At 45.2% G+C, this 144,179-nt stretch overlaps 1 pseudogene; it reads left to right on the forward strand.

Annotated features, from left to right (window-relative positions):
- Positions 1-8,147: 8,147 nt before the first annotated feature.
- LOC102912154 (uncharacterized) lies at positions 8,148-61,036 on the forward strand (annotated as a pseudogene).
- The last annotated feature ends 83,143 nt before the right edge of the window (positions 61,037-144,179 follow it).

A 144,179-nucleotide genomic window follows, 5' to 3' on the forward strand; every position in this document is an offset into this window, starting at 1 on the left:
TGGACTCCTATCTCTGGAAAAAGCTCAAGGGAAGTTGTAAGTGCTTCGCAATCCCAGGACCTTACAGAAGATCTCAAAAACAATTGGCTAGGGTAGTGGGGGTGGGGGTGGGGGTGGCAGTAGCTCTGTGGTAGAGCACTCACCTTACATGCACAAAGTCCTGGGTTCAAAGCCCAGCAATGCAAGAAAAAAAAAATGTACCAGTTGAGGGCTGTATGAAAGGTTGAATGAGTTGTCTGCATATTCCTTACAGTGGGCTTTTTAGGGAATGTGGGGTGGGGGTTGTTTTGTTCTCTTTTTCTAGTTGAATTCATAATTGGGAGTAGGAATTTTGGGCAGTAGTCCTAAAAAGCTTGCGAGTTAGACCACGCACCATCTACAATCTATAACAAGATTGTCAAGGGCCTTGCATGCCAGGCCAGGGAGTGTGACTCCATTCTGTCAGCACAGGTGTCGCTGAGAAGATAACAGGGATTTGCTAGAAAAATGGAGTTCTGACTCGAGCAACTTCTTTATTAACAATTACTGCGCAGAGGCTCTTCTGTGGTTTGAATGCCAACGCTGGGACCCCTGTTATTGTCATTTCCAGGGATAACAGGCAGGGCTGATACATTTCTAGCAAACATCGGTCGTCAAACACAGATGTGCCTCTGTCAGACGCAGCTGTCCTCGAGGAGTTCACGGCTTTTGTGGCTGAGTAGTATTTATTTCTCCGGTCATTCCCCTGTCCTTACGAAGGCTATGGAGTAGCAGTGCCAAGATTTCCTGATTTCTTCATCCTTAACACCTGGGCCAGCGACGAGTCAAAGAAGGGGTGAATCAGCTTTGTGGGGGCCAGTGGGTCTCAGGGAAGCCAGTGCCTGTCACCAGAGAACCCTAAAAATGGCTTTGTAAGCCACTGGCTCTTTCATGTGATCCTCTCAGAGTCCCAGTAGAGATTGGTGATTGCTTTGACTTCTTATTTTTCTTCTGCTGAAGGCGGTTTGAGACCCCCTCACTGAAATGCTGTGTAGAGAGTTATGATAAGGCTCAGGGGAGAAGGGCACCATTTTCCATGTCTGAGAGAGGTGCAGAAGAAAAAGGAGCAGGACAGGGGTCACGCTCACTGCCCCAGAACCTTAGGAACCTGCGGCCCCTAAGAATGAGACTGAATCCTTCCAGGACAGTTTGTTACTTTCTTTACATTGTCAAGCCAGGGAAGAAGTGTAAGAAAGAGGTGGCCGAGCCTCCAGTCAGCTAACCTACAGGAATGCCGTGACCATGCGGGAAATGGTTTCTTCCCACTGACGGGGCCGAGATCTGTCCTTTATCGGCCATGACACCTCCGTACATCTTAATCTATGTCTCTCTCTTTTTATTTATTTCATTAGAAAAAGGAGGTTGTTTACCCAATAGCCATTTCCTTTCCCTTTTTTTCTTTACCAACAAAGCCATCCCCCTGTGGTAAAGACTAAATAGAGAAGATGTTAAAAATGTTAAGCTCCGCAGCTAAAGTAAAGTGGGGCACTCTGTGGCCTATAAGATCTGAGAGGCTTACGGGATTTACCACGAAAGATCACAAGGGAGGTGTGTGCAAGTGTAAATCCCAGGGCATACATGAGGCCCTTCCTGCCATCAGCTCAGGCTTGGACCTGTCATGCCTTTAAATGTCAAAGCAAGCTGGACACCAAGGGTGGGGACAACTTTGCTCAAAGAAAGTGGTGTCTGCTGGCAAACAGGTTCTGTGTAGCCCTGGTCTGGTTTATAAAACTGTCTAGGAAGTGGAGGCCTAGAATGCAGGTACTGGGGAGGTGGAGGGTGGGAGACCAGAGAGTCAAGACCAGTTTCTAATGTTTCCTCAGTTCAAGGCAAGCCTGGGCCATGGGACACTGTCTCAAAGTACCAGCACTACTAACAACATACAACGTTCTGTCTCATTTCAGGCTTCTGGATGCTTCCTGAGAACACTTGAGACTCAGAACGGTGAAGGCCCCTTGAGAAGAGGACCCAAAAGCAGACAGGTGAAAAGCATACCATTGCTGAGCAGCGGTGTCCACCCTGGAACCTCCTGCCTGCAGACCACTTGCTATGTGAGAAAAATGAATGCTATTGTTCAGATTGCTTCTGGTCAATCACGTGACCAGATGTGAGTGGGAAAACCTGTCCTCATTGGTGATTATATAGAGAAAATTAAATCTACATCAGAGGATGTTTCAGTATTATTACTTCTAAGAAACCATTCAACCCCTGAAGCATGAAACTAGAGCCATTGATTTCTGTTCATGGAGTCTGTGGGTTTGGAAAGAGCACACCGGCATTGAATTGTGCACCTATAATGTCTACACCCTTAACTAGATGACCAAAGTTACGGGTGACTCCATCACCAAGAGCTGGAATACTTGAAGGTTTTTTTCAGGTAATTCTGATAGGTGCCAGCTCTCACCTTGGCTAGGACACCTACGTAGAAATTCTCCATGTGACTTCCTGAAAGTCCCACAGCATGGTGGCTGAGGTCTCAGCATGTACATCTGAAGACAGCCACATTGCCTTCTGTGACGCACTCTTGAAAATCACCAAGCTACCATCTACTATATTTGCAAGCCCAGCCTACTCAAGAGGAAGGACTGCAGATGCCCAGTCTAAGAAGTGCCAGGTAGGGCACGGAGGAAGAGCGGGAGGTGTTTCTGCAGCCAGCTTTGGAAGCAGGTTCTTTACACATGCTCACTTTGAAGAAGAAACAAGAGCATTATGTAAAGTGCTCCACCTGTTCACACTCTCTCACCCTCACCTGAGTATACTCATCCCTCTGTGTATTCTCCGTAGCTCCTCTACACCACACCTATCTCCTGATGTGCTGATTTCCCTGTCACTCTCATTTTAAATACAATAGTAAAGCCTTACAACAGTGATTTGTCAAGAACTAAACCATTAACTGGCTCTTACTAAATCTGAGGTAATTGGAAATTCTCAGATATGTTCCTGTCTTGCCAGTACAGGCTTCTTTTAACCTAAGGGAGAGAATTTTTTTTTTTAAGAAAGTTTTTTTTTCTTTAAATTTGTATAATGATACAGTTTTTCATGATATTTTTAATCTAAATTTTTCTTTTAAAAAAGACATATCTATTTATTTTAATGATTCATTCATTTTATGTGTATGGGTGTTTTGTCTGAACACCAGAAAAGGGCATTTGGATCCCATGGACCTCTAGCTATAGACGGTCATGAGTCACCGTGTAGGTGCTGGAAATGAACTCATGACCTCTGGAAGAACAGCCAGTATTCAACTACTAAGCCCTAAACCCAAAATTTTCCATCAGAGATTTTCTCTTTAGCCAGGAGCTAGACTTAGGGTCTCATTTTCATGGCCAAAATCTTAATACCTGTGACCTGAGAACAGTTTTTTTGTTTTGTTTTGTTTTAAGAAAACACTTAGTGGCAAGAACCACCTAGTACCCATTTTCTAACTCAACTGAGCCCCTTGCAAATGAGGAGAACCTCCCTGTGTCTTTGGCAAGCACAGATAAAATGTTGTAGAGGATCTGATAGTCAGCTTTCCATCACTGTAGTAAAGTGCCAGGAGTAATCAGCATATAAAGAGAGAAGATGTATTTTGGCTCACAGATTTGGAGGTTCCAATTCATGATTAACTGGTCCTGTTCCTCTGGGGCCTCTGGTGAGGATGCCAGATGGTGATGGCTGGAGGGGTGTGGTAAAGCCAAACAATTTTCCTGATAGCTGACCAACAAAAGAAAGAGAAGGGGTAGGAGCCCCAAATCCCCTTCAAAGGCACCCCCCAGTGAGCTAACCCACTCTTCTTAACACTTTCTCTAAATGGTCTCCTTAACAGCACCTCTCTGGGTGATCCATCACCATAATGGGCACTGAGGACCCTCTGAAGATCAAAACCATCGTAGGGTCATTACCAAACTCACACTCCATAGAGTTCCTGAATGTTTACTTGTTGCCAGAGAATTAGTAATCAACACACTTGGTGGAATGGTTCCACTATTAGTTCATTAAATAGAATGGCTCAACCATGTAGATTTTATTAGCCTTTGCCAAGACAATACACATGGATTTATTTTAGACACAAACAGAATCTCATAGAGCCTGAAAATGCCTTCAAGTTCAGGTATCCATTCAGCCCACACAATGACCACTGCTATGTTGGGGACAGAATCAGGCACTGAGGTGTGGGAGAACAAGCCCTCATCTTTGGAGAGCTTGGCATCTAGTGGAGAGAGAAGAATCCAGGCCAGTTAGAGCACCTTTGTCTCCTCTGGGGGTGTATAGAGAGATTCTAAGGCATGTTTCTCAATTTGTGCACTGAGAAGGCTGGGGCATTTTGAAAGGTCTGTGGGAGCTCCTGGAATTAAGGGGTGGGCAAAAAGAGGGGAGATCTACAGGTTAATTTCCCTACATGCCACTAGGGCAATCCTTTATATATCTATTAAGGTCTAGATTTCTAATACAAGATATCCAACAACAACAAAATACTAACCCTACTTTAAAAAAAAAAAATGCTTAGTGGGGACATTTGCATTTAGAAAGATGGAGTGGACTGATGGTCCCAAATGCATCCTAACAGTTACAACTGAAAAACTCTAGCATTTCTATGTAAACAAATGTAAGAACATTCTGAAAGAGATGAAAACATCGTAGTTAAGAACTATGGACCTCAAGGAATGACATGTAGTTTGTTCCTGGGGTTTTCTTTTGCTTCATAAATCCCAGATTTGGAGCTGAAGAAACTGTCACTGAGACACACACTGAAGAAGGAGCTGAAGTCAGACATCTAGATGAAGAACCTGGAAAGGGGAGGTGCTTTGGGATGTTCTGTATGTCCTGTGGGAGCCCGTTCTTGGGTTCCTTGTGGCTTTACCCAGCAGGTCCGCATAGAGGATGATTAGGACCATGGGCCTGAGTGCAGGTGTCTGAGATGGTCTGCACTTGGCTGTGCTGGGGGATGGTCTGTATGTCAAGTTGCTCTGATTGGTCAATAAATAAAACCTGATTGGCCGTGGCTAGGCAGGAAGTATAGGCAGGACTAACAGAGAGGAGAAAATAAAAGAACAGGAAGGCAGAAGGGGTCACTGCCAGCCACTGCCAGGACAAGCAGCATGTGAAAATGCCGGTAAGCCACGAGCTACATGGCAAGGTATAGACTTATGGAAATGGATTAATTTAAGATATAAGAACAGTTAGCAAAAAGCCTGCCATGCCCATACAGTTTGAAGCAATATGTCTCTGTGTTTACTTGGTTGGGTCTGAGAGGCTGTGGGACTGGCGGGTGACAAAGATTTGTCCTGACTGTGGGCAAGGCAGGAAAACTCTAGCTACAGGGAGGCCTATGAGAACTTGCAGACAATAAGCACTGTGCTCCAGGCAAGCCCACAGAGAAAGGCTACGCACCTCCAGGCCCACACACCCACAAAGACAGAGACTTCCACTCTAAGTGCCACAGTTTTTAAATTGAGATCAAATAGTGGTTCAAGGAACTTAAAGAAAAACAAGAAAGAAAAACTTTTTAAAAATTATTTTTAGTTAAAAATTTTCACAAAATATATTTTGATCATATCCTTTCCCCTCTCCCAACTCCTCCCATGTTCTTTCCACCTCTGTAACCATCCAACTTCATGTTCTCTCATAGTCTTGCTCTCAAAAAACAAAACAAAACAAAACAAATTTTAAGATAAAACCAATAAGACAAAACAAAAAGTACACAAAAAACATGAAGTCCACTCGGTGTTGGCCAGCTGGCTAACTTGTCCTGGGCATGGTACTTAACTGTTCTGGGTGTGGTTGATATACCCAGCAGCACTCCATTGGAGAAAACGGCCTTTTCCTTTCCCATCAGGTATCAGTTGAAAATAGCTTATTGGTTACTGGTGGGATCGTGTGTCCACTTCCCCTGCTCAGTGTGGAGATTTTGTCTGGTTTGAATCTGGGCAGGTCTTCTGCGTGCTGTCACAGGCTCTGTGAGCTCACATATGTATCAGTTCTATTCAGAGAGCTAAAACCAGAGAGTAAAATCCACAGGCATCCTTGTCATAGCAACAGCTACACCAACTGTAAATGATGGAGGTCAGCAATTGCAATGTGGAAATGACTAGGCTTGATTATATAACATGACCCAATTACATGCTGCTTCAAAGAAACTCACTGCAATTATAACAGGCAAGTTGAAAGACAGAAGAGAGACATGTTAATCCAAAAAAGCAGGAGCTGATGCCTTAATACTAAAGTCAATTTGGGACAAAGGAAACTTGTAGAGACAGAATGGGACACTATGTTATGGAAAAACAGTCAATTTGCAGAGAAGACCACAACCCTAAATTCATAAATAAAAACAAAAGGAAAAGAAGTAAAATAAAGACCAAAGGGGAGAGGAAAAGGGGAACACAAACTTTAAAATATGTGAATTAAAGCCAAGCAGTGGTGGTGCAAACCTTTAATCCCATCACTGGGAGGCAGAGGCAGGCAGATCTCTGTGAGTTCAAGGCCAGCCTGGGCTACAGAGTGAGTTCCAGGACAGCCAGGGCTACACAGAGAAACAAACAACAAACAAACAAACAAAGGATTAAAGGTCACAATTATGTTTGAAACCTCAAAGACCTTATTCCAACAATTAATAGAACAAGAAGACAGAAAAAGCAGCAAGGTTAAAGAATAACAACCAATAAAAGAAAAGACCTCATAATCAACACACACTCGCATGTGTACACACACACACCATTAACCAACAGAATCTACCAGAAAACAGTGTATAATATTTCCAAGGGCCCATGCAATATATTTCAAAATAGGCCACATGCTGGGCTATAAAATAACCTAGTCAAATGTAGAAAGGTTGAAATGATATGAACTGTGACCACAATGGAATCAAACTACACACTGATAACTGAAAGATAACGGTAAAAGTCTCCAAATATACGAAACTAAACAAGTATGTCTAAGTTATTCACAAGCCGCACAAAAAGTCTAAGGAGAAAACGCTCAAGTTCAAAGAAGTGAATGAAAATAAAAATACAATATTTCAAAATATTTGAGACCACCACAGCCACCGTGAGAGGGAGCTTGACAACATTACCTGCTCAGACTAGGAAAGAGGTCGGATGGCAAGGTGGCTCACTCACATAAGCTTCCCCTCCAGGGAATCAAAGAGCAAAACTAAAGCAGAACAGCAGCTGGGGAGACGGGTCTGCCAGGAGGGCACGCTGCTCTTCCTGGACCCGAGCTCCTCTCCCGGCACCATGAGAGACAGCTCACAGCTCCAAGGGATCCAATGCTGTTAGTCACTATGGGCACTAAGACCATGTGTATAATATCCCCCATACACATAATTAAAATAATAAAATAAACCCTTTTTAAAAAGCAGAAGAAAGGAAATTGAGAAAATAGGATCCAAGCAATTAAAAACAACAACAAAAAGAGATGAAGAAGCAATGTACCAAAGATGCTCCCATGAAAAAAAAATAATAAAATAGACAAACCTCTGACAACACTGATAATAAAAAGACAAATTGTCAATACCAGGACTAAAGATCACAATAACTGAAATGACAGTGTGGACGTGTTACAAATAACGTCATATATGTGATTTGACCTTGCAGATACATCAAATGTGTGAAAGTCATGTACCTCTCCAGATTGCCCACCAGGAAATGCTTTGGATGATCTTATAACTATTAAAGACAGTGAAATCATACTCTTAAACTCTCCCCAAAAGGAAATTTTCTGGTCCAGATAGCTTGCTGGAAAATTCTAACAGGTGTATAAAGAAAACCAGTGTCAATCTTACATGATCTCTTCCAAAAAAAAAAAAAAAACAGACGAAGGGATTCCCCTCCAGTTGGGGCACAAAGTACTTCCCTGATACCCAAACCAGACAAAGTATATAAGAGAGACCAGCAGTCCTTCTGAATACAGATGACAAAGTCCCCAACAAAATACTGGCAAATAGAATTCATATGTGAATATGTAGAGTTATACAGAAATATATAGAATTCAATATATGAAAAGAATTATGTGCAAAGAGCAGTAGATTTATTCCCGGAAATATAAGGCTTGCTCAGTATTTGCTCATTCAAAACAGTGGATCACTTGAAAAGGTTAAAGAAAATTCATAGTAGAACAGGAAAGCATTTTACAAAATCCAACACTGATTCATGACTGAAAAGGTGAAATGTGAGTGGTGCTGCCAGGAAGGTTGGTGAGTGAAGGTGTGAACCAGCTGTCCTGCTACTTGAGCTGTGGGCGCTGCAGCTGGAGCTGAGGATGTGGACTAGTCACATCTGGAGGCCGTAAGGAAGGGAAATCAAAGTGTATTTTGGTAACCTGGGAATTGGTGCTGGGAAGGGAGAGTTAGAAAGGGCTTTCAGTTACCATAGGCCCTTAAGAAATGTATGGATTGCCAGAAATCCTCCAGGATTTGCTTTTGTGGAATCTGAAGATCCTAGAGATGCAGAAGGTTGGATGGGAAGGTGATTTGTGGTTCTCCAGTAAGGACTGAACTATCAATAGGCATGCCTCAGAGATCTCATGTTGATAGGCACCTGCCCTACGTCCCTCTGATCTTAATGATAGATGCTGTGAGTGTGGTGAAAAGGGACATTATGCTTATGACTGCATATTATTGCTATGGCCCTAGAAGGTGAAGCAGGGCATGATGTAGATCACATCCCCCATCCAGAGGTCACGACACTCTTACAGGGCACAAGCCAAGGAAGGGGGTCAACATCACCCTCTCCTCTACTTTCAAGGTCTGTGTCTCTTTGTAGATTAAGATCAGCTTCTCTCAGAGAATCTAGAAAAAGTTTGAGTCCCCACTCAAGGTCTAGATCAAGATCAAAGTCTATTTCACTACTGAGAAGCAACTGAGCAAAATTCAGATCTCCGTCGCCTAAAAGAAGCCATTCTCCAGTAGGAAAACCGCACAGAAGTGCAAGACCCAAAAGAATGGACTGCTGTTTTCAAGTTCACCCTGTAGGGAAAAGTTGTTTGGTTTACATTATTGTCAGGGATTTGTTATGTCTGTAAAATATAATCTAATCAAAATGGATCTGGATTATTACTCTGTACAATTCAGAGCAGCAAAATACTGTTTTGTTGAATATATTAACATCTTATGGTCTGAAAATGTGGGTTTTTATTTGACACATTTAAATGAAATGTTTCTAACTAGGGAAAAAAAGGTAAAATGTGATAGACACAAACAATAGAATATTAATCAGCTGAAAAGGTACATTACATAATTTACTGGAAATTGATAATTGGTACTGGAGAGCATCATAGTTAGCGATGGCAGCCAGATTCAGAGAGACACATATCACATATACTAGGCCTTTTCTTTTTGAGCCACCAACCAGCTCTCAAATCATGACACAGAGATGTATTACTTGTTATGAATACTTGGGCTTATTTTATGCTCGTTTCTTGCTAGTTCTTATAACCCAACCTGGTTTTCGCCATCTATGTTTTGCCTGGGGCCTTTTACCCTTCTTTCCTTCTGTATGTCCTACTCCATCTAGCTAGCTGGAGGCTGCCTGGCTGAACCCAGGCATGTCCCTCTCTTTTTCCCTCATTCTCTTCTCCCATTCTTCTCCCTCTTTCTTCTCTTCCATTGCTTAGATTTCTCTTCTGTAGTCTCCCTGTCTGCCAGCCCCACCTATCTCTCTCTATTGGCCATTCAGCTCTTTATTAGACCAATCAGGTGCCTTAGGCATGAAAAGTGAAACAAATGCAACCCATCTTTGCATAATTAAACAAATGCAGCACAAACAACTGTAACACACCTTCACATAGTTAAAGTAATATTCCACAGCATAAACAAATGTAACACATCTTTACATAGTTAAAATCATATTCCACAACAATTGTATTATTGTCACTCATATATACAATCTGGACATGACATTTTTAAAAGCATAAGAGATATGGAAGTATAAGGGAGCCTACTTTGGAGAGGGGAAGGAATAATGCAAGTATATGACATATATGTGTAAAATGTCAGAACAAAGTCCACTTTTTTATATGCATAATGAAAGTTAATTTAAAAAGACTGATAGCAGACTTCTGGTCTCCAGCACAATGAAAAACTAAATATGTGTTGTTTTAACAAATCCAAAACAAATAAAAACAAACAAAACAACAACAACAAAAAGAAACGCTGCTCAGCAAACTAGGTATGAATGGGATTTCTCCAAATTGGCAGTCTACAAAGGATGGTTAACATTAAGCTGAATGCTGAAAGATGAACGATTTCACACCATGACTAAAAGCAAGCCATGGGTTTCTTACTCAATACAGTGCAATAAGGATGGATGGGACAAGTTAAGAAACAAACTTACAGCAACTGGAAGGAAGAGTAATATTGCCCATATTGGTAGATAATATGACTATTCACGTAGAGAAACTCAATAAGCCTACCCTCCTGAATCCCAGGGCCAGCAGAGGTAAAAATTGCCAGCGTTTATTTATTTATTTATTTATTTATTTATTTTAAAGATGTATTTATTTTTATTTTATGAGTGTTTTCCTGTGTGTACTTATGTGCACCACAGGCATGCTTGGTACCTGAGGAGGCCAGAGGATGGTGTTAAATCCCTTAGAACTGGAGTTAGAGGTGATTATGAGCCACCATGTGGTTGCTGGGAGCTGAGCCCAGGTCCTCTGCAAGAGCAGTGAGTACTCCTAACCACTGAGTCATTTCCCCAGCCTTCTTTAAAAATGTGTGTGTGTGTGTGTGTGTGTGTGTGTGTGTGTGTGTGTGTGTGTGTGGTGTAATGTGTGTGTGTTTATTTAAGAGAGAATCTCACTAGCCTGGATGGCCTAGAATTCAGTTATGTAGACTAGGCAGGCTTTGAACTCAGAAGGCCAACTGCTTCTGCCTCCTGAGTGCTGGGATTGAAGATGAACTCTCCCTGGTTTATCTTGAAAAGTGGATGGGGCATTCAGATTACTGCTTTATTTGCTTACTTTTTATGATGTTAACTTATTTGCATGTGTGTAGGCCAGAATTGGTTCTCTCCTTCTACCAACTGGACCTGGGGATCGAACTCAGGTGATGAGGCTTGGGGGCAAGCACCTTTACCCACTCAGCCATCCTACGAGCCTTTCACACCTGCATTTCTGACATTAATTATGAACACATAGACATTAGACTTAAAGATGCAGTATCTTGAAAGTAACTTTAAAGTTGCTACAAAAGATTTAGCTGTAAATCTAACAGAATATGTGCAGGACTTGTGACTGAACATGCACATTGGTGATGAGTATCAAAAAAGATATAAATAAATGAGGAGACACACCGGGCTCATGCCTTGGAGGGCTCAGCATAGTTAAGAAGTTACCTCACCAAACCAGTACACATACTTAACACAATCCTTTTGTGTGGAGATAGAAAACTCTCTGATGTATGTATTTAAAAAAAAAAATCAAAGGAACTAGAAAAGCCAAAGTGTCCCTAAAATGAGAGGCACGTGGAAGGAATCCTTCAATAGCTAATCAAACTCATCAGGCTATTGTGGCAGTCACGACCATAGGGGCTGAGTGCAAGACACCAGGACAAGTGAGCCAGAACAAAGAACCTATAGGCAGAGTCATAAAAAAAAATATGCATGTCTGTTGCTAGAGTTTTCCGCCTTGCCCACAGTCAGGACAAATCTTTGTCACCCGCCAGTCCCACAGCCTCTCAGACCCAACCAAGTAAACACAGAGACTTATATTGCTTACAAACTGTATGGCCGTGGCAGGCTTCTTGCTAACTGTGCTTATAGCTTAAATTAGTCCATTTCCATAAATCTATACCTTGCCACGTAGCTGGTGGCTTACCGTCATCTTCACATGCTGCTGGTCATGGCGGCGGCTGCAGTGTCTCTTGCCTTCCTGTTCTTTTATTTCTCCTCTCTGTTAGTCCCGCCTATACTTCCTGCCTAGCCACGACCAATCAGGTTTTATTTATTGACCAATCAGAGCAACTTGACATACAGACCATCCCCCAGCACAGCCAAGTGCAGACCATCTCAGACACCTGCACTCAGGCCCATGGTCCTAATCATCCTCTATGCGGACCTGCTGGGTAACGCCACAAAGAACCCAAGAAGGGCTCCCACAGGACATACAGAACATCCCACAGCACATGTCCAACTGATTTTTGGTTAAAAAAAAAAAAAAAGGCACGCTCTTTCTTCCTTCCTTCCTTCCTTCCTTCCTTCCTTCCTTCCTTTCTTTCTTTCTTTCTTTCTTTCTTTCTTTCTTTCTTTCTTTCTTTCTTTCTTTCTTTCTTTCTTTCAGACCAGGTCTCACTATGTAGCCCTGACTCACCTGTAATTTGCTATGGAGGCTGGCCTCAAATGGAGATCCACCTGCCTGCACTAGGATTAAAGTGTTAAGTGTACCACCCTGTCCAGCTAGATTCTTCAATAAATATTGCTAAAGCTATAGGATAGCCATGGAGCAAAAATAAAATAAAACTTAAGATTCATACACTATACTACAATTTAAAAAAAAACAATCACAAGTTTAAATGTAAAATGTAAAACCACAAAATCTTCAGGGAGGAAATGAAAGTCTTTGGCATCCGGGATTATGCAGCACATTTTGGGGGGTGTGGAACTCAAAGTACACTCTACGGAAGGAATGGTGGGTGAGCTGAACTTTAGATAAAGGCCTGAGAACTCTCCCTCTGTAAAAGATCCTGAGGACAGAAAAACTAAGACCCCACGAAAGAAAGAAAGTTGTGTGAAATCACATGCCTGACAAAGAATGACTACCTAGAATATTCAAAACTCAACAGTAAAGACAAAAAAACAAGCGATCCAATTATAAAATTGGCAAGAAACATGGAAAGACATTTCAGCGCAGTGGGTTCACAGATGGGAAATGTGCACATGACGGGTGCTCAACATCATTAGCTGTTAGAGAAATACAAATTAAAGCTGCGTCGAGGAGCCACCACACACCTATCGGGACAGCAACGGTGAAAAGCAGACAAGACCAAATGCTAGCTAGGAGGCGAGAAGTACATATTGTTGGTGGAAATGTAAGCTGGCAAGCCACTCTCAATGACTTTGGCACTTAAAAAAATGGAAACATAAAATACCATATGACCCAGAAACTGTACTCCTAGGCACATAGCCCTGAGAAATGAAGACTTGCACTGATTCAGAGATCTATCTGTACATGTCCTGGTTAGTTTTTTTTTTTTTTTTGTCAACTTGACACAAAGCTAGAGTCATTTGAGAGAAGAGGAGACCTCAATTGAGAAAATGTCCCCACCAGACTGGCCTATGGGCAAGCCTGTGGAGCATTTTCTTGATTAATGATGGAGGCGGGAGGGTCCAGCTCACTGGGGCACTGCCGCCTCTGCTCTGGTACTCGGTTATATGAGAAAGCAAACTGAGCAAGCTAATAACCAGAGCACTTCCGTGGTCTTTGCTTCAGTTCCTGCCTTGAGTTTCTGCCTTGACTTCCCTCTATGATGGCCTGTTAGAGAGACAAATACACTGACATGAACCTTTCCCTACCCAAGATGCTTTTGGTCATGGTGTTTTATCACAGCAACAGAAATCCTAGCAAAGACAGTACAGTCACAATAACCAAAGATTAAAACAACTCTGAAGTCCTTGAGTGGGTGGGTGGTTAAAAAGCAGTGGCACATTCAAATTTTGGAATATAAACTGAGGCATGAAAGAAAGGATCTAGCGTACTTGCTGCAGCCTGATGAATTTGCAGAGAATTATACTGAGTGGGAAAAAAAGCCCGCTTGAAAAGTTACCTGCTGTTTGATCCTATTTATGTACGTTTTGAAATGACACATAGAAATGGAGGACAGGTGGGTGGCTGCTAGGAGTGAGGGGAAGAAGGAAAGTGTGTGTGTGTGTGTGTGTGTGTGTGTGTGTGTGTGTGTGTGTGTGTGTGTGTGTGTGTGTGTGTAGATAGCTCAATCAGTAAGAGCTAAGGAGCCTAAGGACCTGAGTTTGATCTTAGGTACTCAGGTAGAAAGTCAGACATGGTCATAAGCACTTGTAACCCCAGGGCTGGGAAGGCAGAGATCACTGGGGCTTGCTAATTAGCTAGCCCTGGACCCTAGTGAGAGCCCTGTCTCAGAGAAAAACAAAACAAAACAAGGCACATGGCACCCGAGCTTGTCCTCTGACCTCCGTGGTGGGCCCATATACACCTGCACACACACGATCAACCACACCCACAGATGGGGACGGAGAGAGTCGGCTCTCTCATGGTATCTTGGTATGTCAGAGCAGATGAGAAAATGTAACCTTCCTGAAGGTAGATCGGCACCATCTGAGGAAGTGCCCAAGAGTCTAAAAGCACAGAGAAAGCATCATTTATTAACAGTGGCTGGCAAATGGGCTCACATCTAAGAAACAGGTGGTAACTTTGGAGAGCAGTCGGAAACTAGAGGGTACTTGCCGTATGGGCAAGCATTATGGACTCTTTTAGTATATCCTATATAAATAGCCCATAATGGGAGCGTAATTTTAAAAATGGAGACATGGATGGCATAATTGGGACAGAAAGGGCGGTGCTCCCAGGCAGAAGGAGCTCTCTAGAAGTGGGTTGGGGCACGTCTGGGAATTTATCCCCCCACTGAAGTGGGTCTCTGCTTCCTTGAATTGATGCCAACAATATTTTCTTCTAAGGGCGAAATACCGCTTCGTGCTTCATGGAAATGTCTCTAAGCATGAGCCTCCTTAAGCTGCTCATGGAGCATGGGAGAATGCAAAGGAAAATCTCAAACACTAATCCTACGAAAAAGGGGAGACCTTTCATATTGAGAGCCCAGCAGGTGAGAGCTTCCAGAATGATCCCGGGCCCCATGAAGAACAGCAGCCAGCAGCTCATCCAGCTTCCCTGTCGAGAAGGTTCCCAGGGTTTCCCGGAAGCAGGCTCCTCTTTGGGGATTTGGGGTGAAGCTTAGAATCAGGTTAGAATGAGAAGTTGGTGAAAGGGGGGCGCTGAGAGGAGGAAGGGCCAGGAAAAGAGCAGCAGGTACAATCCTGGGGCCTAAATTTGACGGTAGCGTTAAGAACTGTCCAAACATAGTTTGCAGCACTGGCTGGCTGAGGACAGACAGAGGGGCCTGGTGAAATCCTCAAGGGCAGGGAGGGAACTACTTTTTTACAAGGTCATAGCACAGGCTGGCACCACCCACTCAGACTTACTTATGTGGGACAGAAACATCCAGAAAGAATGTGGGGCTTGTCACCAAAACACAGGCACACAGGCCTCTACCACCCGGGTCTGCAGCACTCGGCCATTTGCTGACACCTTCCAGACTTGCATTTCCCTCTCTGGAGAAGGACTTCTTATGTCATCTGTGGTGACAATCAGAGGAGAGTGAATGTCTTACATCCCGCGGATGACCACTCTGTCTAGGGAGCTTCTGCGAGACACACGGACTCAGGTTAGGAATAGCCACTGTCCTGCCAGAACTGAAACCTGAAAAATGACTCTCTTTCCTTTGGCTAAGTCATATGTGAAGCGCTCGGTGGTTTGGTGTCTGAGTGTTTGCCACCAGCCCAGTAACAGCAGGATGGCTACGGTCCTCCATCATGGGTTCTCCATATACATTTGATAAACACATTAAGGCAGAAATACAAGATTAAGGGAGACGGAGGAATCTACTGCGTGTGTGCAATGTGATATGTTACTAATGGATTTCACATCCGACTTTGGATGTCCTGGCAGCCATGGCAGTAAGGTAAGTGTGTTGAACTACTTACTTCTCACTGTCTGGAAGAACATACCCATGCCTGCCCAAATTCTAGAGCAAACTGATGATGAGCACTACACTAGCTTCTAAAGTAATTCCACAGCAAATGTAGCAATGGTTTTATGGCGACTATTTCTTGGGGGCTAGGGGCAGAGCTCAGTGGTAAAGAGCATGCGAAGAATAGTCGAGATTTCCCCTGTGCTGTTCTCCACAAGGACCCAGCATAAGATCTTCAAGCACAATTCAGAATCTTTTGCCATTAGGGAGACAGAGTGATGGAGTCTCCTTGCTTTTTAGTGATCCAGCAGAGAGCTCAGAGCAGGCTACCGAATCACGATGGCACATTACCACCTTTACGTGGCATCTGATTCTGACGGCCTACCAGGAGCAGGTAGGAAGATTCTTGTAAACTAGCACTAGAGAGGGTCCTGAAGTGCATATTCGGTCAAATTGCTCCCAGTGCTGATGTGCACAGCCTGATGCTTGGAGAGCCAGGGGAGCCCAGGATGATGGTATGGACCTGCAGTGTCAGCACTCGGAAGGTTGAGACCGGAGGAGGATTTCAAATCAAGGACTGCCTGGATGCATGCCAAGAATTCCATCTCAAAAGTTAAGACAAGGGATTGGGGAGGCTGACTAGGTATCACGGTTTAGCCTATCATCCCAGCTTTTGGGAAGTGAAGGCAGGAGAAGCACTATTTAAAGATATAGGGAGTTTAAAGCCAGCCTCATCTGGCTTTTGAGACATTATCTCAAAAAATACAAAGGCAAAGCAAACATAAAGCTCCAAAAGCTGAGGATGTGGCTCACTGGGTTTGATCCCCAGAACAGTAAAACAAAATAATCCCCCACCATCCTTCCACGCATTGCCATTTTAGCCAACGAGTTAGCACATAGCTAGAGACCAGATCCCCCTCCAAGGACCACAAAACATTTGTTCTTGGCCACTAACCTTTTAAAGAATACAAATAAAACCCTCCGTTCTTCAGAACACACCCACCTGCATTTGATGGGTCCTGGCACCCTTTCTTTTCAAGGTCTCCCAAGCATGAGATAAGATGTTTGGGCGGGTCTGCCCTTGAGAATTCTGGTGCTGGGAAACTTAGACTCTTTTGTGCCTCAAGCAACCCTATCATTCCATTCCCTCTGCCTGATCTCTTATCTCCATGGACTCCCGCCCCACATCCATTCCGCCACAGGCACCCTCATTCTTCATCTTCCAAGTTCCCTCTGATCTTGTGACTTCCACCTAAAAACCTCTCGTGTAGGAAGTCTTCTTTTCCTGGACATACACTCCCACAAGGTTCTCTTGCCATTGGCTCCCTCCTGACCCTCCCCAGGACTTTCTGTTCACCAGCACCTTCACTCTACTGTAAGTTCTATGAGGGTAGCTACTCATTGACCCCACGTCTCTGGTTCTCAGAATAGAGCCTGGCTCGCTGTCAATGCCTAATCAATATTTACCAAATGCTTGAAAGATTCTCTGGCTTGTCATATTGCATGCATGAGAAAACCAAGGACCAGAAAACTTTCACCTAAAGTTCAAATGAGCGCCTTGCAGAGAGCCAGCACCAGAAATAAAACAACAAGCATGCACTGATCCTTCATGAAGTTTCTGGCACGGAGATAAGTGCTATTCATCCGTTATCTGGGTCAGTCCTCATCAGATGACTATGAGGTCATTTCCAAAGCCACGTGCCATCTTGGAGTTCTTGCTTTTCCACACCCTCTCCACAGTCTGCCACCTCCACCCACAAAATACATCCCATCTCTGACCTCTTCCCTACGCCACTGTAATTGATTGCCCAGGTAATTGCAGGCCGCCACCTGGTGACCTAACGTCTTCCATCCTTGGCCTCTGTGTTAGCTGCCTTTCTCATACTCGACAAAAGTAACTCAGAGGAAGAAACATTGATTCGGGCTCAGGGTCTGAGTGGAGAGGGCCCGTCATGGTGGGAGAGCCACAATGGTGGTGACTCTTTGGTGACATGGGGAGCTCATGGCTGTGGCAGCAAGAACATGTGGCAGCTGGCTGTTGTCTCAGCAGACCAAGAAGCAGGCTTAGGCTATAAGCTTCAAGGTCTGCCCCCAGCAACCCACTTCTTCTAGCTGGGCCTCACCACACTGTGGAGGATCCACAGTCTCCCCCAGACAGTGCCACCGCCTGAAGGCCAAACGTTCAAAGAACACGAGAGACAGTCCCTATGCAAACAATTTACAAAAACCCTCAAAGTTCTCCCCACCAATGGACAGAGAGATTATTTATTTACTTATTTATTTTAAAATTTTATCTTTGTGTATTGTTTGCATATGTGTACAATACCTATACGTGTGTGTGTGTGTGTGTGTGTGTGTGTGTGTGTGTGTGTGTGTGTGTGTGTGCTAACACACAGTGGCATGTCTTTGGAGGTCACGGAACAACCTTGGGTGTCTGTGCTCACCCTTTGACCTCATTTGAGGTAACATCCCTCTGCTGTCTCTCACTGCAGGAGCCAGACTAGCTTCTGGAGAAGATCTGTCTCTGCCCTCCATTCTGTCATAGGAGCACTGGGACTAGACACCTACTTTCACACCTGGCTCTTGTGCGGGGTCTTGGGATTTGAACTCAGGTCCTCATGCCTGTAAAGCAGGTACCTTGCCAAGACATCTTCTCAGCCCCAAAGATGCTTTAAAAGTGTAAATCAGAGCCAGGTAGTGGTGTATGCCTGTAATCCCATCACTTAGGAACTGAGGCAAGAGGGTTGTTGTAAATTTAGGGACAGCCTGGGGCTAGCTGTGTGGTGAGATTTTAGGTCAGCCTATGCTACAACCCTATCTCAAAAACAAAAACAAGTAAACAAATAAACAACCCTCAAAAACATAACAAAAAGAAAACAACAAAAACTAGGTCAGATTGTCACTCTTGCGTCTATAGCCTTCCAGTCTTTCCATCATCACTCCGTGATAAACGATGCTCTTGAGACCAACCAGCTCTGGCCTGGGCCTCCTTCTCCACTTTCCCCACTTCCTGTACCATCCTTGCATGCTGGCTACCTTCGTCCTTCTTCCCTGAGATCATCCTACTTGTTCCTGCTGTTGAAGCTTTGCCTGAGCTGTGTCCGGATGCTTGTTCTGGCTTCGAAAGTTCCAGCATCAGGGAAGTATTGCTCGTTCGTGCCACAGGCACACTGGTCATCGTCTGGAACACTCTCCCCACTTGCTCATAACTCAGGGACAGATCCTGACACAGATGCCTCAGGCTTGTCATTCTGATCTTGTTCAACTGCCTCTTTCTCAGAGAGGCACCCCATCCACACCTTAGGGAACCCCCTTCTTTATAGCTTTTAACACTCTTCATATCTTCTCTCTTAGTTAGGTTTATATTGCTGTGAAGAGACACCATGACCATGGCAATTCTTACAAGGAAAACATTTAATTGGGGCTGGCTTACGATTCAGAGGTTTAGTCCATTATCATCACGACAGGAAGCTGGAGAGGTTACTGAGAGTTCCACATCTGGATCCACAGGCAGCAGGCAGAGAACTGGCTTAAGCTTCAGAGACCTCAAAGCCCATTCCCTAGTGACACACTTTCTCCAACAAAGCCACACCTACTCCAACATGGCCACACCTCCTAATAGTGCCACTCCCTGTGGACCAAGTATTCAAACACGTGAGTCTATGGGGGACCTTCCTACTCAAATCACCACATTCTCCCCCGTAGTCACTAACTGCTTGCTTGCCTCACTAGCATATTGCCCCCACCCTGAGTTACTCAGCCCCCAAGACCTCATCTGCCACATTTACCCCCATGTTTTCTATACCCTGAGTATTACACACTGCTTGAGTTCATGGTGAACATTCATTTTTCAGATATGATAACTGAAGCTTAGAGTTCTCTGAGCCCACACATTTTAGAAATTGCAGAACTAGGGTTCCCCCACACGCAGCCTGTCTCCAGAAATTCTGTTCATCCCTAAAGTCCCTGTTTCTTATCTCTGCCACACTCAGTGCCCGGGCCTCTCTAGCAGTCATGATTCCGTTTGTTTGTTTGTTTGTTTGTTTGTTTGTTTGTTTTTCACAACAAAGTTCCTCTGTGTAGCCCTGGCTGTCTTGGAACTTGCTCTCTAGCCCAGGCTGGCCTTGAACTCAGAGATCCACCTGCCTCTGCTCCTACGTGCTGGGATTAAAGGCATGTGCCACCACACCTGGCTTGTATTCATGATTCTTAAAAGGGGAGGTCTGGGTAGCTTCCTTCCATGATGGCTCAGGTCCCCCAGATAAAATGGGCTTTGAAAAATCAACCCTGTTCCCATTAACTTGAGGACTTATGACACCAAGGTCCTACGGGCCACACCTGCCACCCAGCCCAAGTGAGAAGACACTCGGGCATCTCCAAGTGTGCCCCTCAGGAGTAGTGCTCACTCAGCCCTTTTCCTGGGATTTAGCTGGGAAGAAAACTGTTCTCTGCTTTAGAGGAACGACTGAGGAGATGGTGATGTGTGCAGATGTGTCTTGACTGTGACTTGACGTGTACACAGGATTCTCTACAGCACGTGTTCTGAGAGCTCGAGGTCATGCACGAAGAAGGCAAATGGAGCATAAGAGGGCCCCAGACAAGAAACTATAGCCCTAAGTCTATGTGGGTCCAGCGGGAAGAGCAGACCACTCCCCACTGCCTCAGCTTACTTATCTGTAAAATGGCCACAGTAAGCCCTACCACCCAGCTCCTCTGTGCCATCTGTCAGGTGATAAAGCTGACGAGGCAGGAGGCAGAAGGAGAGCCAGTCCCAGCCTTCCATTTGGAGATGAGAAAACATTTGCAGGGGCAGGGATTTGAAAAATATTGATGCCCTACCCCGAGCTGCTGTGTCCAGTACGCCTGCTCGGCCATTATCTTTATGACATCTGCCGGACCTCAGAGAGCCACAGCCCTGTTGCCGTAATTACTCCCACGAAGGTAATTAGATGATGATAGCCAACAACTGTAAGGTAGCTAGGCTCAGAGATGCGCTGTCATGTATTGACGGATAACAGCCATATTTCAATTTGCCAACTAATATTCCAGTCCCTGTTGAGATCCCTGTCCACTGCTTACCTCTTTCAGGAAGTGGCAGAGGTCAGCCCTCCTCTGCCTGTCTTCCCGAGCTCTAGCCTTACCAGTGACCTGTTAGAAGATGAAGGTCATCGTCCTGGAAGGTGGCGTGTAACTTGTCCCACTGGTGGATGTCACTGGTTTCTGCCTAACCCTTTTCTGAAGGAGAGCTGGTTTTCTCAGGAAGCAGCACAGCCTGCCTGCTTTCCAGAATCTGGGAGAAGATTCTAGCACCAACTAGCATAGTCCACTAGTCTTAGAGCATTATGGTCTAATTGCAGCCTTAAGAAACATGACTCTGAGGTGTCTGAAGACTCAGAGCTACACATAAGAGGCCTGTGGTCCCCACTGACTCATCACTCAATGTAGGCCTTGCCTTCTCTGGGAGAGATCTCAGACAGACAGGACCACAGTCCAGAAATCAGCCCACAGAGGACAATGTCACCACCAAGCTAAGGAGCAGATGCCTAAGCTGTCAGGGAGAGAGCTAGGCTGCCGGAGGGAACTGATTGTGCTTGCTCTCAGGCTGAAGGGCCACAATTACTCCTGTCCATCCATGCCCTGTCTGCCCCTGAGGCTGCATGTGCCACAGACGAGCCCCTCAGCGAGTGCTCTTTTGGCGGCTCCAGGCTCAGCACATGACGGCCCCCCGACCTCTACACACCATGCCTTGTCTTGCTCAATTCCCCACTTATTGTGCCATTTAGCAGCAAGAGAAGAACCATGGCCTGCCCTGGGGAGTGTCTGTGGCAAGAGCAAGCGCTGAATTGATTTTCAAGATTAACTCTCATCCCCAGCTGGGAGGCAGCGTGCCCCGGAACTGAGCAATCTTCCTGGGCTTCCTCCTGTTTCAGAAACCTCTTTCTCTGCTAGATGTCTGGCAAGGCTGGACTGGTGGGTCCTGGAAGGTCTTTTCCTGACACTGATAGATAAAGCCTCCACATGCATGCACCAGCAGATGCCGAGAGAGCTGCCGGTAAGATCTAACCTAGAGTTGTTTCATCTTTGCTGTGTGATCTTAAGCAAACGTCTCATCCTTTCTGAAGCTTAGGCTTCTCCTCTGAAAAGAGTCAACACCTCCCTCGTGGGTAGGCTTGGGAAATTAGAGATCCTTTGCAGGAAGTGCCTGGCCCGATAAGGTTTTAATAAAATGACTGATGGTCATTATGCAATCCCTACTCCCCTCGAGTCACCTATCTTACCCAGGGCTATTTTCTCCGAATATCTGGAGAAATAGTTCTGGGTTATTTCCATTTTCATCAGAAATTATATAAACTAATAGAGAACCCCTGGGAGATAGAAGAAACAAGAAGACTTGTGTTCGAGGCCAGCAGTGTCAGTGGGGGCTACACAGTGAGACACTGTCTTGAAAAACTGAGAATAAGCAGAGCGACAATGACAGCAGACCCATAGAACAGTGAGCAGCCGATGACAAAATCCTTCGACAAGGAAACTCTGTTGTTTCCAGAGCAGGGGGCTCCTGATGGGTCTATACCTTTGCATCACCGTCTTCTTTACTAAATGCACCTGCCTATCATTATTTATTTATATATTTCTTTATTATGGGGCCCATACTAGCTTGACTTCCCTGTGTAACCAAGGATGCCCTTGAACTCCATATTTCCTCGCCTCCACATCTCAAGTACTAAGATGACAGGGATGCACCACCACACCCAGGGCATATGGTGCTGAGGGTGACTTATGCATGGTAGGCAAACGCTCTATCCACTGAACTCCACTCCCTGGTTCCTGGTTCACTTTTAGACAGTGACCAGTCATCCAGGTCTCCAGAAGAGATCTAGAGAGTATGTGTATCCATCTTGTAGACCAGTGTCAAAGCTCTTCCTCATTACAGTTCAACCTGTTTCCTCTTGGAATTGTCCCCGCCGTGTCAATGTGCCCTTTGGCATAGGATCCCCATCCCAATCATAGTTTTAGACATCTATTGAGAGCCAATGAATACTGTTGTAGCCATGTATGAGTTTTTTGTTCACCTCAGATAGGGCACTGATAACAGACAGAAGAAATGGTTCCACTCAAGTCTAGATGTGAATTAATGAGTTTATTGGGCTTTCTTACAGGAACATTAGAAGTTACGAGCACATGGGGTGACTAAAGGCAGCTGCATCACTGAGAGTGCCAGGCCAACAGGAGTGATGACTCATGAAAACTGAGTCCCTGGAGCTGGCTGCACAGTTGGCAGTCAGTTCCACCAAAGAGTCTCCCCTTTCCGGGATTGTCCACTGTTTTTATAACCTTGGCGAGGGGCCTTGGGATCCTTGTAACTCTCTGAGCTTCCTGGACTTTGTAACTTCCATCAGCATCTCAAGTCTTAAGAGCCTTCCTTCTGCCAGGAGGCAGTTTCAACTCCTAGGTAATGGCTACACAATGTGCCCTCGGTTTTAACCATGGCTGCCTTCTCCGTCACCACACACTTACCTTGCAAGAGTCTGCTTTCCTAGCCACCATGTATAGCCCAGTTCTCAGTGACGCGACCGACCCCAGTGGATTCTTATCAGAGGTGCAGAGCCCTAGGCCGTGTGTTCTAGTTAGCTTCTTTGTTGCTGTGATAAAAAACACTGACCAAAAGCAACTCAGGGAAGAAAGGGTTTATTTTAGCATACACTTCCACATTACAAGTTCATTGTTGAGAGAGTTCTGGGCAGCAACTAAAGGCAGAGACAATGGAGAAACATTGCTTACCTGCTTGCTCTCCATGGCTTGCTTAACTTACTTCTTATACAATTCAGGATCACTTGCCAGGTGTGGTACCACCCAGAGTGGGCTGGGCCCTCCCATATCAATAACTAGTCAAGAAAATGCCACGCAGACTTGTCTATGGGTCAATCTGATGGAAACAATTCCTCAGTTGAAGTTCCCTCTTCCAAGATGACTCTAGTTGATAGCAAGTTGACAAAAACTACCCAGCACCACCAGCTAAGAAGAATCCCTAAGGATGAGGCTCAGGACTTGCCTATCTGTCATTATGCCTAAGGAAGTTTGAGGGCCACTTAAGAGATACAGCAAGAAGGAGTTTTGTCTGTGGGGAGGAGCGTATAAGCACCCAAGTAAAGCAATCTGCCACACAGAAGCACTTGCTGCTTGTGAAGTACTCCATGATTTTGAGAGAAAAGGCCTATTTCCTAGTCAGGCTATATATTCATCATTTCCTGGTGTGTAGAGCTGTGCAGCAAAAAAAAAAAAAAAAATGTGCACCAAATGCTCAGGTCGTGTCTATATTTCAATCTGATGGGCAGAGGAGATAGGCCTGGACTTTCTCTTGAATGCTGCCAGAAGGAATTTAGTTGTCTAATATTACAGATTCCTTGATACCTGTGTGTTATGTTATTTTTTTTCCTGAGAAGATGCAACAGAAGTGCCTATTCACCCCAGCTAGAGAAGGCAATGATGGACCAAAGAAACAACTGCATCCCAGAGCAGCCTGAAGGAGCAAGGGGTCTATTGTAGTTACTTACAGGAGCATGGATGAAGGATGAAACATGGATGATTTAGGTAGGGCAGCTGCATTATTAAAAGCCCACCCCAGCATGGCTGATGACTCACAAAAGCTGCATTATTGGAGTCCCTTCTACAGCTTGCGGCAGCTGCACCATAGAGTCCACCCAACCCCCACTCCCCCCCCCAACTACCCCCCCTCCCACGCAAGCTTTGGCTGCTTATATAACCTCAGAAGCGCTCCATGAGAATGTTGTAAGCTCACGTGATTCCTGAGTCTATGTTTGGCCAGCTTCTGTCTTCCCTCGAGCAGAGAATATTCCAAACAGGAGGGAACAGCTACACAACATCGTGGAGAAAAGGTTTGTGGAGAGCTGGATCAATGACTCCATCAGTAAACTGCCTGCTTTGCAAGCATGACGATCTGACTTCAGAGCCACAGAACCTGCGTAAAAATCAGGGTGTGATAGCGCCTGACTGTAAGCCCAGTGCCAGAGGTGGGGACATGCGGATCCCTCAAGCTCACTGGCCAGCCAGCTTAGCTCAATCAACAAGCATCAAGTTCAGCGAGAGACCTTGTGTCAAAAAGAAAAGGTGGGGAGCAAAGGAAAGATACTTGACATGCTCAACGAGTGCACATGTGTGCCCACATACATGAGCACACACTTATAAATATATACATCACACCCCCTGTGGTGGTTTGAAAGAAAAGGGCCCCCAAAGGGAGTGGCACTGTTAGGAGGCACGGTCTTGTTGGAGGAAGTGTGTTGTGGAATATTAGTTTAAGATGTGTTACATTTGTTTATGCTGTGGAACATTTGTTTAATGGTGCAAAGATGTGTTGCATTCTTTTATGTTCCTTTTGTTTAACTCTGTGAAGCTGTTACTTCGCCTGTCTACAACACCTGATGGTCTAATAAGAAGCTGAACAGCCAGTAGCGAGGCAGGAGGAAGGACAGGTGGGGCTGGCAGGCAGAGAGAATAAATAGAAGGAGAAATCTTGGAGGAAAAGAAGAAAGAGCAAGAGACCAAGGGGAGGAGGACACTAGGGGCCAGCCACCCAGCTACACAGCCAGACACAGAGTAAGAAGAAAAGAAAAGGTATACAGGAATAGAGGAAGGTAAAAGCCCAGAGGAAAAAGGTAGATGGGATACGTTAAGAAAAGCTGGCTAGCAACAAGCCAAGCTAAGGCTGGACATTTATAATAAAGAATAAGCCTCTGTGTGTAATTTATTTGGGAGCTGGGTGGTGGTCCCCCAAAAAAGAGCAAAAACAACCAACAACAGAAGTATGTCACCATGAAGGTGGACTTTAAGGTCTCATATATGCTCAAGTCACATCCAGTGAGAAAGACCACTTCCTGTTCCCTGGAGTCAGATGTAAGAACTCTCAGCTCCCTCTCTAGCACCATGTCTGCCTTGCTTCCTACCATGACAATAATGGACTAAATCTCTGGACTGTATGTAAGCAAGCCATCACAATTAAATGTTTTCCTCTATAAGAGTTGCCGGTCATGGTGTCTCTTCACAGCAATAGAAACTGTAACTAAGACACACACACATACACACATAGTGGGGTGGATTTGGACAGCAGATGATATATGATGTAAAGAAAGTAATATTTAGACTCATTATGTGCCCAATAGGCTATATGACTTTATATAATCACATGTCTAATCCTCCCAACTATCTTAAGTAACAATGACTAGTTCCATCTTCATAAAAAAAAATTATTGCACAAAGTTGAATACTTTTTCCTGTTTCCCTGAACTACTGAATGGAGTCCATCTTCAAACTGGAGTCTGACTAATTTCAGCCTCGCATCCTGCCTCTCTCTTTAGTTGCTTTCCTAGTATATGTTTATGTGGCTCTTGTATCTACAAAAGCATATCTATGTAAATCAGGCTCTACCAAAACACATAAAAGAACCACATCTATCAGGGGGTCAAACTTGAAAAGAGACACTGCAGAAGCTCAAAGGAGGTGGCATTTGCCCCTCGCCATGGGGGGCGATGCTTGGGTTGGGATTGGCTTGGAAAGACTGCACCAGGGGAGAGAGAGTAAGAGGGCATCCACCCTGGCAGCAACAGTACAAACAACTGCCTGGGGGAGGAACTGGCATGTCATCCAGACTGACTGCAACAGCTGCTAAGACACAGTAAGGGAAGGAAATGGGGACTTAGAATATGGCCACTGGGTATCATTTTCTACTTCTCCTATAATACTCTGCACCCCTGGGAACTGGGGGCGAAGGCACAATGGTGGGGCTTGTGGAAGTAGAAATGGCCAAATGTCAGCTGCTTAAGGATTAGCAGGAGTGTTTTATGAGCAGGATGGCTGACTCTGAGGCTCTAAGTCCAGAAAGAAGTTGGGGTGGACCATGAGAACAGGAAAGATGGATGATTGATAAAGAACAAATGCCTGTACTGAGAAGGCTAAGAGGCTGCCTCCAGCTGCAGGCATCAGAAGACCCCAAAGAAAATCAGTTTAAATAGTGATAGAGTGTTTGTGTCCACCTACATGACAAGAAGTCCATAGGTAAGACACAGCAGATGAGGGCTGGGAGAGCTCTGGTTCTTTTATTTCCCAGGCCAGTAGCAAAAAGAACTACAGAGGCTATCCCAGAAAGTGCAGTATCCAGAGGAGCAATTGGACTCTCTCTTTCTCTCTCTCTCTCTATACACACACACACACACACACACACACACACACACACACACACACACACACACATTTATTTATTTTACCAAGAAGGAGGAATCATTTTTCAAAACCTCCAGACTTCCTCTCATGTCTCCTTAGGCAGAATTAGGTCACCTCACCACCAAGCACGGCAGAAGGAAGAGGTTCCTGTGATTGACAGCAGCTGGAGTAGAGGAGCTGGGGACAGGGAGGGACCCACATATCCTGACCACGTGCTTCTGTCCTGTTAGGTGTTCAATCCCCAGTCACGTGCTGCCACTTTCTCTTTACAAATAAGAAGCCAGAAGCGCTGGAGATGGGCCCCTGGCCCAGGGTCCCACAGCACTGCCTGCTCCGAAGTCCCCGATCTTTCTGCTGCTCCTCACTGCAGAATCGCGGAGCAGAGTGCAAAGACAGATGCTGTGCCAAAGAGGGGATTACAAACGTTCAATGCCCTCCATGTCTTTGAAGGGTTACATGCTTGGTTGGCTTCAGTGAAGCCCTTCAGGACTAAAGACTGAAAGAGCCAGTTGAGAGCATTTAAAAAAAAGACCAAAAACCCCCAAAACAAAACCAGAATCCCTCAACGGGACCAGTGGGATTAAGGAAGGTGGGTAATGTACCAGACACTGAGGCTCAGTGAAAAGGCACATGCTGGGACCTGGAATGTAGCTCAGTTGACAAAGTGCTTGTACACGAGACACTGGTTTCTACCCCCGCGCCCCCCAGAGCCACATAACACCGGGTAAAATGACACACATCTGTAATCCCAGCACTTGGGAGGTGGAGGCTGGAGGATCAGAAATTGGAGTTATCTTCAGCTACACAGTGAGGTCAAGGCTAGCTTGGTCTTCATGAGGCCCTGTCTTGAAAAGGCCACAAGTTGAGTAGTGAGGGAGGAGGGCTGGGTACTTTTATTATTATTTTCTTTTCCCTTTTTATCTTACCAAATAAAGACACGATTATCAGACTACTAGCTGTCCCTAAGGGAACAAAGCACCCCACATCATCCTACATAAGGTGGGAACTTGATGGAAGTGCTTTCACTTTCTCGGGCATCCCTAGGGTGCAGAATCTGGGAGCTAGCAGCCATACGAGCGATCATCTAGTTGTTTTGAAGTGGGGGGAAAAATCAGAAACCACAGAAGTCACGCTGTTTGTCTTGGGTCAGTAGCAAATAGAGACTTGAACCAAGTCTCTAATCTTTCAGACCAATATCTCCTCCTCTGAACATGCCATCATGTAAGTTGACAACCAAAACTGGTCACTAGCCAGATGTGATGACCTAAATTTGTAATTCCAGCATTCAAGGAGCAAAGGCAGGAGGATTTCTGCTTATTAGTCAAGGCCAGCCTGGTCTACATCGTTGATTCCAGGTCAGCAAAACTGGCATCATGTGGCCCGCCACCTCTAAATAAATAAATAATTAACTATGGAACGTCTCTAAATAACTAAATAATTAACTATGGAACACAGACACGCTTTCCTAAGGGAATCCCAGCCCACTGCCATTGACATTCCCAGGTAAGCAAGCATGCTCACAGTGACCCTGCTGGGTTGGCTTGTTGACTCTTTTCAAAATCAACAATGCTAGAACTTCCTTCATGCTCAGCCTCACCCTTGCTGCAGCAGGGTCTACACAGATTATGTGTCCCGGTTGACACTGCAGCTACTCCCCGGGCTGGACCAGCAGTGTCCGCTTCCCTCCAGCAACCTGACACCTCGCTGCAATTCTGCTCTTCAGCCACTTAATCCCCACTCCATATTAATAACCCGGGGCTAACCCATCAGGAATTATTGAGGTTGAAAACACAGAGGCAGAAGTGGCCTGGAGCGGCAGCTGCTCTTTATTTAGGGCAAAGGTGATTATAATTCACAAAGAGCCATGAACTGGTTTGGGAGCTGAGAGAGTCAAAACCAACAAGACTGGGAAGATTTGAGAGGATCCCAGCTCTTGGATTCCAGAGCTTAGAAAACAGACGCAGCTCCGCTGGCCTCTCAACCCAAGTGGTAAAGTTCCTGTCTGACTTTGAATCATGTAAGTCTCAGGGACCAAAATGAAAGTACACAGCATGGGCTCTCAGAACACACCTGCATTCCAGGACTGCTGGACTCAAGGCTAGTTCAACAGTAAAAGGCAAGTTACTAAAATCCCAAGACTCGTTTCACGACACCTGCCAGCTGCCATCCGAATGTCTGGCCCTGAGTCCCAGGAGAGGATGGTAGGAGGACATGGACATATCTAAGTTCTCATCTTCTTCACTAGGACATCTCTAACACTCCTGAAGTCATGCTTTTACCCAGCTCCAGATTAATTGTCCACTACCTCAGCTACTCTCCATAATTGATCATGTGTTATGGAGAGAGATCCACATTGTATTTATCCTTTGATCCCAAGTGCCCTCCAAGTCTTGGGCATGAGAGGCAACCCAGACACAGGAGGGTACAAGGATGTCATCCTCTGGCAGTCCTTAAATTCTGCAGGCTCCTGATTGCCTCACCCTGTTCCCTGTATCATCACCCTGTAAATCTCTGAAACATGGGAGGCAGGTGGTAGATATTTGTCTGCTCTGTGTTTTAAAATCCTCAGATATCCCTCCATCACATGCAGAAGGATGTCCAAACTCCTGATTTGGCTAGCCTGCCCTTTATAGCCAGTGCTTGTCTCATTTCAGGCTCAGAGACATCTATTCTTCCATATTCATCCTCTAACGATTGATCCTTAGCTCCTGCACATCCTCTTCCACAAGGTCCAGTGCAGAGTTGCCATTCAGTGAAAGATTTTTAAGTAAACGAATGTACTTGAGTGCCAAAACACCATCAATACATGGATACAATGAGTCCATATGACAGAGGGAAAGAAAGCTAAGCCGGTGACCAGGCTGTGGCTAAGATGGCAGGTTCTAGAGCCTAGAAACGTGGGTGGGAATACCAACTCCCTTGGGAGCTGAATGCACTAAGAACTGGTTTCCCCTAAATATTCAGGTGAAAGAGAACCTACTTCATTGGTTGTTGTGTAGAATTAAAAAACAAAATAGTTCCTGTGAACCTGTAGCATAATGGCTGCCATATCTACGTGCTCAATAAGCGATAGTTAATGTTCTTACCAATTGGAAACCTAATCCATTCTTAGAGAAGTATTTATAAATCTACTGACTGCAGCTGAATGTCAGGAGGTGACAGAGGCACAGTAGATGCCTCCAGTTACCACGAGGAGTCCAAGTCCTCCCTTTATACGGTTTCTGCCAAGACCAGGCTAGAGAGACACCTTTCCAGTCTGCAGCATCACCCAGGAAGATGTCATCAAGGCAGAAAGGCACAGAGTGTAGGTTCCCATGTCTCAGGCACTAGACCTGCACCAGAATTTGTTCCCTCATTACTTAGTGTCTGAGCCTTGAAGGAAACATGTAAATTATGCAGAAAGGCACCATATTGTCGGAGGCAAATGAGACCTTCATTATCCCTGTGTGAGCATGGCTTAGCCAACAGAGCAGAGAGAAACAGTAAACCCTTCAAGGTCTGGCGGCACAGATGGGTGCTCAGAAAGGTTCCAGGGACCCTCAGAGCAGGGCCAAATGCTGTCATTATTCAAGTGATTAACACATGGCCAGGCACGTGGTGCGTCCCTAATGATTCTGCTCCTCTCCAGTCTTCTCTAGGGGAGGTAGCTCATCTGTCCTCCACGCTCATCTCCACACCCTTAAAACATTCAAGCCCACAGCTCAGCGCTTAGCAATACCCTCGCCCACCCCCCACCACTGTTAATAGGAAGGCCCGTTGTCATGTGCTCCAGACACCAGGTGTCAATATCAGTTTATACCATTGTCTCCTCCAGGATTCCCATACATCAATCCACTTTCATTCACTGGGTTTACTGGAGATCGTAATAACCTCTGTCTATCATAAAGCACCCATTCACCTTTGGCTGAATGTTGACATTTGTTTATGGTCTTCCTCTACACCACTGCTGCTGCCATCAAGATCTATTGAGAAAAGATTTCTCCAGCAACTCATCCTCCAGAATGTTGTTTTTATTTTGAGACAAAGTCCCATGCAGGCTAGGCTAGTTTCAAACACTGTGTAGCCAAGGCTGGCCTTGAAAGGATATTCCTTCTTCTACCTCTCCAGTGCTGGATTACAAGGGAGCATCACCACCCCACCACAGTCCTACTCTTCCTGTGTCATTGGCCTTCTCTTCCATTCCAGAAGCCCTTATTCATAACCACATCTTCTACCTGCCAAGATCTACCACTAGCATTGTAAATCTGCCCATAATGATCTTTCATTCTCCCATTCCTCTCCACCACCGGTGTCCCCAAGTCCCACACTTCATTTCTTCCACCCCTACTCATGGGGAAAGTCCCCACATAGAACTTCTCCCCATGCCTGGTGACAGGTCTGCTCTCTCCCCCTCTACTCCTGCATACTGACATTGACTCTGAAAAGTGCACAGTTCAGCAGCCCTCCTTTGGTTCTCTCACCCCATCTCTGAAGTCACCCCCTTTTTGTCAGATCCAATGAACTTTTAAGATTTAACCTTCACTGACTTATCTGAGGCATTTGGCAAGGTTGGACACATCCTTCTTAGAACTTTGAACTAGTCCTCATCTTGAGTTTTTCCCTCTGCTCTACATTCATCTTCACAAGTAACTTTCTCTGCTTTCTTGTTTGGGCTCATCCTCTACATGTCAGTGTTCTAAGGGGACCTGCTCTCCATTCTCTGCTTTTGTCACACGGTGGCCTGGGCCATGGCTTCTCCTCTATCTTTGTCCATGTCATAACTCTCAAATACCTCCAGACCTCTCCCCTGAGCTTCAAAGGCATGTATTCAGCCACACATGGAAATGTCCACCTGGGTGGAGCAGCTCCATTGCTCAGGACCTTGTGTTATCGGTTGCAATCACCTCCACTGTGCTGACCAGTGTTATGTCAACTTGACACAATCTAGAGTCATCTTGGAGGAGAGAACCTCAACTGAGAAATAAGATTGGGCTCCAGGCGGGCAAGTCTGTACAGCGTGTTCTCAATTACATATTGACGCAGGAGGACCCACCCCATTGCGGGCAGTGCCACCCCTAGGTGCTCCTGGGTACTATAACAAAGCTGGCTGAGCAAGTCATGAGGAACAAGCCAGTGAGAAGTCCCGCTCCATGGTCTGTACATCAACTCCTGCCTCCAGATTCCTGCCCTGTTTGAATTCCTCCCTTGACTTCCTTCAGTGATGAACAGTGATGTGGGAGTGTAAAAATAAACCCTTTCCTCCCCAAGTTGCTTTTTACCATGGTGTTTCAACACAGTAACAGAAACTCAACTAAGACAGTCACTCTGCTCCCACCTCACTTAGAGTCCCCTGTCTATCTCAAGGAGGCTCAGACACATGAGCCATGATCTGGCCTAACGTTGGTTGGTTTGTTTTCTGACTTAGACAGGTGAGCAATGAGATTCCCCCACAGCTGTAGAATGTCAAGTAACTGATCCTGCAGTATGAAAGAGCTCTGCCCCATCTCCTAAAAGAGCAGTTCACGCTGGAGAGAAGGAGACTGTTACTAGGAAACTGCTGGTCATCAGAACTGAGAGGTGGTCCCCCAATGAAGCCCATTCTTTTAGGGAATTCTTTCTAATTTGCAAGATATATTTTGAGTGCCTGTCTATTAAGCTCTGGGATGAAGTAAGGGAACTGTCCATCTTGGACATCTTCTGGATAACTGCTCCCACTTGGGTCCTGCCCACTTACCCGACTGATGGGACAGGAGGAAAATAAAATTCATGTTTGTAAGTGGAGATCACAGTCACTAGAAGAGTCAGGTGTGGTGTCAGTGACCGGTGATCTTAGCACTTAGAGGCAGGCCTGGGCTACGTAGCAATTTTCAGGCCAGCCAGGGCTACAAAACAAGATCCTGCCTCAAAAAACAAAAGCAGACCTAAAAAGTAGACAGAGACAATAGGCTCTACAGAAAAGTCACACACTAACAAGATCAGCCTTTTAGTTTCCAAATCTGTGTCCTTGAAGAATTCTCTCTCTCTCTCTCTCTCTCTCTCTCTCTCTCTCTCTCTCTCTCTCTCTCTCTCTCTCTCTCTCTGTGTGTGTGTGTGTGTGTGTGTGTGTGTACGTGTGTTTTCCTGTGTGAGTGCATGAAGAGACCACAAATGAATATAGGGTGTCCTTCTAAATTGCCTTTCACCTTAATTTCTGTGACAGGGTCTGTCTGTCTGAACCAAGAGCACACTAATTTGGCTACACTAGGTGGCAGTAAGTTCTTGGGATCTACCTGTCTCCACATCCCCAGCACTGGGGTTATAGATGTATGCTACAGTGCCTGGCTTTGATGTGCAGACTGGGGATCCAGTCTCAGATCCTCATAGTTGTGCACTGCACTGACAAAACCATCTCCCTAACTCCCTGGTATTGTGGGGGACAAAGTCTTGCTGTCTAGTTCAGGATGATGTCACACTGTTTCTGCCTTCGCCTCCCGAATGCTTGAATTATAAACATGTGCCACTATGCCTGGCTGAAGAATTTGTTTGGCTTAATGGAGGCATTTCCGCTACAAGCACAGCATTATTCTTTTTTTTTTTTTTTATCCCATATTAGCCACAGGTAATTCACGTCTTCAAGTGGCTGGTGTTGTGTGTATTTAGTGCTATATCAACTCCCAGGTCTTTGGAGATGGCTGATCAGTTCATCTGAGCTGTGATTGGCTGAATTTTTTCACAGTCTGATGGATTCTAGTATCACATACGATGTAGATTTCCAAGATGGCAGACTTCAGTGGTGGTTCCTGCTATGACATCGGGCAGGAGAGCTGTCTATGGAACAAAGCACTTGGCTTTTGATTAAATATCTAGTAACATAGATCATGTAAATGAAACATTCCCCTACATCTGAAATCATTAGCTAATTATTAGCAAGCATCAGGTCACACTCATCAGTTTATAGCGGTTGGTCAAAGTCACCCGCTGCCCCATTGCTCATGTCGCTCAGGCCTAGTGCTTTCTTGCTTGACAGGCAAAGTACTGCTTACCAAATCTGGACATCTGGAGGCCCTTTTCTTCTGACTCCCGCCAGCATCCCAGTGTGAATGTGATGGATTTGTCATGGCAGTCGTCATGGGTCTGTGTCTTATGTATTTTTCAACTGAGCTCCCACAGCCCCCCTGTGAGAAAGGCTTTTTAAACCCCATGTCCAGAAAGATCAAAACTCCACGAGGCCATCCAGCTAATGCAAGGTGGAGCTGGGATGTGCACCTATGTCAGGAGGACCGCTTGTCTTTGGGCTTCTTGTAGCTCCATGTACACAGACTCCTTCCAATACCCAATAAGGTTCACAGCAAGACTCAGAGCCTAGGCAGCAGGTGGATATCCCTTTATTTTGTGGCCTGGATGATGCATCCTTTCTAACCCTTGTCCCTCTTTGGGCTGGACTGCTATGTTACCTTGGAGTACTCCCTTTCTACCCCAATTCAGTTCAGTGCCTTCCCTCATGAAGACAGCCATGGGCTAGGAGTCTCTTCTCCACTGTAAACATCTTTCTATAGTGACCCTCCTGCACCTCCCCTTGTCCTTGTGATTTATCTCATGTTCCACAAACACCAAAGGCTTGAGGTTGGCATCATCATCTCTGACTCATTGCTACACCACTACTAAGCATGGCCTAACACCAGGGACACACATAAGAACTGTCTGAGCCTGCAAGGATGAACAGAGAGATGATAAATAGTGAATGCCTGAGAATGGAAGAAATGAATGATTGAAGCAGTTGTTCCAGAGAACAGTAAAGTAGGCTTTGCATGAAGCATGAAGGTGAGAAAAAATGCACAAATTCAGAGGATTCTTAAGGCAAATGCAACTCCAGCTCTGAGAGTCATTTCCTCAGAACTCTGTGCTTCCATTCAGCTTACTTTATGGAGAAGTGGTGGACCAGCTTCTGGAGCCTTTCACTCTTAGAAGGCCTGAACCTTTACTCCTCTTTCCACAACTCCACATCTGTCCACCCTCTTTCCACAACTCCACATCTGTCCACCCTCTTTCCACAACTCCACATCTGTCCACCGAGTGAGAAAGGAAATTTTGAAGACATTTCTGAGACGTATACTACTGGATCTCATTGACATACAAGTGCAATGTAGTAGTGTTGTCAAGGATGAGATTCATGTGCACCTGCAATGTGCCAGGCATCTCCCAGAACTTTATTTAATTCTCCCAATGACACTGTAATGCAGGGATTTTGCAGATGAGGACATGGAAGGTTAGAGAACTTCACAATTTTCATAGGGCCAGATGTCTCATACATGACAGAGCCAAAGTTTAAACTCTTACCACCCCTCCCAAGCACCTTCTCACCAAGCTCTTAGCTCATCCCCATGGCTGACTTGTAGCACCATTTCCTCTCTCATCTACAGAGCACTTGTCATGATGTTCTGTGCACGCTGGGGACACTGAATCCATAGGAAGCTGGCTGGCTGAAGGACCATTTTGAAGCTCATTTTATAAACAAGCATGCTAAGGTTTATGAAAACATTAAAAATTAACAGAGTTACTTATTACCCAAGTTGACATATTCTGAAACCCATGTTCTGCATAGTGCACCATATACCTCAGAAAAGACATGTATAATTTTCTTTCTCATAAAGCAGAAGGCTTTGGTGGTAGAAGAGCCTCATGGTTAAAACCATGTTATCTGCAGTCTGGTGATGATGTTTCCCCTTAGAGCTACATTTGGGGCACATCATTTAACATTCCTGAGCCTCCATTTCCTAATATGTAAGACAGAGCCTGACTGTGACACTTTATAGGACTGCTTTGAGTGTTAGACTTAAAAAGTCCATGAAAGCACCGTGCCAACTTTTACCTGCATGTGGAAGGGAGTTGATGGTTATAATTGTACTTGTCTCAGAATGGATAAAATGAACCTCGCAGAGATAAAGTGACTGCAATAGTCACAGAGAGACATTCATTAGACCAGGAACGAAGCCCAGATGTCCCTAGGCAGAGGTCCATGTGCCTTTTGCTCTGTAGCCAAGAATCGTTATTTTGCAGGGGTAAACTTCTGCCAGCACCACGTGTCTTCCCTGCTTTTACACACCTCATCTTCCCCTCCTCCTGCCCGTCCAGCTCTTTCAAGGCCCCTTGACATTCAGGGTAAAAAATCTTTTTCCATCTTCGCTTGGCTTAACTGTTGAATTAAGTGGTCTTATTCTGTTAAGAAGTCCTACCCAAAATGAGCGGTTTTGAGAGGAGGCTGCATGAGTCTGCTCGGGCCTGCTTGTCAAGAGCCCGAGCGCCTTCTCTAATGAACATCGTTTGGGAGCCGGCTGGGATTAAGCCATTATCTGTGTGATCTTCACATGACCCTTTATAGACCCAAATTCATACATTCCAATTCTGTGTCTAACTAGGGAGGCCATGCAACTCCTCTCCCTCTGCTATCATCTCTCTCCAATCTCCAGGAGCCATTATACAGCAATCTCACTTTCTCCAATTTCATTTTCACTTTCAGAGTAAATGCCACTTGTCAAGCAAACTACATATTCTTTGGATCCCTATCTGCTAAATTATTCCTGAACTTGATTTTTTTGGGGGCCCCACTCTAGCTGACCTAAATTCTTCTTTGTCTTCTACCATTTCTCCTTTCTCTCTGAAGACAGCCAATCGTGGCACCGGTGTCCAGAGAACTTGTTCTGGCATCACATATCTGTTAGCCCTGTCTGAATTAGCCAATGCTAATCTTTTATCTGAACTGCAGACAGAGCTGATCCTTTGAATGAGAAATAGCAGTCCCGGTTTCAGCCCCTCTGCAGCAACGCTCTCAGATGATTCTTCTGGAACTAAGATCCAAGTCCTAGGCACATCTAACTGCAAGCATTGTCTCTATGTACAGTTTCTAAAAGTCCTTGACTCTCTTGGGAGGGTGATTCATGAATCCCAACTCAGATCTCTTCTGCCCCAGCCCATCTCATATTAGATGCCTTGTACAGATGCTGGGCCTTTCTGCCAGCTGCAGACAGAATTCATAATGGGAGAAAATGATCCCTGGCTAGCAAAGAGCAAGTATATATCATTGCCTCTCAGTGGTAGCAGCCGAGAGTTTCCACAGTGAAACCATGGCTGTTAACTCAGGGTGAAAATGATCTCACAAGGAGGCCGAGAGCCTTGCTGCATTCTACTCTGAACAGACAAGGGGCAGAGTACTGGCCTGGGTTTGAAGTGCCCCAAATTCAAGGGACATTACCACATATAGAAACTCCAAAGAGAATAATAGCCAAGCTTGTGAAGACACCAAAGTGTGTGAAGAATGGTTACAGGAATTGGAATACTTACCCTGGAATAAAGAGTGCAGATGGGATAAGCCAAGTGGAAAAGTTTGTCTCAATCTCCTGTTTTACAAATTAGAAATCTGAGACTTAGCACAGACCCAGGAATCACCAGGGCAAGCTTTTTAAAGAAGTGAGGTCATTTTGTTTTGCCATCTAAAATCCTCCAATGGCTTTGCCATGCTCTTGGAATAAAGGGTCAGCCCCAAGCCTTGCCTCCCACCCCAAAGATCTCAAATGGTGGTGCCAGCCCTCCTGGGTTAGGGAGAGGACCAGCTCAGCTGCACCAGTCAAGAGGCACCCCCATCTCCCCATACCAAGGCAGAAAGTCTGTTCTGCTCTCTTAGTATCTATGACACCGTTACCTGTCGCCCAAACGAGACTGTGAGAAGACCCAAGTAGTAATCACCATAACCTGATATTCAGAAACATATTCGTGCATGAACAGGAGATCACTATGTCTTCTACACAATGATGAGAAACAAGAGCAGACTGGACCAGAAAGTACCAATGAGGTCAACGCACATCTCAAAGGGATGAATTATAATACCAATGCTCAGATGGTATCTGCCACATGTAAGCCCATGAAGCCTGTTACATCTTACTTTAAATAAAAGAGTTGGAATGACAACTTCTGAGCATGGTCACTTCAGAGTTTAGCTAAACGTCAGTAGGACAGGAACATGCCCACACCGTCTGAAGGCTCTACCTATTGGAGAGCTTTGCCTCAACTCAATCCTTCGCATGTTCATTCCCAACACTTCTCACCCTTTATCCTTATTTATTTATCTGATGGCATCATTCTGTCTATCGTTCTTCTCCCATCCTGCCTACAAAACCATGTTCTCCATAAGGGTAGGAAGCTTAGCCTGAATAGCTAAGTTTATGAGTTCTCTAGTACTGCTTAACAAAGTATCCCCAAATAGAGTAGCTTAAAATAATAAACCCTGATCGTGCCCCAGCTCTGTGGGTCAGAGATTCAGAAGCAGCTTTGCTAGGCAGGTCTCCGTCTCTTCATGTGGCCATAGGTGCAGTAATTGAAGTCTTGGCTGGGGCCAAAGCCCTGCTGTACTCCAAAATGGCTCCTGCATGTGGGAGGGGCTATAGGCAGGAAGCCTCAGCCTCTTCTCACACTGTCCTCTTCACAGGCCTAGCTCTGTTGAAGTACCCTTCCCCTAGTCACCCAAGGAAAAGCAAGTCAGAAGTCACAGTGTCTTTTGTGAACTGGCCATGGAAGGTGCACATTGTTAGTTTTGAGCCTTTTTTTTTTCTTCAACAAGCAGTAACATAGCCAAGAAAATTCCCAATGGAAATGCAAGTGTAATCTGGACAAGAAGTCAATGTATTTGCAAACAAAACAAAGTGATGCTTGGTGTGTGTGTGTGTGTGTGTGTGTGTGTGTGTGTGTGTGTGTGTGTGTGTGTGTGTGTGTGTTTAAAAGAATGATCTATGTATTTATAGATGCCACCACTGGGCTGAATGAAGAGCTGGCTCCATTGGTTCAAATGTTTATTGAACAAGCATTAAGACTTACTTGAGTTCAGATCCCCAGTGCTCACATAAAAAGGGTGAGCATGGTAGAGCACACCCACAACCTGATAGCTGGGAGCCGGAGAAGGGCAGATCCAGGCTCACTAGTCAGCCTGTCTCACTAAAATGGTCAACTCCAGATTCAGGAAGAAGCCCTTTCTCAACTACAGTAAGGTAGAAAGTGATAGAGGAGGATATAAGATATCAACCTCTGGCTTCCACATGTGCCCTCATACACATGCACACACATATACACTATACACACACATATATACAAACAAGTGCACTTACATACACACATTATACACATACATACAACACATGCATTATATATACCATATACACATTATATACATACATACATACACACATATATATATATTACATACACATAGATTGTATGTTTACCAATACAATAACCAGAGAAGGTTCTTGAAAGACCCAATGATTACTTTAATGTGCATTTGGTTGTAGGCACAGCACCTGAATTAAGTAGCTCAACTCTAAGACAAAAGCAGAGATCTTGATGGTGGCTCCTTCCCAGATTCTCTGTGGAGAACTAAGAAATTTAACTAGGTTGAGAGGGAAGAAAGTGGTAGGCAGAGGCAAGCTGCCTTTAAAAGGAAAGAAAGTACTAGAACCTCGGTGAAGTTCAATGAACCAAAGATGAAGGATCAAGCCAGACAGTCCTAGGGTACAGCACTCTCAGAAAGGATAGCATGTGCAGCCTTGGGAGCAGGAAAAAGTGGGGTGTACTTGAGGAATAACAAAACTAGAGTGTCACAACAAGGCACCAGATGGAGTGTGGGAAGAAGCATGGCAGAGAGAAAAATTTGTAAGGCCCTGAATTCAACTCCACAATGTAAAAAACACCCTGCATTATCATGACATTTATTTATTTATTTATTTATTTATTTATTTATTTATTTATTTATTTATTTTTATCTTATGTGTATGTTTTCCTGCATGTGTGTATTGCACCAGGTATGATGCTGATGGAGGCCAGAAGAAGGTGCTGGATCCCCTGGAACTGGAGTTACAGAGTTTTTTGACCCACCATGGCATGTTGGGAACTGAACCAAGGTCCTCTGCAAGAGTAACAAGTGCTCTTAACCACTGAGCCGTCTCTCCAGCCCCATAACTTTAAAAACACTCAAGTTATTAATGAGATTCACTACTTTGAAAGCTACCAAAAGAACCCTGTTTATATTTTTGTTTCCATACTGGTTTTGATTGACACTGAAGTATTCACTTTGGGTTTGCTAAAGCTAGAATTGATAAAGTGTTTTTAAAATTCTACTTTGAGTTCAAGGAGAAGATGTTTCTGAGGCAATTGCACTCACCCTAATGAACACTTGGCCCTGAATGAAGAGCTCCTGAAGACATTGGAGCAACAACCCACCTTTCAGAAGGCAAGCCTTCTTCTTGCATAGCCGTGTTAAACACTTGATGACATTGAGTCTCCGGTTCTGTTTTCTCCTTGAATGTTAAAAATGGAATCCGACATTTGGAATACTATGTGTTCACTCCTTTTCCAGTGTCCACTATAATGACATGATATCCTTTGACCTCTGCAATATCTCATAACACTATAGATGGAATCAATAATGTGAGTCGGGTTCATGCAAGGGGTTGAGTCTGAGCAAACAGGGATTAGTGTGAGCCACCTTTCAAGTCTATCTAGCATACAAACCCTTTTCTGCAGCTGCCAATTTAGTGTTAGCATATGTAAGCTAACAAAGCATAGCATATGGTAGATTCTCAGTATATGTCATGAGTTTGTTTAACCAACGAAGGAAGGATGAAGCCCACGTGAACTCAGCGTTACTAATCATGTGTTCAATCTCCTGTTGGTGCTCTTTTCCTATACAACAAAGCTTTCCATCTTTAGGACTTTCCTGCCCTTGGGGCTGGAGGAATGGCTCAATGGTTAGGAACATAGGCTGCTCTTACAGAAGACCTGAGTTCAGTTCCTAGCACTTTACTTACATGGCAACTCACAACTGTCTATAACTCTGCGTCCAGGGGATCCAACACCCTCATACAGACACACATGCAGGCAAAACACCAATGCACATAAAATAAAAATAAATCATTTTCAAAAAGACTTTCCTACCTTATGTTCCATTTTCCGATATCATGGCATATGTCCCCATCTTTCCCAGATGTGCCAGAAAAAAAATGGACCCTGATGATGGTTTTTCCAGCAAAGAAATGAACAGCTTAAAGATATCATTATGAAGAATGTAGAAGTGTGGTACAGAGGCCTAGTTGGCTGAGAGGATGTCAGATGTCAGATGTCATAAGTAACTCTTGATAGCCGAAGCCGTCACTATGAAACTTCATCCTACAGATGAATTATCAGGGTGTCAGTTTGGCCAGACGTCCAGGGTGGAGCTCAAGGTTCCATTAGGTGATTGACAGAAATCTGAGTCATTTTTGGTAAGCGAAAAGTAACCCCACTTCTCTAGTTGGCATCACTGAGGACATCCTTGTGGAAGGTGTTCATGAGATGAATCTCAGCTATGAGCCCACAGTATTGTCAGAAAACAAACAATGGAGAGAAGAGGAAAGGCGTGGGAGGTAAGACCAAGACAGCAAAATGATTTCCTCAGTAGGGGCTTTGTATGGGATGGAAGGGTTGTGTTTTCTAAGAGTTTTTAAAAACATTTTTTTTTTTTTGCAGGAGCTGATGCATGTGTGCATGCACCTGTGTGGGCACACGCCTGTGTGTGCATGGGTGTGTAAGTTAGCTTCTGGTATCCGCCTGGGAATCTGAGTCATTTCGCTTGTTTAGAGTCAATTGCAATAAACCAGGTGGTGGTGTGTCACTCATGCAAATCACTTCTCCTCACACATGGCTGCAGCCCCAGCTGCCAAAATGGTGTCATGTTCTTGTCTCCAGAGCCTTAATAAGAAGAAAAAATGCAGCCTGGAGTGTAGATGTACCCAACACTCCCGGGATAACATTGAGCATGCGTGGTTACCACTGAGCCCGTTAACAGCTTGTGTGACCAGTCTTCCCGAGACACGAGAGGAAAAGGGAATGCAGATGATGCTGAAGGCTAACAGGTCCAGCCTTTAAGGCCAGAGCATCTGCTGACCTACTTGGGGTATCCGTCACTTGAACCACAGGATCTTGAGTAGGGAACTAACATCTCACCTTCCTGTCCTACATGAGTACCACTGGTTAATTTTTGGGCTCAAACTACTGGTACCAACAATGCCCTAATTTTTGTGAGAATCCAAACAACCAGAGTCAAGATGCCCAAATATTTTGACTTTGTGGTTCAGAAGACAATATTCAAATAGTGCACTTCCAAAAGGAATGTTTAGTGAAACCTATTCTCTTAATGAAATGTTATGTGTTCAGCAGTCACTGTTAACTACAGGCACCCTGTTGTATGAATGTTCTCCAGAACACACTTATCTTGTGTAACTGGAACTTTATACCCATTGAACAGTAACATCCATTTCCCTTCTCCCTAACTTCTGACAACCAACCTTCTCCTCTGTGTATTTGACTGTTTTGGGGTTCCTCAAACAAGTGGATTCAGACAGTGTCTGTTCTGTAACTAACCTATTTCATTTAGCACAATAATCCCTCTAGTTGCATGCATGCCATAACATGTGTCAAGATTCTCTCTCTCTCTCTCTCTTTTTTTTTTGTAGCATGTGGTCTTTTGATAGTAATGACAGAGAGAAATTGGAACTTGATTTTCTCTTATACGCTTAACTTATAACTTAAATGTTGTACATATGATTTATGTTAGCTATATAAGACATATACAAATAAAAAGAGGACCCAGCACTCAGGAGGCAGAGGCAGGCAGATCTCTGTGAGCTTGAGGCCAGCCTGGTCTACAAAGCAAGTTCCAGGGAGGGCGCAAAGCTACACAGAGAAACCCTGTCTCAAAAAAGAAAAAAAAAAAAAGAGGAACTCATCTGTAACTTTTAAAAATATTTATTGTTATTACTATCTTTAAATTGTGTGCATATGTGTGCACCTGTGTGTGAGTATGTGCATGTAACTGGCTTTATTTCGGGCCACCCACCAGCTCCCAAATCACAACATGGAACCTTATTACTGTTATTGCACAGCCTCAGCTTTTGCTTGTCCCACTGGCTCTTATCACTTAAATTAACCTTCTTTTTTTCATCTAAGTTTTGCCTTGGGGCTTTTTACCTTTCTTTCATTCTGTATGTCCTACTTGGTGTCTGTCTGTCTGTCTGCTAGCTGTCTGGATGACTGACCCCGGACACCTCCCTTTCCTTCTCACTCAGTCTCTTCTATCTTCTCTTCTTTTTCAAGCCTAGATTTCTCTTCCTACTTATTTTCTCTGCCCGCCAGCCCCACCTATCTCTCCCCTGCCTAGCTATTGGCTGTTCAGCTTTTTATTTGACAAATCAGGTGCCTTAGGCAGGCAAAGCAGCACATCTTTACATCATTAAACAAATGCAGGATAAACAAATGTAACACACCTTTACATGGTTAAAGTAATATTCTACAACATGTGTACATGAGTGCAGATGTCCTTGAAGTTCAGAAAAGGGCACTGGAGTCCCAAGAGCTGGAGTTACAGGCAGTTGTGAGCCATCCATCATGGGTTCTGGGAACCAAACCTCTGTTCTCTGCAAGAGCAATATACACTTTTAAACACTGGGCCTCTCTCCAGCTCACATCTGTAAATTTTACAGCAGAGGTATATAGGTACCTCTTGCAGCATTTTTCTCAGTATGCATTATATTTTTAATGTCATAATATACATGGCTTTATTTCCTGCATTGTCCTTAGCAATGTTTTGGATATATCACTCTCTATTAATAAGTACTTGTGACTGCTTATGACACCAATGTGCAATATTCCATTGTGTAAATACAGCCTTGACTTTAGACAGCTTCCTTTTTATTTTTTGCTATTATAGTCAGTACTGTGATCCTCGGTGTTAATCACCAGGCCAAGCTTTATTAGCTCTGTTGTCTAACTCCAGCCTCCATTCATAACTCCCCCCTCCATTCATAACTCCCCTGTCTGTCCCCATTATAAATAATTAAAGTGTTTTACAGTTTATGCTTATCAAATTACATATTAATGGCTCCTAAGGCAAAAGATCATTATTATGATTAATTACAGAAGACATTCAGTTCACACAAACCAAATCCTCACTTCATGTCAGAAGTAATGCCTTCATCTACAGACTGAACTTCATAGGCCAGAATAATCTTTCACAAGGAACAGATGTCATACAGGAGCCTCCTAAGTAAGGACAGAATTACATCATTATTTAGTAATACAGATAGGAAAATTAAGTTTCAAGGTAAGAGGATTTGGTTATAAAGTACAGTTTGCTATATTATAAGCAACGTTGCAAGGTAGAAAGAATGTGAGCTTGGAGTTAAAGGCAGTGAGATGGAAGTTTGGCACTAACCCAGATTTGCTGTGAGATGCTGAACTTCTTTGAGCTTGGGCTTTATCTGAAAGACACTTCCTACTGCTGAAGGCAGGGTGCTCTAGTTTGCTTTTCTCTTGCTGTGATAAAACATTCTGACCAAAGCAACTCGGAGAGGAAAGGATTTGTTTGGCTTATACTTCCAGACCACAGTTCATCACTGAGGAAGTCAGGGCATGAACTCAAGCAAAAGCTAATGCAGATGCCACTGAGGAACAAAGTTATTATTAGCTCAGGTCTTCAGAGGCCCATGACTAGCTAGCTTTTGTATTCAGCTCTGGACCACCTACTTAGGGGTAGTATTACCCATAGTGGACTGGGCCCTCCTGTATTGATTAGCAATTGATCAATGTCCCTGTGATACATCTAATCTGATTTGGGCAATTCCTCACTCCAGGTTCCCTCTTCAAGGTGACTCTAGGTTGTGTCAAGGTGACAATAAAAACTAACTAGGACACAGGGTCATAATAAAGATTAAAATGGTTTTAATAATATCAATGTGACTTTTATGTCAGAGATTAATAAGGGGGAGAAAAACCCTTCCTTCCTATGTAGGGAGCAACAGAGTAAAATATCTCCCATTTAAGAATAGGACCTAGAGAATAGCTAGAGCCAAGATTTTTCAGCAACTTAGAAAAAAATTTTCAATCTGTGTTTCCCCAAAATTTGGAATAGTCCTAACAGAGTCACCAAATGTCACTGGGAAAATCAGTGTCCTTTCTTGGGGTTCTTAGTCTCATTAAGGAAAGAATTTAAGAATGAACTTAAATAGAAGTTCAAGGGCAATTTTATTAGAGTTTAAAAGAACACCACCCAGCCCCCACTCCTGGCTGGCAAGCTGCCATTTTGGCGGCTGTCTGGAAAAGGAAGATGAAAAAAAAAGAACAAAGAAAGCCATGCTACTTGAATGAAACCAACATGGAGGATAGTCACAGGACATTCAACATGGAGGACAGTCACAGGAAAGACAATCAACATGAAGGACAGTCACAGGACATTCAACATGGAGGACAGTCACAGGACAGACAACCAACATGAAGGACAGTCACAGGACAGACAACCAACATGAAGGACAGTCACAGGACATTCAACATGGAGGACAGTCACAGGACAGACAACCAACATGAAGGACAGTCACAGGACAGACAACCAACATGGAGGACAGTCACAGGGCAGACAACCAACATGGAGGACAGTCACAGGATATTCAACCAACATGGAGGACAGTCACAGGACAACCAACATGGAGGATAGTCACAGGACAGACAACCAACATGGAGGACAGTCACAGGACAGACAACCAACATGGAGGATAGTCACAGGACAGACAACCAACATGGAGGACAGTCACAGGACAACCAACATGGAGGATAGTCACAGGACAGACAACCAACATGGAGGACAGTCACAGGGCAGACAATCAACCAACATGGAGGACAGTCACAGGACAGACAACCAACATGAAGGACAGTCACAGGACAGACAACCAACATGAAGGACAGTCACAGGACAGACAACCAACATGGAGGACAGTCACAGGACAGACAACCAACATGGAGGACAGTCACAGGACAGACAACCAACATGGAGGACAGTCACAGGACAGACAATCAACATGGAGGACAGTCACAGGACAGACAACCAACATGGAGGACAGTCACAGGACATTCAACATGGAGGACAGTCACAGGACAGACAATCAACCAACATGAAGGACAGTCACAGGACAGACAACCAACATGAAGGACAGTCACAGGACAGACAACCAACATGGAGGACAGTCACAGGACAGACAACCAACATGGAAGACAGTCACAGGACAGACAACCAACATGGAGGACAGTCACAGGACAGACAACCAACATGAAGGACAGTCACAGGACAGACAACCAACATGGAGGACAGTCACAGGACAGACAACCAACATGGAGGACAGTCACAGGACAACCAACATGGAGGACAGTCACAGGACAGACAACCAACATGGAGGACAGTCACAGGACAGACAACCAACATGAAGGACAGTCACAGGGCAGACAACCAACATGGAGGACAGTCACAGGACAACCAACATGGAGGATAGTCACAGGACAGACAACCAACATGGAGGACAGTCACAGGACAGACAACCAACATGGAGGACAGTCACAGGGCAGACAATCAACCAACATGGAGGATAGTCACAGGACAGACAACCAACATGGAGGACAGTCACAGGGCAGACAACCAACATGGAGGACAGTCACAGGACAGACAACCAACATGAAGGACAGTCACAGGACAGACAACCAACATGAAGGACAGTCACAGGACAGACAACCAACATGGAGGACAGTCACAGGACAGACAACCAACATGGAGGATAGTCACAGGACATTCAACATGGAGGACAGTCACAGGACAGACAATCAACCAACATGAAGGACAGTCACAGGACAGACAACCAACATGAAGGACAGTCACAGGACAGACAACCAACATGGAGGACAGTCACAGGACAGACAACCAACATGGAAGACAGTCACAGGACAGACAACCAACATGGAGGACAGTCACAGGACAGACAACCAACGTGGAGGACAGTCACAGGACAATCAACCAATGGAAGACAGTCACAGGACAGACAACCAACATGGAGGACAGTCATAGGACAATCAACCAACATGGAGGACAGTCACAGGACAACCAACATGGAGGATAGTCACAGGACAGACAACCAACATGGAGGACAGTCACAGGACAGACAACCAACATGGAGGACAGTCACAGGGCAGACAATCAACATGGAGGACAGTCACAGGACAGACAACCAACATGGAGGACAGTCACAGGACAGACAACCAACATGGAGGACAGTCACAGGACAGACAATCAACCAACATGGAGGACAGTCACAGGACAGACAACCAACATGAAGGACAGTCACAGGACAGACAACCAACATGAAGGACAGTCACAGGACAGACAACCAACATGGAGGACAGTCACAGGACAGACAACCAACATGGAGGACAGTCACAGGACAGACAACCAACATGGAGGACAGTCACAGGGCAGACAATCAACCAACATGGAGGACAGTCACAGGACAGACAACCAACATGAAGGACAGTCACAGGACAGACAACCAACATGAAGGACAGTCACAGGACAGACAACCAACATGGAGGACAGTCACAGGACAGACAACCAACATGGAGGACAGTCACAGGACAGACAACCAACATGAAGGACAGTCACAGGACAGACAACCAACATGAAGGACAGTCACAGGACAACCAACATGGAGGACAGTCACAGGACAGACAACCAACATGGAGGATAGTCACAGGACATTCAACATGGAGGACAGTCACAGGACAGACAATCAACCAACATGAAGGACAGTCACAGGACAGACAACCAACATGAAGGACAGTCACAGGACAGACAACCAACATGGAGGACAGTCACAGGACAGACAACCAACATGGAAGACAGTCACAGGACAGACAACCAACATGGAGGACAGTCACAGGACAGACAATCAACCAACATGAAGGACAGTCACAGGACAGACAACCAACATGGAGGACAGTCACAGGATAGACAATCAACATGAAGGACAGTCACAGGACAGACAACCAACATGGAGGACAGTCACAGGATAGACAATCAACATGGAGGACAGTCACAGGACAGACAACCAACATGGAGGACAGTCACAGGACATTCAACCTGGAGGACAGTCACAGGATAGACAATCAACCAACATGGAGGACAGTCACAGGACAGACAACCAACATGGAGGACAGTCACAGGGCAGACAATCAACCAACATGGAGGACAGTCACAGGACAGACAACCAACATGGAGGACAGTCACAGGACATTCAACCTGGAGGACAGTCACAGGACAGACAATCAACCAACATGGAGGACAGTCACAGGACAATCAACATGGAGGACAGTCACAGGACAGACTATCAACCGTGTGGCAGGGAGGGAAGATTTAGAGAAAGAGTAAAGCCCAAGAGTCAGGGAAATCATTCTTAGAAAAGGAAAAGTTACACTTTTCAGAATCGTTCAGAACAGCATGGCTGTAGCTTTGTGAGTGACTGCACTAGTGGGCGGGAATTCTGGGAAGAATAAGCACATTCTCTCATTAAAGGCATAATTATTCCTCCTATTTCTTTTTTTTTTTTTTTTTTTTTTTTTTTTTTTTGGTTTTTCGAGACAGGGTTTCTCTGTGTAGCTTTGCGCCTTTCCTGAAACTCACTTGGTAGACCAGGCTGGCCTCGAACTCACAGAGATCCGCCTGCCTCTGCCTCCCGAGTGCTGGGATTAAAGGCGTGCGCCACCACCGCCCGGCTCCTCCTATTTCTTTAACACAGCTTAAGGTGAGCCCACCTTCCTAGGGGTGAGTCCTTGGCCAGGTGATTGCCCTTCCCAACTACCATATTAGGTCTCCACTCAAACCAGGTATGCCATTCTCTTGATCTGAGTGAAACATTTTCCCCACAATTGGATTTTATAGCTATTGTAACATGTTCTATCTTAGGTATCTCAGACAAGTGGAATCCTCCATTAAAGGGGCAGGCAAAGTATTTACAGCCACACTGAGACACTTTTCAGATTTAACTGGGACACTATAAGCAGTTATTTCAGGCAACAGGCACAGATATGATCTCTTCCAGTAGACCAGCCATCTTGTTTTGGGCAAGAGGTGGGTGATGGGTTGGGGATCTGGCCTCCTCTGTGATAAGGAAATGCTCTGTTGCTGAGTGCAGCTCCCCAGTCCTAGCCATCATAGTACCAACCTGTTTATGCCAATCTATATGAGGCAAGTGGGAAAACCAGGTCATTTCATTTCAAAGTACTCAGTTGTTACCCAGGTGATCAAGAAAAATAATCCAGACAGTCACGGAAGTGTGCGGTTTTATTTAGTTTGGTCAGAATGATCTTTGGCATTTTCTCTTGGAATTATCAATTCTCAGTCTTCTCGTGATGTTTCTTTTCTACTTACTTGACATTTTTTACACATGCATTGTATGTTATGCTCTAGGCTGAGTCCACTGGAACTATAAAGACAGCTGAGGCATTGTCCTTGCTTTAAAACAAAACAAACAAACAAAAAACCCTTCCTTTGTTTTTAAGCCAGGGAAACAAATGCAGGAGCCACTAACAAAGATGTACAATGCTGGCTGGGAGGTGGCTCATTGGGGACAGTGCACAAGTATGGGGACCTGAGTTTGAATGCCTGCCACCCAAATAAAATCCATGTGTGGTCATGTATGTTAGCAACCCCAGGGTCCAGGGCAAAGACAGGCAGACCCCAGGAGCTTGCTGGCCAACCAGTCTCGCTGAAACAATTAGCTTTGTAACTGGCCTCCCTGCCAGGAATGAACATATTGTAAAGAGACACTGGCGTTCTTCTCTTTGGCTACCAGACCACTGATAGACTCCACACCAAGAGTGTAGAATTTTCCCAAGACTCTCTGGCTGGGAGGAGAGACTGCTGAAACTCTGGATTCCAGCAGAGGAGAAAGATTCCACAACTTTCTGATGATCTGAGATGGTCCCCATACTTGTGCACTATCCCCAGTGAGCCACCTCCCAGCCAGCATTGTACATCTTTGTTAGTGGCTCCTGCATTTGTTTCCCTGGCTTAAAAACAAAGGAAGGGTTTTTTGTTTGTTTGTTTTGTTTTAAAGCAAGGACAATGCCTCAGCTGTCTTTATAGTTCCAGTGGACTCAGCCTAGAGCATAACATACAATGCATGTGTAAGAGAATGTCTGAATGTCAAGGGCCTTGGGGCTGAGGCAATGGTGAGCTGGAGGCCACGCCTTGGCCAGATTGCTTAGTTCATATCTCTTGCTTTCTATTCAAGCCCTATCCTGCTGTGACCCTCAAAGATGGACTTGGAAAGGTCACTGGATCTCTCTCTATCCCTCTTCCCAACTTGGCCACATTGAATGAACACCCCTTTTCTGCTTCTCCCCTCAATTTTGCTCTTTTAATTTTCTTATGGAGAATGGGTGTCTAAACCTAGTTTGTTAGCGGTACAAGCTGTGATCCCCCAAGTCCGACAACAGCTTTAAGTTTGATGTAGACCCAGTCTCAAAGGAATAAGGTAGGGAGTCGTAGAGCAGGATCCCTGACAGCCTCCCCCAGCCTCCTCAGTTCACACACATGTATTCACAAACACACACACAGAGACAGAGACAGACAGACAGACAGACAGACACAGAGAAACACAGACATACAGACACACCCACAATTAGACAAGTTTAAAAAGTAAACAAATGAGTACATTGTAATGTGCTAAATTCCATCATGGTGTGTACAAATCTTGTGGAATTCAAAAAGCCATCAACACTTCCAAAGGAGGCATGGTTTGAGTGATGATGTTTGAGTTGTCTTGACACTTTCTAAGTGGACAAAGAGGGGAATAATTTCTCTAGGCAGGTTTGGGGAAGTCTTCCAGTGTGTTGTGTGAACTGGAGCCCCCTGTGAAACAGGGCAATGAGCTGGTCTCAGGACAGTCTCCCAGTTGCTGGAACCTTCCCCAGCAATGGAATTCGAACACAGAAGTCTCCTGACCCCAGCCACCTGGAACCGAACTGTACCAGCCCAGAACATCTCAGAAAGCTCACACTCATTTTTCTTCCAAGTCTTTCATAGTAATGTCCCTGTCCTTCTCATTCTTAAAATCTTTTCCTGAGTGTGTGCACGTGTCAATGGGGTCATGAGTCCATTGAGCTCCACTGGACTTCTGCCATGATTTTATGCGAATGAAAGCTTTCTGAAAGCCTGCTGCACCCTGACCTTCAAAACACTTACGTGTGATTAATATTTGGCAGAGTTTCTTTTTATAAGATTCGAGGTTGTGGTATTTATGTGAGCAACAAATGTGAATGTAGCCTTCGCCCTCTTTTAAAGGCTTTTCTGCTATCATTCACACAGGGCATAAAAAAATTAATGTGATTCTAAATAATCTTGACCTCTGGAGAAGGCAGCAAATGCTTGTATTTCAAGGTAATTTTGTTATAGGCAACTGAGAAAAATGAACAGTCTAGACATATGGAGCAGGGATAACCAAAGGCAGACCTATCTCAGAGGTCCCATTTTCACACCAAGAGATAAATGGGCGTGTCTGTGGCCTCTGACCTCGTAGGAAGGAAGGAGGGAAGGAGGTGGCCTAGACTTCTGCTAACGGTCCCTTACTAAGCCTTTCATTTATAAAAGACTAACTGGGCTCAAGGAAAACAATGGAAACTGGTATGGTGGTGGTGCCTGCCTTTAATCCCAGCACTCATGGAGCAGAGACAGGTGGATCTCTGTGAGTTTGAGGCCGTCCAGGTCTACATAGAGAGTACCAGGACAGCCAGAGATCCATAATAGAGAGATGGTGTCTCAAAAGAAAAAAAAAAGGAAAGAGAAAGAAAGAGAAAAAGAAAAGGGATTGAAAAGTGAACATCTTAGCTGAAAACTTCAGGAGAAGGATGGCTCAGATAAGCTTAAACAGAAACACTCAAAAAATGCTACACTGAGCTGGTCGGTAGTGGTGCACGCCTTTGATCCCAGCACTTGGGAGGCAGAGGCAGGTGAATCTCTGTGAGTTCAAGGCCAGCCTGGTCTACAAAGCCAAGTTCCAGGACTGTTACGTGGAGAAACCCTGTCTCGAAAAATCAAAAAAAGAAAGAAAACAATGCTACACTGTGTATCTTTTTATTTCTTAGGGCTTCTCTGCTTACTTTCTAGCTTCCTTTCTAAACTGACTTGCCTGCTGTGATGACCAAATGACTCCTAATAGTCCTGGTTCATCTCTTTACAACCTAGCCACCTTACAGGAAAGAGACAGTCTTTCTTTGTGGTGACTGGGGTTCTGAGACTGTGTCTCACTGGGCCAGCTGGGGTCATGTCTCAGTTACTGGACTAGTCACCATGCACGGAGTATGTACTGAGGTCTGAAGGTCATCTGCATAACTCAGGGTGAAATTTAACTGCCACAGAGTATCTAAATGAAGAAATGGGCAGAATTTGGAAAGTGGAGGCAGAATGATCTGGAATTCAAGGCCAGCCCCAGCTACATAACAACTTTAAGACCAGCCTAGGACATATAACACCCTGTGGTGATTTGAATGTTTGAATACTTGGTCTCCAGTTGGTGGAACTGTTTGGGAAGGATTAGTAGGTATGGTCTTGTTGGAGGAGGTGTGTCACTGGGGTGGTCATTGAAGTTCAAAAGACTTGTGTGGTCCCAGTGGGTGCTCTCTCTGCCTCATGGTGGTGGACCTCAGCTGTCTCTTCACTATGCCATCTCAGATGCTAACCTTCTGAAACTGAAAGCCAAATTAAACACTTCCTTTTAGAAGTTGCCTTGGCCATGGTGTTTTATCACAGCAATAGAAAAGTAACGAAGATAAAGCCCGTCTTAAAAGGAACAAAAGAAAGCAGGGAGATCTTCCAGAGGTGATGAGGTCATGAGGGGCTCTAGTGAGGATGGGAGCAATAGTTATCAAAAGACCCAGCTTGGTAGAACTGAGTTCTGCCCAGCTTTCCTCTCTGTAATGGGCGACTGTTCACTGTGCTGTCTTTTATCACAGCACAAGGGCCTTCGCCAATTGCCGGCATATATTATGCAAATGATCTCGGGCTCCCCAGCCTCCAGAACTACAAGACAGGTAGACCTCTACTGTTCTTAAGTTACCCCATCTGTGCTGGTCCATAACAATAGCTGAGAGTCAGTGTCCAGCCCTGGGTTTGCCGTTTTTCCCCCCAACCCTCCTTTTCTTCGTCTGAAATGCCGATGGAAAAATCCATCTGACTGTGAGAACCAAGTATAATACTGGGTATTCCAGTGTGAGGTAGACCATGCAGGGCTGGCCTCTGAACAAACTGATAATGACTTAATGAGTCCATTTCATTTCATTTTATGTTATTCACAAAACCTTAAAAACCAGCAGCTACTGGAGCTGGAGAGATGGGTCAGTGGTTAGAGAATGGGCTGCTCTTCCAGAGGATCCAAGTCCAGGTCCAGTGCACAGCTCCCACGTCACAGCTTACATGGCCCCAGAGGTGTATATAATACACAAACATCCATATACACACAAAAAAGTAATACTGAAAAACTATTGGTACCTGGTTAGGCTTTTGGAAAGGAAATGTGAGTGCGGTACATACCTCGTCTCTGGAGAAGGACCACATAACAGTGACCGACTCTACCATGAAAAAGCTTGAAGCCTCCTCCCCATTCCCTTGGCTCCTTCTCACTGGAGCCCAAATGCTGCCTGATGCTTATTGATTTGCTAGTGCCAGCCACTCTTTGAGTGGGTATCATCCTCTCCCACCTAGACTATAAAATCCAGCCCTGTCCTCCAGCCACGGACTGCCCAGTGAGACTTCTAAAACTCAGTCATGTCTTATCTCTGGGAATAGAGGCCTCTGTTCTTAGTCCTTAGCCTGAGACGCATGAAGCTCGGCTGGGAAATGCTTGCGACATGCCTCAACCTACCCTCAGATCATGTCAAACATTAGCCAGAGGATCCCAGCTGCATTCGGAATGGCTGGAACCCGGAGTCCAGACAGCATAAGAGCAGAAAACACAAGAGGCAGAACTGGAGTTGCAAACCAGAAAAGTGGAGCCTGGACAATCGGTAGGGCGAGGGGAGGAGAAGAGAGGGGAGAGGAGCCGAAGAGAAGGGTGGGGCGGGGTGGGGAGTGCTTGGAGAAGATTGAGGGTAGGTATGAAAGCCCCAACAGCTGAAGGTGGAAACCCATAGATATCTGTGTGGAAGAAGCTGAAGAGGGGAGCCACCTCAAGCACAAAGTGACAAGGAGGCTGCAGGACCCTGATCCCAGTGCTTCAGGACAGTTAGGTAGGCAAGGGGAGAAGGAGGAGGTCACTGGATCTGGCCAGCAGGGTCCCCTAAGAGTTTTCACTGGAACAAAGTGGGTGGGAAGCAGCCTGCAAGTCTGAGAGAAGAGAATCAAGGGAGGGGGGCAGTGGGAGGACCTGGCCCTCCACAGGAGAATGGCTGAGGTAACCTGAGGCCATCCCCTAAGAGGCAGCCCATTGTTCCTGGCCTGTGGTGGTGTGCCAGCTCCTTGCCTCAGCTCCATGGAGATTTCAGCAGCTACCACCTGTTCCTTGTGGCCCAGCCAGGCAGCTGGAGTGTGAGCTGGTCAGCTGTTCCCAGTGCTAGCTCAAAGGTACCAAACAGCTGGTGCTGAAATCCCATTCACCTCAGGAAGCCTTCCTCCTTCCCTGACCTGGATCACCAATGCCTTCCCTCGGAAGCTCCTGGCGGCCACCCCTCAGGATGCTAATTCCATCCCAGTGGTGACCAGCAGCAGGATGCTACTGAGCACAAGTTCGCGGAGAATGGAAACACAGCTCCTGTACACTGCCGCTTTGTGATGCTTGTTCATCGGGGCACTGTGGGTCTCCTCTCAGACCCACAGTCTCTTCATCCACACAATGGAGACAGCAATACTGACCTGAGAGAACAGACCTCAAGGCCAAATCAGAAAACATGCCCAATCCTTTCCCGGAAGGTCCATTGTCAAGAATGTTTCATGTGGCAGCGCTCATTGGTCTGAAGCTCCAGGCATGCTGTCCCCAGGTTCCCCACTTCTGTCACAACCAATAGCCAATGCTATGGCCACTTATATGTGCACCGGCAGACTCCACATCCCACCTCCCACACTGCTGCCCCTGTAGCTCAATGGGACATCATTGCCATCTGGGAAATGGCAACCTCTTGATAACTAGTTACAGGACTTAAAATCCTGCATCTAGGGCTGGAGAGAAAGCTCAGCGGTTTGGAGCACTTGTTACTCTTACAGAGGGCCTGGATTCAATTCCCAGCACCACATGGTGCCTCACAAACCATCACAACAGTTTTAAATTCCTTCCTCTGACCTGTTTGTGCACCAAAGACACACATGGTGCGCACGCGCGCGCGCACGCGCGCACACACACACACACACACACACACACACACACACACAGGAAAATGCATATCATAAAATAAATAAACCTATTTTTAAAAAAAAAAAATCTTGTTGTTTGTGAACTAGGGAGTGACTCAGTGATAGAGAACTTGCCTAACATACACCGGACACTGGACCCCATCCCCAGCACTTAAAAAAAGAAATCCTTCCATCATGTCATCCTGCCTTCAAACCCTTCTCACTGTGTTTACAAAAAAAAAAAAAAAAAAAAAAACCCTAAGCCTGTGCCCTGTGGAGCCCTATAGTCTACACTATGGAGTCCTGTATACTCTAGCCCATGGAGTACCCCAGGACCTCCTCCAGAGCGGTGTGTTCCTGCTGCACAGCCTACCCCATGGAGTACTCCAGGGCCTCCTCCAGAGAGGTGTGTTCCTGCTGCATAGTCTACCCCATGGAGTACTCCAGGGCCTCCTCCAGAGCGGTGTGTTCCTGCTGCACAGTCTACCCCACGGAGTACTCCAGGGCCTCCTCCAGAGGTGTGTTCCTGCTGCATAGTCTACCCCATGGAGTACTCCAGGGCCTCCTCCAGAGAGGTGTGTTCCTACTGCATAGTCTACCCCATGGAGTACTCCAGGGCCTCCTCCAGAGCGGTGTGTTCCTGCTGCACAGTCTACCCCATGGAGTACTCCAGGGCCTCCTCCAGAGTGGTGTGTTTGTACTGCACAGTCTACCCCATGGAGTACTCCAGGGCCTCCTCCAGAGTGGTGTGTTTGTACTGCACAGTCTACCCCATGGAGTACTCCAGGGCCTCCTCCAGAGCGGTGTGTTCCTGCTGCATAGTCTACCCCACGGAGTACTCCAGGGCCTCCTCCAGAGGTGTGTTCCTGCTGCATAGTCTACCCCATGGAGTACTCCAGGGCCTCCTCCAGAGAGGTGTGTTCCTACTGCATAGTCTACCCCATGGAGTACTCCAGGGCCTCCTCCAGAGCGGTGTGTTCCTGCTGCACAGTCTACCCCACGGAGTACTCCAGGGCCTCCTCCAGAGGTGTGTTCCTGCTGCATAGTCTACCCCATGGAGTACTCCAGGGCCTCCTCCAGAGAGGTGTGTTCCTACTGCATAGTCTACCCCATGGAGTACTCCAGGACCTCCTCCAGAGCGGTGTGTTCCTGCTGCACAGTCTACCCCATGGAGTACTCCAGGGCCTCCTCCAGAGAGGTGTGTTCCTGCTGCACAGTCTACCCCATGGAGTACTCCAGGGCCTCCTCCAGAGCGGTGTGTTCCTGCTGCATAGTCTACCCCATGGAGTACTCCAGGGCCTCCTCCAGAGCGGTGTGTTCCTGCTGCACAGTCTACCCCATGGAGTACTCCAGGGCCTCCTCCAGAGCGGTGTGTTCCTGCTGCACAGTCTACCCCATGGAGCACTCCAGGGCCTCCTCCAGAGCGGTGTGTTCCTGCTGCATAGTCTACCCCATGGAGTACTCCAGGGCCTCCTCCAGAGCGGTGTGTTCCTGCTGCATAGTCTACCCCATGGAGTACTCCAGGGCCTCCTCCAGAGAGGTGTGTTCCTGCTGCACAGCCACTCCAAGTCCATCTGGGCTCTTGCTCTGACACAGCCTTACCCATGCTTTATTATATTCAAGTCTTTGCTCAAGCAACACCTCCTTCAAGGGGCCCGCACAGTGTCCTGTTACAGAGTGCACTCCCACACACAGCTCCCAATCCCACACCTCACCCCAGTCCTGTCGTATTTCATCCCATTTTCCTATGGGCTGTCCCTGCAGAGCCCTGACTATTCTGTTCATGTGTGCTTGTTTGCTGGAACGAGGGTTCTGTTCCCTCTGGTTCTCTTGAGTACCTAGACAGTGCCTGCCACGTGATAAGCCTTCAATATCTCTTCACTGAAAGAAAAAAAATGGACGAATGTAGTTCCCACATCTGTCTAGCTCAGGCATGTCCTAGATTCTGTCTGGCCCACTCTACAGTGCCCAACTCCATACACAGATAGAGAGCTCCTGCTCAAGCATGGTCTGAGCAGTACCCACTCTTGAAGTACGACTTGCTTGATTTGCTCCATGGAACTGCTTAGTATCAATACCAATTCAAGCTTTGAATCAGCAGCAAAAGGACCACTCTTTCAATTATTTTTATTATAAGAACACTCAACTGGATACAATAATTCACACTTAACAACCATAAACAGTGGGGAGGGTGGAGCACGTGTGCCCTCAGTTCTGGGCTAACCTGGGCTATAGAATGAGCCCTTGTATCAAAAAAAAAAAACTGAAATAAATAAAATGAGTAAAAATCAAGGGAGCTGGCCAGGCAGTGGTTCAGAACTTTAATCCTAGCACTTGAGAGGCAGAGGCAGGTGGATCTCTTAGTTCGAGGTCAGCCAGGGCTACAGAGCAAGTTCCAGGACAGCCAGGACTACATAGAGAAACTCTGTCTCAAAAACAAAACAAAACAAATCAACAGAAAAACCCCGAGGGGCTGAAGAAATGAGTCAGGGATTAAAAAGTACTGACTGCTCTTCCAGAGGACCCTGGTTCAATTCCCAGCCCCCACATGGCAACTACAAATGCCTGTAACTCCAGGCCCAGGAGATCAGGTATCATCTTCTGGTCTCTACAAATACCCAGTAAAACACTCATACACATTAAATAAATGCATAAATAAATAAAAGTTTAAAGCTAGAACAGTCAAAAAGTATTGGGGAGTAGATAAATTCATTATAAAATACTGTACACAAAACAATTAATAAAATTTTCTTCCTCTTTATCACACCTCTCCAGTCTCACACCATGTCCCATCAAACTGCTGATGTGTGTCCCTGAAGACTCTTCCTATGCACAGACACAGGTCTACATATGTGGTGATATTTTATTTGTGCTGAAGTGTGGTGATATTTTATTTGTGAGTTAATAAATAAGGCTTGCCTGGAGATCAGGGGGGAAAGGCCAGCCATTTTAAGTAAACAAAGAAGTAAGGCAACGCACGCCCTTAATCCCTTAGCAGGCTGGATCTCTGTGTGTTCAAGGCCACACTAGGAAACACAGCCAGACTTGATGACACACGCCTTTAATCCCAGACCACAGAGACCTGGAGGTCTGTAAAGACAGACAGACAGTGACAGAGTTGTGTAGGAAGAGGAAGTGAGGTAGCTGGGCTAAGAGCCAATGAGAGGGCAGAACAGCAAGGCATATAAGCCTGAGTAGACAGGAAGTCACTCTCCTTGGAAGCTGCAGAGTTGGTAAGATGAGGTTGACTGGTGGTTTTCTGTATTTCCCTGATCTCTCTAAGGCTTTAACCCAAATTTCTGGCTCCGTGTTTTTTATTTAATAAGGTCATTTAGAAATTTGTCTACATACATACACGTAACTCTCTCTTCCAGAAGGTGGTACCACACCATGCTCCATCTTTCACTCAGCAACATGCCTTAGACATCCTCCTCCTACCTGTCTCCTTTCATTCTACGTCATTTCTAGCACCTGCCTGGTAGTCCTGAATACAGATAGAATCAAGCCTTAGTATATATAAGTCCTGTGGATCTTATATGCTTCACATGGGAGTTATGTGTGCTCCCATTGGGGCTGCAGATACTGCTGCAGCAAGCATCCCTGTTCAGAGTGCTGCACTGCACTGCAGCAAGCGTCCCTGTTCAGAGTGCTACACATAGGTATTTCTGTAAGACAGATACCCAAAACACCAAAGAATGCAGGAAATGCAATTTATGAACAGTTGAAGACATAAATAATTAAGCTAAGGGATGATGTTTCATCAAAAGACCCACAACCTACCAGACGTGGTGATACACACTAGAAATTCTAGCAACTTAGAGATAAAGGGAGGAAGGTTGGAAATTTGAGGTCATCTGTGGCTATATAGCCAGTTCCAGACCAGCCTGGGCTACAGGAGCCCCTGTCTCAAAACAAAACAAAACAAAAACAAACAGCACACACATGAAAAAAAAATCTACAACTCAGTTTATTAAAGACTCAATAATAAGTTTGATGGCAGAGGCAGTGAATGGCATTTGATAGGGACCCTTTTGTGGATGTATCACATCCAACCTCACAGCTACTTTGCAAGATGGGCATTACTGCTGTCCTTTGAAAGTTGAAGAAACACAGGCCTGGCAGTGGAGGTGTCATGCCTAAAGTCCCCCTCTCTTAGGTGGCAGGGCTATGGCCCAAACTCAGATTTCCCTGCCTCTCTCTGTCTCGATGAAAACACCGAGACCTGCTCAGCTGCCAGCATCCACTCCGAATTGCCTGCTGTTTCACAATTCTTCACATTCTTACAGCTTACCATGAAACCCTGAGGACCATGCAAGGTTAGAAAATTCCCTGCATGGTTTTCCCCAGGAGAGAGCAGAGAAAGCTCTTTGAAGCTGCCTCCATTTAGGAAAAGCCAGTCTCAACGGCTCTCGCTTTAGTGAATGAGTCGGGCCTGGGAGAATTCTGTCCAGTCTTGGAGCTCAGATTGAAGAGGAAATTGGGCGCCCACAGAAGCTGTGCCGTTAGCCACTGCCAGAAACCACTCCCTCGGTGACAAAAGAGGCTCCGAGATGTTTTAGTAGCTTTATTCCCAAGTGGCTAACTGGCGAACAGAAAAGGCAAAGGGCCCCAACTGTAATCCATACAGAAATCCACAGCTGGGAGCCTGGGAACAAAAGCAATTGAAAAGAAAAGGCTGGAGGTGTAGCTCAGTCTGTTGAGTGCTTTGCCTAGCTTGCCCGAAGCCCTCAGTTTGATCCCGGGGACTGTATAAATGGGCGTAGTGGGGCAATCCTGTAATCCCAGCCCTGGGGAGGTGGAGGCAGGGCGGTCAGGAGCGCGAGGTCATTCCTGGCTATATTTTGAGATTGAGGCCAGCTTCCAATACATGGGACCCTCTCTAAAAAGGCAGGGAAGGAAGGAAGGGAGGGAGGGAGGGAGGGAGGGAGGGAGGGAGGAAGGAAGGAAGGAAGGAAGGAAGGAAGGAAGGAAGGAAGGAAGGAAGGAAGGAAGGAAGGAAGGAAGGAAGGAAGGAAGGAAGGAAGGAAGGAGTCGTCGATTTTGTAGAAATGAGCTGATGGGTTTAGGAAGCCCCGGTGTCACAGGGCTGGAAGTAGTGGGAAAGATCTGCCCGCGTGACTTGAGTTCCAAACCTTCTGCTCTCCGGTGGAGAGTCGTCTGCTGTGCCCTTACAGGCATCCCTTACACGGAGCACTCCGCTGCCCCTATGTCCAGGTGTGCCTTGCACCTCTGTTAACTCTTCCTCGGGGACTCTGAAGCCAGCCTCCCTTTCACTGCCGACACTGGCCGTGGGTCTGCTCCTCTGGGACCCTCCCAGAACGAGTTCGGTCCCGCCACCCCGATCCAGCCCCCGGCAGCCTGGGGATGCACTCCAATTCCCCAGCCTCGAGGAACCTTCACAGCTGGGCTGAAGGGCCGGGGGAAGCTTTTCTTAACAAACAGGTCTAGCCTTTCTGGTTAGCAGCCCAGCCTGCCGTCTGGACAAAGAAAACCAATCCGGCTCGTCTTTTGAGTCTGCGGCCAGATGGGGAGGGAACAATAGCCCGGGGAGTCGTGGAGGGAGGCCCAGCCTCTTCACATCTTAATGAAGGTGTGAACTTTGAAGTTGTATTAGGAGCACTTGAAAGCCCACCCCCGCTTAAGCTCCTTTCAGAGACTCCCAGTCACCCCGGATAATGAGGCTGCAGCTGTGTGGGAAGCGCTGGGGCCGAGAAGGGGAGGACGGGGTTATCAAGGCAGGAGCCCGGAGGACCCTGGCAGAAAAGCCACCCTCGGCTTCAGCCCTGCCCCGTGACCAGGCCTCCATGGCTCTCAGGGACAAGGAACTCTCTGTTCTTAGCCAAAGGAGAGCAGCCACCTTGTGACAGACAGAGGGATGGCTGGGAGAGTCCCTTTGACAACTTCCTCAGTGATAAAAAAATAAAATAAAAATAAAAAATAAAAATGACTCACCCCTGGAGGCCACCTGACGTTCTCCTGTCGTTCTGAGGAACGCAGGAGTCTCTGTGGGGCCGAAGGGACAGTGGCTCAGGGAACACAGGGACCCTCACACGGTCATTGGGCCAGTCCGTGGTAGGTCTAACTGGCTCTTACTCAGGTCTTTCCCTACTCCACAGCCAACTCTTCCCTTTGAAGCCTTCAGGTCAAGTCTGAATGTCCACTGAAATATCAAACCGTAATCAGGGGCCAGCAAGATGGCTCAGCAGGAACTTATCATGTGAGCCTGAAGACCTGAGTTCAATCCTCAGACCTCAAGTATATGCAGGAAAAAACACCGTGGCACATGTTCCCAGCCTACCATCACACACACACACACACACACACACACACACACACACACACACAACACAACACAACGATGATGATGATAATGGTGGTGATGATGATGATAAATAATAATAATTTTAGGGAAGATAAAACCAAAACAACATAATGAGTTTGAACACTACAAAAGAACGCTTACCTTGATAGAGAGCTGTCTGTCTAGCCCTGGTCTGGATCTGTCTACAGGTGTGATGTCCATGTAATGTTCACCACAGACCCACAAGGAAGGCTTATTCTTATTATAGATGAGGAACCGGAGGCACAGAAAGAAGCTTGCTCAAGGTTCCTCAGCCAACAGATGACCAGGCTGTGGTCTGAACTCAATCTCTTCAAGCAGTTTGGGTCACTTGCCACATTTTAACAGTAGTAGCCCTTGTGTATTGTGAAAACTGGAAAAAAAAAAATAGAGAAAAAGAAAGTGAATGTTTTATTACCAAACATGAATGCTTTTGTTGTGTCCTGGTTTTTTTCTCTAGGTACTTATGTATTCATGTAGTGTGCATGTAATAATCACCAAGTGCATGCCAAGCATCATTCTGGACATTAAAGAGGGAGTAGGGCCAGGTTTCTGTTCTGTGGCTTGGTAATCTCGCATCCTTCAGGGACTCCGATCAGCAACTTGGCACTGGACTTTCTTCCCCAACACTGCCCTCACCTGGAGCCCCTGCCGGCTTCAATCACGATTTAAGGAACACCTTCAGGTGTCTCCAGCAGCCAGTATCCACCACGTGCTTCCCACTCTAACTGCCAATCTACAATGACAGTTCATGTGCTGGGTCTTCACCCTTCCTGAAAATAGAGGATTGCTCTCAATCGCCTTCCGTCTCTTGACTTAATCTTAAGACTGACCAAACCTGAGCCCAGTGAACATGAGTGTCAGATTATCCCGATCCCTATCCCACCTTGGTCTCCAGCCATCCCCATTCCTGTCTGCTTTTGATTTTGTTCTTACTTCTTATTCCATTCCCAGGGCTGTCTAATGAACAGACTTATTGGCTCTGTCCCACATTTTGTTTTTTAGAATTTAGTGTGTGTGTGTGTGTGTGTGTGTGTGTGTGTGTGTGTGTGTGTGTGTTGCCATGCGTGTGTGTCCAAGTATGGAAGTCAGAAGACAACCAGCAGGAGTTGATTCTCTCCTTCCACCATGTGTTTAACTCAAGGATTAAGCACAAGTTATCAGACTTGGTGTGTCAAAAACGCTTACCCACTTATCTTGCAGCCCTGTCTCTCATTTTTATCGTCTTTTTTGACTTGAAGGTGAATGTTCACTTCCATGGTTTTGTCCTTCAGTGCTCTCTAGCTATTGGTGCATTGTTTGCCTCTGTCTACTATGATCTGAAGGAAATGATCGCCAAGTTGTGAATTGCCCTGATCCCCAAATCCTTCCCCAGTGAAGAGGCTCGGCAGACGTGATTGAAGGAAGGTACCAGACATAAGAAGATGATTCTGAGTTCTTCCCGCTGGAGAGTCTTCCCCCTTGAAGAGGGCACTGTGACTATGGAGGGGAGCTGGGGAGGGGCAGCCTCACTGGTGGCAAACACAAGGGAGGAGGGGCTATGATGGGGATCCTGGAGGCTGGAAATGGCTGTGCCTTCAACCCCTGCGCAAAGGACCCATCCCTGCCAACCCCTTCCTTTTAGCTCGGGGGGGGGGGGGGGGGGAACCCTGTTGGACTTCCGATTTACAGAATTGTAGGATTTCAACTCTTGCGATTTGAAACAATTAATTCATGAAAATGTAGCGTCATAGTGATGGGAGAAGAATATTCAATCCTTTCCCTTCTTGTCTTCTGGGAAGTTTTCCTGTCTGAACCGGCCAAGGCATAGGGAATGTTCCCCAGTGTGCCTAGAGGTCCAAATGCTAACTCGAGTATAGCTTAACCTTTCATTTCAGTTTTTACACCTGTAAAGTTTAGACAATAGCATCACATGCAGCGTTGTTGTATTAGTCTGGAGGGTGTACAAGTAGAGAACCCAGCACACAGTAGGTACACCACCAGCTTCACGGAGGAGGAGTGGACCACAAAGAAGCACAGGCTATTGATTTCATGTCGGCTATGAACTGTGGCCACTAAGGGGGTGGTCAAGAGCTCCCTCCACTCTGTTCCCAGGGAGAAGGAATTCTTCCTCAGGCAGAACCAGGACTAACTTAGGACCTGCTGCCCTTCTGGCTGCCACACTCTTGTGGGTAATCACAGCTCCTCTCTCGAAGGACGGGGAAACTCTGGGTTGACAGCAGTCGTTTCTCAAGTTCTGAGTCACTCCATCCAAAAGCAGAGAGACAAATATAATCCTGTTTATAGGTGTCAATTGGATTGAAACAAGGATTTATGAAAGTACACACAAGAAAGCTGAAACATAGCCTGGGGTGAGGAGCAGGCCAGAGAGGACATGAACTGTGGCTTAGGAGAGGGACAGGAGCTGGGGGATGGTGGCACACATCCACACTCTAAACACCTCGGGAGGTGGAGGCAGAAGGATTGCCACAAGTTTGAAGCCAGCCTGGTCTACATAGAAAGTTTAGGGCTACACAAGTCAGACTGTGTCTCAAAAGAAAAGGGAGGGGAGGGGGCAGAGATCGAAAGAGAGGAGCAGGGAGGTGGTAGCCGACTAGCCAGGGAGGTGAAGGACAGAGGCTTGGAGTAGAGAGAGCATTTGAGCAAAGAAATTCAAGGTTTTTTCATTATGCACTGAAGAGCAGGGGCTTGTGGGGTGTGGAAACAGAGTGCTGGCTGATCACACAGGTCCAATGTCTCATGCTGAGAAGCTTGGATCTTAAATGGTGCTACCAGGAGTTTTCCAAAAATTTTAGTTTTAGATACATCCCTTCAACAGGAAATATAAAGGATGTGCTGGTATTTGGTGGCACACACCTTCAATCCCAGCCCTTGGGAGGCAGAGGCAGGCAGATCTCTGTGAGTTTGAAGCCAGCCTGGTCTACAGACCGAGTTCAAGGACAGCAATAATACACAGAGAAACCCTGTCTCAAAAAAAAAAAATCAAAACCAAAAAAAAAAAAAAGAAAGGAAGGAAGAAGAGAAAGAAGGAAGAAAAAAGAAAGGAAGGAAGGAAAGAAAGAGAGAAAGAAAGGAAGGAAGGGAGGGAGGGAGGGAGGGAGGAAGGGAGGAAGGAAGGAAGGAAGGAAGGAAGGAAGGAAGGAAGGAAGGAAGGAAGGAAGGAAGGAAGGAAGGAAAGAAGGAAGGAAAGAAGGAAGGAAAGAAGGAAGAAAGAAAGACAATAAGGAAAGGGAAATACAAAGGATGCTTTGGGAACACAGGAAGAGACTATAACTCAAGAGGCCACCCAGGAAGTTGTTGAGTAGTTCAGGTGAGAGATGCGGCCAGTATAATGGTGTGACAGATGAGTATTTGGGTATTGGCTTGGATATAGGCTCGGCTGACATGGCTGAAATGAGACAGAAGTGTTTCTTTCACTGATTCCGGCCAGGACTGGATTTGGGCGATTGCAGGTAATAGATTTCTCTGCTTCATAGAGTCATAACAAGCTCTAGCTGCCTGGACACTTCTGGCAGGCCACCATGTTGGGGAAGGCATATATGGTGAAAGAGATTCCTTCTTCTTATAACTCCAAGAGAGGTGAGGGAACGTGGTCTTTAGTTGGGTGGTCATGTGCTCGCCTGAAAATCAGGAAGTTCTTTCACTCAAAGGGCGCAAAGGCAGCAGGTGCTTGACGCAGGAGGCTGTCTCCACAACTCAGGGGGAGACGAGCTGTCAGAACCAAGGGCAGTGCTAAGAATTGTATATTTCGAACTCTAGAGGAAAGAATTTAGGTTTTTATCACAAAGAGGTAAGTGTCTGAGAACACAAATGTTGAACCTGTTTTAAACAATGGATTGTGTGTACATACGTCTGTGTATCAAAGCATCTCATATTTTGATATGCGATTACATGAAATGCATGATTTCCGTTTTGTTTATTTAGTTTGTAGGTGGTGGGTGATGTTTATGTGTGTGCAGGTGTGCTAGTCTATGCATGCATATGTGTTGGCCAGAGGTTGATGTGGGCATCTTTCTTTATCACTCTTCATCTTATTTTTCGAGGCAGTCTCTCATGAGCCTGGAGCTCTCTGGTTTGGCTAAACTGGCTGGCCAGCAAGCCTGTGGGATCCGCCTGTGTCTTACTGCAGTGTTGAGGTTATAGGTGTGTGCACCATGCTTGACTTTCACATGGGTGCTGGGGTCCAAACTCAGGTCCCCGTAGTTACACAGTAAACACTTCACCCCACAGAACTGTCCCCCACCTCAATTTTCATTTATATAAACGGATGTGTTACTCCTTTTTAAAGATTTACTTTACTTTAAATTGTGTGATATGTGTGTGGGTTTGTGCACATGTAAATGCAGGCGCCCTGGAGCCCAGAAGAGAGCACTGGCTCACCTGGAGATGGAGACAGAGGTGGTCCTGAGCTGCCTGGTATGGGTGCTAGGAACTGAATTTGGGTCCTGTGCAAGAAGAGTGTGCACTCTGAAGGAACCCTCCCTCCAGCTCCAATTTTTGTATTTTAAACATATGAGTCAAAAATAAATTTAACTTTTAAAGAATAGACATGAAAGAAAACAAAAATAAGGAAAAGCTGAATCAGCAAGATGTGCTGGGTTCTCAACTCCAAACAAGAGAAATGGGTTCTGATTTGAGCAGGAATGGCTTTCAGGAAAAGGGACATCCGGGGTCTGCAAATCACGGGATTCACTGGAGGATTGGCTCAGAAATCACCAGGACCCAAAGAAAAGCAAAGTTGGCATCATAATTGGAGCAGAAGCTGCTGGGTGGGACATGCTTGCGCTGCTGTTCCCACTGGGTCACATGCCGCTGTGTGCAGCAGGGAACAGCAGAGCTGCCATGGACACCGTCACCACCCTCCCCTGCACTCTGGATACTGTTAGTGCATCACCGTGCTCCTTTGCTTCCCTGGGAAAAGTCCGGAAAATGGGGAGCAACCTTCTCCCAACTCTCTAAGTACAGGCCAAGCACGGAGCCATTCTTTCAAACAGTACAGGACGGAAGGAAGACCAAAGGTGGCTTCACAGTGGAGAAACTGAGGACATGGACAACGAGAGATTATGCTGACAGTGTGCCCCCTCTGTAAGATGTGAGGGAAGAGAAACCCCACTTCCGGCACATTTGTCTGCCAAGCCTGTAACCCAGTCTAATAATGAGAGGAATGTCGTATAAACTCCATTCATCCTTAAACCTAAAACTCCAGTTAAAGACCGTCCTGGGGGCATATATGACCCTGCGTCCCCTACAACAGTCAGAAATATCCAAAACAGAGAACGTCTGAGAAACTACCAAAGAAGTCAAGTGTGGTTGGGTGCATGTCTGTAATCCCAGGACACGGGAGGTTGAGGCAAGAAAGTCATAAACTCCAGGCCAGCATGGACTACCTAGGGAAAACGTCTCAAAATGTACAACAAACAAACAAACAAACAAACAAACAAATAAATAAATAAATAAATAAATAACAAAAATAAATCCACAAGGAGATACAACCACAAGTGTCATGTGACATCCTGGATGGAATCCTGGACCAGAAAAAGGGGTATGGGAGAAACAGTTAAAACATTCGCTATTTACCCAGAGGAGAAGTACATTTAGTCTAAGAGCAAAGAAGATGTGGTTACTAAGGAGATTATGCCATTACAAAGAAGGCAACTTCAGTCAGCCATCAGAGTAGATGGTAAGATCCTATTGCTGAGGACACCACATACTTTGGACACAAAGAATATAGATAAGCCAAGCTGGAACTGGGCTAGATGTTTCCTCCATGCTGGCCAGTGTTTGTAGTACTAGCAGATGTTAGATAAGTTTCTGGGGGAGAAAAGACATCAGCAGTCTTACCCATCTATGGACCCTGCGTACTATAATACCAACCTCCCAGGCAAGATGTGTGGTGCCCATTGATGCAACAGTCGCATGATCGTGTGGGAACAACCATTCCCAGATTGGAATTGAGTCCCACCCACTTCACAAGAAATAGTGCTAGAAACCTGGACAAAAACATTTTAATGGAGAGGTCACAAGCCTGGGGTGGAGCACTTTACTCTTGGTGCTCTGCTAAATAGAAATGTCAATAGACTGACTTCTAAATACTTATGTCTATATTCTTAGACAGTACTGCTCTCAGCCTTTGCCAGAGAAGCCTATTTGTTGACCTGTTTATGTGTTTATTATTTTAGTGGGTAAAAATTGATACAGAGACTCATAACCCGTCCAAGTGTTGAGAATAAGTGACAGTTGAGTGCTCAGCCCTAAATGACATCTATATCAACCCCTCCAAGACCCAAGGGGCATCACGGAAAAGGCAGAGGAAATGGAAGAGTTGGAGGATGAGGAGGTATGCTACAAAACTGTCCTCAAGATGGGACATGAGCATTGCAACCATGAACACACAGCAGCTGCATAAATGTGAAAGGGGGAGCTAGCTGGGAAGAAGGAGGGCACTATACCTTGAATATGTGTATGAAATTGTCAAACGTTAAATTTAAAATGTTTTAGAAAAAGAAGAAAGGTGGAGGAGGCCGCTGCATAGCCAAGTACTATTCATGAAGTTAGGAAAGATGTCTCAAGGGCATCTCTGCAATTGGCCAGACTCCACACATTAAAGTGTGAAGCATCTAAAAGCATTCTTTGAAAGACATTACTTTGAGTATAGAGCCCAAAGGTCTCCTGCTCACACAATGTACCTATGAACTTGACTCTTCAAATTTTATTTCACTATGTTCAGCCACCCAAGTGTTCAGAATCCAGCTGTGGTCCAAGGGTACCAAGACTCTGGGTAGTGGCAGACCTGGCTATGTTTTCCATCATGCTGGTTTTGTAAGCACTCAGGATGCAAGAGCTACAGATTTGTGGAGGCTTCCACCCAGATTTCAAAGAGAAGCCTAGAAAGCTAAGTGGTTGGTGGTAAAGTCGGGGTCTGTATAACCAGCCCTTGAGAGGGTAAAGTGTGAAGCTGGGACAATGAAGATGAAATTGTAGTGGTTGCCCAGGAACTTAGAGATACCAGAAGTGTAGAACATGTGCTGAGGGAATTCAGAGGTAGAAGTACTGCCAGCCCAACAAAACAGCCATGTGTGTGGCAACTAGCAAGGTCATAAGGTAAGCCTGCCCAAGTTCTTCCGGCCTCAGGTCATGCCACTGTGTGCCCTGGATACAGAACTGTATTTCCACTTTCTCCCTGTGTACTGCCTCAGTCCAACTCTTCTACTTCATACTGCTATCCCTCCTTTTAGAATGGCTTTGCTTTAGGCTGTTGGGGACTATGTGACTTCTGTTTTCATGGCACGTAGGCTTGCAGCTAGCACTACCTTGACTGTCAAGGAGACGTTGGACTTAGACTCCTGAGGAAGGCTAGAAATGCTGAAAGGTGGGGGCTCTTGGACTAACTTCATTTCTCTTTTAATTTGGGATGGATTGAGCTTCTGAGGACCATGGGCAGAATGTTAGGGTTTGAATATAAAATGTCTCCAAAGGTCCAGCTTTGGTCCCCAGCTGGTGTGCTATTGGGATGTAATTAGGTCACAAGAGGGCCAGCTTCATCTGTGGATTAACCATGTATGAACTCATAGCTGAATGGACTCTTTGGAGGTAAAGCCTGTTTGGAAGAAGTACCTCACTAGAACATGCTTTTGAAAGGCGTATTTTGTCATTATAACCTTCCTCTTCCCACCCAATCTCTCTCTGTGTCTGTCCGTCTTCTTCTTGCCATTCCATCTCCCACCTTTCTTCTCTCTCCTCCTCTGCCCCATGATGTAAGCAGCCTCCTTCTCCCACCCACATTCCACTCCATGGTGTTCTACCACATCACAGACTGAAGGCAATGGAGCCAGCTGACTGTGGACTTAATCCTCTTTGTGTTACTTACTTTTCTTCTTACAATGTCCAAATACCTGACAAGAAGCTGCTTAACTGAGGAGAGGCTTGATTCTGTTCACAGTTTGAGAGGATGCAGTCCACTATAGCAGGAAGACATGAAGACATGATAGAGGACACAGTCCACTATAGCAGGAAGACATGACAATGGTGGCAGGAACATGCTGTAGTTTGAAGGAACTGGAGGAAGAGGTGGAGGAGTGATGAATCAGTGAACCAAGAGTCAGAGAAAAGAGACTCATGATCCTCAGCTTGTCTTCTCCTTTATTATTTTTGTTATTCCATTAGGAACCCCAGCCTATAGGATGGAGACACCCACATTCAGGACAGTTTACCCCTCCTTAGTTAATTTTCTCTGGAAAAGCCCACATAGACATATCCAAAAAGTGTTTCTCATGAATGCCCTCGGTGTTTTTTTTTTTTAATACTATCAAGTTGATAGTAAAAATTAGCTGTCACGGTCTAAAACCGTGAGCTAAAATTCCTTTATTCTCTTAAGTTGTTTATCTCAGGCATTGTGTCTCAGTGGTAGAAAGTGGTGTAGCACAAGCCCTCATGGAATGGGAAAGGTTTCCAATGTAAAGCACATAGAGACCCAGAAGTTTCACAAGACTGTAGAAGGGCAGGGATCATAACTCCATATAGAGCATGCTGATGGCTGGCTGGATCCAAAGGCAGGGCATGTAGAGCTAGACCGGAAAAGAGAAGATACATGTGGCAGGTAAACTGTCCCATAACTTAATTGATCCAGGACAATAGTTTTAAAATAGGTGTCATCTCAGAGAGAATATTCTGGTTTTGGAGTGAGGGGTTAGCACATTATCCTGGAATTGGACAAATGCTGGCTTGCCTCATCTCCAAGAACTGATTGCAATGATATTCTAGGAAGACTTTTACACTATCCTTCCTTGCTTGACACAAATTTGTGAGGGCATAGAAAAAAGCCAAGGCCTTCCTGCCATTCAAACTTTGCCTGATCAGAAGAAAGACAGTAATCCTGCCCTGTCTATGATCTCTATGGTTATAAAATCCCAAGGCAAAAGCCCATAAGAGACTCATATGGTAAAGATTTAACACAGGTGCCCCTTGGATAAAGGAGAGCTTTGTTCCAGACTAACAGTGTGTGTCAGTTCGAGCCTCACTGGCTCATCTTTGCCATGCTCACCTGGTTTGATATACAATGAGCATGAATTCTAACATTAGATCAGGCCTGAGATGTATCTCCATGGTAGAGCATTTTTCCAGCATGCATGAGGCTCCAGGTTTCATTCCCAGCACTAAATGAAATAGAGTAACATATAAATTAGAGCAACCCAGGATGATATCCTGCCTCCACCCCTGTCGTGTATAGCCACTTCACATCTGTACAGCCCCTTCCACATCTCAGATTCTTGGTTCTCAGATTCTCAGTTTTTCTGTAAATTGGGATTGGTTTGACTCCTGCATGGTATGGGGTCACTGAAAATGAAATTGGAAGGTATTGGTGAATCCTGAGACATTCGGAGTGCTTGCTAAATGACATCCACGGGTACTGGTGAATCCCGAGACACACTGGGTGCTTGCTAAATGACATCCATGGGTACTGGTACTTGTTTCACCTAGCTCACAAGAGCTGATTGGAAATATTCTGCAATCTGACCTGTGGTTAATGCCTGAGTAGCCTGAAATTGTCTGTGGCTTTAGCATCCATGTTACAGAAGTTGGCAAACACAATACATGAGGGCATTCCTTTTCCTAGAAGCTGGTTTAAAGACCACTCTCACTCTCCTTTTTTTTTTTTTATTATGTTTCTTTTTCTCCCTTATAACCTGAAAGAGCTTTGTTAAGCAATGTCACTATTCTTATTTCTTGGGTTTTTCTTTCTTTTCTAAGATGGTATCTCATTAAATGGCTCAGGCTAGCCTAGAACTCATGCTTCTCTTGCCCCAGCCTCCCAAGTACTGGGACAGCATCCTTCTAGTCCAGAACAAAGCAAATGATATTTAGATCCACTTGTCCAATCAAAAGCAAGCCACAAATACCACAGCCTATACCCACCCTCCCAAACCTGTGCATGTACCAAAAGTCCTGGGGTGATCTTCACTCTGCGACATCAGCAGGAATCTATCAGTCTAGTGGAGAGCCCCGAGCACACACAGCTTCTGTCTTGGTTTCTGCCACTCATGTTCCTTTTCCAGCCACTTCAGTGGAGATGCGCTCTCCTGGGGCCTTCTGTTCCCTCCCCATGTAGCTTTCCTTTCACATCAGCAAGCCAGAACTCTCTGCCTACCACAGAAAGGTCGGAGGGGTCCCGTTCCCTCTTCAAGGCTTCGTGGGTTAATTTCCCTGCGTGTCTATAACCACACTCCTGTGTACACCTCACCGTCTGTGTAGCATCCTTATGTTAAGTGACTTTCAAGGATCCCAGAAATGTCTCATCTCTCTCTCCACACTGCAGTGGAGAGAGCTGGAGGTCAGAGCCTTTATTTTACAACTGAGAAAAGTTGACTTGGTCAAGGCCACCTGAGGAATCGGAGGCGGTGGCAGCTGGCTTCTCTTTTCACTCTGGTGATTAGCTAACCCAATCACTGGTGAAGGGTGGAGCAGAGGCTGCAGTCTTTCTCCTGAAGGAGGAGAAAATGTCAAGGGCTATCCAGACTCTAGCTGCAAGGCACAGGCTTATTACCAGCTAGGGTTAAAGACAGAAACAAAATTCCCTGCTTCAGACACTACCTACCAATTATGAACTTCACCGGCAACACTGAAGCGGCGATACGGATCATAATCCAGACTCTAAACCCATTCTGGAGGAGGGCAGAGTTTGCATTCTCTGGCTATGAGACAACACTGAAGTAGAGCTGGTAAAAAATAAATAAATAACCCAGAGAGGTTTGTGCTGCCAGATTATCCGAGCTGACATTATTACTATCACGCCCAGTGATTTAGAAGAAAATAAAAGCCGGGTCCCACTTGTCTAATTTGATTATCAGAGAAGCCCTGTGTTGATTACTAACGTCTGCTTGCAATTGGGGGCCGAAAAGAGGGAGCCAACCAGCTGAAAGCCAGGCAATCACACACAGGGGCCTGAGGTCTGCCTAAATGAAATTTAATAATAAATGGGATGTGCTCCCAGATAAAGAGGTAAATAACAGAGAGAAGGGAGGGTCGGCTTGTATAGGCGGGAAGAGGACTCCAGCCAAGCTGGCATGTTTGGAGAAATGGCCTGTTGAAAGAGGAAGGCAGGCTCGGGGCAAGAGGAAAGGGAGGGAGGCAGAAGAGAGAGAAAGCAGATGATGAATTAGAGATGAGGCACATGTGAGTGTGGTCTCTGGAGAGGTGATTTTAAGTGCATCAGGCATCGTGAACAGGAAGTGCTGGTGTATGGAAGGAAACTGTGGCCGAGTCACCAAGATGTCTTGACCAGAGTCAAGAGATGAAGGATTGCAAGATGGAAGACCATCACCTACTTAAACACCACCTGCATGTGGCCAGGGAAAGAAAGGAGTCATTTCAGAGGTTGCTCTGTTCCAACACTAAGGAGAGAGCCAAAGAGCCAGTCAGTTGTCAGAGTACCAGCAGATTACAGACCCACTTGGAGGTACCAGAGTGGCCGTGCCACAGCCTAAGGATACCCACAATAAGTGTCACCTGCAATCAGATGTCCCAGAGGAACAGCTTCCAGAGTGGTGCTGATAGGGGAGGGGAGGAAAGGATGCTAGGCTAATGCCGGACCTGGGGTTGTTCTTTCCTGTCTGTCAAAAGAGTGCAGTAACATAGTTCATAACTGGAAGGAAGAGGGTGAAGATGACAACTTAAAATGAGGAGACTGAGGTCATCCTCTGGGGTTGGAGGGGGTGTTAAAATTGTCAGATCAAAGCAGACATAGGCAAATTCCCCCCAAACAGCCAAAAATGCACCAGGTGTGACGGCCTGTGTCTTTAATCCTAGTACTCAGGTGGCTTAAATAGGAGGACAGAGAGGTCAAAACCAGCCTGGGCTACATAGTGAGGTCCTATCTCAAAAAAAAAAAAAAAATGCTGGGCATGGTGGTGCACTTAATGCCAGTTCTTTGGAGGCAGAGACAAGCAGGTCACTGCAAGTTTGAGGCCAGCCTGGTCTACATAGTGAGCTAAAGCTGCATAGTGAGACCCTGTCCAAATAAATAAACCCAATGGTGTTGAACAGAATCTTGGACTGAATAGGAGGTGAGTTCATAGCAAAGAGGAGGAACAGAGGCCACGCCTCTCCCTGTAAACTCAGTTCCCAGACCATCCCTGTGGAGGCTGTCCTAACAAGGCCATTGTCTATTCTAACTATTCTAGCTCCACATCTTGGCTCTGGTCTCAACAATCTTAACTCAAGCTTGTTTTATCCCACGGGGGAAATGCTCTGCTTAGTTTAGAGTCTCCCCAGGGCTATCCCCTATAAAAACTGGTTTGGCTTTCCTTGGAGAGCAAGGTCTATGTGTTCCCAATGGAGACAAAGAGGCATCATGCCACCTGAGTGCTCAGGATCTGCTTCTGTGCCAGGATCATGCCAGGGTACTGCCAGGTTCCCAGGTAGAGAGCTACAGCCAGCCTTGAGCTGTACCTTCAAGAAGAGCCAGGTCATGATGGGGAAGTCAGGCCGAACAATGATGGGATGTGGAAAATGCCTCAAAAGACCTGCAACTGAGCCGCTCATCGGCTGTGAGTCTCTTAACTATAAAATGTGGCAATGACAGAAATGGCCTTGTGTGTGCCAAGCTCTAACCAGCACCAGGCACGCAGTGAGCTCTCAGTACACACTAACCATGAGCAGGCCCAGGGCATACAGTAGCATGTGTCCTCAGTCCTTGTGCCCACTGTCCTCTTGACTTTGGAAAGTTTTATTTCTTAGTGCCATTTTTTTTTAAATCAGCTGTACTGTGCTTTCTCCTTGCAGATACTATACGATTATCAGGACAGACGCCCTGCTGCACGCAGAAAGGGAAAACAGCTTTGTTTAAAATTGAAATAATCATTTCTAAAGTGAGGAACAGAAAGACCTTCTAACACATTCACAGGTTATTTTAATATGTTCCAAATAAATGCTAAGAAAAGGCAGTGTTTATAAATAGCATTCAAAACAGCCCCCTCCGCGTTGTTGATGAATGTGCTCCAGCTTGTCAATGTCCCCATTGTGCAGGGCCCCGAGCTGAATATAATTAAATCTTATTACCCAAGAAAACTTGCAGCATAGTTGGTCTGATGAATTTGGTAATTTATTAACTCGATCTCTAAATGTAATGAGATGAATTCTGGGCCTGGTACTGTGCCAGCCCTGCCCTCAAAGAGCTTATAATCCAACAGATGGCATGCCCACGGAAATAGTTAAAGACAATCAATCCCAGGCAAAAGTGGGTGGTCACTAGGACCCAGTCAGCAACCAGAAACAACAACCTACAAGCTCTTCGAAAACAAGGTTTTCTCTGTGTTCCTGCAGTAGTCAGACACAGCCCAGCAAAGTGACTGCAGATGGGAACTCCAGTCAGCCTGGCAGGGTGTGAATCTGGTCCCAGGCTTTTGCCTATTGAACGCTCTTGTTGCATGGGGTGGTCAACATCTATTAACCACGGTGTCCTGTTCTTTAAAATAGGGATGCCAGAGCCAACGACTTCACAGATAGGATGAAAGAGGAGACAATGGCTATAAAACACAAATGACTGAAGTGGGGTGAAGGCTCAGTTGGTAAAATACCAGTCTCACAAGTACGAGGCCCTCAGTTGGAACTCCCAGAACCCGTGTGCGGTGGCTATTCTTGGTTGCCAACTTGACTACATCTGGAACTAAAACCCAAAAATGGAGGGCACACCTGTGAGGGATTTGTTTTGGTTTGGTTTTGCTTAATTTGAAATAGGAAGAGCTGCTTCTAATCTGGATCTTTGGGTTAGGAAGACCCAGTCTTTAATTCAGATCTTTGGAGCTAGGAATCTGGATCTTGAGGCAGGAAGACACACACCTTCAATCCAGATTTTGAGGCAGGAAGACACACTCTTAATCTGGGCCATGCCTTCTGCAGGAAGCCTATAGAATGATATGGCAGAAGGAAACTTTTGTTCTTTGTCTGCTTGCCCTTGCCCTGCTGATAAATGCCATTCATGGCATTACAATCTACTTCTCTGAGATTCCAGCATATACTGAAGACCAGCTAAGACATTCAGCCTCAGGGACTGAGCAAGTATTGAATTCTTGGACTTTGTGTTGATAGCCAGCCATTGTTGGATTCGCTGGACTGCAGCCTGAAAGTCGCTCTACTAAATCCCCTTTCTATATATATAGAGAGATTCATTCTGTAAGTTGTTACTCTAAAGAACCCTGACTAACATACCATATAAAAAGCTGGGTGAGGGGACACATGTCTCACTTCAGGGCTAGGGTTAGGGCATGGAGACAGGAAGATCCCTGAAGCTCATTGGCCAACCAGCCTAGCCAAATCCATAGGCTCTGAGAGAGACCTTGCCTCAAAAGCTGAAGTGGAATGTGATGGAGGAAGACCCCTGATGTGAACCTCTGACCTCTTCATGCATACATGTACATGCATACCCACATATATGCACACACATTTGCATGTAACCACATGACCATGTACACACCACACACACACACACACACACACACACACACACACACACACACACAAATGGGAATACATGCCACATGATAAACTAGTGTTCATCTTATTCGGCTCCCTTCCCCTCCTTTTCCCATCCCCATAAGGATGGTTTATAGTGGACCCTATTATTAAATGAATAATGGATCATGGAAAAATAAAACAAGAAAATAATGAATAAATCATTTAATGAGTGTCATGGGAACAAAAGTGAGAGGAATTACTCTTGTTTTGTTGTTTGTTTGTTTTGTAGTTCTGAGGATCAAACCCAGGCCTTGCACTTGCTAGGTAAGACTCTACCACTGAGCCACACTCTTGGCCTCAGAGTCATTATTCTTGATCAGAAACAGAAGTTTCTCAGAGGGTGCAGCATTTGTGTGACCCTTGGAGAGTAGGGTAGATATGCATGAACTGGGATCGTAGCCTTGGAAGGAACACTAGAACTGTGGAGTACTTTTGTGAGGAAAGAGCAGATTTTAGCAGAGCTGTATTATGATACTGCCACACACGAAGACATGGTAGGGGAGTGCAGAAGTCAGAGGCCACCCCCACAGTTCAGGTGGGAAACAGAGAGGGGGAGTGTGAACTAGAGCAAGTAAAGTGGGGGGGAGTGGGGGGGTGGAAGTCAGGGACAGGGGGCAAGTGGGGAGTAAGTAAAGTCTTTGGGGCTTTGTTGCCCTGGTGGTCTGCACAGCCTTTATTACAGAAATCATTATTAAACCACAGAGAGAAAATGATGCATAAACCAAACAATTGTTCAGCTCTTTCTCCTGAATCCCATAATCCTAGATTATCGTAGTAGATGAGACCAGCCCCCAAACATTTACCATCTGCTGCTTCGATTCTGCTCATCTGTGTCCTAATTCCAAGCAGCCTCAGGACCTATTTAGTTCTTGGGAAGACTGGCCTTACCCTCTGTGAAAACATACCTGGCCATCATTCCCAACACTTGATTCCAGTTCAGGCTTCTGGGAGCTGGAATCAGATTGAGATCCTCTTCTCTGCATGATTGTTGTTTCAGACATAGTCACTTCAGTGGAGAACCAGGACTGTCACTCTTATTTTTCTAAATTGTTCATAAGAATAACATAAAGTATCTTGTTGAGCATTTTGCTGAAATCAAAATACATGACATCTGCCTCTATCTGTCTCATTGTTCTATTCAGTCTTACCTTAAAATCAAACAAATAAACATAGATAGGGTGTGTTCATGAAGCTGAATCTGGATAAGTGCTTATGAACAATTTGTTTAATTATCACAAAGTTGACTTCCCAAATTCAAGTTTAGAAGAATGTGCTCTCTGCGTCTCTCTCTCTCTCTCTCTCTCTCTCTCTCTCTCTCTCTCTCTCTCTCTCTCTCTCTCTGTGTGTGTGTGTGTGTGTTCAAAAGTGTGTGCAGGCAACACATATGCACATGAATGAAAAATCCAAACATCAGCTTTGATTGTTGTTCCTCAGGAGCCATCCACCTTGTTTATTTTTCTAGGACCGAGTCTCTCGCTGTGACCTGGGGCTCATTTATCAGGCTAGGCTGATGCTCTTGCTGACACCCACCCACTTCTGGCTTTCCTGTGCTAAAATCACGGGTGCATACAAGCATGCCTGGTTTTTTACATGGATTCTGGAGATCAACTTCAGTTCCTCATTCTTGCACCCACAACCCTCCTTTGCGTCTTTAATCCCATGAAATCAGTAGACTCTTGCTTCTGCTGGGTTCCCATAGTTGCTGTGTGTACAGCTGGTTCTGTCTCATTACTGGATTTCAGCTCAAATATATTTACTCCAGGGTAGACTTCTTCAGCAATCTGATCAAGGCTCTTGCCTTCTCCACTCCATAGCTCTGACTGTTTGAACAATGTTTTTAAAAGATTTGAAATAATTGTACTCATTTATTTACTATAAATAGGAGCTTCCCAAGAGCAGGGCTGTTGCATTGTTCTGTGTTTGGGGTACCAGCACTAGGCATGCCTCCTACCTCAAGCATGTGCTGAATCCATATGATCACTGGCTTAGAATTTGAATGGCCCAGCCTTCTGCGCTTTTGGCTCTCACAAAGCCCAGGGTGACACTCCTGCTCTCCCCCCCGAGGTCCCTGTCATATCCACTTTGCCAAGCAATTTTTCCTAGTTGGTCAGAATTAAGTCTGGGACAGAAGTTCCCCAAATCTCTTCTGCTTCTGGCTGAAAGATGAAATTATCAGCCACGTTGAACAAGGCAAAATAGATCTGATGCCCTGTGTGAGGGTGAATAAAGTGCCCAGCAGTTACTCGCCCATACTGGTCATCAAACAAAGAGGCTACATCCCCCAGAAGTCTCTTAATACCTTACAGGCTCCCCAACTTCATGAAAAGGTTGGATCTGCTCTGCCATTGTCAAAATCAAGTTCTCCATGACACTAATGCTAGTTTGTGAGTTTAGGCTTTGGTGAGTGACATCAGGCCAGACTGATAGCTGCTTTACCCGTGGAGTTCAGGAAAGCTTTGATTGTATGGGAAAGAAGCCACTGAGACCATATAAAACAAGAAGTAAATAACTGAAATTGAACAGAGACACTCATAAAGCACAGAGGCATTAGACAGCAAACTATTATTGTTGGCCGCCCCCTCCACCCCACCTGAAGCAACACAGCCTTGCATCTGTCCTGATTTCTAGAGCTGAGTCACAGTCCTTCACTTATCAGCTGATTTCTATTCTTACCGGTGCTGTGATATAATGCTCTTGTACACTGTAAAGATTTGTCACCTAAATTGGTTTAATACAATGCTGATTGGCCAGTAGCCAGGCAGAAAGTATAGGCGGGGCAAGCAGATTAGGAGACTTCTGGGAAGAGGGTGGGTGGAGTCAGGAGTCACCAGCCAGATGGAGAGGAAGCAAGATGAGAATGTCAAACTGAGAAAAGGTACCAAGCCATATGGCTAAAATATAGATAAGAATTATGGGCAGACACCAGACAGCCACTCAAGGAGCAACATGCCAGCAGACAGGTAATGCTATGGACATGTGGTAATATATAGATTAATAGAAATGAGTTAATTTAAGATGAAAGAGCTAGCTAGCAAGAAGCCTGAGCCATAGATCAAACAGTTTGTAATTATTAAGCCTCTGAGTGTTTATTTGGGACCAAGCAGCTGTGAGACACAGGAAAAATTCCATCTACAATTGGCATCCAGACATGGTGGCAAAAGTTTCTACCTAAAACCTGAGAGAGCTTAAGAGGAGATTCTTATGTACTCCCAAAATGTTGACTGATAAGTGTTATGATTTTCCCTTTATCATGTTGCAAATACCATCTCAAGTCTACACAGACTTACAGTATAAGCACTCACCAATGATGACTGCAGTCTGCTGGATCAATTACTCAGGAGAAACAATTATCAGAGAGTTCACTAGCTAGTGAATATGGGGACTTGTTTCAGGAGCTTATTCTTGTTTTAAACAGTTGTGATGGTGTCAACTGTGGTTGTTTGTTCTTTACTCTTTTGGGGGGGCCTGTCACCCAGCTCCCAAATAAATCACACATGGAGGCTTATTCTTAATTATAAATGCCTGGCCTTAGCTTGGCTTGTTTCTTGCCAACTTTTAAATTAACCCATCTGTCTTTTGCCTCTGGGCTTTTATCTTTCTTTTGTGTACCTTTCTTTCTTACTCCATTGCTGGTTGTAGAGCTGGGTGACTGACCCCTGATGTCCTCCTCCTCTCACTCCTAGATCTCTTTCTATATATTCTTTCTGCTTGCCAGCCCTGCCTATCCTTTCTCCTGCCTTGCTATTGGCCATTCAGTTCTTTATTAGATCATCAGGTGTTTTAGACAGGCACAGTAACACAGCTTCTCAGAGTTAAACAAATGCAACATAAACAAAAGTAACACACCTGAAAATAATATTCTGCAACAGTTAACTGTTACCCTGACAGAATCTAGAGTCACTTGGGAGGTGGGCCTCTAGGCATGTCTCTGGGGGATATCTTGATTATGTTAATTGAAGCAGGAAGACCCACCCCTTAAAGGTGACATCATTTCCTGACCTGGATCCTGGATTGTATCATTGGAGAAAGGGACTTTGTAGTGGGAAGCCATTCCAGCTTTGATCTGGAAGTTCCAACCCCCATTGAGACATCAGCAACTGTCATGCCTACAAGGTGGGCCAAGGGAGGTGCCTGGAGACCCGAGATCTGGATGGGCCAGCACTCTCTCTGTTCCAGGACCCTGAATGGTGGAGGTGGACCAAGCAGAGCTCCAGAGAACACCACTGGATTGTGATACACCTTCCCCAGACCCCACAACCTACCTATCCCTTAATTTGTAAGTTATGCCATTAAATAAATATCCTTTTAACTATGTGGAGTGGCCTTAATAATTTCACCAATATCAAGAGCGCTGGCCCATCCAGATCTCGAGTCTCCAGGAGCCTCCCTTGGCCCTGCCTTGTAGGCGTGATAGTTGCCAAAGACTCAATGGGGGTTGGAACTTCCAGATCAAAGCTGGAATGGCTACCCACTACAAGATTTGATTAACAGCTTATATTCATCATTCCTTTGCCTCCTGATTATGGATGTAATGTGCTCATCTGTTTCAAACTTCTGTTGCTTTGACTTTCCCACTACAGATAGATAGACTGTACCCAGGAACTGTGAGCCAGAGTAAACTCTTTCTCCCTTAAGTTGCTTTTGCCAGAATATTTTATAACGGCAATGGAAGAAGAAAATAAGAGACACAGGTAGAGAGAATATCATGTGGTATACAGGATGCTCTTCAAAGTTAGTGTATTTGTTAGACTTTCTGAGTTAAACTATAGTAATGAGAGAAATCTCAAAACATTCTAATACACACAGCATGATACCCTTGCTAAAGGGATATTTCATGCTTGGTCATACTTTGTCTCTATGGTTTGGAGCTCAGATCAAAGCCCCGCATCCGGGCTGGAGAGATGGCTCAGTGGTTAAAAGCACTGCCTGCTCTTCCTGAGGTCCTGAGTTCAATTCCCAGCAACCACATGTTGGTTCACAAACCATCTGTAATGAGATCTGGTGCCCTCTTCTGGCCTGCAGACAGAACACTGTAAACATAATAAATAAATCTTAAAAAAAAAAAAAAAAAAAGCGCCTGGGCGGTGGTGGCGCACGCCTTTAAGCCCAGCACTCAGAAGGCAGAGGCAGGCAGCTCTCTGTGAGTTCGAGGCCAGCCTGGGCTACCAAGTAAGTCCCAGGAAAGGCGCAAAGCTACACAGAGAAACCCTGTCTCGAAAAACCAAAAAAAAAAGATTTAAAAAAAAAAAAAGCTCTGCATCCATTTGGACATTTCTTCCAGGGAGGAAGTGGGCTTCATCTCTGTGACTTGCTCTCACTGTGCTTTACAGCTGTATTTCAGCTGCTTATAGCATCACCAAACATACTGTCACATCTGAGTGCTGACACCTTCGGTATTTGGTAACAAGGCTCTCAGTTATGAATCACACCACCACAAGAGATGTCTGAAAATGCATGGGGTTGCTTCAGTGACTAAGAACAGCTGACCTTTAGTGGACAGAGACCAGGGCTCCTTAACTTGCTATAGTATGTAGTAAGTTCCTCTCAACAAAGACCTATCTTTTCTATAATATCTGCAGGCATCACACTGAAAAGCATAAGAAGTTGGGAAATCACCTAGACATCTATGCTTATGCTCAGAATCTTTATCAGCAAAATTTGAATGTAACTGAATATGTATATTATTTAGAAATATTTCAGAAGACCCAACCAGAGTTGAAGTGGCTGTTTCAGGGTAACAGGTGGTGGGGCAGACGTTGGCTATTTTGGTAGCAGACCTTTTTATATTATTTAAATATTTGGCTTATGTGCACATACTATCCTTCAATACAAATTTTAAGCTAATGAAGTGATGAAGCCTGTCTTGAGGGGATGTGCAAGATGTTATGTGTCTATTCTTAATGTTACGGTGTCTCTAATTAGTAAGGCTGTGAAAAGGTTTTGCTAGACTACATGGAAAGGCCTGTGGAAACATATCAGCCATCCCAACACAGGAGGAAGCTGTGTTCCAAAAGTTTATTTCTGTGTCTTAGCACCTCTGTTGGAAAACGCCTCACTAATTCATCTGAGGGCAGAAAACAGAACCTCCAAGAATCCCAGCACCGGCTGCCACTCAGTGCTGAGGACACACAGTATATACCAGAGGGACGGGAATGGGAATTTGGAAGAAATCTAAGAAAGAGGAAGTGAGAAGAGAGAAAAGAAGGAAAAAGCAACCCATGAGTCTGCAGACAAGGAAAGCGGTGCCACAGAGGCCCTGATAACTTTGGTGTTTGTCCACTTTCCTATTGCCTCTGGTAGTTCATCGGCCTCAGTGGCATCCCACTGTCAGGTCCTGGCATCACTTGCCACACCTCAGTCCCCACTTCAGTCCCCACTGGCCCCTGGAGTCTAACAAGAGCCATGCCCACGCTCCCCACATAGCGGAGAGTTGTTGCATCTTTATGCCTGGCAGATACTGCTCCATATATATACTTTCCATGTAGGAACAGGGCTGTTCTAAGAAATGCTTTATGAGGCAGGCATTGTTAATCCCACTGGGCAGAGAATGAGATCATTACCTTGCATTTCTCTGAAATCCTAAATCACAATCCAATAGGGCTTCCATTCCTTTTTTTTTTTTTTTCTTTTTGGTTTTTTGAGACAGGGTTTCTCTGTGTAGCTTTGTGCCTTTCCTGGAACTCACTCTGAGTAACCCAGGCTGACCTTGAACTCACAGAGATCTGCCTGCCTCTGCCTCCCGGGTGCTGGGATCAAGGCGTCTGCCAACCACCACCCGGCATGGCTTCCATTCTTGTAAAATTTTCTTTAATTTGTAATTCCCACATCAGTATCTATCTATCATCTATCTATAAAGTTATTTCTCTCATCATTCTAAAATTTCAATGGAGGAGAAGAAAAAAGTGAGTTAATATTTATTGAGCAGTTGTTTTATATACCTAACATTTGGAATGTACCAGATTGAATACTCCTCATAACCACTTGAGGCAGCTTTCTCTTTTAATCAACATCTTACTTGTGAGGAAATTGAAGATCAGAAAAATGAATAGACTCCCAAGCTCCCACAGATGGTTAGTTGAAGAAGCAAAAGTTGAGATGAGGTCTATTTGAAGACCATAACTTTCAAGACAGCCAGCCTCCAAAGATGCTACTGGCGTGAATCATGATGGAGTTCTCCTCTGATTATGTCATGGTTGTGCTACATGACCAATAGGAAGAATGATGTTTAGCTTTAGAGGTGAAGGTCACAAAAGACCAACTTCCTTCAAGTCTACTGATGATTTCAATGGGATAGCAACTTGGACTTGAGCCAGAACCATGCAGTTAAGCTGTTCTCAGATTCCTGACCTTCAGAAACCATGTTGTACAGTGAATGCTTATTCTCAGCTGCTAAGTTTCGGAATAACTCATTACATAGCCATTACATCTTGTTCTCCTTTTTTTTAAAAAAGATTTATTTATTTATTATGTATACAGAAGAAGATGACAGATCTCATTACAAATGGTTGTGAGCTACCATGTGGGTGCTGAGAATTGAACTCAGGACCTCTGGAAGAGCAGTCAGGGCTCTTAACCGCTGAGCCATCTCTCCAGCCCCTTGTTCTCCCTTTTGACAGGGTCTGAGAACCAGACATTCTATCTCCATCACTTCCTCAGCTCCATGGGAATGCTGTCTGCTCTTCCATAAATGCAGAGCTAATCTGTGAAGTCAGATGACATCCAAGAGTAGCCACATGTACGATGACGTCATGGCGAAGATTAGCCTAGCGCAGGCAGCAGCCGCAGCAGGCACAAGAGAGAAAGGAGCCACTTTGTACCTTTGCATCCTGAACCTGGGGCAGGGGTTTGGAAACCCACAGAAAGTGGTCTTGTTCATGCTTCACATTTGTGACTTTGCCATTTCAAGGGAATCACAGAAAATAGAGCAGCTTGTATATTAGGAAAATTCAGGGCATCAAATTTTCAAGGGAAATGAATGTAACCCATTTAATCAGGGTTCTGTGGCCGTGAGCAGACAGGAGCACTTTCCAAAGCCTGTTGCATTCCTGTCTTGTAGCAATTCACACAACATTAGGAACTGCAGAGTGGCCCTGCCTGTGTTTAAATAATAATCCTAAAAGGGTTGTTTGTTTTTGCACACAAATTTGGTGAAGTCAACAGACCAGGCAGGTGATAAGCTGATCAGAGGAGATACGGGTAGTTCAATCATCTTTGAATTATTGGGATGACTAAATGAAAATACAGAAAGTGCTGAGGAAATGAATGAATGAACAAATGAAGAAATGGATAAAAACATGAATGCCTAGTGGAGGGCGCGATTTCCCACCTTGCCTCTGCCTCCTGGAGTTTTGAGAAACCACCATACAGAGTAGAAATAGAGGTGTCTTGACATTCTAAAATTCACCTGTGAGAACCCCACAAGCAGGAGGGTAATGGTCAGGGACATTGAGCCAGGTCCAACTGCTTCAGCATTCAAAGGGCCTAAGATCAAGTCCTGCATCCTGGGATGATGAGCGAAGGGGATAATGTATGTGATGTGACAGTACTAGAAAACGCTGAGCTAGATGTGATGCTGTACTCCTGCAGTTACATCTGTGAGGAGGATGAAACAGGAGAAGCCTGAGTTCAAGCCAGCCTAGGCTATATAATAAGTAGTCAGGACTTCAGAGTGAGAGCCAGGCTCAAGAGCAAAAATGAAATAAAACAAGTGGAAATATTGAATAGAAATCACCCAAGATGTAGGAAGTGTGTTCTCAGAGACAATCTAGGTTTGAGTCTCATCTTGCTTTTTCAAGTTTGTTTTGCTAAAACATTTAATGCCAGAAGCTTGTGTTTCAATCCCAGGTCTGCCACCTACTGGCTGTGTGACCTCAGAAAGCTACCCCACCTCTCTGAGGCTTATAGCTTTGGTCAGAGTTTAAGGAGTTAACATGGGTAATTAGGGAAGACTGATGACTCAGACAGCGTGATCCTGTCAGTACTGAGTTGAGCAGTGGTTTTGGAGTGTCTTGTGTCCTGGCTTTCTAGAAGCCAGAGCATGGCTGTCTAATGTGTCATGTCTCATCCTCTTGCCCAAGTCATTTAAGAAAAACCCTTCAAGACCTCTGGGATGGTTCCATGGACCATCTTTTGCTCAAGTGAGAGCATTCACCCCAGTATTTTGTTGCAAGAGAGGCTAATTTGCTGCCCGAGGCTGCATGATCTTAATGTTGGTGTTACTAGTTCTGATGACTGATCACTGAGGATCCTTCCTCCCTTTGCCTGTGACTCGGGGAATCTCTAGCTGCTGGTAGAGTGATCACCTCAATAGTCAGGATGCTTTATGGGTATCGCACAGCCTGGCAAGGACAATCTCTGAACCAATGGAGCTTTGGGTTCTGCCGTGTAGTGGTTTGGCTGAGAAATGTCCACCACGGGCTCATATGTTTGAATACTTGGTCCTCTGTGGCTCTGTTTGGGGAAGTTCTGGGACTTTCAGGAGGTGCGGCCTTACTAGAGGAAGAAGCACTTCACTGGGAACTGACTTAAGAGTGCACGGCCTTGCCCTCCTTCCCGCTCTCTCTCTCTCATTTCTGTGTGAGCAGGTGAGATATGGTCTCTCAGCTTCCTGCTCCTGCTCCCATACCCTCTCTGCTGTTTCAGACACCTAACCCTCTGGAGCCATAAGCCAAGGTGAACTCTTCCTTAAGTTGTCTTCGGTCACGGTATTTGATCGCAGCAACAAAGGAAACTAATACATGCAGGTTGGACCAGGTGTCAGTGTCGGCTGCAAAATTCACAGCATAATGAGCATCTCCCAACTCGTAGAAATGCATCTATGCCACTGGCTGCAAAGTTGTCAACTATAAACTTTTTCTTAGATCCCTGGTGCCCACTAGGACTTTGTAGTGCTATAATCTGGTGTTAAATGGGCATCTCATGTATCCAGCTATTTCAAATTTAACATATCAATATTTTAATGGTATTCCATGAATAGTTCAATTCAAGATGTACATAACTTCAACCCCGCTAACTTTCCTATCCATATCCATCTGTACCCAGCTCACAGACACACTAGCTGTAAAATGAAAACCCTGTTTTCTTTCTCAAAAGAGGATAATGATACAATAGTGTGGTGGTTTGAAAGAAAATGGCCCCCAAAGGGAGTGGCACTATTAGGAGGTGTGACTTTGTTGGAGTAGGTGTGACCTTGTTGGAGGAAGTGTGTCACTGTGGGGTGGACTTTGAGGTCTCTTTTGCTCAAGCTTCACTCAGTATGACACTCAGTTCACTTCCTCTTGCCTACAAGATATAGGACTCTTTGCTACTTCTCCAGGACCATGTCTGCCTGCATGCCACCATGCTCCCCACCATGATGATAATGAAATAAAATTTCTGAAACTGTAAGCAAGCTTGTAGTGGGTAGCCATTCCAGCTTTGATCTGGAAGTTCCAACCTCCATTGAGGCTTCGGCAACTGTCACGCCTACAAGGCAGGGCCAAGGGAGGACCCTGGAGACCCCAGATCAAGATGGGCAAGTGCTCTTTCTGTTCCTGGACCCTAGACAGTGGAGCCATGTGGCAAGGTATAGATTTATAGAAATGGGTTAATTTAAGATATAAGAACAGTTAGCAAGAGGCCTGCCACGGCCATACAGTTTATAAGTAATATAAGTGTCTGAGTGATAATTTTATACGTGGATTGTGGGACTGAGGGGCTTGGTGGGACCTGGAGAGAAGCTCTCCAGCAACACAAGCCCCAATTAAATGTTTTCCTTATAAGAGTTGCCATGGTCATGGTGTCTCTTCACAACAATAGAAACACTAACTAAGATGAATTGCCTTTTTCTGTCGCCTTCTAACCTGACTCCTCTGCTGTGCGATGGAGCCCATCCCTTCCCACTTGCTTGCAGAATACACACTTCTTCACAGAAGACTCCCTTTTTAGGTCTTTCTCCCCCCCCCCCCCGTGTGTGTGTGTGTGTGTGTGTGTGTGTGTGTGTGTGTGTGTGTGTGTGTGTGTTGTGTGGGTGAGTGTAGAGTGTGACTGGGGCCATACAAGTGCCAAAGCAGGATTGAGGAAATCTCAGTTTTCCTTATGCTCATGGTCTCAGCTCCCTCTTTCTTGGAGTACTCCTTCCATGTTTTCAGGACATCACTTCCTCGTGAGTCTCCACCTGTCTCATCCGGTGCTCAGTGTCCCTTGCTTACTTCCCCTGATGCCTTGAAACTCAGTTCTTAGGCCGCTTGTCTTTTGTGTCCATTTCCACTCCTTGGAGGATGACAAGAATTTCATCCTGTGGATTCTGACAACTGACAGTGAATAGCCCCAAGTTCAACACGCCAATGACATTTTAGACTTAGCAAGTTTAAAACCCAACTCCTAGCTCCCTGTCCCAAACTGCCAGCCCACATTTGGCTGTTTTGGAGATGGAGACTCCATTCTTCCAGGTACCCACAGGAGGCCTCACATTCTTAGTTTTTCTTTGCCCACAGTTTCCAACCCATCAGCAAATCCTAGAGCTCTATCTTCCAAATGCTCTTGGTGTCTGACTGCCTTTCACCCCACCCAGATGAAACCACTGTCTCCCCTGCCTAGAATCCAGCAGCAGGCTCCTGTCTGGGCCCTCTGCTGTGCTGGGTTCCTCTGTACTCATAGTGAGTGCATTAGTCACTTTTTTTTTTTTTAGTTTGTTGTTTGTTTTGTTTTTTTTTCTGATTTATTTATTTGTTTGTTTGTTTGTTTATTTTTTGAGACAGGGTTTCTCTGTGTAACAGTCCTAGCTGTCCTGGAACTCGCTTTGTAGACCAGGCTGGCCTTGAACTTGAACTCACAGAGATCCACCTGCCTCTGCCTCCCAAGTGCTGAGATTAAAAGCATGTTCCACCACACCCAGCAACATTAGCTACCTTTTGTGGTGATAAAACATTATATCCAAAGCAACTTAAGGAAGAAATACTTTCTTTTGGTTGATGGCTCTAAAGGGAGAATCCACAATGATGGGAGAAGCATGGCAGCAGGAGGCTGGAGCAGGAAGCTGAGTGGTCACATCCTAACTACAAACACAGGCAGAGAGAGAGAGACCTGGAAGTGAGGTGAGGCTCTCAAAGCCCACCCTCAGGGACACTCTTCCTTCAACAATGCCATACCTTCTAAGGCTTCCATAAAGTCCCAAACAACATGACCCATCAGGGACCAAGTGTCCAAATATATGAGTGTTTGGGAGACATTCCTCATTCAAGCCACTCCAGCGATTCTGTGAGAATATGCCCATGTGCCCATGCCCTATTACTTCTTGGTCCAGTGCATGACCCATGGCTTTCTGCATCAAGTCCTTTATGTAGACTCCATATTTCTAGAAGGTGTTATTTATTAAGCAGCACTGTTTACCATACAATAAAACCCATTGTAAGAGTTTATTAAGGAAAGGGAGCAGAAGGGGTGTGCATAGGCCTATGGAACGAACGTGCAGGAAGAGAGGGGAGAAATGGGTCGAACCCACTTTTATAGATCTCCCTGCCCCGCACATGCGCATAAGGGCTTATGTAGCTATGCCATGTATGCACACAGATTACATGACCATGCAGTGCACTGATTACGTATGGTGTAAGGCCTTAGGATGACATCTTGCCTGCCTAATGGACAGCGTATGTGTGGTCATGTAGCTGGTGGAGTGCCTAGGAATTCTAACAGAAGGCTCTTCCCAAACTGCCTCATCAGAAACCACTAATGCCCTTCAGCACACTGCATCCCTTTGATCTCACTCAACTTGATTTTTATTTATATTTGTTTACCAGATACATTTATCTGTCTCTCTATAGGGCTAACACTTCACCCTTTACATTGACTACCTTATCCTTAGCTCTGAGAGGGGGGGTGTAACTCAGTATACATACTGTTGAATGAGTCACTGACCCACTAGAACAGAAGTATAAGCACAGACCAGCGCCTGATGTCAGAACGGAGAAGAGGCAGCTGGAACAGCCTCCTAATCACAGCACTTGGGAGGTGGAAGCAGGATGTTCAGAAGTTCAAGGTCATCCTTTGGCTACATCATGAGTTTGAAGCCAGTCTGGGTTACATGAGACACTATCTGATGGAGAAGGAGAAGAATAAAAGAAAAAAATATGACTGGCATCCAAATTCCTCTCCTATAAAGAGATCCTACATTTGAGTCCTCTTTTCCATGTCCAGTTGAAATGAAGGCTTATGATTGTCAGCACAAAGCATCATTCACATCCATGATTCATCCTTCATCCATGAGCAAAAGAAAAGTCACTGAGAGACCTTAATAGATCATATTTGGCTGGACCAGACCTGGTGGTTTCCTGTCCCTGGAGATGGTTTGTTCAAATAGCATGTTTGTGACTGTGCTTACAGTAAGGACTCACACTGATTGGCACACAGGCCTGTCTAGTCTCTACATGGAGATGGTTAATGTCAGCAGCTACCACTAGAGTGCCATTCATAGCTAGAACTGAGAAGAGACATTGCATACAGTGTGCCCTCGGACTGCCCCCAGGGCACAATGAACTCTTAGCTGTGAACTAGCCCCACTACTGTGGCTTTGATGTCCCCAGAAACTCCATGTGGTGCCTCTTCCCCCAGATATCATGGAAGGACACCCCTTAGAAGTGTTGCCTTCCATGAACCTTAGTTTGAAGATGGAGAGACAGGGAGATGGTTTCCGTCATTTGAAAAATATGTCTCCCTTCAGTAGCAGCATTTGGAAGGACTCCAAGCAAATGTTCCGTGTTTTATGCTATAAATATTAAAGCATGTATGGGCTACCTAGGAGCCACATCTTTATGCAAGAGTTGAGAGCTCACAATCTGAGAGACTCCTTCAAGAACCTTAGGAGTAATGAATTGATAACTCAGAATAATACATCTGTTTGGCAAATTCATGCCTGAGGGTTTCTGTAAGTGGTTCTCAGACTCCTGTGGGGACATGTTGAAGTACCAGCTCAGAGTGTTCAGGCCTGAGCTCCACACCTGATTCACTTCCATTGTATACTTTGTATTAGTGTTCACAACCTTATCCATTTTAAACTACACAGTGTAGTAGGCTCCAGTACATTAATGATGTTTATCCTTCATAGTTACCTAATCCCAGCACAGAAAAGAAACATGTCTCTTTCCACCACCCACTCCCAGGAAGCCCATTCTCATTGGACGGTCACTTCTCATTCCATCCCCCCAGTCTCCTGAGCCCTTGGCAATGACCAGTGTACTTTCTGTCTCTACGATTAGTCTTCCATGCACATTTTGGCTAAATGACACTGTACGGTATGTGGCTTCTTATGTCTGACTTCCTCCACTTACTATATTTTCAAGGTTCAGTCGCTGTAATACACAGCAGAACTTTATTCCTTTTGTGACTGACTATTAACCTGCTGCATGAACACATCCCTTTCCAGAATTCGTCAGTCCATTTGTTGGTTGGCATTTGGGTTCTGCTCACTAATGGGCTAGTTTAATGATTCTGTTATAACCACTTTGTACAAGTTTGTGCTTGAACAGCACTTTTTCTGGTTTCTTCGATATCTGCCGGAAGTCGACATGGAGTCCACACTGAATGGGTCTCCTTGACATCAGAGCACACAGAGAAATAAGATTTGGTTCTTCCCTCCTCGAAGCAAACTCCCTCCTTCCTTCTTAGCTGCCTTTCATTTGTACAAGTACCTGCCAGATGCTGGGACTACATCTGTGAACAAAATAAGCTAGAAGCTAAGCGCTGTGATACTAGTTACTTTCCTTATGTCTGGAACAGAGAAACCCAACAAAAGCCACTTAAGACAGGAAGGGCCTATTGGAACTCACAGTTTGAGGTACAGTCTATTATTGGGGGAAGGCACAGTGGTAGGAATGTGAAGTAGCTGGTCACATGGCATCCACAGCCAGAAAGCAGAGAGTGATGGACACTGGTGCTCAGCTCACTTTCTCTCTTTTTATTCAGTCTAGGCACCAGCCCACGGGATGGTGCTCCCACAGTTAGGGTGGGATTTCCCACCGGAATCAACTTGGTCTAGAGGCTCCCTTGCAAACAGGCATAGAGGTTGTCTGGGTGATTCTAGAGCCTCTCAAGTTGACAACCAGTATAGCTCCCAGTCAAGAGAGGAGGTGGGAATGAGGCAGAAGAAGAGATGAGCAGATGCAACCATTTCAGATAAGATGAAGAAGGACTCCCTTAACTCCAGTGGTCAGTCAGGGCAGCATTCTGCCCTGAGGAGTTGACATTTGAGCTGGCATCTGGCAGGAAGGAGCCAGTCATATGAAGAGTCACAGAGAGAGCCATGTGAGGACACAGAACAGCAGCAGCAAAGGCTCTGGAGAGGGGACAAATCTGACGTGTTTAAAGATCCAGCTCTCATCTTCAGCCCCCTTTCTGGGCCACTGAGGGCTACCCTCTGTGCTTCTACTTACCAGTGGACCCCACTCATCAGCCACACCCTAGTTCCTTCCTTCTTCCTCTCCCTGCTGTCCTATCTCAACAATGAGACAGAAATAAGCCTTTGACACTTGGAAACATCGTTGCTCTTCCCTTAGACAATGAGCCAATGCCTGTTGGGTTCTTTCCAGGCACCCAGCCCCTTTCTCATTCTCCTACCTGGAAGCTTATCAGGGGACATCTGCAGTGGAATGGCCATCCCCCTGCCATTATTCTTCAGCAAAGCAGATCACTTTGTGTCCCCCAGTAAGTCCATGGAAACTTCTCCCCAAGGTCTCATTCCATTTGTAACATTAGGTGTTCCCCTTCGCTCCTTAGTTAACCTCTTGCCTATGGTGGATACCCCGGAGTGCTTCTTTAAAAACTGCTTTTAATGAGAATAGGTTTTTGTGATGATGGTTCCCCTGCCCCAACTCCTCACAGATCCTCCCCACCCGCCCCTAATGGTTCTCACCTGTGCATGCTGCATATGAGCTTTCCTTCTACCCTTCCTCCTTCCTGTTACCCGTTTTTGAAATGTTGGTAACATCCAGGGTGTATTTTAACCCCCTTTTCACCTCATAATCCTTTCCTGAGGTGATCTCAACCAAATAGTCACGATGTTGAATGAACTTGCCCACTCTGTAAACTTTCCCTGTAACCCCACCATCACTTCGCTCGCTCTCTCCTCTCTCTCTCTCTCTCTCTCTCTCTCTCTCTCTCTCTCTCTCTCTCTCTCTCTCTCTCTCTCTCTCATTTTTCGAGACAGGGTTTCTCTATGTAGCTTTGAGCCTTTCCTGGAACTCACTCTGTAGCCCAGGCTGGCCTCGAACTCACAGAGATCCGCCTGGCTCTGCCTCCCGAGTGCTGGGATTAAAGGCATGCGCCGCCCGGCTCCACCATCAGTTCTCAAGGCAGCCTTTACTGTCATGATAGACAGAGAACCAGGAAGTTTAGGGTCTACTCTGCATATTCCCAACTGAGGCTGAACAGAGCAGCCCTCTGCCTCCCTGCTTTAGTTCTTAACAATTAGCATACCCCAAACTGGACTGCCATCCTCCTCCCATCTGTCCCTCCTACCCTGTTCATCTTTCTAGTTTCCTTGGCTCCATTAATGACTAAAGCAAAGTGTGCTTTTATTTTTATGATCAAATTAGCACTATTTCAGTTTTACATTTTTGTCCACTTTCTTGTCCTAAGCATAAAAGTCTGTGTTATGCCTTATGGAGAAAACGTATTTTAGAAAAGCTTTATTATGGAATGGAGTTGTAGTGCTGTTGGCCGTGGGTTCCCTAGTCAGGAGTCAGAAATATTAAACAAGGTGTCCTCAAATGAAAACATTCATGAAACAAGGTTTTATATATATATATATATATATATATATATATATATATATATATATATATATATATATATAATATATTGGGATGAAACTTATGAGACTCACAGGACCCTCACTCTCTTTCTGCTAGGAGCAGTGGCTTGGTATTCACTAATTTACTGTTTGTGGTGACTTTCTAGAACACAACTGCCACTAATAGGGAGAAACAATTATACCACCCAGACATCAATGCCCCTGAGATAGTTTTATCTGCCACTCAGGTGTCTCACCCTTTGTAAATTCAAATATTCACTTGTTGGGTTGGCTAATCTTTTTTTTTTTTTTTTTTTGGTTTTTTGAGACAGGGTTTCTCTGTGTAGCTTTGCGCCTTTCCTGGGACTCACTTGGTAGCCCAGGCTGGCCTCGAACTCACAGAGATCCACCTGCCTCTGCCTCCCGAGTGCTGGGCTTAAAGGCGTGCGCCACCACCGCCCGGCGGGTTGGCTAATCTTGATTGTCAACTTGACATGCGTGGGAAGAAAGAACTCATCTGAGGGATTGCTTCTCTCAGATGCGCCAGTGGGCGTGTCTGTGGGGGAACCTACTTGATTGGCAGTTGGTGTAGAGGGCCTGGCCCGCTGTTGGTAGTAGGTGGTCTGGGCTATATAAGAAAGGTAGCTGAATGTGATGCTCGAAGCAAGCGAGTGGTGAGCAGTGTTCCTTTGTGACCAACATCATCATTATAATGATTAGCATATCCAAACCTGGACTCTCATCTTTGTCCCATCTGTCCCTACCTCCCTGTTCATCTTTCTAGTTTCCTTGTCTGTACTAATGACTTCACTATCTAGCAATGGTCCAGGCCACAATTCTAGCATCCTCAGGTGTCCCTTCTCTCAAGTCCCTGCATCTAGGCACATCTTCTGCGTTCCCCTTACTGCATCTTGAGCTAGCCTTCTTTGCTGCTCCATTACATTTGGCTCACCTACTTCTGCCTATGATTGTCACTGGCTTTCTGAAGTATCTCTCATTTAGTCCTTTCTGACAAGGTCCTATCTGCTACCAGAAGCTTCTTCCTGCTGTGCAAATCCAATCATGTTCGGCAAATTTTCCCGATTCAAATCTTGACTGGCTCCCCGACTGCAAACAACGTTGAATCCAAACTGCAATCTGTCATAAAGGACCTTCCCCAGCCGAGTGCTGCCTCCAGTGTCTCCCCACCCATCCATGTGCCATTCTTTCTCCAGTGGAAACACAGTCATTTGTGTTTCATTGGGCATTCCAGAGTTGCATGCTGTTCTGTCTGCCAGGAACATTCTTCTCTCTCGGCTTGGTCTTCCATTTCCACACACTATCTTTTTCTAGTTTAAGTTGATTAGCACGTGCCTTTATCATTCTACAAATGTTGATTTCCTTATATGGATAAGTGTTTGGCTCCTTCTATATCTCCAGGACTGAGTGCTTCCTACAAGATGGACCTCTGGGCAAGACGTTAGCTTCTCAGTTTCAAGTTCCCTTCTGTGAAGGAGAATTGGTCCTGTTTATCTCAAATGGCTCTGCTAAGACTAAACAAACAACACCTTAAAAAATTAGCCAAAAACTTGCCCAGAATTTGGACAAGAGACACTCAGACACTGTCACTACCAATGCACTGTGGCAAACTGCCCTCTACCATCCAATCGCTGTCCTTACTGTCCCCCCACTGCTTCCGCATTTCCAGCAGACCCAGTGCCATATCAATCACCTGTGGTCTAGATGGTTCTCCCTTTACTTCTGATTCTAACTGAATTTGTGTGCTGCTTGTGGAGATCTGTCAATTTTCTTTTCATTTTCTTAGCAGCAACATCTCTTTGTCTATTTTCAAAGCTGTCCTACCCTGCTTTAAGGACTGATGACGTGGGTGTTTGGATTGCTCATTATAAATCTTTGTTGGTCTTCCTACTCTATCCAGTTCTGCCCTCTTCGTGCCTTCTGGTACAGCAACCTGATAATGCACACAGCGTTAAACAACTGCCCTTGGGTTGGTAACACTGAAAACAGTTCAGCACTCCACTGTTAGTGCTGTATGATGACTTCCTGAAGCTGGGGAACTTCTCTTTGTCACTGTGACCTGTTCAGCATTTGGTTGAGGTTAGGAGTGACTCACAGAGGAGGACAACTAACCAAATGACAAGGAGTGAAGGGCATGACACAACGATGAGATTTCCTTCCAGCTCCAACATTCTAGGCTGCTAAAAAAAAAAAAAAAAATCAGTAAGACAGAGGCATTCATGAGCTCTCAGGTCTACTTCCACCAGTCAAGTACCACCTAGGGACCCCCCACCACCACCTAACAATAGCACTCATGAAAACAGGGGTAATGCAACTTCTAGAAAAGAGGGAGCAAGTAGAGAGGGTGTCACAAACTCCAGAAGCAACTGATACTTTGTTCTTGGCTCCACACAGATAATATGTGGTATATGGGACCACACCTGAAGAGGAACACAGACCAACTGCACGGTGTTTTTGAATGAGCAATCAAAATAGAGGGGTGGAGGTACTAACAACAGAAGCCATGAACCACTGTTTATTCCAACATGGTAGACAGAACCTCGGATGGATCTGCATTATATCATTATACTAAAGGCCAATTTTATGCAAAGCAGTAAAAAGCAATCACCTAAAAGACATAATATGAAGGATCACTCTACTCTGGCAGCTTTAAAAATGGCACCTTGGTTTTGCTTGTCACCCACCATGATTGCTTCTGCATTTGGACCAACTTAAATATTCATCCAGTTATGTAATTCTTTTTGCATTGAACTAAATAAGTGAAAATCAAGCCCGTTGTCAGTCAAACTGTGATAAATAGTGTTTACAACCAAACAGAATCAAGGCCGAACTAGAGTGGAAATGTTTTCTTTGGAAGATTGTCGCTTTCCTGTCAGTGGCACACCTACCCAGCCTCATTCTGTTCTCCCTACTTCCTGAGCTAGCGTTTGTTTCTAAGGTGCCAAATTGCTCACATCTTATTGACATCCAGTACAAACCTGACCGATGTTTCTCTAGTTCTTCCTTTCAATCGCCTTGCCAAAGGCCAGATCCTTTAACAAGCCCCAAGAATACCCCCTCACCAAGGAACTGTGTGTTCTCCTTCACAGAAGCAGACTCAGCACACCTGCATTTGTCTGACTGCAGATGTGTTCCCGAGTCTTTGATTAGCGAGCATCCATATGACAAACGTGTGCAGAACATCTGCTGGAGGCTAAGAACTAACTGTACTTTCCAAGAAAGCCATGAGTTGACTAGAGATGAAATAGAGGCGCTGCATCAGTTCTAGAACTACTGATGAACTGCTGATGGTCTACTGACGGACTACAAATAGGAAGCAAATTAGAAACAAAGCCCAGGTAGTAGACACTGGACCTGCTGGGTATAGCACCAGGCTGTTCCTTCTTTCCTACTGTAGTTCCCTCGGAGTCACCACAGCCAGTCTCTATTCCAAATGGCACAGAATAGGCATGGACATCAGCCCCAAGTGAAGCCTGTCCTCCTACGAATGAGGAGTTCTTGAATTGTGTGGCCTTGCTCAACCTACCACAGTAGGCTAATTGTGTTCCCTTTGTAAAATGTTGAGCTAAAAATTCATATGGACCACTCTTAGCTGGCAATGAAGACAAGAGGATTATCGAGCATTACTTCACCTTAGGGGGGAACTGAGGCCCCTTTGGACCATCTGCAACAGACAAGACTAAACTGATCAGCCTGAGGCGTGAGACTCAAAGTTACATGCAAAGGGGGGAAGAGATGTCCAACATGCTCAAGGGGGAGAGCGGACCTTTCAACAACCTCCCAGCACTAGTAACTAAGAAAGGAAAGCAGAAAACAAAAGAAATGAAGTGGATGCTACTTTTATGAACTCAGGGTTCAAAGCAGGGTGTGTGCAGTAAGATGCCACGTGGCACATTCTCCATTCTGCCACTATGCTGCTTTTCAAGGTGTGGTGACCCCCTGGCAAAGCCAAGGAGACAGCTGATTCCCTGGGGAAGCTCCACCACCACCACCACCACCACCACCACCACCACCACCACCACCACCACCGTCATCCTCCGGTCTGAACTGGGAACCTTCTTCCCACCTCATGACCACCCTTCTTTTAATCTCTAGGGCGATGACCACTCATCACTCCCACGGCTGACATTACATCTGCCAGAGTGTCCTCTAGCCTGTGTTCTCTAGTGGGTACGTTAAATACCCTGTGATGTGCAGTACGGCCAGCTCTTGACACCCAGCTGTAATCGTCTGGACTCATGGGGCCGTGCTTGTGCCGAGGCTGAGATCCCTGCTCTAGAGTCCCCTGTAATCCATGCTGTCCCACACAGTCGCGCCTCACCACGTGTAGCCATGATGCACTGGAAATGCAGCTGGTGCGACTGAGAAGTCTGCATTTTCTTAAATTTATATTTAATTTCAACAAGTTAAATTTAGATAAACACAAATGGCTGGTAGCTACAACACAAACGCCACGCGCCTCTTTGCTATAGTCAGATTTTACAGTGTTAGTTTGACTGTTAGACCCCTCAGCAAACTAGAAGCTCCCTGTGGGCGAGGAACGCGCTCATACTCTCCTAAGTGTCCCCAGACGTAGTCACCCGTAATACTCCAGCTGTTGTTTTTCACAAAAGTCAATGTTTTTACAAACAGAAAGGTCTTCTGTCCCTTTGCTTCAGAGAGCTACCCTCTTGACAACCTCTGAAGCGCACCTTCTTTGTGTTTGGGACCAAAGGACTGTGGCACGCTCCTGCCACCTGGTGGTAATGTATAAAAAGTCAGGCAAAGGCTCTCGCCCTGAGGTACTGTGGTGTGACCAAGGCAGGGCAGAAAGTGAATGCTTTGGGATTCGGGACAGAATTATCCGTTCATGGAATCATAAATCAGAGAGTGAAATCTGTTTCATGATGAGGAAACTAAGGAGGAGAAATATTTGGCAACTCACTCAAATATAAAATTAGCCGGGAGCACAGCCACCTCGAACCATGTGTTACTTCCCCTCTAAATGATAAATGTGTCCCTATTTGAGGTGACCAGAGACATTATTGATTAGTAGAGTTGTGAAGAATTAAATGTAATCATGATACAAACAAAGGAACTATTCTCAGTCTCAGGTACTTGTTCCCATGGGCACCAGTCTCTCTGAAGAGGGCATCACTTCCACAGTGATAAAACTCCTGCTAGAGCTGGTTGATAATGGGCTTGTTCTTTCGATTTAATTGACTTCAGGTAGCTCTGGATCAGCAAAAACCAAATGAGTAATCCCTCCCCTCTTCGGGATGGGCTACAATTTCATTTCTGATTCACGCATCAAATACGTATTAAGTGCTCCTACTTTATGCAGGCGCCAGGGATCCGATGGGGAGAAAAGCTAACGAGGTTTCTGCTCTTGGGGAGCTCACAGTTTGCGAGGCCCCAGTGTGAGCTCTGTGCAAGGCAGCAGCAAGGACACAGCACATGTGGTCAGGGGAGGGAGATGAGCTAGGACTGAAGAGGATGCCCGTCAACAGGAGCAAGACCAGCTACAGCTCCTAGTCCTCAGAGGGAGCAGTGTCTCACAGACCCACATCCCAAACACAGGTGGTGCCCAAGCAGCCAGCTAGGGAGGGTTGGGTGGCATTGAGCAAACCGCAAGTCAAGTAGCAGTGGACGTCAAGCAGAAGAGCCATGTGGGCCACTAGCTCTACGGAGCATGGACAACTACAAAGTCACCTCCTGAGAATGGGAGGTTTCCCCCAAGGGACAGATCTGAGGTGGGTCAGAACAGAGGCTAGCCTGAGTCGGAGGCCTGGGAACCCCTGAGGACTGGGCTGAGGGAGCGTGAGGATTCCAGCACATCTTGCCACTGTCGGGACTGGTCTCGGGTCTGGTATTAGCTAGCACCAGTGGCCTCTAGGATAAACAAACCAGCAGGGGCAATGGAAACTATGGCCGTAATGTTAATTCATTTCCATGTGAGTCTCTTATGTGTTTATTCAGTTCAGTGGTTCTCAGCCTTCCTAATGCTGTGACCCTTTAATATAGTTTCTCATGTTGTGGTGACCCCAGCCATAAAATTATTCTGTTGCTACTTCATAACTGTAAATTTGCTTCTGTTATGAATCATAATGTAAATACCTGATATGAAGGATATCTGATACGTGACCCCCAAAGGGGTTGCGACCCACAGGCTAAGAACCGCTGATTTACCTTAAAGCTATTGGCTATGTGGGGGCCTTGGCCCCCCACACCTTCAATTTGATTTATTTTTCGAGTGCTTGATCAGCTGTGTTTTATCAACAATGATGGTCAAGGTCATGCCTCCAGGGGAGGTCATTGTAATGCTTTACAGAGCAGTTGGGGAAACATCTCAGCCTGGGAAATCCATTCTCTCCGACCCGGTATAAAACAAGCCTGCAAGATCTCAGGGCAAGCTGTGATGTTGGGTCCTTTAACGTGTCTAATCCAACATCTTCCTGGGAAGAGTATTGATTCTTCAAGATAAAAGTTGGCCTGTAGCAGAGGCAGGGTGGAAGATGGAGATTGGCTGGTCCAGGCTGTCATGACACCCTGCTTACTACTGTGGTGCTGGGTCTTCCCACCGTAATTTTCCACACGCCAACCCTGACCTGGGACCTTGATCTTGAAGCTCTGGGATGAACTTGGGCCTCATTGGCAAGGGATCTCTGTCCATGGGGACAGGGCAATAGGGCAACGTTGTGACCCTGCAACAGATCATTCTAACTCATCAACTCTCTCTCCTCAGTGGGCCCTGAGATAATTTCCAAAACAGAAAAAAAAAGTAATTATTGCTGGGGCCAAGAATGAAAATGTTATGCTAGATGTGAAATGTTGTCTGAGAGACAGTAAATTTAATGGCCCTGAAGTGGCTTCAGACCTCCGAGAAGATTTTACTTCCTCAGCCTTGGCAGGGACACCAAGTACGGCTCTGCTATTTCTGCTCTGCCTTCAAAATGTCATAAATAGTTAACTGTGTGAGTCCTTTAAAAAAAAAAAAATCCTCCTAGGAGCACCCAAAAATAGCCTCCAGGGGCTTAATGCATATTTCCTCAGGTCCTCTTAATCTCTCCATATGGGTGGCTATGATTTATTGTGACTGTCACCCGTGGACCTGCAGAGACAAAGGCAGCCAGGCTGGAAGGCAGAGAGGTAGCAGCATAGGAAGGTCTCTTGGGAGATGGAACTGAGCATCATCACATCGATTCCAGATGAGAGTGCAGGGCTGAGAGATGTCTCCTCTCCTTTCCTTGGTTTCTCTGCTAGCAAAGGAACTGAGGAGGGATGTCATCATCTCCCCAGGGTTCAGCGAGACTCTCCCCTCAAGTGCAAAGCTTCAACGGATCCCACCACAAAGCAGAACCTGCCAAAGGCCAAGGACCGTTCTGACAGGGCAAGTCTTCACTCATTATTTGCCTCTGCAGCGCGTGTCACCCCTACCATTTCCTATCTCCAAGCCAAGAGCAAGCACTCTCCTGCCAGTTTTCCAGCCCAGTGGCATGACCTGAGGCTGGCTGTCCATCATAAGCTCGATGCAGAAGGAGGAGGGACAGCCAGGCCCAGCTCAGCCACCTGCCTGCTCTTTCCAGCCATGCTTCTGCCTCCTTGTGTTTATCCACAGCGTGGGCACCGCCTCTTAGAACTGAGCTCATCTTCTGGGGAGCCGTCCCTGTCAACAGACCACCAGCCCAGGCAACTCCTGTTGACCCAGGAGGAGGGAGAGGGCAGAAACTGCAGGAACCTCAGCATCGGTCTCAGTGCCCTCTGTTTTCGCTCTAAACGCTCCTAACAATGTACCATGATTAGTTGCGGCTCAGGCCCCCTGACACCCCTTAACCTGGAAAATCAGGCAGACTTTCCCGACAGCAATCAGCTCCCAGACACATCGAACCGTAATGTGATTACTCCATTTACCAAAATGCAAAGAGAGATACTTGAGGCGTTTCTGATTAGGGCTGACATTATCCCTCTAATGGGGCATGGCATTAATCAAAGCTGTTGCTATGACTGTGGCGGCGGTGGGGAAATAACCCCAGCTTGATTCTGGGCCTACCCAACAGTGCCACTGAGGAAGAGGTCAGCTTTTGTTAAGGACATGGCACAAGAATCGTTTCTTCCTGCTTGAGAAGGGCTCTCTATTGAAATCACACCACCGGCCAGAAAGAGGCCTCTGTGTTCTTTCATGACGTCGGGTGCTCTGGTTCCATGGCTCAAGATGACTTGATGGCATTGTTCTAGGAAGCACTGTGTGTGTGTGAATGCTGGGGGGTGGAGGGGAGACCAGGCTGATTTGTGGGGCTGTCAGAGCCTTCTGCTCTCCAGAGTTGTATCTTAATTGTCGACTGGTCCCCTGAGAATTCTGTGGGGCATGAGAACCTGGGGAGGGAAGAGAAAGATCCTTGGAAAGGCCAGCTTTCCCATGGCATCGACACCCTGGCTTCTGCCGATCCCTCCATTCCAGACCTCAGAAGCATTTGGCAGAGACAAGCCCGTAACCACACACCCTACATGAGCAGCTAGAAAAACAGAGGCAAAATGAAATGGGGCTGACAGGTCCAAATGAAAAACCTTCTGGCCTCTGCTCTAGTGTCAGGGAACTCATGATGTGGAAGAGGCATGGAGGGATCCGACGACGGTGCTGGGGAGAGCCATCAGAACCCGGTTCTAGTTTGCTAGTGCTGGGTTCTCCATAGATTCAAGTCTACCTTTCTCAGGTGCAACCACGATCAGAAGAGAAAACTCCAAGGGCATCAAAGTAGCATGTGTGAACACACACACACACACACACACACACACACAAGCACACTATGTCCACAGTCAAGAATTATCATCAAGAAATATGCTTACTGGGGCTAGGGAAATAACCCAGTTGGGTAAGTGGTGGTGGCATATGTATGGGATGTGAATGAGCTCCCCAGAAAGAATTTCTATTTCAAAGATGGCCATAGGGCTGGAGTTGTAGGAACGAACGCTTGCTGCTCTTCTAGAGGACCTCCGTTCAGTTCCCACATCAGGCGGCTCACAACTGCCTGTACCTCCAGCTCTGGAGGTTCCAACACCCTCATCTAGCTTCCATGGGCACAGGTCCACACGTGGGCATGCATACTAACACACACACACACACACACACACACACACACGTAAAATTAAAAAAGAGAGAGAGATGAACATAATGTCTCACGTTTGTAATCCCAGCACCGCACAGGAGAGAGGTGAATCCCAAGATAAACCTCTCCCTACCTGGCCAATGAGGTAAATAAATAAAATAAAATAACCTAAAAATAAATAAAATAAAATAAACCTATAAATAAATAAATAAATAAATGAGGTTATAGCACCTGAGAAATGACACCTAACGTTGACTTCTGGCTTCCACACACACGCTTACAAAGATACACACACACACACACACACACACACACACACACACACGCACACGCACACGCACACGCACACGCACACGCACACGCACATCTAATCCTTGTCCAAGCCCTTTACAGAATTTTTTCGGAGCCTTGGTTTTCCCTACCGTCAAGATGGGAACAATGAAATCTACTCTGCTCCCTCCCCAGGAGTAAGACAAAGCCACTGTTTCTGTAGAAGACACTTAGGAAGCCAAGAGCACAGAGAGGTTGAAGCCCTGAAGCCTGGGCCCCAGCATTAGACACTCTCAGGTCTGGGAGGTGCCAAGGCCTTGGGCGGGGGAGGAGGGAATTTTAAAGCTTCCAAGGAGAACACCACTCTCCCGGACAATAGCAGGTACTACCTGGTGTGAGCTTTACTTTCAAAATGAATTTGTATTTCTAATGGGGCTAAGAATTTTTAAAATAAAAGGCTTTTGTGAGGATCAATCTATAGAGAATATATGTAGAATTATGTGAAAGTGCGTATGACCCTACACCCTGGATTCCTAATTAATGTTCAAGTCCCTCATTAGAGGCCACTGTCTCTGTTGAGGGGTGGGGGTGGGAGGGAAAGGCCTTGTCCTGGGGGTAAGACCTCAGACAGCGGACAGCACCTCCCTTCTTAGCTGTGTGACTGAGCGCCTGGCACAGACACCGAGTGACAGCAAACACTTGTAGCCTTCCAAAGTGCTTGATCTCACTTAATTATAGCAACAGCCTGGAGAGGCGGGCAGGGATCATTGTCACCACCCTGTGAAATGACATCATAGGTGATTCAGGCAAGTCAGTGGTGGTAGAGCTGGGATTTTAGCCCAAATTTGTCTCGTTCCCAAACTGAAGTTCTTTCTGTGACCTTCATGGCTAGAACTGACCTGAGTCAATTTTGTTATTCACCATGTAGATGGAAGAGGTCATTGGGCCACAAGTCCCTGTGTGCTATAATGAAAGCAGGTGTCACGGAGAATTCTGCCATGCAGGGTCTCATTTATTAGCTAAGCAGGTACAGAAATAGGCATGTGGCTTACCCTGAGAGCTCAGACACATTCCCTACCTTTGTCCTTTTAGTGCCCTACCAGAGCTTTGCATGAAAGCTTTGCTCAGGGCATGGGGGACCTTTTTTTCTTTTCTTTATTCTTTTTTTTTTTTTTTTTCACCAGGATCCAGCTAACTTTGTCATAGGGCCAGCAGGGGCGGGGAAATATCTCTGGTAATCAGTCAGATAAACACAGGATCCACTGGAGTCATGAGCTCTCAGTACTATTCCATTTAACAAACACAGGAAGCCCAGTGGGAAAGCTACCAGAGTGTGCCAGCCTGAGCTGACAGGGCTTTGCTCAGTGGCTGTGGGGGAGGGGAGAGGGACTGGATCATTCACGGAGCTCACTCAGTATGAGGTGCCCTGGTTCAGACTCCTAGCAGCCGTCACATAATGCCAGACACGGCCAGCAATGGGCTCTTACAGAGCTCTGAAGCCTGGCATCTGCAACCAGGTTGTCCCCTCTGGCACAGGTCCTTACCTCCTTCCCTCCCTCCCTCCCTCCCTCCCTCCCTCCCTCCCGGCTCCCGGCAGATGTCGGCAATCTTTGGTATTGCCTGGATTCTTGTGGCCATGTTCCAGTGTCCATCGTTACTATCACATGGGTTTTTGGTATGTATGTGGGTGTGTCCATGTCTCTGCATCTTTTCCTCTTCTATAAGGTCACCATTATACTGCATTTAGGGAACATCCTAACCCAAGGATGACCTTAACTTAGTTAATTTACATCTGCAAGATGCTGTTTTCTGATACTCAAAATCATGGATCTGAGTGGACATAAAAGTTATGTCCCCATGCTTTTTTGAGACAGGGTTTCTCTGTGTAACAGCCCTGACTGTCCTGGATCTTGATCTGTAGACCAGGCTGGCCTTGAACTCAGAGACCCCAATGCAGGCGCTTACAGCTCGCCAACTGCTGTGGAGAAAGGAGACAAAGTAAAGACAACAGTTAGCACATCTTTAATCCCAGTGCTCCAGAGGCAGGTACAAGGGGATATCTGCGAATCTGAGGCTCCACATAGTGAATTCCAGGCAAACCAAGGCTACGTAGTAGGACCCTGTCTCAAAAAGAGAAAGAAAGAAAAGTCCCACAAAGAAAGACAGTTGGGGTGCTCAGTAACAGGACAACAGGCAGGTGGTGGCTGCTGGAGAAAGCACGTGTTGCTGGTGTGGGACAGGTGAGACAGCTCATCCCAATACACAGGGTCAGAGAAGTGACCTTTGGCTGGAGTAGCAGAGACAGTGGATTGGCAAATAAGTTCAAGGTTTGGCTGCAGGGCCAGAGGGTGGGTTCTTTGAGGCAGGAGGGTCTGGGGTAGACAGCTGGTGATAGAAAAAGCCAAAGTGTCAGCAAGGGTAGAGTATGAAGTGTCTCCTCTGTGAGAGCTGGAATCCATCGGGAGAAACACAAGGAGCCACTGGCATCCTTTGAACAGGGGTGGACGTGGTACCATTTGCACTTAGAAGCAGTGAGGAGAGACTGGAAAGGTTTACAGAAAGGCAAAGTTAAGGGCCAGGAATAATTGAGTCCTGGTATGTGACAGTGACCCTGGAGATAAAAAGAGGGAACTGATTTAAGATTTACCCCGATGAAGGGATCAACTGAGTTTTTGATAGATGAAAAATTGGTGTGAACAGGGAGCCGATGATGGCTTACAAGGTGTTCTGTCTGGGGCTTGTTCATTTCTGTTCTTCCCACCAGGGAATGTTGAGGTCAGAGTCCTAGTTTAAGAAGCATGAGAAGAGAAACCAGTGGTGGGAGAACTGGGAGAAAACCACAGTTGTGCGAGAGGAGGCTGGACTTACATTTGGGGGCTTTAAGCAAAGAGCCCCTGGACACCAGCTCTAATCAGGACTAGCACATAGTTTAGGAGGCAGCCAGAGGAGAAGATGGCCTGAAGACAATGACCCCTGAGAACTTTGCCGATTAGACAGGATGCTGTGTGAGGCCAAGACCGAAGGACTCTGCAGTGGGAGACTTGCTCAAACCGTGGCATCCCCAAGATCAGTGGGTGGAGGACAATTTGTTGCAATTGTTTTATTCAGCTAGCTGTGACGACCAACCATTTAGATTTGCCCAGGACCGGTTCAGTTTTAAATCTGAGATCCTAGCATCCCCAAAACCTCTTTCACCCAGGAAAGCCAGGGCAGTCGGTCACTCCAGCTCACAAATACTGCCTGTGCATCTGTTACACTCAGAGCTGAGCTGAGTGGGGCAGAGGTTAAGAAGGCACAGAGCAGGCTCTGACACAGCCCACAGCCTAGAACGCGGGGAAAGGTGGATCCCAAGCTCTTGGATCTCGGGGAATGGGGCTGGGGATTTAGCTCAGCAGCAGGGAGCTAGACTACCACCTGTGAAGCTCTGGACTCATCCTCAGTGTTGTGAAGATAAATACAGCCTGTGGGATGGTAGATTGGGACTGCTCACTGTGACTGCCAAGGGCAAGTTACAGGAAGACGGCTAGGTTGGAACTTAGGCTCGAGCTCACAAGTGCATAAGATTTGGGTGTGCAGCCATAAGAGTATGTGGGTAGGAGAAATATTAATTTCTATTATTAAACTGGGAGGAGCTGAGCACTAGTGTGTGTATGTGTATGTAATTAAAATAGATTTTTTTTTTTTTTTGAGACAGGGTTTCTCTGTGTAACAGCCCTGGCTGTCCTGGATCTTGATCAGTAGACCAGGCTGGCCTTGAACTCAGAGATCCACCTGCCTTTACCTCCTGAGTGTTAGGATTAAAGGTGTGCACCATCACTGCCTTGCTTAAAGCAGTTTTTTTTTGTTTGTTTGTTTTTTAATTTAACGTCTTTATTGATTCTTTGGGAGTTTCACATCATGCACCTCCCAGTTCCCCCATATTCTCCCCTCATCCCTGCTGTGCGCCCCACAAAAAAAAAGTAACTAATTATTTCTTATAAGGCTGTAGATACTCAGGACCTGAAACTGTATAGAGGTAAGGGGGAGATGTTCACTCAGGATAAAATGTGCTTAATTTCAGATAGAATTTCAGAGGAATTCAGCCACAGCTCAGAAGTGAAAGCCCCTGTCAGTCCTCATCCCTACTCCTCCCCAGCATCATCAGTCACACCCCCACCCCCACCCCCACCCCGTGTAAATTTCCGAAGTGGTAAAGCACTGCCACATCTAATGGCTTAACACTAGAGGAGTCTGTTCTCTCACAGCTGTGGCGGTCAGAAGTCCCACATGGAGACGTCCTCAAGGTTCCAGGGGAGAGGCTGTTCCTGGCCTCTGACCGCTTCAGGGGGCAGTTGGGATAGACTGATGCTCTTTGACTGTGACTCCACCTCCTGCCTCTGTCTCCTCACAGCCTTCTTGCCCCGTTTCTTCCCGGGTGCGCCCCGTCTCATCTCCCTCTGCTTTATTCTCAGGGACATCTGTTCCTGGGTGTGGTGTGCCTGTCTGTCATCCCAGCACTCAGGAGGCCCAGGCAAGAGACCAGGAGTCTGAGGCCAGTCTGAGCTACACGGTGAGAGCCAGTCTCAAAAACAAAAAAAGACGTTTGTCATTGGGTCCACCCAGATTATCCAAAATGATCTCACCTCAAAATCCTTCAAGTAAGCACATATTGCAAAGACTTTTCTTCCCAAATAAGGTCACATCCACAGGTCCTGAGGCCTAGGACTCAGACCTAGATTCTGGAAGCCTCAGTTTGACCCATCACACATCATTAGTATCATTTTAGTCCGTTTTCCCTTCCCGTGCATTACAAAGGGCAAGGAGAGCCACCTAATCTTGTGAGCAGAAAAGCCAACGATAAGAACTCCGGAAGCAGCTGTCTAGGTTGTGAGCTGTGTAAGTGCACTGGGCTAAGAGGCAGGACGTTGAGTTATCCAGCACGGCAGCCTCTGTGAGAAAATGGCGTCCTTTGCAGCTCACAAACGTGCTTCCTCAGCACTGGGCCTACTTAAGAGGACTCCTTTTTACTGATTTGAACAAAGGTGCCAATAGCCCTTGGAGATTCCTGGCTGTTGACATTCCTCACCAGATGACAGGGTTGCTATTGCTATGATGAACCCCATGACCAAAGCAACTTGGGGAGTAGAGGGTTTATTTGGCTTATACTTCCACATCTCTGATCATCACTGAAGGAAGTCAAGGACAGGAACTCAAACAGGGCTGGAACCTGGAGGCAGCAGCTGGTGCAGAGGTCATAGAGAGGTTCTACTACTAGCTTGTGCAGCCTGCTTTCTTATAGAATCCAGGACCGCCAGCCCAGGAATGGCCACACCCACAGTGGGCTTGGTTCTCCCTCAATCACTAATTACAAAAATGCCCTACAGGCTTGCCTGTAGCCCGGTCTTAACGGAGGAACTTTCTTAATTGAGGTTCCTTCCTCTTAGATGACTTTAGCTTGTGTCTAGTGGACGTAAAACTACCCAGCACACCAGGACTGTCTTTAGTGGTAGCCAAGAAGAGGACACAATCCCAGCTCATCACCAACATTTTCAGGATCCTGCAAAACCCATCACACGTCAGGAGAGATGAAGAGGAACTAGTTATTTCTATGGGACAGTAGTAGCATGAAGAAGAGTTAGAGGGAGAACCTATCTAGGTGTGTTCCCCAGGCCTGGGCAATGCACTGAGTGTGAGCATGTCACTCACACTGCTCTAAGCATCAAAGCCCCATCCCTTTTTCGCCAGGATGGAACTGTGAAGCTAAACTGAGGCCTATTCCCAGAGTTACTGGCCCTGTCCCTATACTCCATAAGGGCTTCATGTTATTGTTGTTTTCTATTCTGTACAGTAAGCTCTCATATCCCAGGCTGGCCTTGAACACCCTCTGTAGTTGAAGATGACTTTGAACTCCTGATCCTCCTGCTTCAACCCCCACCCTCACCCCTACTCCGAGTGCTGGAATCACACATGTGTACTGCCCTGCCCAGTTTACATAGTGCTGAGACAGGGATAAGGGGTCACCCCCTCTGCTGATACCAAAGTCCCTTAGATATGTCCAATCCCCAAAGCCCTTCCCATTCTGCCATTTTTTTGGTCCTGGCAATGATGCCCCATGATAAGCCCATTTTACAGAACAGGAATTTGAGTTCCAGGGAAATTCAGGTTTTGCTCAGAAGGAGGCTGGTTAGTTTGGGAGTCTAGGTCACAGCAATGATCTTCAGATTCCAGTCATTCTTGTGTTTCTGGGAACTGACAGGCTGGACTCTTCTCAAAAGAGCCTCAGCCCAAGTCCCAAGTGTGTCGTTTAACCCACCAGTGACAATTCTCTCTGTAAATAAAAAGGGATAACAATTATCTTCCCTGTGATGTCACCATGGAATAGCCAATAAAAATGATTAAAATACAATTGGCAACAATTGAAATCAAACATGTAATAAGAGAGTAAATAGCTGTGTCCTATTGGCCATGGAACTTAGATATAACTTAAAAAAAAAAAAAAGGGCCAACCCCTGAGTATCTGCAGGAGTCTGCAGGAGTCATCAGTGAGATGGAAAGAAAAGTCTATTTTCTTGATGGTTTTATTAATAAGGAAAAATGTAGATGTGTACTGTATGTCAAAAAATGAGATTTTTTTTTCCAGTAGCATATGGCAAATTAATCATTAAGGCTCTCTCATGGCTCAGACACACTTAATATGTTCTCTGCGGTGTGTGTACAGAAAACCTGCACAATTCCATTACAGTGACTATTAAATGATTCATCAGGGCCACTTCCCCAATAGACTAAGAGTCTGCTGCTTATTCACGCTTCCCTCTTGGTAAGCTTTATTATCTCAACTGTGCTTGCCAGTGACTAATTAGAGGGGATGGTACCAGTTAATTGCTGGAAATTTTCAGAACGGTGCAGAGTATTTATTTTGAGGTGGGGGAGAGAGGGTGGGGTGTTGCCGCTCCGTCTTTGGCAGCAGAAGGGAAGGCAGTGTGATCATAACAGTGTGTGGCTGTGGGTCCTGAAGAGGCAGCATTGGAATCTGCAACACGATTGGCTCATGATCTGGACCTGGGGATCAGATGCTAAGATTGTCTCCAATACCCTCAGGGACATAGGCCACAGCTGGGTTCAAGCTTTGTAGCTTTAAACTCCAGAAGCTTGAGAACCTTTTCCTGGGCTGAGGAGGTGGTTCAATTGGTAAAGTGCTTGCTGTTTAACTGTGAGGACCTAAATTAAAAAAAAAAAAAAACAAAAAAAAAAAAACTGGGCATGGTGGCATGCACTTGTAATCCCAACTCTGGGAGGATGCAAACAGATAGATCTCTGAGAGTTGCTGGCTAATTTTTGTCCCAGGCCAATGAGAGAGACCCTGTCTCACAAAACAATAGTGGTTGATGTCCTGAGGAATGATACCTGAGGTTGGCTGCTCACTTACACGTACACTTGCACCCCTGAGCCACATACACACAAGCACAAAAGAGAACCTTATTCTCTTATAACCTTTAATCTGAGAAAGGCATAGAGGAGACAAATAAAACCAGGTTCAGCAGAGACGTCAGAGGCAGGGGTGATAAGAGTAGATAAGTCCCAGGTGATAAGAAGTACAAAGTGATAGACAAGGGCAGGTTTCAAAGACACAGCTAGCTCTCCTCTGCAGGGAACAATGAGAGCCAGAGAAGCAATGCTTAGGAGCCCATGCTGATTGCCCCTAGAAGCCTGACATGTAAGCTTCTAGAACGGGACGCTGGAGCGAGCAAGTATATCACTATATGAGTGAGCATTCATGACATGAGCATGGCCATGGCAAGAACCCCAATTCCTCAGCCCCACGGGAATGGCAAGGCGTTCCCCAGGTCAGGCTCAGGGGAATGGCAGGCCCTTCCCCAGATGGGAGGAAGGATGTGGACAGTGTGTACAGAAAATATCAAGCGGAGCTTCCTCTTCAGGTGACTGCAGCCTGAAACTACAGAGATGCCCCTGCAGTGATTAGCGAGCATATCTCCTCACAGCTGCATATAGTCAACTCCTTGAGTTCCCAGGCTGCGGGTGCGTCTCCATCAGAGTACACAGCCTATCGGATCCCAGCTTCTACATATGTGTGTCTATTGTTTCCTCATTCCCCATCACCCCAGTCAGGTCAGTCCCTAAGCCACGTAGGTAACGACAGGGTGGGGCAAGATAGAGACTCATTTCTAGAGAGAAACAAGAAAGAGAATAAAGACTGAATCTTAGAAGCAAAGAATACCATGGGAGGAAGAGGGATGATGCTGAGCTTGAGACTGGTTCTCTCAGAGATGGATGGAGCATTCCCATTCATCATAACAATACATTGACACCACTGTCATCCTTGAGCTGTCTGCTTGGATTTAACTGTGGCCAATGCACTCAGCATCTGTGGTCCTCCCAGTGTGCCGTATGTCCTTTGGTGGAAGATAGGAAAGAGGAAGTGGCTTCCTAACAGCTAGCTTTGGCCATGCAAATTCTTCTAGCAATTAAAGGCACTCAAACCAGATCTAATGTATGAAGTCAACTAGACATTCTTTCTCTCTTCCTACCATGACTCTGCCCAGAAGGAGTGGGGTGCATAGGCTGGTGGCACCCCTCATTTCTCTGCAAAGACCAGGCCTTGATACCATGACCTGAACAGGTCATGGTATCTTCACAGCTGCTCTCAGCCTGCAATGTAGCTCAGAAGAGACTTGGTGTCCTCAGATGAGTGACTCTGGATGGATGGTTTACTCTCTCCCTCTGTCTCTCTCTCCCCTCCCTCCCTGAATTCCCCCTCAACCTCCCTCCTTCTCTCTCTGTCTCTGTTTCTGTCTCTGTCTCTCTCTCTCTCTCTCTCTCTCTCTCACACACACACACACACACACACACACACACACACACACACACACACACCTCATTCTCTGGTATCAGTGGAGATAATTTGGTAGAATGTTGTCTCTCACAGACCTCTCTATTGGAAACCACTTGAGGGCAGGGCTGGAGACCTCTTTACATTGTCCTTACATGTTTAGTGGAGAGAATGGAGTATGACCCTAATGTAGCATAAATCTTAAAAGTTCTTATAAATGAAATCAAATCCAGAGCCAGGTATTGGGGTGAATGCTGGAAGATCAGAGAAGCAGGACAAGCCACAGCCACCTCACCTCAGCTGATTCTGTTTCCTCAGACTGGAAGCTTCTGAGTCCTCATCCAGAATGAATCTCAGCTGAACTGTTGTTGCTCCAAAGCCTGAAAGCTTAACCAGCCAAAAGCTTAACTAGCTCTGGTTCCTGGTTTTCATGCCTTATAAAACTTTCTGCCATCACTCACTGGGATTGAAGGCTCACTTTCTGGAATTAAAGGCATGAGTCACCATGCTTGGCTGTATCCTTGAATACACAGAGATCCAGGTAGATCTCTGCCTCTGGAATGCTAGGATTAAAGGCGTGTGCCACCACTGCCTATCCTCTATGTTTAATATTGTGGCTGTTCCATTCTCTGACATCTGCTTCATGGATGGATTCCTTTTCAGTGTTGTGGCCATATCTACACTAACTAGAATTACTGGGTAGAATACAGGATATGCAGTTACATTGGAATGTTCAATAAAGAAAAGGTAGTTTTCATCATCCATGCCTAGGCTCCCAGCCATACTTGAGACATATGTATACTGGAATATCATTGTTGTTTATCTCAAATTCTCTTTTACCTGGGTGTCCTGTATTTTCACATGCTAATACCAATGATCCTAACCGTAATTAAGAAGTTCTTCCCAGGGATGCAGAGTACTGTGTCCAAAGCTATGGTGTGAAGTGCCAAGTCCTTCTAGAAAAAGAAAAAAAAAAGACAGTAAGAAGAAAAGCAGCTAAGCCATCCAGCATGCTGCTCTGCAGAAGGGCATTAGTCTAACGTCATGTAATAACTCACTGTAGCCTGACAAAAGCCTACATGGCCGGCGTCTCTGACCCCTTCATCTTACAAACAACTGAGAAAAAGAGACTTGCCCCAAGACTGGCAGTCAGCGAGCCAGAGGGCTGGAATTCAATCCATGGTGTCAGTTCCTGATACTAGGTGCTTACCCGTTACCTGTTTTCATGGAGAATGATGCTTAACCGGCCAAGTTGCAAAGGGCTCCTGCAACTCCAAACTTACACAAACATAAATATACACACCTGCCCACAATTTAGATCTGTTTCTCCTCTCAGGCATGCCGCACGTTGGAGTGGCAGTGATCCAAGGAGAACTTGAGTTTGTTTGTTGACAGGACTCATGGTGTAGACTAAGCCGACTCAGAGAGACCCACCCGCCTCTGTCCCATGAGGGCTGCAATTAAAGACATGCACCACAATGCCTAGAAAGAGCTGTATTTTTAAAATACAACTTCCTTATTTAGGATGTATTGTATGCTAATGTTTTAAATTTTGGAATTTAAAAAAATACTGAAAGCTACATGAAGTGTGAAAAATCTAAAAATCCCCTTCCTTTCCATTATTAAAAATGCAACAAGTCTTCTCCACAAGTCTTTTAGTCATCCTGTGGACATGTGTGTTTTCTCAATTCCTTTAAAAAAAAAAACATTTTTTATTTATTTTTGACAGTTTCATTCATGTGAGCAATAGTTTTCCTCTTCCACTCCACCAGGCACCCCTAACATATCCAGTCCCTATTTCATGTCCGCTCCTTTTTGCTTCTGTAACTCACCCAGGCCCATCAGTGCTGCCTGCCAGAATGCAGACTGATCTTGGTGGCTTGATTTTTGTGTTGGTAACCATGACTACAGTGAGTTCATGGGTGCAGTGGTCCTGCCATATCCAGGAGACAGCATTTCACATCGCTCCTTCCCGACCTCCAGCTCAGCTCACATTCATTCTGCCTCCTCTTTCTCAGTGTTCCCTGAGCTTGGGTTGGGGGTTTACACAGATGTCAAGTTTCAGCACTTTGGCCAGTTATAAATCACTGGATTAACTGCCAACCATTGTAGAGAAGTTTCTCAAGCCAACGGATGGTTATACACGCCATTCCTTTTAAAAATCAAAGCCGGGCGGTGGTGGCGCACGCCTTTAAGCCCAGCACTCGGGAGGCAGAGCCAGGTGGATCTCTGTGAGTTCGAGGCCAGCCAGGGCTACCAAGTGAGCTCCAGGAAAGGCACAAAGCTACACAAGAGAAACCCTGTCTCAAAAAACAAAACAAAAAAAAAATCAAGCAGGAATTTGTACCATAACTAAAAGTTCATTGTGAACATGTTTCTCTTTCCACCAGGAGTGTACCCCAGTTTATATGCTTAAGTCCTAACTCCTGATGTGCTTGGATTGGAAGGAAGGGAGGAATTGAATGAGCTTGTGTGGGGGAGGCCTTCTGTCACTGGGGTTGTGTCCTTTTGTTTCTCATTTAACTTTGTTTTGGGTGTATGGATGTTTTGCCTGGATCTACATCTGCACTACATGCATGCCTGATGCCTAGGAGGCCAGAAGATTGGATTCCCTGGGACTGAAGTTAGAGACGGTGGCGAACCACCGTATGGATGCCAGGATTCTAACCCAGGACCTCTGGAGGAGCAGCCAATGCTCTTACCCATAGAGCCATCATTTCTCCAGCCCAGGATTTGTGTCTCTATAAAAGGTAACCCGCAGCTAAGCAGTGGTGGCGCACGCCTTTAATCCCAGCATTCCGGAAGCAGAGGCAGGTGGATCTCTGTGAGTTTGAGGTTACCCTGGTCTACAGCCTGTGATACCTAGTTATGGCAGCCCTAGCAGAAAAGGCAGACATGGGCTGTTCAAAGCTGTAATGCTTCAAGCGATGAATATACCAAGAGGTAGCCAACAAACTCCCCATTGCTGGTTTCGTAACCTCCTTAGAGACTTAACATTTTCCCAAGCAATCCTTCTTCCCTTTTCCTGGCTCCTTAACACAGTCTTCTGAAGGCAGAGTCACTGTCAGGTAACCAAGTATCTACTCCTTGCCCTAGTCTCTCCAGCTTAGTAGTGAAAACGCCATGTCTTAGGACACCCTTCTGTCCCGGTAAACTGAAACAGTTAGCCATTCTCTGTGCTTTCTAGGGCTTTCTTAAATACGTTGCACAACCCTCCACCAGACCTAGAGCAATTGCCACATCCAGTGTATATGAGATTTAGTATCTTGTCTGTCATTTACACAAACACATTTTAGCGGAGGTAGCAGGATGTGCAGTAGAAATGAACAGTAACCTATAACCTCGAAAGAATTAATTCATCTGTGAAGCACCCTAATCAGGAATCCACATTCCAGAGGTGGCTGGTTAGCATTTGAAAGCCGCTAATCAGGAGCTCGCTCTCCAATCGCAGAGCTACAAGCACTAACACAAGTACTTGCTTTAAATACCACCAGCTGAAGCTGCACATCGAGCTTATTAATTAGTGTAAGAGATATTAGAAATAATGTTTCAGTGACGAAATGCAAACTAGCCCAAAAATCTCTGCCTTGTATTAGCAGAACATTTTGAAAAGTCAGATATCAAAACCCGGAAGCCTGACGTCTTTGGAGCAGCATCTCAGGACCAAGAGCTCCATGACCTCCACATTTAGCAGAGAATTGTAGAGATTTCGATGTGTGATGCGGGGGGTGGGTCTTGCAGTCTTGCCACGGTGACTAGGACAAGAGTAGCGGAGCTCACTGTCTAGGTTTAGGCTAATTGCCTTACTGTACCCAAAACAGGCCAGCACCCAGAAGGCCATGGATGATAGAGAAACTTCTAAGTTATTGTCAAAACTTTGTGGTATTTTTGCCTCAAAGTAAACCTTCCCAATTGGATGACCCAATAACAGATGGCCTATACCCTACACTCCAATACATTTGGAAAACAAACCAGCTGGGTTTGTATCTTTTTGTTGCTATTATGTTGGGGCCTTTGTCCATTTATTATCTTTGTTGTTTCATGTGGCTAGAAACCCAAAGACCTGGGAACCAGGAATTCTGATGTGCAGGGGCAGTAGAAGATGATGACTCCACTCAAGAAGACCCTTGCTCAACCCTTACCCAAATGTAAATATTTATTAGTCAAAAGGGAGCTATTGCCTGGTCTTTATTATCCTACTTCAATCAATCAAAACTGTAGCAAATGGGTTCTCTACTTCAATGCAAATTGGTTCTATAATCAATGTGTATTAGAAATGCTTCCTACCTTGTATGAATCTGGATGAAGAAGATATTATGTTAGAAATATTACAGTGTTGGAGTGGTTAAGAGTGCTTGCTGCTCTTCTAGAGGAGCTCATTTCAGTTCCCAGAACCCACACTGAGCAGCTCACAACTGCCTATAATTCCAGCTTCAGGGAATCCAACACCCTTTTCTGGCCTCCTCAGGCACCTATATACATGACACACATGTATACAGACATACACAAATACACATAAATAAATTTGAAAAGGATATATTACAATAGTTACCTTATTAAGGGTATATTGTCCCAAAGGTCTTAAAAGATCCCACATTTGGTTATTAATTACCAAAGGGTTTGGTTACCTAATGTAGGCTTGAGAGATAACCATGTCTTTATCCTGTACCTTGAACAAAGCTTTAATATGACATATGGGTTGAGTACCTCATAGCAGATCCTCTCAAGCTGTTGCACCAGGTTGCATGAACTCTTTTGTTCCAACTTGCTAATAAGCATTTGTTGTGGAATATTAGTTAAAGATGTTTTACATTCTTTTATGCTGTGAAATATTTGTTTAGTGATGCAAAGATATGTTGCACTCTTTTATGTTGCATTTGTTTGACTCTGTGAAGCTGTGTTACTTTCCCTGTCTAAAACACCTAATTGGTCTAATAAAGAGCTGAACGGCCAATAACGAGGCAGGAGAAAGGATAGGTGGGGCTGGCAAGCAGAGAGAATAAATAGAAGGCGAAAAAGAGAGGAGGGAGGAGTGAAAAGGGATAAGGAGAGGAGGACACCAGGGACCAGCCACACAGCCACACAGCCACACAGCCACACAGCCACACAGCCACACAGCCACACAGCCAGCCATGGAGTAAGAAGGAAATAAAGACATATAAAATGAGAAAGGTAAAAGCCCAGAGGCAAAAGGTAGATGGGATCATTTAAGTTAAGAAATGCTGGCTAGAAAGTAGCTAAGCTAAGGCCAGTAATTCATAAGTAAGAATAAGTCTCCAGGTATTTATTTGGAAGCTGGGTAATGGACCCCATAAAAGGGAGGAAAAACTACAAGCATTTTTGGTAAATATTTATACATATGGCAGAATTTTCTCATAGAGTTATTTGAGACCTGTTGAGGTATAACAATAATTCACTGTCACCCACGCCATACTGGAGCAGCCCCGGAGAGCTGTCGGCTAGGGAGGGCTGCTCCAGTTCTCAGAGTAAACCCATGGTGCTCTCCTGTTGAACTTGCACAACCCCCGGCTGGCATTTGCCAATTGTGATGGCAATCAAGATCACTCTGGATTCATGTCTGAGCACCAACACAAGACCACTGTCCAAACCACAGAAGTGCCCTTGTACCAGCAAAAAAAAAAAAAAAAAAAAAAAAAATGGTATCTGGTACTTCTCCATGCTTTCTCCTATTAGCTACCTCTGCTACTCCCACCTTTTAGGTAAAGTGGTATAAGAGACGCTCAGTCACAGAATGCCCCCAACTCAAACAGCATCTAAACCCTGATCACTGATCTCTCCATAGAATCCCCTAACATAGTTAAAATTCTCTAACTTCTGTACTGAGACACCTCATTTAGTTTTATCTCCCTAGTTGTAATGAAACAATTGTATTCATTTTTATAAACAATTATTCGTTCCTGTATAATAAATTCTTGAAGATAGATGTTTAAAGGCACCAGTAGTCAGGACATGCATGGTGACATGCACCTATAATCCCAGAACTCAGGAAGCTGAGGCAGAAAGGTCACAAGTTCAAGGCCAGCCTGCCCTACATACTGAAAACTTGTCTCCATAAAGAAAAAAAAAAAAAAGAACTACAAATTTATTGTTTCACATTTTCCATAGCTCAGGAGTTTAAGCATGGGCGGTTGGGTCCTCTTTACAGCCCCTCACAAGCTGAAATCAAGGTGTTCACCAGACTGTGTCCTCATCCACACTTGGCATCTTTTCCCCAAGCAACTGTGTGTGTGTGTGTGTGTGTGTGTGTGTGTGTGTGTGTGTGTGTGTGTGTGTGTGTAGCTTATGTAGCCCAGACTGGCCTCAAATTGGAAGTATAACTGAGGATAACCTTGAATTCTGACCTTTGGGTCTCTACCTCTCAAGTGCTGGGATTACAGGCATGCCTCATTCATACAGTGGTGGCGATTGAACCCAGGGTCTCAAGCATGCTAAGGAAGCAACTGAGCTTCATTTAAAGCCTTCTGCTTTCTCACTGGCCATTGCCCAGGGGTTGCTTTCTGCACCTAGAGGCCACCCTTGGGTTTAACCATGTGACACCCACCCCCACCACACCAGTAGTCCTCAGCTTGCTCTTTGCCTTTTTTGAAGCTGGTGGAGCACTCTCTCTGACATTTTACTTCCCTTTAAGGGCTCACCTGAATAAGTCAAGACCACATAAAATAAAATAATTTACCTCTGGGCTGATTCTAACCCAGTCATAGGAGTAACATTCCCATTTATCTCATTTGTATTTAATTTAGACCCGGGTTGGGGAGTTGTAATGCATGATATGACCACTAGGGTCATCTGTCTATCACACTATGACCTTTAACTTTGGTCCTAGCGGTCTATTATTGAAAGGTACCAACATTTTTCAGCTGTGATTTCTAGTCAAAGAACTTAAGACCGTGCACAGTCAAGGTGTGTCAAGTCAGTTCCTAACACTGGAATGAGAAATCACCAGGCAGACTTACAGGAGTCCCACCTGGGGCCATTGGTCCTTTCTGGCATTGCCCACCAGAAAGACAGATGGAGCTTGAGAACCAGAGTAGTAAAAAGCCAAGTGCCTAACATGAACCATTTCCTCAATAATCAAGTCACCAGGTTTGAACTACTTCTTAAATGATTCGTTTTCAAATTGTAACTTTACTCATTTGATAAAATTTATCTTTTTTTTTAAAAAAAAAAAAGATTTATTTATTTATTTATTTATTTACTATGTATACAGTGTTCTGCCTGCAGGCATGCCTGCAGGCCAGAAGAAGACACCGAAGAAGACACCAGATCTCATTATAGATGGTTGTGAGGCACCATGTGATTGGTGGGAACTGAACTCAGGACCTCTGGAAGAGCAGCTATTGCCCTTAACCACTGAGCCATCTCTCCAGCCCCGATAAAATTTATCTTAAGGACATTCTGGAGGCATAGTTTAGTGTAACAGCACATGCTTAGAATACACAAAGCCCTGGGTCATTCTCCAGCATCATTCTTGGGAGGGTGAGATGACTCAGGGGTAAAAGCTCTTGCCCCAAAAACCCCATGACCTGAGTTTGATCCCCAGTACCCACTGTAGAAAGGAAGAACCAACTCCTGAAAGTTTTCCTCTGACTTATACAAATGTGCCCACACTACACATACACACACATAACAACAACAACAATAATAATAATTGTAAGAATATTCTTCTTGAATGAATTTAGTAACATTGATCATATTCTATCGAAACTGGGTATGACTAGCATTACTCTCCTATGAGAAGCAAAGACTTTGCTAAGAGAGCAAATAAAGACTATTTCTATGATCTATAATTTTGAGGACCTCCAGCCCCAGGAGTCCAGTTTAAATCATCCCTTTGGAAGAGAATATGAGAATGGTTAGGGACCCAGAGTTCCCACCCACTTGAAACATCTCTGTGAACTCAACCACATGTTGGTTTGTCCCCAGAGAAGACAATTAGCTTTTAATTTGTATGAACCCATTCAATTTCCTTCTTTTGAATTTTATTTGAATGATCAAGGACATTCATTCATTAATCCATTCACTCACTCATCGAATCAATATGAGAGAGAGAGAGAGACAGAGAGAGAGAGAGAGAGAGAGAGAGAGAGAGAGAGAGAGAGAGAGAGAGAGCGCATCAACTATACACTAAGTGCTCACTATGAAAAGAGAGCAGGGAACTATAGAAATTCCCTCATTCATAGAACTTTCAGAAAACGTAACAAAAACAAACATGCACAGCAAATGACCTGAAAGCAAATACATAATTATATGTCCTGATGATTGCTAGGTAGAAAAAATGTACAAGGAAGATAAAAACCTGTAGTTGTGGTGGTTGTATTAACTAGGGCATGAAAATTGAAAACGTGTATGTTTCCTCTCTTCCCTGTTTCTCTGCAAAGATCAATTAGGAAGATACTCACCTTCCTGGAAAACACAAAAGGCAATTAGAAGGTGCCTCCTACCCATGAGAGAAGACATCTGCTCACCCTTTCAAGGACTGAAAAACAGGTCAGCTCCATCACCAAGACCTCTAGCTGCTACACCCCACCCCCACTCAAAGATCTCAGTCTCCTAATGGTACACACAGTGAAAATCAATTTTGTTGCTAAGTCAGCTAAGCAAAAAGTGGCCCTCCCTGAATGAGAAGGTAAAGGAATCAACGCTGGATGCCTAAAATGACCATTAAATCAGGGATGCTTCCATTTGAATATTTTGCAAAAATGGAAAAGCTTCGGTCTTAAATGGAACGGTGCTGTTTGTTTCAGTGTGTCCATTCGGAAACAAGGATCCTCCACTATAATTACCCCGGCAGCCAGTTACTCTCCAAAACCTTCCTTGATTTCCCCAGGCACAGTTATTAATGGCCATGTCCTCTGTGCTCCCAAGAGCCTTCCATTACAGCTCACTTTTGCATTGTGCCATAAATATCCTGAGGTCTTTGAAATTATTTTTCTGCCTCTTTTACTCAGTTGAGGACCTTGGAGAGAGCAACTTGGTCATATTAATTTGTGTGCCCTTAGCAGCTAGCAGAGTGACAAGTGTAGAGGAGTAAAAGTCAACAAAAGTTTAAGTGCATGGGAAAAAAAAAGACTGAATAAATGAAATCTCATTATAACACATAGAGAAGGGTAACGTGGCTTTTGACTTGGACCCTGAATGAAGAGATTCTCATACAAAATTGATGTGGAAATACCATTTAAGAGACAATGAGTGTCGGGGTTGTGAGAAGAAGCAGGGATACAGAGGAAGGAGGCTACGGGGCAATGGAAGTGAGCAGGGAACATGAGGCCAGAGCCAAACACTGTGGCACCATCTTGATCAGGTAAGAATGTTAGGAAGTGTGCTATGAATTCATTCTAAGCAGAAAAATTGCATGATGTGGTATAGTCTTAAAAGATCACTCTGGCTGTTGTTTGGAAAATAGGCTGTGGAGATGCATGTTTGGAAGCAAGAAAATACTGGGAGACAATTAAACAGGTTCCGGCAAGAAATGATAGATGGATCTTGCGGCGCGCTCCTCGGCCAGCGAGGAAGAACGACCACCATGCGAGGATCCTTCTCAGAACACACTTTATTGGAGCGCCTCTTGATTAAGGGAGAGCGGGAGGTGAGGGGCCCCGAGGACTAAACTGCAGCTGCTTATATAGGGAATCAGGCAAATGTGCCGTACTGTGATTGGGTCCCGCCAGAAGGCAAGCACGGGGAGCCATAGGATAGGCTGAGGACATAAGGCCAATTACCATACTCGTGCATCATAGCCAAATATGGAGTTGTTTACAGCTAGGCTACCAGGAAGCCAGCGCCATCTTAGAATGGCGGCTCCCTACAGGATCTAAAGCAGAAATAGTCAAAATAAAAAGTAGATAAACCTGACACCTGCCAGGAGAGTCTTCTTAGTTGTCGAACTATTGAAACATTTCTATACTGGTTGTATAGTGGTCACTTCCAAGGGCCCTTAAGTGGTCCGTCACCCATATTCCTAAGGATGTCCCCTAAACTCAAAACCAACACATAAGCCTGGCCTGGGAGAGTCCCTCTTCCTCATGAAACTCTGTGGCCTGACTCTCTTGTGATTGGGTCCTAGGCTGTACTGTTTACTCAGAATCACAACTGGATTCAGAAGATGTGTGGAGCAACAGGGCAGAATGTTGCTGGAGAGCTTTTCTCCAGGTTCCACCAAACCCCGCAGTCCCACAATCCACATATAAAATAATCACTCAGACACTTATAATATTTATAAACTGTATGGCTGTGGCAGGCTTCTTGCTAACTGTTCTTATATCTTAAATTAACCCATTTTTATAAATCTATGCCTTGCCACGTGGCTGGTGGCTTACCGGCATCTTTACATGCTGCTTGTCCTGGCGGTGGCTGCAGTGTCTCCCCCTCAGCCTTCCGCTTCCCAGCAATCTCCTCTCTCCTTGTCCCACCTACTTCCTGCCTGGCCACCTACTTCCAGCCTGGTCATTGGCCATCAGTGTTTTATTTATATAGAACGATATCCACAGCATTTCCCCTTTTCTTCTTTTTTTAAAAAGTAAGGTTTTAACTTTAACATGGTAAAATTACATATAACAAAACAATTATCGAGTAAGAATTACAGTTACAATATTAAAAAAGATGTCCTATCTATCTTATATTTGTGAATTTAAGGTTTTATATCTAACTTATCTTTTATCATAACTGAGGAAATTACAACTGTCTAGTTTTCAACCACATCAAAGACCTGAGAAGGAACATAATGGTACCTGAGAAATGGTAGATGAATGCAAGCAACTTTCGGGAATCTTGCAAGAGTAGACCAAGACAGCTGGCAGCCTGGACAGTCACCTAATGTTTTTCAGCATTGTTGGTGCATTCAAATTGGCTACAGGCCTAGAGTATCTGACAGACCATTTTCAGAAGCAGGATTTCTGAATGACCATCTTACCCTGCTGTGGGATGTTAATGTATGTCCTGTGGGAGCCCTTCTTGGGTTCCTTGTGGCGTTACCCAGCAGGTTTGCATAGAGGATGATTAGGACCATGGGCCTGAGTGCAGGTGTCTGAGATGGTCTGCACTTGGCTGTACTGGGGGATGGTCTGTATGTCAAGTTGCTCTGATTGGTCAATAAATAAAACCTGATTGGTCGTGGCTAGGCAGGAAGTATAGGCGGGACTAACAGAGAGGAGAAATAAAAGAACAGGAAGGCAGAAGGAGACGCTGCCAGCCACTGCCAGGACAAGCAGCATGTGAAGATGCTGGTAAGCCACGAGCCGCGTGGCAAGGTATAGATTTGTAGAAATGCGTTACTTTAAGATATAGGAACAGTTAACAGGAGGCCTGCCACGGCCATACAGTTTGTAAGCAATATAAGTCTCTGTGTTTGCTTGGTTGGGTCTGAGCGGCTGTGGGACTGGCGGGTGACAGAGATTTGTCCTGACTGTGGGTAAGGCAGGAAAACTCTAGCTACATTACCCTGTCTTGGCAGAGTAGAGTGGTCACTTTCCTTGTGTCCCGCTTGTCCAGAAAGGACAGCATTATATTTGTACTGTCAGCTGTCAAGGCAAGAGCAGTTCTTTGCCCAGTAGGCTATTTTGTGCCAAAAAGACAAACTTCCAAATGGAAATGTCTTAGAAGCCCAACATTCGCTCGGGATCAATTGGTAGAGCCAGGAGCAATTGTGTCTCATGTCAACAGAATTTTAAGTTATTTAAATGCCATATTCTCTAGGTCTATGAAGTGTTTGAAGATTACCTATCTATCTGAAATATATCTATGTATACCTAGAAGACTTAACTAACATGGCTACAGATATGATTATCATAGATGACTAATTATTAATCTATTTTTTAATTATCCATTACAATTTTAAATGAGTTACATAAACATAATACCTCAAACAAGAATAGAAATATATATATACAGTATAACAAAATTAACTTCAAGTTTGTATCAATAAACTAAAATTTATACCAATGTAAAACATTTTAAACATAAACTAAAATCTATACCAATGTAAAACATTTTAAATAAGTTGTTCTTTAAAAGTGGGTTCATTAATCTACCCTTTTATCTTATCATCTCCATATCCTCCTATATATCTATATCATATCCCCTTTTCTTTTTTAGAAAGAGATCACATTTATAATCAACCTGTTTTAAATAAAAATATTGGTTTTTCTCTGTCCCACACCAGAGGGCTCTTCTGATTTGGGACACAAAAATCTCTTAACCATTTTTTTTTAAAGCAGTATGTCTGGGTTTAGACGGGGAGTGAGCCAATTCCACCTCTAAAGCCAGCTTGGTATATTTGGGAATTTGGGTATAGCATCTCTTACTACTTCCTGCTGGAGGGGGGTGCTGTATCTTATGGGGACGCAAAGAAAATTTTAGGCCTATGAGGTAGTCCGTGAGGCTGTATTGTGTGAACCAGTTGCCTTGAAACCGCTCTGGATGTTGGATCATCTGGGCCATGGTGTCATCGGAGACCTTTCAGGGGGTCTTGGCTGGTGAAACCTGATGTATCTTAATCTGGAACAAATCTACAGCCTCTGGCTTTCTGTGGAAACAAAAGCAGAACCTCTTTTCCAAAGCAACATATCCTTAAATCCAAATTTTGAAGTCAAGGTACCTTTAAAATATACATTTTGGCATAACTCAACAGCTTTTGCAATCAAATGTTTTTCTTCAGTTATGAATGTCAAAGACAACATAATCCAGATTCTCTGTGTGGTAGCCATCTTTACGTGGCTTATGTTTTATATTACCTTGAGCCTATTGCTTTAAACTGCACCATTCTAAGACTGAAACGGCGCTGTGGCTGCTGGCTCCGCCCATTTCAGCTTCCCAACATGACAGTGGTACATTTTCCGCCAGCTCTGGGAGTCATCAAGTCTCAGAAATAGTGGGTCTAAGCTTTTATCAAAGCAGCGTGTAGCCCAGAAACCTCTTTAAAAAAAAAATACTAGTAAAGACTAAATCTACCACACAGCTTAATGTGTCTCTGGCAGACACCTCATTCCCGCCATACTGCCGGTCAAACACACACGCCAGGAACCTGCCAGTGTTCAAACTTGCATTTTGCGGCATCTAGCTGCCCATATGAGACAAGAAGCAGGAACCTGTTTTTGGCTCTGTTTAGAATTGGTTATTAAATATTCTCAGGTTTAAGGTGGAAACTCTAGCCGTTGGGTGCCATTTGTTGCTGGAGGGCTTCTCTCCAGGTTCCCCAAGCCCCGCAGTCCCACAATCCACATATAAAATAATCACTCAGACGCTTATAATATTTATAAACTGTATGGCCATGGCAGGCTTCTTGCTAGCTGTTCTTATATCTTAAATTAACCCATTTTTATAAATCTATACCTTGCCACGTGGCTGGTGGCTTACCAGAATCTTTACATGCTGCTTGTCCTGGCGGTGGCTGCAGTGTCTCCCTCCTCAGCAGAATAACAATAATTATATTAAACCAGATGCTTATTAGACACAGATGGAAAGACCTGACAGGCCAAGTGGAAGCTCTCAGTCACCACCAACGACAGCAACAGAACTTTAGGAAAAACTTAAAAATAAATCCACAATATTCTGAATTTCACTGAGGATGTGAAGTACTCCAGATGCTATAAATCCAAGATTTCTTCTTCACATTTATTCATTTGCATGTCTGTTTTATGTATGTGTATTGAGGAGAAGCATGTGTGCCATGATGTGAGTATAGAGGTCAGAATACAACTTGAAGGAGTCATTTCTTCGTGTGAATTCCAGGGATGGCACTCAGATCATCAGTGCTTTGTGGTGAGTACAATCCCTTTGATCGTGAGAAAAGACATGTATTAAGAAAACAGACATAGACAGGTGGTGTGGCACACACCTTTAATCCCAGCACTCTAGAGGCAGAATCAGGAGGATCTCTGTGAATCATAAGCCATCCTGGTCTACAGAGTTCCAGGACAGCCAGGACTATGTAAAGGAGACCCTGTCTCATAAAAACAAAACAAAAGGAAACAGACTAGGACTAACTGGGATAAGAAAGGGAAGCAGTTGGAGGGGAGAGAAAGGGTGGTTAGGGAGGAACCAAGTGAGAATAAAGTATAATGGTATATATGTATGAAGTTGCCATGATGAAACCCATTAATTCATATGCTATGCTAACCTTAAAATTTAACTGTAAAAAATAGTTAAGAACAAGTTCAGAACTTTGCAGAATTGGTCGTTATAATGATTTTATGGTTATTATTTATTGATTACTTTTTTTGTATGTGTGTGTGCCTTTGCTTATATACCACATGTGTGCAGGTACACATGAAAGCATGAAGAGGCTGCTAGATCCCCTGGAGCCAGACTTATAGGCAGTCGTGAGATGCCCAATACCAGTGCTGGGACTCGAACTTGGGTCTTCTGGAAGATCAGTAAGTGCTCTTAACTGCTGAGCCATCTCCCCAGCCCTGGTAGGCATCCTTGAAATAAGGAATAAAATATCATCTTGTTCAAAGGGAGAGAGGGAAGTGAGAAACTGAGACAGAGACAGAGACAGAGAACAGTGACTCACTTTGACAAAGGTGAGTTAAGGTCCTCTGGGTACCCATCTCATTACTTTGGCCCCTTTCCTGTTTTTCACCTAGTTTTACCTCACCTAGTTTCAACAAGAATTCTGACAAACTGACAGAGTTACTCCCCCTTTATAACTCATCATCTTCAATATCTGACTGTGTTACTTATCCCCTCCCTGTGTGATGTGCTGTAGATCCCTTTTTGTCTTCAGGGTCTGTGGGATGTTATTTTATATATATATATATAGGTATAGATATAGATATAGATATAGATATAGATATAGATATAGATATAGATATAGATATAGATATAGATATAGATATAGATAGATATAGATAGATATAGATATAGATATTCCATATGTGTTACCATTTCTTGGCACAAAACTCCTAAAACCCTTAGACTCCTGTGTATGATGTCTTTAGTATGCTAATACATTTGGTTCACGGCAGCCCCCAGATAACCTCAGCATGGATACTGGCTTCCAGAGAGACCACCGCAGGACTGAAGGACCAGAACTCTGAGCCCCCTTCTCAAACTTCATTGAAGGGAATGGGGCCGAAGGATATGTTGGCTATCAAAGACTAGCGATTAAATCAATCATGTGTGGGGAACGAAGCCTCCCTAAGAACTCAGATAAGGTTTAGAGAGCTTCGGATAGCCAAATAGGCGGTAGTTCCTAGGTGCTGGCATTCCCACCAGGTCAGGAATGCTCTGTTTCCTGTCCTGTCATTCCCTATGCTCCTCTTCAGCTGCATCCTTTGTAATGAGCCAGTCTCTACGAATGTTTCCCTGAGTTCTACGAGCTTCTCAAGCCAATAATCAAAACCGAGGAAAGGATTATGGGAACCATGGTAGTAGCGACGGGCTTGCAAAATCCTAGGGCTTGCAATTGTCAGCCACAGAGCTGAGGGGGCAGTCTTTGGGACCGAACCCTCAACCCAAGCGATCCAACACTGTCTCCAGGTAGACAATATCAGAAACTGTGCTGTCCTAGAGAGAAATGATGGTTTGTTTGCTGGTTGTGAAAAATCTTGGCATATTTGGGAACTTTGGTCCTCTGTGTTAATTGTTACAATGAGAAAACAGAAAATATTCCCCACACACACACTTAGTCATTTTAGCAAGAATCTTGTTACTCTTTGTCTTAGTTAGTGTTTTCGTTGCTATGAAGAGACACCACGACCACAGCAACTCTTATAAAGGAAAACATTTAACTGGGGCTGGCTTGCAGTTCAGAGGTTTAGTTCATTATCATCATGGCAGGAAGCATGGCAGCATGCGGGCAGACATGGTGCTGGAGAAGGAGCTGAGAGTTCTACATCCGGATCTGCAGGCAGCAGGAAGAGCGATTGACACTGGGCCCAGTTTGAGCTTCTGAGCCCCAAAGCCCACTCTCTGTGACACACTTCCTCCAACAAGGCCACACCTACTCCAACAAGGCCACATCTACTCCAACAAGGCCACACCTACTCCAACAAGGCCACACCTACTCCAACAAGGCCACACCTCCAATAATGCCACTTCCTATGAGTCTTTGGGGCATTTTCTTTTTTCTTTCTTTCTTTTTTTTTTTTAAAGATTTATTTATTATGTATACAGCATGTATGACTGCAGGCCAGAAGAGGGCACCAGATCTCATTACAGATGGTTGTGAGCCACCATGTGGTTGCTGGGAATTGAACTCGGGACCTCTGGAAGAGCAGTCAGTGCTCTTAACCTCTGAGCCATCTCTCCAGCCCCAGCCATTTTCATTCACACCACCACGCCCTTAATAACTCATCTTCCCTTAGATGCTCAGCATCACTGATGTCTTCATCACACACACCCCTTGCTGATCAATCCCCACTCATTCTGGTATTTGGAGCTGGGCTTGTTCTCACAGCAGGGCTCTAACCTGGAACCATTCTGGATACTTTACTTGTATTGTTACAGTCAGTCTGTCTGTCTATAGGCCCAGAGAGACAGTTATTATTCTCAGAACCTAAGCTCATTGTAAAGAAGCAACTATCTCTGATATGGTACTGCACATTATATAATGTACCAGATCAAAGCAGATCTTAATAAGAACTATGGGCTTTCAGTGGCAATGATGTGTTGTGACTGTGACAAACGTCTGTGCTAGGTTATGTGGCCAATGGGGACACAATGAATATATAGGAAATCTCTGTGTCTTTATTTTGATTTTTCTGTGAACAAGAGACGTTTATAAATCAATTAAACGTTTTTTTGGCCTGTGTTATGACTCAGTAGATTTGATGCCTGGGTCCCATGGGGGAAGGAAAGAACCAGCTCCAGAAAATTGTACTCTGACCTCTATACATGTACGATAGCATGTATACACCCACATACACATATCTCAAACACAAACATACACGCAAAAAAAAAAAAACAGGAAATAACAGTTTAAATTAAATCAGAAGAAGAGGAGGAGGAAAAGAAAGGTGAAGAAATGGGCAGTTTACTTAAGACAACACAGCTCTTGAATATTGGGGGTAGGCTGTGAAGCCAGACGTCAGATGTTGAAAACTATTTTACTTTTTCTCACTGTACAATTAAGTGTACGCAAAAAGTGTGTGCTCAGTGATTAGCCTGGTCCATATATATATGCATGATCTTTTCTGTTATCCTGGGGTCAGAACACTTAACATAAGGTACACTCTCTCTGCACACTTCCAACTGTGTAGTGCACGCTGCAGACTGGTAGCGTTGCCTAGCACACACCTAAAATGTATTCTTGCCTAACTGAAACCTCACACACACCCACTTCACCCTCCCACACAACCCTAGAAAACACCACTCCATTCTCTGCTTCAGTATGCAGTCCCGTGCAACTGGTTTTGGTTTGGTTTGGTTTGGTTTGGTTTGGTTTGGTTTGGTTTGGTTTGGTTTTTGTCCAATCCTCTGCGAACTAGGGGAATCCTTGAGGAAAGCTAATCCTGGTCTCCCAAGGGTAAGACAGAATAGTTTGCAGAACTGGGGGAAAGGCCTATTCCAAGGAAAGAAACAAAGTGTCATAGAGAGAGGGAAACTGTTTGCCTACCTACCTGCCATTGGCCAAATCAGTTGACGCGGAGAAGCCCACTAGGAAAGAACAGAAAGTAGAGAGAGCCTGGAAGGCCATGATCACATAGCTGGCCCTTAGTCAATGGAGTCATGAGAGCTTCTGATACGGGTCCCAGAGCTGAGCTTCAGGAACTGTGTAGGGCAGAGGATGAACCTGGAAGGATGAAGGGAGAACCCTGGATCAAAGGGGCCAGGCGGGAGGTTATTTCTGGCCAGGTGGAAGCTGAGCAGGAGGGAGGCGCAGGGTGAGATGAAAACAGAAGGGGTTTATCCAAAGGTGGTGGGGGCACTGAAGAAAAGGAAAACCACGGCTCAAAATAACTCATTCTGCCCTGGCAGCCAGGCTCTCCCGTGCTTTCATTTACACCTGCGTTTGCTGGGTGGCAAGGGCGCAGCTGACCAGTAGTAAATTGCTCCTTATCTCTAGATCCCAGCCACTTCTCTCTTCTGCCCAGAGTCTGAATAATAAGTGTTCTGTTCTCCCAAAGAAAACAGTGTCATTGAATGTGGGGGCAGTGTCAGCAATAGGAAGGTTTGATTTTTATGGGCAAAGGTCCACACGATGGCTCTGAACACGTCTGTTTCTCTCCCAGTGACCCACCCGACCTTGGAAAGTCGTTTTCTTCCTCTTTTCAGTACAATTTTAAAATCGAAGTGTTTTTGAAAACTGGAGAGACAGACTCAGGAATGAGACTTTCAGCAAAGAAAAGGGCGATCGATTTGTTCAAGGGTTCCCCAGATAAGACTGAGCGGGGGCAGCTAGAAGCACCTGAGTGTGGGTCACGGATTATGCAGCCAGGGGGAAGAGAACTAATCTCTCAGCACCTGATACTTCTCAGTACTGAGTCTGATGCTGTGCATTTAACAATGAAAGGACAATATTTGGCTCCCGGGCACCCACAGACCTAGGCAAAGATTACTTGAAGCTGCATGTAGTGAGGCATGCCTGTCATTTACTAGGAAAGCTGCAGCAGGCTATCATGAGTTCAAGGCCAGTCTGAACTACAGAGCAAGCTGCTGTCTGAAAAAAAAATCCAACCAAACTATTTGACAGCTGGTTTTGGATGAAGACTTTGAAAGACTATGAAAAGCTCTGGAGATGTCATGATTTTCTGATGAATAGTTGATAAAAGGTCCAATTGTCACTTAAAGTTGCAAACATAGTATATACATCAGATCATTGAAAAGATCAATTTCATATAATAGTATTTGAAGATGCAAGTCCTTTGAAAAAGAGACTCCCTCCTCCTTTCCAGTGAGAATGTGACATGACAGCAGGAGCTGGGCAAAGAGTGACTTCCTCCACCCACCCATGCCCCACACTTGTCCTCCAGTCCCTCAAGGTCAGAGCGAAGCAAAGTCAGGCAGTTAGATGTAGGAGTGGGAAAGGGTAACAGAGAAACATCTTACTGGAATGGGTCTATCACCCGAATAAAAGGGAAGACGTTCAAGTTGGCTCCTGGAGGAGTTCACTGGTGGGCTTTCACAGGCTGTGCCCTTGACCTGGGCAAAAGCCTGCTGGTCTAGCATCACTCTCTCTCATGATTCCAGAAATGCAACACTGGCTTGTCTTAGGTGAAGGCTGCCTCTCCCTCAGGACCAATCTATTGAACAGGATGCAAGATACTCTTACTTAGGGCTGCCAGATAAACTGCTCTCTTTGTCCAGACAAAATATGAGGGTGAAGAGCCACACCCAAGAAGGGGATTTCTCATCTTCTAAAATCCTAGGTGGTTGGATAACTGGGCTAGGGAGTCAGACAACAGGCCTATGTGTTTCACTGATTGCTTTCCACAAGGTTCCATTGATGAAGTTAAGGGTAGGTAACCTTTCAGCCTCTTTCAACCATGATCTCAGGATATGAAGAACTCACAGCATAACCACACTCTCCAAAGAAATCTACACATATTTGATATTAATTTCCACTTTCCTGATCCTACTGTATCCTTGACATGACTGGAGGTTTGACAAGATGAGGTTTTCACCTTGGCTTTTCTCCTGCACTGGCATCTGACATACACTGAGTCTACTTCCAGATTCATGTTGTTGCCTCACCTGAACCTGCCATGTAGCTTCCTCTTGGTTTGCAGTCACCAAACAGAAAACACATTCTTGATGCCCCAATGCTAAGCCCGTGTAAAGGAATAAAGAATACAGACAAAATCCTCTTGCTTCCCAGTTTTCCTGCTTCTTCTACACTCTACACTCAAAGTGAGATGTAATCGTTACAGTACAAAGACAATATGAAGTGGCACCCCACAAACACCAGAGGAAGTGTAGCATGATGGACCACTTAAAAGACCCCAAGTCAAGTGTTGGGAGTTCTAGGCATGTCATTTTAGAGTGAAAACAATGCGCAAAGTCATTAGCGGGGAAAGATGCTTCCTCCAAGATGGCTGAGTCTCATTCCATCACAGTAAAGAAGGGTTCTGGGCTTCCACAGCTTATGGGCCTCACACACTCTGTAGTGGCTATGAATAAGGCTAACACAAAGCGATAAACATACTTAAAACAGTCGGGGGGGTGGGGTCTTTAAGACAATTCTCAGTGTGAGCTTCGTAAATGACAGCACTGTGTCACAGCATCAAAAGACTGAGCATGCCCACAACAGTCCTCAGAACAGGAAGTAACCGAGGAAATGGTTGCAGAGTCACATTGCATAGACACAATAAGCTTGAGGCGAGGGTGGCCTTATTCCTGACACTGGGCAATCCAAAGCTACCCAGTCATCAATTCTGTCCCATGAACAGGGTATAGGGCATAACCCTTGAAGCTCTGGGGATGCTGGATGTCCTGGATTGGTCACCTCCTGGGACCATCAGCAGCTTTATTTGGGACTCTTTGGAGAGTTGAGTGGACTTACAGAGCCTGCAGGAAAAGCCTAAGACGTACCGTTGAGTTCATGGCTCAGCCTCCACCTGCTGATCAGAGTCAAGGAGCAGTTCCTCAGTACAGAGGCTGCATTGCTCATCAGGCTTCTGGAATTTAAGTACCTGGTTCTAAGACCCCAGTGGCCAGCTCAATGGGACACCAGTCTGTGCTGAGAGATGGGAGTAAGAAGATTGAGCTCCTGGAGGTGACCCATCCATAGCTTTGGAAATTTGCCCACTTATCATTGATGAGTCCTTTTAGTGGTTCCCTGTCTGTCTTCAGAGTAACTGATCCAATAATATTTGAGAATTCCGAAAATTAAAGCCACATATTGTGCTGAAGTATAAGGTGTAAAAAGTTCACCAGATTTCAGAAACATTTGCATTATGACAAGAATGCAATGACAAATTGTCAGAAGGATTGGTGGTCAGAATATGATTTGTAATTATGTTTCACATGTAAGATAATTCATCAGTATGAATGTATTTGCAGCTCTTGTGGATTTTCAGATATTGTCGCAAACATGAATGCCTTGGCTAGGACAGAGAGCTCACAGCTATCTTCAATGCCTCCAGTCCCAGGAAGGCACAGAGCCTACACCCTGTGCCCCGCCCCCCAGGCATCTAATCTTAATCAGGTCACTGTCTTATTATTTGGGCACTTAGCAACTTTTTTGAAAAATGAAGTTGAATAGAATTTAGCTAACTTATTATTGCTGCTATTGTCTCTTTAAAAATACATTCTCTACTCACTTTTCTAACTTACATGCTCACACTGAAGTAGCATTCCTCCAAGGTCACTCCTCCAAGGTCACATGTCTAGTGAGCAAGTCAGAAGTTATTAAAAGACCTGCTTATATCAGCACTTAGGAGCTGAGGCAGGATCTGTGAGTTCTTGCCTAGCCTGGACCACATGGTAAGACCCTTGTATGAAGAAAACAAGACCTGCTTCATTGTAAGCCACTGCCAGCACTTCTCAAATATTAATGTGTTTACAAGTCACTCAACTATTAACGTGTTTACACGTCACTCCCATGCCTTAAAATACTGGCTGTGACTTAACAGGCCTAGAGTGGAGCCCAAGATTCTGCATTTCAAACAGGCTCCTCCATGAGGCCAATCCTTCTCAGCAGGTCCCACCAGACTTCACAGGCTGACAAAGTCTCACCCAGACCCCTCTGGGTACACTGGCATGGAGGTGGCCCAGATCAAGCTGTCGGGGTTATCATTCACAGCTGATTTCCCCTCTTTCACTGAGTGGCTTTTGATCAGGGTTCCAATGGATGGCTAGTGAGAGCTAATTACAATCCCAACTAATTCACTGTGTCAGTTGTTATTCATTAACAAATTATGTTCCTGACAAACTGCTCTAGTGTGGTACCCTAAGTACTGTAATTAAAATCTTAGGAAGTTGCATGTGGGCCTAATTGATTTCCTTAATGTATTACTCAGACTAAACATTCCATTATTTTGTGTCTTGATGTTTATGAAGGGGCGGAACTGCCACTGCCACCCAGGCAGAGGGGAGATCTCTCTCTCTGGGCAAATAGGGAGCTTTCCTGCTTATGTGTCCTACTCATTTCCACAGCACCCAATGACACTGCTCTTTCCATGGGCACCAGTCACATAGGAAAAATCAGAGAGTAAGTCCATTGTGTTTGTACCCTGTATTTCTTTCTTAGGTTTCCAAACTTTGGGAAATCATGCTGATACCTTAGTGTTACCATGGAGAAATGAAACATCACTTACCATGTTGCCATGTCTCCCACATCTTTTGGGGCCTCTTTCTGGTGATCATCACCACAGGGCAGAGTGAAGAAAGGTATTAGGTCTGGTAGCTAAGTGTCTCTGTGCTTCATCTACAGTTGTCTGTGGTGCAGACAAGTCCAAGTGTGCTTATCAAAATTGGAAATGCCACGCACAGCCAGGATCTATGCAGCAGTCCCTTGAGTTAAACTGCATTTGTGTATCCATTCATGTATTCAACAGCTCCGTGTATGTGCGTACTCATGAGCCTGTGCCAACTTGTAGGATTCAGCCTTCTCCTTCCTCCATATGGGTTCCAGGGAGCAAACTCAGGCCATTAGCCTTAGCAGCAGGCACCTTTACCTTCTGAGACATCTCACTGGCCTCTACCTTGTTTTTTGAGCCAGTTTCTCAATGGCCTGGAACTTGCCAAGTAGGCTAGGCTGAATGGCCAGAATGCCCCAGGGATCCCCCTGTCTCCACACACCCAACAACAGGATTACAAGTGTGTGCCACCACAATCAAACTCACATCCTCATGTTTACACAGCTATCTCTCTGGCCCTTGACAACCTTTCAGAAGCACCCAGCCTAGGCAAGGCCCAAAGTAAGATTTTTTTAAAATTATATCTGCAAATTAAACAAAGTATACAGATGACACATTGTATCCTGGGCACTCGTCTTACCATTTTAAATCAGTTAGCTTTTTCCTGGCTTGCTCAGTTCCTGTGAGGGGAAGACTCTTAGCATCTCTGTTTTACAAATGAGGAAACAGAGTTCCACCTGAGAAAGCAGAAGGAACTTGCCGAGCCTCCTGCTGCTCAGACGGGTCCTGTCGGACTCTGGGTCCCAGCTTGAATCACATTCTGTCTCTCTGCAGCAGAATAATGACTAGTGAGAAGACATCATGACCTCATGGACAAGTTTAGACTAAAATGAAATCCTATTCCTATTTCACAACTAAGAAAACAGAGACCAGGAGGTTGCTGAGCTGACCCAAGTCTCAGGGCTTGGAAACAGCAGGGTCAGAATTTGAGTCTATGCCCAGCTCCTATATTTTTAATCTCTATGCATCTCCTATAAAGTGACCAGAGATCTGAGAAATCATACAGGTATTTGGGGCCGACTCAGTCCAACCAATTTAAATACGCTCCAGGTACCTCTGCCCTAGATTTCCAGCAGATGAAAGACGGGGCCAGGCAGAGAGTGCAGAGCTGGATATGAAGTCAGGCCTCCGCGTAGTCTCCCCATTTGGACAGCAAGGTTCTTGTGCAGCCCTGCCCTTCTCACCCTCGGGCAGAATTCATCACAGAGGTGCTGTCTGAGGATAAACCTAGCAGGCTCGTGCTACATCTCAACCTGTCAGATGAACTGAAAAGTACAGTTTGGGAACATCACTCTCTCTTTTTCCTGAGGACATGCAACAATTCCTGATTCTGACTCAAAAACTATGGCCTCCGGGAGGTCTTCTGTAGGAGTTGGAGCATTTTAATAGGCCAGTTCTTAGGCCACACAAACGTGCTCAATGAGTACTCCTGACACCTCATCCCTATTCCTTCTGAGTCATTTCCTGTGTCCCTGGTCCATAGGCTCCCTCCTCACACATTTCTGCTTCTCTATAACAAGTGCCTGTGTATGACATCAAGTCCATCCCTCCAGAGCTTCTGATCCCTGGACTTCTGGCCCAGGTATCTCATGATGACCTGCCTACACACCATCCTTAGGAAGCTCCTTCTACAGAATACATTCACAGTTCAGTGTGTTTTCCTCCAAGCGAAATTGTGCATTCTTCCTTGGCCATGCCCCACTGATAAGCTGATGGATCACTCATTACTATCAACACATGATATTCATCAACTGTGTTTTGAAATGCACATATAGAGGGAATATACATATTATATATCTTTATCCTTATCAGGTAACACCACAAGAATACATCCTCACATTTGCCTGTCCTCATAGAAACATTCTTTTGTATAGGTCTTCAGGGGAACGTGCTGCCATCGGTTTACTGTTTGGGTCTCTACCTTCTTGGGCTGCTTGAAGTGGATAGAACACTGCATAGAGATGATAAATTTTTCTTTAAAAATTCCTGCTTCACAGATGAGTCTGTCAGATATGCTAAGCCCATGGGCTGAAGATGGGTGCCCCAAAATTGCAGAGAAACCTCAGATGACTGTCCCAGGCAGCTGGCTGTTTCTATCATTCCTCACATTTTTTGGAAGTTGCACTTGTTTGCACTTCCTATTTTACTAGGTAACATTATTTCCTTCTCAGGTCTCTGAGGGAGTTGAAGATTAGATAGCTATAGTTTTCCTTGTTAACAAATTCAGAAAAGAAATACACTAAAGAGGTGTAAAGTATGTAAGTTTGAAAGACATCAAAAGATAGTTTTCTATTGGTAATACAAGTTAGGGTAGGAAGTGCATTAGGTACATTTTGGACTCACCAAAATAGGATAGATAATGAAATATTTTTGCTGAATTTGTCAAATGCAAATGGACTAGACAATGTTGATATATTTATTGCCTTTATATATTGTATATAGTTATTGTACTTATTGTATAAAGTTTTTCTTATTAGTTATAACTTTTTTTATTTTAGACAAAAAGGGGGAAATGTGATATTTTATTGGTGCACGCCAATAAAGCTTATCTGGAGATCAGAGGAAAAAGCCAGCCACTATATTAAACATAGAGGTCAGGCAATGGTAGCACATGTCTTTAATCCCAGCATTCGGAAAGTAGAGATTCATCTGGATCTCTGGAAGCTCAAGGCCACACTGAGAACCGAGCCAGGCAAGGTGGCACATACCTTTAATCCCAGGACTAGTTAACCATAGAGGTCTAGAGATCTGTCAGACAGACAAGAAGTGATAGAGCTGGGCGGAAAGAGAAAGTGATGTAGTTGGGTGGAGAGAGGAAGTAAAATGTCAGGACACAGAAAGATATATAGGCATGAGTATACAGGAAGTAGCTCTCTTTGGCCGAGGATTTCCTAGCAGTAAGAACTTGTGGCTTGGCTTGTTCTATTCTTCAGATCTCTCAGTTTTCATCCCAATATCTGGCTCTAGGTTTTTTATTAATAAGACCATTTAGCAATTCATGTTACACTTAACATAATTAATATGCATTTTATTAATTTAAAAATTAATATTAGTAGTCATTACCACAAACTCAAGACAAGTTTTAAGTTTAAAGAACCATGGAGATGTATTCATCTCTGCACACGCCACTGTGAGTTTTTGCACAGGCTCTTGGAACAAAAATGTTGAAAGTTAAAGCTCACTCCTAGAACAGTACTAATATTCAATACAAGAGTTCTTTAAAGACACTTGACCAGGGGCTGGGGCAATGACTCAGTAGCTAAGAGCTCTTGCTGCTCTTACAAAGGACTAGCATTCAGTTCCCAGTGCTCAAATCCTGCAGCTTACAACCACCTGTAACTCCAGCTCCAGGAGATCTGATGGCATCTTCTGGCATCTGTAGACATTTGCACCCACACACACACAAATAAATAAATCTTCTTTAAAAAGAAAGAAACTAGGGGGAGGGGGCACTAGAGAGATGGCTCAGTGGTTAAGAGCACTGGCTGCTCCTCCTGAGGACATGGTTCAATTCCCAGCACCCACATGGCAGCTCATGCCTGTCTGTAACTCCGGTTCCAGGGCTTCTGACATCCACACAGACGCACACGCAGGCAAAACACCAATGAACGTAAAACAAAAATAAATTTTAAGAAAGAAAGAAAGCCCACTTGACTTAACTAGGGAGCCCAGCTGCATATAACAACTTCTCCTTCCAAGCAAACCACAGTTTGTAAGAAAGAAAGAAGCCACACAACCATCAGGGTGGCAGCTTCCACCATTCTCTCTAATTTGTCTGACATAAAAGAAAATATCTAATTCAGGGAGTTTGTTGAGAATTCAGACCATTCTGAAAGCATGATGCTGATACCTCTCAGGATGGGATTTCAATCTCCCCTTTTTTTTTTTTTTTGGAATGACCATAGGGAAGTTGATGGCAGTTCTCAGGTTTGGGAGATCAAGACAGCTCACAGAATCTTTGGGACAAATTCTTTCTTGATGTTCGAAAACTGCCGGGATTGATCATGTAATAACACAAATATAAACCAAGTGTCCACTCGGTGTCTATGGTGAGAGCAGCCAAGACTGTAAGCTAAGAAGAGTGCTGGCACTTCAGGTTAAGAGGCGAAGATTCCACTAACTGGTGTAAGTCTGTGTTTGGGGCCCGAACCAGCCCTTGACGAGGGAGATAAGTGTTCTGCCCAGATGTGAATCTAGAGCAGGATGGCTGGTATTGAAGGGATACTGTAAGATGCAAGAGCATCCAACCCATGAGGTGGGGGCTCTTCCAGCATCTTCAATTTTTGTTACACATATTTTAAAAGAATATTTTAGGACAAATTACTTGAATAGTCATTTCCCCAAAGAAGATGTACACATCGCCAATACATCTGTTAAAAAAAAAAAAAACCTCAGGACTTGAGAGATAGCTCAGCTGTTAAAAGCACTTCCAAAATACTTGAGTTCAGTTCCCAGCACCCACAAAGCAGCTAACAACTATCTGTAACCCCAGTTCTAATGGATCTTCTGGCCCCTATGGGCACTACATGCATGTGGTGTCCAGATATACAAATAAGCAAAAACACTTACATATGTAAAAATAACAAAATAATAATAAACTTAAAAATTCTTAATGTCACTAATTGTCAGGGAACTTACTTCACAATGATGATTATAGACAAATTCAGTAAGTGCTGGGGCTGGATGGAGGGTTCAGCTGGTAAGTACTTACAGAAGAAGCATCAGGACCTGGCTTCGAATCCAAGCACCAATATCAAATGCCCAGTGCTGGGGTGGAGGAGATGGGAGGATCTTTGTAGCTTACCAGTCAGCCATACGAGCCAATCAGTGAGCTCCACTTTCAGCGAGAGATCTCTTCTCAAAAAAGTAAAATAGCGTTGACAAGAAGGATGACCTGAGCTCAATCCCTGGACCCCACATGGTAGAAGGAGAGAACTGCTCCCAAAATTGTCCTCTGACCTCCACACATTCTTTATGGCACATGTACACACACATACAAAATAAATAAATGAAATTAAAAAAAAAAAAGGATGGACCTCTGGCCTACACACACACACACACACACACACACACACACACGCGCGCGCGCGCGCGCGCGCGCGCGCGCGCATAGACATTCGTGCACACACATGCAGCCTCATAAAACAGCATTCATCATTGTCTTTATTGCTGCAGTCATCTCTGATATTTCTGTATATTCTGTCTCACTATTTGTAATGTCGGTCATGCTGGACTGAGTTAATGCTGTGACCTGTTAATCCAGTGGTTCTCAAGATGCGGGTTTTGACCCCTCTGAGGGGTCACCTAAAACAATCGAAAGCATAGATGTTTACATTATGATTCATAATAGTAGCAAAATTACAGTAATGAAATAGCAAGGAAAACGATTTTATGGTTGAGGGGGTCACCACAACATGCAGAACTATATTAAAGGGTCACAGCATTAGGAAGGTTGAGAACCGCTGTGTTAATCAGTTCTAATTTGTATTTGGAAAACTACACAATTGTGTTTGCTTTCTCTGGGTCCAGTGGTCAACCACATCCTGTTTGGGGGTGGTGGTGAGCATGTCGTCAACTGAGCAGGAGCACCATCTGTGGAGCCCAAGAGACTTGGGGCTTTGCCATGTGAGGGTCCCTGGTTATTTACCATTAAACACTCTACACTGACAGGGAGATGCTACACATGTCCAGAAGTTTCAGCTTTATCTCTAGGGTGGTTAATGAGGTGAACATACCTGCAGCCCACCCACCAGAGCCTTTCTTGTTAGTATCTAGTCAAAGCTTTGCTGATATGTACATTAAATTCCAAAACTTTTTGACTATGGGAAATAGTGTCCTGCTGATCCATATAACACAGGTCAAAAATGAGCTCTTATTGGTGAAATGTAAAGTAATTGGAGCCTGTGCCCATAACCCACCAGCAGACTGTTTTGCTGCTGTGCGCAAGGACCTGGAACTGATCATCATTACCATCTTATTGTCTTTCTTACCTTTCTACATTCCTCTGTACCTTTCTACATTCTCAATTCTCAATCAAAGAAGGTCCGTGTGTGTGTGTGTGTGTGTGTGTGTGTGTGTGTGTGTGTGTGTGTGTGTGCCCATGCATGCATGTGCAGGTGAATGGTGGGGTATGCACATGAAATCTCAGGTTGTTATCCCTCGGGTACTGTCCCATTTTATTTTATTTTGTGAGTCCATCTCTGGCTGGCAGCAACGACTCTCGTGTCTCCACATCCTCAGTGCTGAGATTAGAAACAGGTACCACCAGACCTGGCTTTTTTTTTTTCCAACGTGTCTTCTGGGGATCGAACTCAGGTCCTCATGCTTATAAAGCAAGTACTCTACTGACTGAGTTATCCCTCCATCCCCAAAGAATCAATATGAGAACTGGCTAAAATATCTCCTGGCTCACACCATGACAGTTTTAGGATCCAAAGAAACTTCTAGTCTTCGATCGGGGAAGCGAGATTACTGAAAGCCTTTGTGTGCGGCCACCAGTGTAGGGCCATCGACCAGGAATATCCTTGTCATTTGATGTCAACTTTAAGGGTGACAGATTTCCATCTCTGCAGTCTTGGCTTTTGCCTCCAATGAACAGAAGCTCATGCAAGGTGCTCATCAGAGCAAAGGCCAGCCAGAGGCTATGACTTCATCAAGCTTCCCGAACAGACAGCATGAGTGGCGCTGTTCTTGTTTGCTTGCTGGTGACGGTGTCTTTAGCAAACGCTTGTGTGGCAGAATCTGGCCCAAGACTTGCTTTCATTATAGGTTGTAGCAAGGTTATGCTGGTGTGGTAGTCTGCCACTGGCCTCAAGCTCCTTAGGGTAGCCAGTGTTAGCTAAGGGGTGGTGGGGGACACCAAAGAGCTCTAATTAGAAAAGTAATGGCATTCAACTTATAGGCTCCATTCATTCTCAGATCCACATGCAGAGCAAGAGATGCTAGAAAATGAGGTTACTTAGGGGGCAAATGTGTGGCAACATGACTCACAGAACTGATAGGTAGAGTGTCTAAAAGGTACCGCTGATGCTCAGTGTTCAATTGGTCAGAAAAACTCAGCAAAAAGGCTCTCCAGAGAAAGGTCATTTTGATTTGGATCATAAAAGGAAATAGAACAAACACTCTTAAGTGGTCAGCCATGATGCTTCCAAATCCATGGATCATATTTGAAACCATAATATATATAACAAGAAGCATTCTCTGGGCATTTTATTCTATTTGCACATGGTGCTTTAGCTAAGAAATAAACATTTTTGGAATAACATTGTTGAAATACAGAAAAAAAAATCCATTTGAACCTAAACTTTTTCTTTTCTTTCTGTTTTTGTTTTGTTTGTTTGGGTTTTTGTTTGTTTGTTTGTTTTCTTGGAGTTTGTTGTTGTTGATGTTGTTGTTGGTTGGTTGGCCGGCTGGCTGGCTGGTTAGTTGGTTGGTTGGTTGGTTAGTTGGTTGGTTGGTTGGTTGGTTGGTTGGTTGGTTTTTTAAGACAGGGCTTCTCTGTGTAGCTCTGGCTGTTCTGGTACTTACTCTGTAGTCCAGACCAGCCTTGAACTCAGACATCCATCTGCCTCTGCCTCCGGAAGAAAGTCATGTGCTACCACATGCAGCAGCTAAACCTAAACTTTTTCACATCTCACTGCTGAGTCTCAGGACTTCCAGTGGACCAAACAGAGTTAAAGACCATAAGGGAATAAACCCTGAAGAAAGACATGTCTGCATTGGAATGATATCTAGATGGAAGCCAGTTGTGGTAGTTTGAGTGAGAAAAGACCCCCAGAGGCTGGGGTTTTTGAACATTTGCTCCCCAGTTAGTAGTACCATCTCTGGAAATTTAGGACAATCACAGGCCATTGGTGCTGGGTGATTAACTGTAACCTAAAGGAAGTGAAGAATCTTCTCTTCATTGTCATGTGGAACAAACACTAAGAAGATTCAAGGGACTGCAGAGCCACCTAGGACCAGGGGTAGGGACAGATTCAGTCATCATCTGGAGAGCATGTACTTGTCCCAAACATCAGCATCAGCATCTAGAGCCTTTGTATTGGTGACAATTCTAGGGCATGTCTGCTGAGGGACTTTAAGTATATCAACTGAGATGCAGAAAGTATGTAAGATCCCTGCTTGGGGGCTCATTCAGTTTGAGGCAAGAGCCCACACTTTTTGGTCCTCACCCTCACTGTTTGTCTTTCCTAGATCTGCAAATAAGATGGCGAGAGAACTTGCGTTATGTTGAGGAGTCTTGTTGAAATTGTGGTGATTCTGGGTTGTCTAAAGAGTAGAGACTAAGGCAAGAGCTTGTGTATAATTTGTTTCTTTGGGGATATGAGACAGAAAAGAAGGGCAGAAAATAAGGAAAATGTAAGAGTATACCACAAAGTCGGTCATTGCTGTGTGCTGTAGGCTGGACCCCAAGGCCTTTTCAAGACCTCAATCAAGTATCCCTCATCTGGGCTGGCAAGATGGCATAAATCTGAGTTTGATCTCCAGGTCCCACAAGTTGGCAGGAGAAAACTGACTCCAGAGAGCTTCCTTCTGACTACCACACACACATCCTGACACACTGTGTGTGTGCACACACTGCCGCATTTAAAAAATATGCCACTACCTTTTATCCCCCTTTAGTAAAGAGATGTCACATTGCGTTTTAAATCCCATGACCTTCCAGGCCGCACAGGCCTGAGTGGGTTTCCACCGCCATCTCACAGCAATGCCTCAGAGAGGTCCCAAGGAGGAAGCACATGAAGCAGCCTCAGTGGAGCACGGGAGGATGTATGCGCAGACCTTGTTGCCAGGGCAGTGTCTGGAGTAGCGCATGCTCTGAGAAGATAGGAGGGCAGCGCACACTAGTGTCTGCCATGGTATAGCTCTTGCCTTAGCCATGTCCACTTTTGCCCTACGTAAACTCTCATCCATTAAAGGGCTTTCAGTGTGGTAGGAGGCCAACCCCATGGAACTCTACGAAGGACTTACTGTACAAAGCTTCATGGTAAAAGCTAAAGTCCCCACTCCCACAACTAGCAGAAGAGATTGAATGGGAGTGCAATCAAATTGCTTTCAGGTGCCTCGTTGTTCTCATCAGGAGAACGTACCATACAGAGCAGTGGTTCTCAACCTTCCTAAGGCCATGACCCTTTAATCCAGTCCCTCATGTTGTGGGGACCCCGACCATAAAATTATTTTTGTTGCTACTTCATAGCTGTAATTTTGCTACTGTTATGAATTATAATGTAAATATTTGATAGGCAGGATATCTGAAATGTGACCCCTGTGAAACAGTCAACGCAAAGGGGTTGCGACCCACAGGTTGAGAACCACTGATACAGAGGATTAGTTCTAGTCTGTTATCAACAGACTGGGTTCAGCGAACATACTCTGCTTCGTCCATGAAGAATGTCCGTCCTTGTACCACGGCCTCCAGAAGGCCATTGCATGAACACAGGAGGAGCACTGGACAGAGGCTAGCTGGCAAGGCTTGCTAGCACAGATCAAGCAATCCGTTGATCCAGCTGGTGGAATCTGTCACTGTTTGGATGAAAAATGGCCTTGATAGGCTCACATGTTTGAACACTTGATCCCAAACTGATACCATTATTTTAAGAGGTTATGGGACCTTTTGGAGGTAGAGCCTTGCTGGGAGAAGTGAGTCGATAGGGGATGAACCTTGAGTTTTATAGCCCAGACATACTTCCTATTCCATATCTGCTTCCTGATCTCAAATTGAGCAAGCAGCCTCACACTCCATCTGCTCCAGCTGAAAGTAGCTCCCATGGTCATGCCTTCCCTGCCATGTGACTTCCCTGTGGACTGTACCCTCCAACCGTGAGTCGAGATAAACCCGTCCTGAAGCTGCTCCTTGTCGGGTATCTGATCACAGCCACAGGAAAGGCGATTAATCCAAGGCCCTCCTCCAAATAGCTTTTCTCCATCACACGTTACTATGAAACACAAAGGGCCACTACTTTGTTCTCGTTCTCCTAGACCCTTGCACAAGCCTTTTATCTACACATTTTTGTCTTTGATCATCCAAATTTGCTCTTGGGGAGGAGGGTGTCTGATTAAGCAGCCAAACCATTTGCCAGTGCCCAGGACTCTGTGTGTCTCCACTTCAGGCCATTTACTCTTCCTATAGAGTAACCACGGACTACAAAATTCATAGCTAAGCACACTTCCTTGTGTGTCACGCTGTCCTTTAAAGCCACCAACTTTCATGGCCATTCCCAAGTACTGTTTCCATCTGATCCTATGAGTTTGAAAGTCTGATATGCCCACATCATGATGGCAGCACCTGTAGTGCAATTGCCTAATGTCCTGTGGTCGGGACAGTGCGTCGTGGAATATTATTTTAAGATGCATTACATTTGTTTATGCTGTGGAATAGCTGCTAAATGATGCAAAGATGTGTTGCATTCTTTTATGTTGCATTTGTTTAACTCTGTAAAGCTGTGTTACTATGCCTGTCTAAAACAGCCGATTGATCTAATAAAGAGCTGAATGGCCAATAGCTAGACAGGAGAAAGGATAGGTGGAGCTGGCAGGTAGAGAGAAGGAATAGAATGATAAAAAAAAGAGGAAGGAATAAGAAAGGGAGAAGAAGAGGAGGGCACCAGGGGCCAGCCACCCAGCCACCCAGCCAGCAACAGAGTAAGAAGGAAAGAAAAGTGTATAGAATAAAAAAGGGTAAAAGCCCAGCTGCAAAAAGTAGACAGGATAGTTTAAGTTAGAAAAGCTGGCTAGAAACAAGCCAAGCTAAGGCAAGGCATTCATAAGTAAGAATAAGTCTCCGTGTATTTATTTGGGAGCTGGGGGTAAAAGAGTTAAAAGAAAACTACAATAGTGCACTTCAAATAAAGACTATTTCTCTGCTGCAAAAAGCACACCCT

The sequence above is a fragment of the Peromyscus maniculatus genome, chromosome 2 (genome assembly GCF_049852395.1).
Source record: "Peromyscus maniculatus bairdii isolate BWxNUB_F1_BW_parent chromosome 2, HU_Pman_BW_mat_3.1, whole genome shotgun sequence".
Lineage (NCBI taxonomy): Eukaryota > Metazoa > Chordata > Mammalia > Rodentia > Cricetidae > Peromyscus > Peromyscus maniculatus.